This window comes from Salmo salar, chromosome ssa05 (genome assembly GCF_905237065.1).
Source record: "Salmo salar chromosome ssa05, Ssal_v3.1, whole genome shotgun sequence".
NCBI classification, from domain to species: domain Eukaryota; kingdom Metazoa; phylum Chordata; class Actinopteri; order Salmoniformes; family Salmonidae; genus Salmo; species Salmo salar.
The window spans coordinates 83,071,711-83,194,988 of NC_059446.1; the positions used below are offsets into that span (position 1 = coordinate 83,071,711).

Consider the following 123,278-nt stretch of genomic DNA (forward strand, 5'->3'; position numbering starts at 1 on the left):
ATGTTATTGCGGGTGTAGCAAAATGCTTATAAAAACAGTTATATGAACTGTTATTCAGTAAAATGTTTGAAATTGTTTGCATGTTGCATTTATATTTTTCTTCGGTGTAGATAATTAGCATGGATGGGGTTGGATATCCAAATAATTGAACACTGGATATGAGACACTCTGTTTATTACTTCTGCCTTTCAAAGCAGTGACAACGTGTCTTTCAGCTGATTAAAAAACTACATTTAGGTGAAAGAAAATTCATACATTTTCAGTATGGCTTTCACAGACATACTGTACCTTGCACTTCCAAACAAGTGGAGATGAGTAGGAGAGGAGAAGGGGGAACCACTTTACAGTACTTTACACCAAGGTTTCTCAAAACTTTGGGGGCAGGGGACCCTTTTTGTGATAGCAAATTTATCAGGTACCCCCTCTTAACTCGAGTGAGATGCGCTGCTGTTACTGTTTATTGTCTATCCTGTTGCCTAGTCACTTTATCCCGACCTACAGTTGAAGTCGGAAGTTTACATACACCTTAAACAAATACATTTAAACTCAGATTTTCACAATTTCTGACATTTAATTCTAGTCAATATTCCCTGTCTTAGGTCAGTTAGGATCACCACTTTATTTTAAGAATGTGAAATGTCAGAATAATAGTAGAGATAATGATTTATGTCAGCTTTTATTTCTTTCATCACATTCCCAGTGGGTCAGAAGTTAACATACACTCAATTAGTATTTGGTAGCATTGCCTTAAGATTGTTTAACTTGGGTCAAATGTTTTGGGTAGCCTTCCACAAGCTTCCCACAATAAGTTGGATGAATTTTGGCCCATTCCTCCTGGCAGAGCTGGTGTAACTGAGTCAGGTTTGTAGGCCTCCTTGCTCGCACACGTTTTTTCAGTTCTGCCCACAAATTTTCTACAGGATTGAGGTCAGGGCTTTGTAATGGCCACTCCAATACCTTGACTTTGTTGTCCTTAAGCCATTTTGCCACAACTTTGGAAGTATGCTTGGGGTCATTGTCCATTTGGAAGACCCATTTGCGACCAAGCTTTAACTTCCTGACTGATGTCTTGAGATGTTGCTTCAATATATCCACACAGTTTTCCTGCCTCATGATGCCATCTATTTTGTGAAGTGCACCAGTCCCTCCTGCAGAAAAGCACCCCCACAACATGATGCTGCCACCCCCGTGCTTCACAGTTGGGATGGTGTTCTTCGGCTTGCAAGCCTCCCCCTTTTTCCTCCAAACATAACGATGGTCATTATGGCCAAAAAGTAATATTTTTGTTTCATCAGACCAGAGGACATTTCTCCAAAAAGTTTGATCTTTGTCCCCATGTGCAGTTGCAAACCGCAGTCTGGCTTTTTTATGGCGGTTTTGGAGCACTGGCTTCTTCCTTGCTGACATAGGACTCATTTTACTGTGGATATAGATACTTTTGTACCTGTTTCCTCCAGCATCTTCACAAGGTCCTTTGCTGTTGTTCTGGGATTGATTTGCACTTTTTGCACCAAAGTACGTTCATCTCTAGGAGACAGAACACGTCTCCTTCCATACATGAAGGGAACATTTCGGCATTTGCTGTATGACTGATGAGGAAGTCCATATTGCAAATGTACGGTCCCTTACTAGACGTCCACGAACGTTTGTAAAATTCGCAGACGGGCGCCCGGCCGTGCACCGGGGCCGTATCTTCCGGGAAGTCATGAAACGAAGTCTCTCGGACGTTCGGTTTGCGTTTAATAAAATGTTCAAATTTTGGTCATTTTTCACCAGTCCCGGAAAATAACAGCAGAGGGCGAATGGAGGGCACATGGAATCATATTGCAAATGTAAGAAACGTCACCAATCACGACGTGGCCTTTTCTCCTAAACGGAAAAGACTTCGAAGACGAAACTTGGCGAGCATAGGGTTGGCATAATGGGCAGTTGGCCCCGAACAAGATGGAGTCGAGGCCTCAACGCTTGTTGAGTTAAGGCCATTTTTATGGGATTAAAGGTCAAAAATTAAAATAGAGCGCTAATTTGACCGCTTCACACGAAACGCCTTTCGGATAGTGTCTTGAACGAACGAACAAAAACCGCTATTTGGATATAACTATGGATTATTTTGAACCAAACCAACATTTGTTATTGAAGTAGCAGTCCTGGGAGTGCATTCTGACGAAGAACACCAAAGGTAATCAAACTTTTCTAATAGTAAATCGGAGTTTGGTGAAGGCTAAACTTGCTGGGGGTCTAAATAGCTAGCCCTGTGATGCCGGGCTATGTACTCAGAATATTGCAAAATGTGTTTTCACCGAAAAGCTATTTTAAAATCGGACACCTCGATTGCACAAAGGAGTTCTGTATCTATAATTCTTAAAATAATTGTTATGTTTTTTGTGAATGTTTATCGTGAGTAATTTAGTAAATTCACCGGAAGTGTTCGGTGGGAATGCTAGTTCTGAACGTCACATGCTAATGTAAAAAGCTGGTTTTTGATATAAATATGAACTTGATTGAACAAAACATGCATGTATTGTATAACATAATGTCCTAGGGTTGTCATCTGATGAAGATCATCAAAGGTTAGTGCTGCATTTAGCTGTGGTTTTGTTTTTTGTGACATTATATTCTAGCTTGAAAAATGGGTGTCTGATTATTTCTGGCTGGGTACTCTGCTGACATAATCTAATGTTTTGCTTTCGCTGTAAAGCCTTTTTGAAATCGGACAGTGTGGTTAGATAAAGGAGAGTCTTGTCTTTAACCTGTCTTTAACACAGCTAGGACATGGTGACACAGTGTGGGACTTAGAGACATACAGTGCCTACAATAGTTACCTTTGTTCGAACGATCAAAGAACCATCAGACCTAGAGCTCTGAAACTTTAGAAACCTCGATAGTGCACGGTGAGTTATGTGGCTCTAGAAGGTTCTCAGACCGAGAAACAGCCTCGTACATTTGCAATATGTTCAATTCATTTTGACCATCACGAAAATGGCGACATTTAGAAATGTCCCAGAGTTGCAAGACTAGGTGCATTGAAACCACCTTGGCCCATAGAGACGGAGCCCAACGTTTCTGTCCGATAGCTCATTCAAGGACCCCATAGCAATGCCCGGAAAAAGTGGATTTTCAGCACCAATTAAGGTCGTTGCTCAGGCACCGAATCAAGCCAAAACTTGGGATTCGGGGTCGCCTCACATAGACCTACACATAATGTCAGAGCTTGACCCGCAGCTAGAACGTAACTACGTGTTTTATGTTTTCTTATGGTTTAAACTGAAGGCGCTGTGAATTATGGGCCTGCTCTGATATATGTGATAGTTGACTTCTAAACGAGTTGGAAAAAGTGGATTTGGTGTCAGATGGTATCAGTTTGGTGTCAGAATGACATCTAATTGACTGATGGACGCTGACTTGCTGGGTGACGAGCGATGGAGAGGAACCAGAGTCACCGCCTGGCCATCCCGAGTTCATCGGGCCAGTCAATTATGCATTTCTGCAGTATTTTTGAGCATGTCAAATTCGTGATGGTAATGGTCATTTTGGACGTTTTTCAAAACATCGTTAGAAAACAACAGAGTCCCACTTCTCCCTCATCATACATGACAAATAGACCATCTAGGTTGATTCATGGCTTAACATAGGGCTATATATCATTTGGGCAGTATAAATGCCATTTGGACATGGTTCACTGACTTTTGGGTTTGGAAACCGACTTCCTATGATCGTACATGGCAAATGGACAAACATCCTAACTTGGCACATTCAATAGTTTCATACATGTATAATTGACCAAAAAATAATTGGACATTTCATTTGGACATTTCTAGTGGCATTTGGCAAAAAAAAGAAAAAAAGTCACTTTTGACTTCCTATGAAATCATATTGCAAATGGACAAAACATATGCCTTATGTACAAGCAAAAACAACCCAAAAAATTATGTCAATATAATATGTCAAAAGTATGTTCATACAGCTCTTATACATGTGTAATTGACCAAAAAATCAAAAGAATTTCGAAAAACGGCCCTAAATCACTTTTTTAACCTCTTGACGGTCGCCTAGGATAGGGGGCGCTACAGCGATTTTTGAAAAAAATTCATGCCCATTTTAAACGGCCTTCTACTCAAACTCAGAAGCTAGGATATGCATATAATTAATACTTGTGGATAGAAAACACCCTAAAGTTTCTAAAACGGTTTGAATGGTGTCTGTGTGTATAACAGAACTCATATGGCAGTCAAAACCCCGAGACCGATCGTAACAGGATGTGGAATTCTGAATTGCGAACTCAACTTCATCACTTTGCCTATAAATCACACCATGAGCAATGGTTCATTGAGCACTTCCTATTGCTTCCACTAGATGTCCCCAGTCTTTATAAAGTGGTTTGAGTCTCCTACTGTGAAAACTGACTGAATGAGACGCTGTGGAAAGTGGTCACATGAGGAGGGCCATCACCATTATGACGCCGGTGCCCCTGGCTACCCTCCCCTTTCGAAACATTTTGACAATGCAATCGTCCCCCTTGAATCTTATTGGAGCTCTGGTTGAAAAAGGCCCTAAAGATTTATGTTATACAACGTTTGACATGTTTGAACAAACCTAAATAAAAAGAAAATGCATTTTATTGAAAGAGGAGTCCCGCGGCCGACGGAAGTTTTGGAGCAGCCTTCAGAACGCGCTAACAAGAACAAGCTATTGGGACGTAAAGGATTAACTTTTTTGAACGAAAATACATTTGTTGTGGACCTGGGATTCCTGGAAGTGCTTTCTGATGAAGATAATCAAAGGTAAGGGATTATTGACAATAGTATACAAGAGTAGATTTGATATGCGATTGTTCCGAGATGGCGCTGACCTGTAACGGTAGCCTATTTTTCTGAGTATCGCAAAGTGTGATTACCCAGTAAAGTTATTTTTAAATCTGGCATTACAGGTGCTTTCAAGAGGTATTCATCTATAAATCTTAGAATGACAATATTACATTTTAAAAATGTTTTCGAATAGTAATTTAGTAAATTGTAGCGCTGTTTCACCGGATGCATTTGAGGGAAAATAGTTAGTCAACGTCACGCGCCGATGTAAAATGCTGTTTTTATATATAAATATGAACTTTATCGAACAAAAGAATGCATGTATTGTGTAACATGATGTCCTAGGAGTGTCATCTGATGAAGATTGTCAAAGGTTAGTGCTGCATTTAGCTGTTTTTTGGTTATTTGTGATGCATGTGGTTGGTCGGAAAATGGCTATGTGGCTACTTTTACGATATACTCCTCTAACATAATCTAATGTTTTGCTTTTGCTGTAAAGCCTTTTTGATATCGGACAACGTGGTTCGATTCAGGAGAGGTGTATCTATAAAACGATATAACATAGTCCTATATTAAAAAAAAATATTTAAAAAAATTGTTATGCTAATGGCGATAGGATTTTTCGCTGGATGTCGAGCCCGACCAGGGGTTAAGGGGGTGATAAGTTTTAGAAAAAAACGACTCTTGGGTCTTGACTTGTGTTACATTTGCAATAAGAAAATCCACGGTGGAGCGCGCTCGCCATCTATAGGATTTTTGGGGTGTGACATTTGCCATATGAAATTTGCAATATGATTTGGATGAATATGGACCAAATTGGGTGGTATTGTCCATTGGGTGTATGATTCGTACAGTGCCAATATGTTCCCATTCATTTTTGTCCATTTGGAGGGGGTGTTCCCTTACTGAGCGGTATGATGGCTGCATGGTCCCATGGTGTTTATACTTGCGTACCATTGTTTATACAGATGAACGTGGTACCTTCAGGCATTTGGAAATTGCTCCCAAGGATGAACCAGACTTGTGGAGGTCTACAATTTTTTCTGAGATCTTGGCTGATTTCTTTTGATTTTCCCATGATGTCAAGCAAAGAGGCACTGAGTTTGAAGGTAGGCCTTGAAATACATCCACAGGTACACCTCCAATTGACTCAAATGATGTCAATTAGTCTATCAGAAGCTTCTAAAGCCATGACATCATTTTCTGGAATTTTCCATGCAGTTTAAAGGCACAGTCAACTTAGTGTATGTAAACTTCTGACCCACTGGAATTGTGATACAGTAAATTATACGTGAAATAATCCGTCTGTAAACAATTGTTGGAAAAATTACTCATGTCATGCACAAAGTTGATGTTCTAACCGACTTGCCAAAACTATAGTTTGTTAACAAGAAATTTGTGGAGTGGTTGAAAAACTAGTTTTAATGACTCCAACCTAAGTGTATGTAAACTTCCGACTTCAACTGTATATGTACATATTTACCTAACCTTGTACTCCGTACTGGTATCCTGTTCATATAGTCAAGTTATCACTACTCATTGCCATGTTATACATTTCCTATTTATCTATGTTTTCTCTTTGTGTTGTTGGGAACGGCCGTAAGCAAGCATTTCACTGTTAGTCTGCACTAGTTGTTTACCAAGCATGTGACAAATAACATTTGATTTGATCTGTATAGCAAACAAGGCATTTTACTTTGACTTCGGCAGTGCATGGCCGGACGAACCAAGTCTCAGGCTCTGGGAAGGAACATTTTAAAAGTCCACCTCTTGGCATGGAGAGAGAATTCTGCAGGTTTCAAGCTAATTTCCTGCAATTCCTCACGCCTCTGTTTCAGTAAAAAGCTGAGGGACGGGCCTGGAGAAATTTAACCAATCTCAAATTCATAGACAGAGCTATGGATGCAAGGACTTACCATCCATGATATCAAAATGATAGTTTAAACCATGTTTTGAGGCTATACACTGTTTACATTTATATTGTTTACAAACATTGGAGTAAAACAAGCTTACATTTTAGGTTCTGATGGGGTACTACAGTTGAACTAAGCTCCTGAGCATTTATAAGTTAGATTCTTCAACAATCACTGGAAACATGTCTGTATGTATTAACTAAGGATTCTAGCTTTAACTTTAACAAATTATAATAATTTCTGGGGAATACAAGAAGTGTTATGTAGAAAAATGTATAATTGGTGGAGCACTGTGGATATCAATATCCATACATTTTAGATTTAAAATATTACATTGTATTGTATTTTATTACACCAACAACGCTTATTCAACGGATTGCATGGCCTAAATTCATTTAATCTGTTGTTGTTAGAAATATTCATGAAAAATAAATAACAATATATGTTTTAAAGACTTGCTTTACCTGGGGGCATACCTGACCTGCAGTACCTCCGCAGACCCCCACTTTGAGAACCCCTGCTTTACACCAATTACTGTTAGTTCTGAGGAGTAAGTCTTTAACTTTAGCTTTACCGACATCTAGTGGCTAAATGTTTAATTTGACTTGTGCAGTATTTGAATGAAAATAATACCAGAAGGCTAAAACATGATTGGTGATAAAATAGTGTCTGAATTTAAACGGGTCCTAGAAGCAGTAAGAGGTAGGAGTATATTCTTCGCGGCTACCAAAAGCGTGCCACGTATACCCTTAAAAAAGATTACAGTATAACTGCTGCAAATACTGCGTCCAAAATACGTTTTTTTACTGCAGTAATTTAGCAGTCTATTCGGCAATTACTGCGTCCAACATTCCAGTCAACTGCAGTTACTGCAATCTTTTCGGTACCCTCATGTGCTGACATGGCTACGCTTGTTGTTATAGTTTCGACGGGTGTGTGCAGTGCTGTAAACTGATTGGTGGTAGTGCTTGTGCTCCCTATCACTCAGAAGTTATGTAGCGAGCTAAGGTGACAACAATGCCTGCCATAGACGTTTTTCCAGTTGCTTCGAATGTTCAAAATCATAGGGTAAGAACACTTAAAGCCTTTCAAAGCGCGTAATTCTGGCTAGCCACAGCAGTCAACTAGCTAGTTGTTTAGCTTTCTAGCACATTCACTAATTTGTTTGTAAACATTTAACAAGCCAGCTACCTCACGTGTTATTTTCAAACTGTCAACACAGAGTAGTTTGGAAGCACCAATATATTCCAAGTCTAAAAACCACTTGAGGTTAAATACATCCGATTTCATTGTTCAGACACAAGTCACATGGCCAGCAATCAGATTTGTATCTGACATCAAACCACTTGAAATACCCGATTCCATGTGCCGTTCAAACTGTAGGGAAAGGAACAGATTCTAATCGGATATGCAGATAAATAGGATTTGAATCACTTCAAACTACCAATGTAAACACGGTTTTACTAATCCCAATCCAACTAATTTAATTCCACCTGTCATTTGCGAGTTATTCTAGGACTGTGCGCTGTATTACTGGTCTGCTGGCGTTTAGCGACAACTGAGCATGGTGTGACCAACCACAAACCTTGTTACTCTGTTCCAGTCGTTCTTTGGCCAATGAATTTGCTTCTTTTAGGGAGGTCACACACGGTGGCGGTAATGTTATGGAGTTTTTCCCTTCAAGTCTATCAGGTTGAAAAACATAGGCCTCATAGTAATTGGCAACTAAGAAGCTGGAGTGTTGGGCCAAACATTCAGATAACGACCAACATCCATTTTAGTTTTACTTGTTCTCATGCAAAACTATTAGTAAGATGGTGGTTCTCAAAATCCGAGACCAGGTAAGTGATCCGTCTTGTCAAAACGAAGGTAGCTAACGTTAGCTAGTAAGCTAGTGAAATTGCTAGCACGTTCTCAACAGCAGAATGTGCAGGCAGGGCCACACTGATGCAATGGTGGATAACTAACTAGCTAAATGATGGGATTTGCGAGATGTAACGTTTAACTAAACTCTATAAGTGCGTACTCAAGGTCATAGGTTTTGGTGTAAATCAGTAAACACGCTTATCTAACGTTGGCTAATTAGCGTACTGTTACCCATGTAGCTAGCTTAGCTATATGGTAGCTAGCTATGCCTATGGTAAACTAGCTGGAAACGCAATTTACGAGCTAGCCAGCTAAACTGGATCTGCGTGAAGCTAGACACAATAGTGGAATTTGCTGTTCGCCTTCAAAATAAATGTCCCCCATTGAAAGTGATGCAAATGTATACAAATAATTGAATCATGCCATATTTGGATAATGCTAAATAAGGTCGGAATGTTATATAAGTTCAACAAAATTACAATTTGAGCAAAGTAAAAATATGTTAATTGTACTGTGGATGTATTCGAGTTTAGAATTGCATTGGGGGCATACCTACTGTATATGTACTGTACAGCCTAATGTATGGATGTTGCACCCATGAAATAGGTTATCAGTCTACTCGGTGACACTCACAGAACAAGTATTAGTGTCTTAACCCTTATTGTGGGATTAAAAAACGGTGCAAATGAGCCACAATCTTTCTGCCTATGTTACGTATTGGACATGCATATTGACTGTACAGCCTAAGCTAGAGATAAGCATCGTTGCACTTATTGCGGGGCTTTGAACCTGGCGTGAAAGGAGCCAAATGTAATTAGAATGTATAAAGTATTCCTGTTTCAGACCAGAAGAAGTTATGCAAAATACGGTCATACGTCTTGTTGTCTCCAAGATGGCCTGCCATACAACCATCGTGAGTAGAGGTCGACCGATTATGATTTTTCAATGCCGGTGCCGATTTATAGGAGGACCAAAAAAATCCGGTACCGATTAAATGGCCGATTTTAAATAAACTAAAAAAAGACAAATAAATACTAAAATTATAATAAAAATGTAAAATAATATATATACTGCTAAAAAAAATAAAGGGAACACTAAAATAACACATCCTAGATCTGAATGAATGAAACTCTTATTAAATACTTTTTTCTTTACATAGTTGAATGTGCTGACAACAAAATCACACAAAAATAATCAATGGAAATCCAATTTATCAACCCATGGAGGTCTGGATTTGGAGTCACTCAAAATTAAAGTGGAACACCACACTACAGGCTGATCCAACTTTGATGTAATGTCCTTAAAACAAGTCAAAATGAGGCTCAGTAGTGTGTGTGGCCTCCACGTGCCTCTATGACCTCCCTACAAAGCCTGGGCATGCTCCTGATGAGGTGGCGGATGGTCTCCTGAGGGATCTCCTCCCAGACCTGGACTAAAGCATCCGCCAACTCCTGGACAGTCTGTGGTGCAACGTGGTGTTGGTGGATGGAGCGAGACATGATGTCCCAGATGTGCTCAATTGGATTCAGGTCTGGGGAACGGGCGGGCCAGTCCATAGCATCAATGCCTTCCTCGTGCAGGAACTGCTGACACACACCAGTGGCGAATTTGCCAATCTTGGTGTTCTCTGGCAAATGCCAAACGTCCTGCACGGTGTTTGGCTGTAAGCACAACCCCCACCTGTGGACGTCGGGCCCTCATACCACCCTCATGGAGTCTGGTTCTGACCGTTTGCGCAGACACATGCACATTTGTGGCCTGCTGGAGGTCATTTTGCAGGGCTCTGGCAGTGCTCCTCTTGCTTCTCCTTGCACAAAGGCGGAGGTAGCGGTCCTGCTGCTGGGTTGTTGCCCTCCTACGGCCTCCTCCACGCCTCCTGATGTACTGGCCTGTCTCCTGGTAGCGCCTCCATGCTCTGGACACTACGCTGACAGACACAGCAAACCTTCTTGCCACAGCTCGCATTGATGTGCCATCCTGGATGAGCTGCACTACCTGAGCCACTTGTGTGGGTTGTAGACTCCGTCTCATGCTACCACTAGAGTGAAAGCACCGCCAGCATTCAAAAGTGACCAAAACATCAGCCAGGAAGCATAGGAACTGAGAAGTGGTCTGTGGTTCCCACCTGCAGAACCACTCCTTTATTGGGGGTGTCTTGCTAATTGCCTATAATTTCCACCTGTTGTCTATTCCATTTGCACAACAGCATGTGAAATTTATTGTCAATCAGTGTTGCTTCCTAAGTGGACAGTTTGATTTCACAGAAGTGTGATTTGACTTGGAGTTACATTGTGTTGTTTAAGTGTTCCCTTTATTTTTTTGAGCAGTGTGTGTGTGTGTGTGTGTGTGTGTGTGTGTGTGTGTGTGTGTGGTATATCAGAATATTGTATATATATATATCTTTCGTTTTATTTTTAAGTATATGTATTTGTAATGACAATTACAACAATACTGAATATACACTTTTATTTTAACTTAATATAATTCATAAAATCATTTTAGTCTCAAATAAATGAAACATGTTCAATTTGGTTTAAATAATGCAAAAACAAAGTGTTGGAGAAGAAAGTAAAAGTGCAATATGTGCCATGTAAGAAAGCTAACGTTTAAGTTCCTTGCTCAGAACATGGGAACATATGAAAGCTGGTGCTTCCTTTTAACATGAGTCTTCAATATTCCCAGTTAAAAAGTTTTAGGTTGTAGTTATTATAGGAATTATAGGACTATTTCTCTCTATACCACTTGTATTTCATATACCTTTGACTATTGGATGTTCTTATAGGCACTATAGTATTGCCAGCCTAATCTCGGGAGTTGATAGGCTTGAAGTCATTGTTAGGGTTGAACTGGCTATTTGTATGCATAACTTATATAATATACCGGGGAAGCTATGCTACAATATTAAGTATATAAACTACGAGTAAATCAACTGTTGAAGACAAGAAGAACTACAAACGGCAACAGGAAGTGCGTCACGACACTGGGATCAGCCTGCACGCCGACGAAAGGAGGAGCAAGTTTAAACCACGCTCCTCCTCCCTCTGACAGGCCAGCATTGAGCGGGAACTATCTCTGTCAGTATAAAAGAGAGAACAATAGAATGTGACGTCCTCTTCTCTGTTTTGCCCTGCGAGGTAAAACAGCGAGACCGTATATATACGAACCACACATACACCACGCACGTGTTTGCATTAATTAAAGTACAGCTAAATCAAAGTCACTATGTGCTGACTATTTTGTTCTGTTACCAGAAACGAACTGTCGCAACATTAACATCATAAACAGCGCTGTGCATCAAACGTTGCTAAGAGCTGCTGGCAAATGCAGGAAAGGGCTGTTTGAATGAATGCTTACGAGCCTGCTGCTGCCTACCACTGCTCAGTCAGACTGCTCTATCAAATCATAGACGTAATTATAATATAAAAAACACACAGAAATACGGGCCTTAGGTCATTAATATGGTCAAATCCAGAAACAATCATTTTGAAAACAAAACGTTTATTCTTTCAGTGAAATATGGAACCGTTCTGTATTTTATAGAAGGGGTGGCATCCCTAAGTCTAAATGTTGCTGTTACATTGCACGACCTTCAATGTTATGTCATAATTATGTAAAATTCTGGCAAAGTAATTATTACCTGTCTTTGTTAGGAAGAAATGGTCTTCACACAGTTTGCAACGAGCCAGGCGGACCAAACTGCTGCATATACCCAGACTCTGCTTGCACTGAACCCAAGAGAAGTGACACAATTTCCCCTAGTTAATATTGCCTGCTAACATGAATTTCTTTTAACTAAATATGCAGGTTTAAAAATATATACTTGTGTATTGATTTTAAGAAAAGCATTTTTGTTATGGTTCGAACATTGGTGTATTGACTGCGTTTTTGTTAAACCATCATCCTTTTGGCGAAGTTGAAGTAGGCTGTGATTCGATGATAAATTAACAGGCACCTCATTGATTATATGCAACGCAGGACAAGCTAGTTAAACTAGTAATATCATCAACCATGTGTAGTTAACTAGTGATTATGTTAAGATAAGGTTAATGCAAGCTAGCAACTTACCTTGGCTCCTTGCAGCCACCAGGTCCTTTTGATGTTGCACTCGGGTAAAAGGTGGTCAGCCTGCCACGCAGTCTCCTCGTGGATTGGAATGTAATCGGCCATAATCGGCGTCCAAAAATGCCCATTTACCGATTTGTTATATGAACTTGAAATCGGTCGACCTCTAATCGTGAGCCAACATTAGTATCTCTTGTCGAAGCGTAAGTGGAACGACAATTTGAGATACACTGGACCAATGGTCTTGCCCAGAAGTGGCACGAGAACGTCAATTCCTCATTAGAAAACCATCTCTGTCAAATTAACCCAGACCAACTTCATCGAACTCTGCCTCTGGGCGCATCTCAGCAAAAAGAGGGGAGAAGGGAAACATCTTTTTTCTGTTCTGAAATCAGCTGTTTCCTAGACATTGAAGTGTCATCTGTAGGGACCCTCTCTTCCTTCAGCTGACCTTTGGGTTTTTTAAAGGAGAGGTCAACTCAGGAGGTTTACTGAAGTCAGAATCACCCATAAATGTCTCGGACAGATCAACCATGGTAGTAGGATGGCTGAAATCCTTAACACTAGACTTGCTCCCGGCGACTTTCTTAGACATAGCACGTGTAACGGCACACGCTCGGGTACTTTTGATAACCAATCAGGTTCCTCAACTCTGCGTTCCTTACAAATGACAGGATTTGGCACGACCTACCCTCCAGCCAAATCGTTTTCCAAAATTAATGAGACCCCCCTTCACTGGTAGGCTAGGCCTCACTACAAGACAACAGAACCTGAAATAAGATCAGACTCGAGTTCCACATTATACAAAGGAACTTCCAAGCAACCCATCTCCACGCCTTGTACTAACACACTGTAACCAGTTGCTGAAGTGTCAAAGGCAAAACACCCTACTGGGCTGCCCCAGTATCTTCACCGGCTGCTCTGCAGAGGTTCTGCAGAGACACGAACCTGTCTGAAACAAAGGGTTCATACACATCTGATCCAAAATCTTGTTTAGGAGATACACCAGTCCCAACCAGAGACCTCATGGGCTGGAGTGCTCCCACAAGAAGAAACTGCTTTTTCTGTCTAATTTTTCTGTTTCAACTTAGGACACATTCTCTGTGTTCTTTCTCACAGCAGTAATGACAAACTGGCGGATATGGAAAAACCAGTTTTCTGCCGATCTTTATCTTTGGGCACTGTAGAAAAAGACTGAAATCTTGCAGTAGGAGGTGACATCTCTGGATTGCTTTTTTGTGTAGGAATAACTACTTGGTTCTTTGTTTGAAGGGTAATTTCACTCCTTGACAAGTCACTAGAGACTCAAAGCACGAGGGTAGAACACATTTCAAACTTTGCTTGTGCTCATGAATGTAGGTAGCAACCCTTTCGAGAAGGCACATCTTTAACTGCTTGAAAGGCGGCCCAAGTCAGCTGTTCCGACCAAGATCAAACTGTGCTGAGGGTGCAGGATGGCCTGACTGGATTCGGAGTGCTTCCAGATCTCTCTCTTAATCGAATGGCATGCTCACTCACGTTCCCTTTCCTTGTGCTAGTCTGGCTGCATGCCCATCCCGTCTCTCCCGGTGCTCTATCTCCAATCTCTGCTCTTCAAGCTCTAATTGTTGTTGCTCCAACTTCACCTTTAGTTCTAACTCCCTTAGTTACACGTGTATGGGATGTACTCTACCACCCGCAGAGCCCCCTCCCCCATCAGCCTCTCTCCCCCCAGAAGGATCTCCTCCGACACCGAAGCAGTACTCATCAACACCTCGACCACTGCTCTTGGATCGCCAGATGCCACAATGCTTTGAAATGACGAGGAGATTAGTCTTCGTACATTTATCTAGCATCTCCCATGTAGGGTTTTCCACAAATGCTTCCAACTTAAAGTACATGGATTTTTTATTTTATTAGCCTGTGTGTTTATGCAACTTTCCAAATGATTCCCCCAATTTTATAACCCTATCAAGACAACTGGAGCACTGGGCCAGCAGCTCTTAAATAGCACTTGAGCCAGCACAAGTCAAACACCTTCCCACTAACGAGATGGAAACCAGCACAGGTGTAACATGTACTGATGTCACCTCGTTATTCAATCGGTGCACCCTACGTGCTAAGGAGATGCACGTGCTAAAGTCCAACCTCAAAACAAATGGATAAACCAAAGCCTGTAACAGTGTTCAGTACGTTTAATAGGCTGAATGCTTCATTTGGCTAATTTTGCACTGGTGTTGAGTCCCACAATAAGAGCTAAGACGCTAATATTTGTGTAAACTCTGCATAGTTGTGTTATGTGAGTGTCACCAATTAGGCTGATACCAAATTTCATGGGTGCAACATCCATAGGTTAGGCTGTACAGTGCGTATACGTATGCACCCAATGCAATTCTGAAGTCTAATACATCCAGAGTGAGATTAACAGATTCGTGTCAAGTTAACATAGTCTTTTGTTACATTTCTATAACATTCAGACCTTGTTTAGCATTATTTAGTGAAAATATGGCATAATTCAACTATTTCTGTTTGAATCACTTTCAATGGGAGACTTTTATTTTGAAGGCAAACTGCAAATTCCCCTATTGTGGCTAATCCCTATTATGGCTAGCTTCACACAGGTCTAAGCTGGTAGGTTAGCTACCTAGCTTAACCACGATTAATAAAGCGTTAAGGGTCATGCCAGAGTTCCAGTTTAGTTATCGAATATTAGCTATCCCAGGCAATGTATTATAGCTAGCGTTAGATAGTAATAGCTACCAGCTAAATAATATCCGATTGCCACTATTGTTGAAGGTCCCTAGCTAGCTCTCCTAACTGCCCACAGTACTGCTGTGACGACACTCTTCACCATCACTTTTCAACAACTATTGAACTGAAGCCAAGGAATGCAAGCATGTTGAGCTGGGTAGTGGAGCTGGTATTCAATGTCACTGTGTATGGTGTATTGTTTCACCTACCTCAACATCACTACACAAATAGGCCTTTTTGGAACAATGTTTCCTTACATTGTGTTACTTGCGACTATGGTTCGTTATCAGGAAATGGCTGGCTATAGGCCTTAGGGATTCGATCATACAAGGCCCACATTCCCTACTGCACTTTCTCCGAAATTGTTGTTACACTTAGCCCAATTTTGTATCCTGAATTCACAGCAGCATTTTGCCTATTAAATCAGACTGATACCAGCTTTCTGGTATACATTCTGAAATAAAGCACTGGAAAAACTTGGAAAGTTCCCTTACAAGCTAGAATGTTGAATAAAATTACATTTTAACCTACTATACTTTTTGTGGTTGGTCCTGAGACAAAATATCCCCAGGAATGTATTATTTACCTGACATTTTAGAGCGCCAGTACTGCCATTGAGATTTACATCACCTGGCCCAAGTTTGCTTAGTATGGATGCATTGCATGCATGTACTTCTGTCTTGTGGCAGCAGGTAGCCTAGTGGTTAGATCACTGGTTCAAATCCCTGAGCCAACTAGGTAAAATTAAATCTGCTGATGTGCCCTTGAGCAGGGCACTTTGCCCTAATTGCTCTGGGTAAAGGCGTCCGCTAAATGACGTAAATGTTGTACACATGCCTTAGGTGATGAGCATACAAATTGTGACGGCCACACAGAGACCTGCGATTGGTAGTCGGTTTAATAATACTTTTCCTCTGGATATTGTCTAAAAAAAGCAGAAGGACAAAATCAGAGGACAACAGGCCGAGTAAGTTCAAATGAAGTTTATTCAATATTCTGACTTGTAAAGGGACTGTTCGGTAGTCTTTGATTCCAGAAGGTCGAGACGAGAGTGGCCACTCCACACTCTGACATGTTGAGGTGAAGCAGCCTTTGGTTAACTGGTACTTGCACCTGAAAAGATCCAGACAAGGCTCTCCAGTCTACCTCTCCTATATCAGTGTATGCCCTGGGCCTGCCCCTATCCAGCCTCATCTCATTTATAGATCTAGGCCTAATTCATGCAAGATCATTTTCCTGAGCTGTTGCTCTACACATCTCGATATTCTCTCATTGAGATGGTATAATATATGGTATGTTTTAAATGAATGTGAAAAGTAGTGTCACTCTGTGCTGTAGTTCATCCATTGCTGTTGATAATACAAGGCCTTACAATAAGGCCTTACATAGACTAGATGATCACGGTGTTTTGAATAGAAGACCATGGTCACTAAAATATTGGCATGTCATTTTTTCCATTGATGGGTTATTGAATAGTTTTATAAAGGGGTCATGGTGGAGGGGTGGTAAAAGTGGATGTGTGATTTATTGACAGTTGGAGAATGAATAATGAAAGGCTCTACTGTGCCACACTTGTACTTATCATAGCCTGAATAGCTTGCTCTTATCATTACTGGACTGTCTTTATCACACCGGCAGTATATGCTGCATGAATGCTAGTAGCTAGGCTTTGTGTTTGCACATGGGTCCTGCGTGCTAGTCTTTGTGCTTTCAAGAGTGCCAGAGTCTGTCTCAGAGGTGTGTGTGTGTGTGTGTGTACACGCGCTATACTTGCGACATATATGTATGCGCGTGTATCCCCTCATTGTGTTTGTCATGAATGATCATGTGACCAGACTCCAATGAGAGAGGCTCAGGAGTTGCCAAAGAGCTGTCTCCATGGTGACGGTATTAACTAGACTGGATTGTAGGAGGTGGTGGTGCACTGCAGGGTCGGTTGTGCTGCTGAAGAGGCTTAGAAAACCTATTACACTGGATCAGGGCTAGTTGTCCCGTTGCCTTTCTCTGCGAAGGGCGACGGACATCTTTTTAAACAAAACATTTCTTGTAGCACAAGTGCTTACTTGTTACACTGTTTGTATCCAGTGGGTCTTCTAACCTCAATTGTAGCCTGCATTTTTAATAGCAGAATGAGGGGGAGTGCCTGAAGCAAATGATATTCAAGGCTTGTTTTCAATAGACATCAGGAAATGCCCTGCTAGTACAGCCTCCTGTTTAGGGCTGTGAATGGCCATATTTTCTTCTAACGCTCTCTAGTATCACATGGTTGACATTGAATTAGTGTATTCTGTAGTATTGTTTTGAGAGGTCTTTACAATTCTCTCTCTACGGCGATATATTAACATGTTGATAAAGGCCCAAGCTATAGGACAACAGAATCATGTACCAGGACTTGGCTCTGTGATCTTGCTCATTCGGAAGCCTAGAAATGCATCCTATTTTATTTATTTTTTAAATGATGATGGTGAGTCATATTGAGGTTATGATGGATCTGCTAACCTGTAGGCAACATCAATCTGCTAAAGGATTGCCATAGGCAAACTAAATACAACCATGCCCAACCAGATTAGTGCTGCAGTGTCGTAGTTCATAGTCCTCCTGGCAGGGTTCTATGTCATTAGAAACAAGACGTCTCCTTTGGCCCAGTTTGTGGGAGTGCATCATCTCAGATTTCATAGAGCTCTAGGAATCAGTGTGTGACATCACATGCTATGTGACTGGTCTCATCCCATGGTTGCTTTGAAGCCGCGAGGCAGTTTTGCATAAAGTGAACAAGTTAATGAATAATGATCTAGTCCAGCCTTTTTAAAGTATGACATGTTAATGGTGGGTTGTGACATGTCAGGGTAAAAACTATTTCAACTTTTTTTTGGGGGGGGGCTCAGTCGGGGTCTCAACTTACTGTTTAGTGTTTGAATAGTAGAATACTTAAGGTGCAAATTCTAAATGTGGTTGTGCATCAGCAGTTTTCTCTTATGTCAGTCATTTACAGTCACTCAATTAGCCCATGTCCGCTACCATTCTTTTAGTCTTGCCAACGTATCTATCTAAACTTGTAGTATTCATGGCCGAATCACGACCGGGCATGCAGGGCATGTGCCCAGGGGCCCTGACCTCCAGGGGGCCCCCATTGATTTTGTTAGTCACTCTCATTCAGATATCATACTAACATGGCATAAGTCATTCAATATGTGTAGAACTGCAGGAAATTAACTTTAAAACAAACTTTTTTTATTCTCTGCAGTCAAGAGGGGGTGCACTCTAACCCAACCAAATCTTGCTTGGGGGCCCCAAAATGGACACGCTTGGATCCTAGGTTGGGTCCTTCGGTCTCATTTGGGTCCCAGACTGAAAAAGCTTTAAGAACCCCTGATCTAGTCAGTTGAAAACGTTTTTGTGTGAAAACAGAGAGTGTTATTGTCATGATGTGATTGGTACGTAGCCCCATCACTAGCCAGTAGCCACCACCAACATGGACAAGTCAAACAATTACCAGATTTAGAAACGTGATCCTACAGTGTTTTCTGACGTGTAGGAATGAATGAAACTGACGGGTGTTTTGTCTCAGATCTGATTTGAAACATCGCAGACTAAGCTAAGACGAAGACCAACAGTCAGAACAGAAGTGCATTGGAATGAGAGGGATGTAAATCTGAAGGCTGTAGGTCTGCTCTACTCTATTTTATCCCTCGTATGTCAGTTCCTCAATCATTGTAAGTATGTCTTGACAGGGGAGAATGGATGGAGCAGTCCATCAGTGTGTAGGTGGGTTCGGTCCCAAATGGCACCCTATTCCCTATACAGTGCACTACTTTTGACCAGGACCCCGTAGGGTTCTGGTCAAAAGTAGTACACTGTAGGGAATAGGGTGCCATTTGGGATGCTATCTGTCTCAGAAGGCTGTGCAGGGTAGAGCTTGAGGGCTGCTGTGCTGATGGAGGAGGAGGAAGTGCATTAGCTAATTAGCTGGGCCACTAGAACACATCAGATGTCCTGAGTGGTTTACTCATCATTTAGGCCCTGTCTCCTCATCATTTAGGCCCTGTCTCCTCATCATTTAGGCCCTGTCTCCTCATCATTTAGGCCCTGTCTCCTCATCATTTAGGCCCTGTCTCCTCATCATTTAGGCCCTGTCTCCTCATCATTTAGGCCCTGTCTCCTCCTTTCGTCAAGAAAAAACAAGAGCCCCAAACAGGCTGGATCCATTACAATGGTACTTCCAACTTTATGGTATAGTAATGAATGGTACTTTATGGTATACTGATTTAATGGAGGTAAAGGATGTGGATGTGAGGTATGGACCCCAGGAACAGGAATTCATGGTGTCAGCTAATGGGGATCTGAATAAAGATGAAAGGTCCTGAACGTACACGCAGGCTGGAGCACAAAGCTAGTGGTCTGTCCTACCTATTCAGAATACACTAGAAAACAATGGTGATCCTACTGGTCATAACCTTTCTATTAATAAACAACAATATCATCGGTTACCGTCCAAGCCTTTGTCTTAGCAACCGTCCCCCAGAGAGGTAGGAAGTGCTTGTCAGTATTATCCAAGCGAAACTTAATGGAAAGTAAACAACAGTCTGAGTAGGCTAATTTCACCCAGTGAGCTGTCTGTTTACTTGTTGGCAGCGGTGATGAAGTCATGGAAGAGTTAAAGGGTTTGTGGCAGCCAGGGAATGTTCCTTCTGGCTCTTTCATGGGCAATCAGGCCCTCAGAGCCTCTGCGTCCCAAATGGCACTACTTTTGTAGTGCACTGGTCAAAAGTAGTGTATGTACACTACTACATCCCCTGCCCTCAGAGAGTGCTCCCTATCCTCCAGGTCAGTCTGTACCCCCTCCCTCCCTCCAGGTCAGTCTGTACCCCCTCCCTCCAGGTCAGTCTGTACCCCCTCCCTCCAGGTCAGTCTGTACCCCCTCCCTCCAGGTCAGTCTGTACCCCCTCCCTCCAGGTCAGTCTGTACCCCCTCCAGGTTTGCGATGGAAAAACAAAACAGCCCCAATGGTCACCAGCAGACACACGGCTCTGTGTTATGTTACACTGTATTGCAGATTGAGTGACGCTGCTGGCTTGAATACCGCCCTGGAGGTCAATGGGATATTATATTATCAGAGAGTTTACCATAATGGATGAGCTGTACAATATCTGACAGCATGTTGATGCGTCAATCAATTCCCCCTCAGCCTTGGGCCTTTGTGATTTAGAGAGGAGCCCAGACACAAATTTACATATAAAACATATAGTAGATTTATAGGACTTCTGTGTGCCCAGCAGCATGTATAGAAATGTCCTATTTCAGTAAAGACTGTTTTTCACATTGTGTAATGTAGCGCTTTGGGGCTGTTTGTTGAATAGCCATTGCTTTCTCTGTAAGGGAAGTGAGGACAGGAAACCAGGACTGTATGTGATTAGTCACCCTGTAAAAAATAGTAAGTCTTCTTCCTCTGCTTCTTCACCCAGTTGTGATGGGAAGCAGGGTCCTGGGTGGGAGGGGCATGTGTAAGACATTCAACAGAGCACCTCATCTCTACAGGAATGGCATGTTCTACTGAGTAAAAAAATAAGGATAAATGCTGCTTTAAGAATAGGACTTTAGCCTTCTATCCAAAGTGTAGAGACTGGGACGGGGGGTTGTTAATGGTTGACTATAAATGAAGTCACATTGCCTGGCTTCATTTGTGAATCAACGGCGGAGCTGCCACCCTTTTAGTGTGTGTGTGACCTTCTGGAAGTTGCTGCTCTCATCTCTGATGTTTTATAGAAGGAATTTTTGTTGGACACTGGGACATGTGTGTTTTGTGAGTGAATGAGTCGTGTGTGTGTGTGTATTGTGGTTGTTGAGGAGAAGGATGAGAGCTCTTTTTCTCTCTATCACAGTGAGGTATTGGGCCAAAGGACTTCAGGTTAGCTGCCTTTGCACAGCAACAATGAGGCTGTATAGGCTCCATGTCTCACTATAGAGTTGAGATTTTAACCTACTTGGTTTTTATTCTTGGATTATTCCTTGGTGTTGGTTTTAGCTAAGCTGAGTGAATAGTAACAGGTCTTTGAGAGGCACTGACTGTTCAAATCAATGAATGACACTGTCCCCCTGTCTCTCTCTGTCCCCCTGTCTCTCTCTGTCCCCCTGTCTCCCCCTCTCTCTCTGTCTCTCTGTCTCTCTCTGTCCCCCTGTCTCTCTCTCTCTCTTCCAGCCTGGCCTACTGAAAGCCATCTTCAATGTGGACCCAGATGAAGTGCGCTCCCTCATATTTCAGAAAGAGGATGTGAATGTTCAGGTAATCATCCCAGCTGTTTCCTACCATTATTCCCACCCTCCTGTCTGTCCTCTGGATAGGAACACACCATTTCTTTCACATTTTATAACTTAAGTCATTTGTTGCCAAAATCTAGGTAAGCAAAATTCTGGTAACTTAAATGCCCAGGTTTTCCCAGAAATCCCGATATGAAGACTTCCTGAATCAGAATGGAATAAGCAGGAATTCCGGAACCCTCTGTCTAACCAGGATTTCTGGAAAAACCTGTGAATGTTGGGAAGGTTACTGGAATTTTGCAACCCTACTGAATATTTTAGCCTGATCAGAACGGATACCTCCTTCCATCAGCCGTATGCACCTTGTTCAGTATCAGTCACTTTACAGTACTGTAGTTCATGATCTGGTTCTACTTAGTTTATGACATTCCTCCTCGTTCTTATAGGCTGGAGCAGACTTTGTTTGTCTCAAAATAAGACCGGTTTAAAATAGTTTTAGCCTGTTAAAGCAGGGTTTCCCAAACTCGATCTAGGGGCCCCCCTTGGGTGCACATGTTGTTTTTTGCCCAAGCACTACGCAGCTGATTCAAATAACCAACTCAGCATCAAGCTTTGATTATTTGAATCAGGACTGAGTTTGGGAAACCCTGTGTTCAAGTATGTACACTACCGTTGAAAAGTTTGGGGTCACTTAGAAATGTCCTTGTTATGTTTCACTGTATTGGATCCCTCCAATATATTGGTATCACTTCGCGGCGGAGGGATACATCCGAGGTGATGATTTACAGATTTACTCCCGTGTACGCCTGTGTCACGGCTGGGGTCCGCCCCTATATATAGATCCCATGGCCGCGATACACATTCTCTCATTGTCTCGGCGGACGTCCGTATGGTTTGATGTACAAACTTTCTGAAGTTCGCTTGGTAAGTCACTGGTAAGTGTAATATCTTGCGTGGAAGTATACTCACTGGCTGTTTGCAGCCTGGAGCAGCTGGCCACATTGCCAGCCCCTCTAAAGTGCTCCACTCGCTGTGCGTGGTTGATCTGTATCTTCCGCCCGTGGTTTGTCGTGCTTGTGTTTCGTTAGCGTTACACTACAACTTTTACTTACACAACTTGCTGACTGGCTTGTTCTGTGTGTGTTGTGAATTGCTTTAACATGCCTTTCTCTGCTAATTACCCTACAGGGTTTTTTTCTTGTTCTTTCCCCTGCGGAATGTAAGAGTATCGTGGTGGGCTTCTTTGGGATAGGGGATGTTATTTTGACGTCCGGATGAAAAGCATGCCCAAAGTAAATTGCTTGCTACTCAGGCACAGAAGCTAGGATATGCATATAATTGGTAGATTTGGATAGAAAACACTCTAAAGTTTCTAAAACTGTTAAAATAATGTCTGAGTATAACAGAACTGAAATGACAGGCGAAACCCCGAGGACAAACCATCCCCCCCAAAAAAAAAAAAACACTACCACTGATTTCAATAACTGGCCCTTTTATAATAGGGTGAAATCGTGCCCGATTGCAGTTCCTAGGGCTTCCGCTAATGTCACCAGTCTTTAGAAAGAGTTTCAGGCTGGTTTTTGGAAAAATGTAGGTGGCTCCCATTTTGGCTGTAGTGTTTCCAAGCGTGTGATTGAGAGCGCCGCCTTTGGTATTTTTCTCCGGTAAAGACAATAACGATTCTCCGTCTTAAATTTGATAGTTTATTTGTGTATTAGGGTACCTATTGTTTGATTATAAACGTTGATTGGCTTTTTTGGGTAAGTTTATTGGTAACGTTTGGGATTAATTTTGTATGCATTTTGAAGGAGGGAAACCGAGTGGATTATTGACTGAGCTAAACTGAGTTTTTATGGATATAAAGAAGGACTTTATCGAACAAAAGGACCATTTGTAATGTAACTGGGACCTTTTGGAGTGCCAACAGAAGATCTTCAAAGGTAAGGCATATATTATATAGCTATTTCTGACTTTCGTGTCGCAACTCCCTGGTTAAAAATGATTTGTTATGCATGCTGGGCGCTGTCCTCAGATAATCGCATGGTTTGCTTTTGCCGTAAAGCCTTTTTGAAATCTGACGCGGCGACTGGATTAACAACAAGTTAAGCTTTATTTTGATGTATTGTACTTGTGATTTCATGAAAGTTTTTAACTTGTTATGGATAGGGGGCAGTATTTTCACGGCCGGATAAAAAACGTACCCGATTTAATCTGGTTATTACTCCTGCCCAGAAACTAGAATATGCATATAATTATTAGCTTTGGATAGAAAACACCCTAAAGTTTCTAAAACTGTTTGAATGGTGTCTGTGAGTATAACAGAACTCAAATGGCAGGCCAAAACCTGAGAAGATTCTGTACAGGAAGTACCCTGTCTGACCATTTCTTGGCCTTCTTTGCCATCTCTATCCAAAACAAAGGATATCTGCTGTAACGTGACACTTTCTAATGCTCCCATAGGCTCTCAGAAGGCGCCAGAACGTTGAATGATGACTCTGCTGTCTCTGGCTGAAAAACAGTAGCGCATGCACGAGACGACTCCATGTTTACATTTTCAGTCTTTGAACGAAAACAACGACTCCCGGTCGGAATATTATCGCTTATTTACGAGAGAAATCGCATAAAAATTTATTTTAAACAGCGTTTGACATGCTTCAAAGTACGGTAATGGAATATTTAGAATTTTTTGTCACGATACACACCGGGCGCGTCACCCTCTGTTACCCTTCAGATAGTGTCTTGAACGCACAACAAAACGCCGCTATTTGGATATAACTATGGATTATTTGGAACCAAAACAACATTGGGTGATGAAGTAGAAGTCCTGGGAGTGCATTCTGACGAAGAACAGCAAAGGTAATCCAATTTTTCTTATAGTAAATCTGAGTTTGGTGAGTGCCAAACTTGGTGGGTGTCAAAATAGCTAGCCATGATGGCCGGGCTATCTACTCAGAATATTGCAAAATGTGCTTTTACCGAAAAGCTATTTTAAAATGGGACACCGCGATTGCATAAAGGAGTTCGGTATCTATAATTCTTAAAATAATTATGTTTTTGTGAACGTTTATCGTGAGTAATTTAGTAAATTCACCGGAAGTGTTCGGTGGGAATGCTAGTTCTGAACGTCACATGCTAATGTAAAAAGCTGTTTTTTGATATAAATATGAACTTGATTGAACAAAACATGCATGTATTGTATAACATAATGTCCTAGGAGTGTCATCTGATGAAGATCATCAAAGGTTAGTGCTGCATTTAGCTGTGGTTTTGTTTTTTGTGACATTATATGCTAGCTTGAAAAATGGGTGTCTGATTATTTCTGGCTGGGTACTCTCCTGACATAATCTAATGTTTTGCTTTCGTTGTAAAGCCTTTTTGAAATCGGACAGTGTGGTTTGATAAAGGAGAGTCTTGTCTTTAAAATGGTGTAAAATAGTCATATGTTTGAAAAATGGAAGTTTTTGGATTTTCGAGGAGTTTGTATTTCGCGCCACGCCCATCATTGGATATTGGAGCAGGTGTTCCGCTAGCGGAACGTCTAGATGTAAGAGGTTAATATTTATAGTAATTTAATTTGAATTTGGCGCTCCGCAATTTCACCGGAAGGTGTCGAAATGGGACGCTAGCGTCCGACTAATTCGCAAGAAGTGAACAGAGTTACTCCATATGGTGCTGTTTTGTTTTCTGCTTGGATATTAAACTGGCTAGGTAATATTGCAGTTGGCGTAAAAAACAAAACAACCCATAAATAAAATCCATTACCTGGTTGCAGTTTTTTTGTCTGGCTGTTTTTCCCACATGGGTCTTCCCTGTTTTTTGTAGAGGTACTGGGTAATTTATCCCTCACCGGGTTCCTATTCCTCGAAGCGGGTCACGATATAAGCTCTCCCAGGGCGTTGGACCCCTACTCCGTGGCCTTGCTGGCTTGGCTGAGCTTATGGCTTCCCTTTGTGACAGGTGTGATGGTGACATCCCCTCTGGAGATCTGCATATCTCGTGTATGCACTGCCGGGTTCGAGCCACACGGAGAGGGCGGTGGAGTGCCCTACTGGATGCCTGTTTTGTGTGGTGTTCTCTGAGCGCCTGGCGTGATTGGAGGCCATGCTCGAGTGGGTCGGCCAGGCTCAGGCTGGGGACGAACTCCCTCCCTCAGGAGTGGTGCGCCAGCGAGCTGTTAGTCCCTCTACTGAGTCCAGTAGTGTGGCCGGAGCCACTGCAGGCAGAGCTCTTCTGCTGCCAGTCCTGGACGGGGGCAGGAGTCGGACCGCTGAGACCACCTTGAATGGAGGGCGCATGCCCTGCGTCAGGAGGTTGATAGCTTCGATGGCGACAACATTTTTTCCCTGTTGGCCAGGGATGGGCTGTTCCTGGGGGACGATGCTGGCACTGTTCACCGCCGTGAGCGGGGCTACCAGGCTGATGGGCCATCAGAAGCCGGCAGTGGGGCTTCATCGCCTCGAGGCTACGAGGGGCCTACTCACTCGGGTAGCTTCTGCACTGGACATCAAACTAGTGGACAGTGATGACTCTCCATTTGTCCCCATCTCTGCTGAGTTCCGCGAGGCCTTGCAGGAGAGCTGGGCCTCTGCCAGGGGGTGCTTCCGACTCACAACAGAGACTGGACCATGGAGTTATGTTGCGGGTGCAGAGTCACTCGGCCTCCAGGAGTACCCGACCATGGACACCATGATCGCTGCCATGGTCCTCCCGGACCGGGAGATTATAGGGCAGAACCCGCGACTGAAGCCGGGACCCCCCAGAGTCTTTAATGCGGACTTGAAAGCCACATGGGTCCCTCTGCTCTCTTGGCCGCCTTACCAACGGCCTACCTGCAGACTCTGTTGCCCCGTGCTGCAGGGGGGCACAGAGGAGCTCCTCTGGGACGCAATGGAGGTGTCTTGCCTGCTTTCCCTGCTCCAGAGGGATGTGGCCTGCTCCAATGGACGGGCCATGGTGCAGGTGATTACCTCCCGGCACCATCTCTGGCTGGCCCAATCCCGTCTGCCAGCTGCTCTCCAGAACACATTTGCTACTCTCCCCATCACCCCAGGGCTGACGTTTGGCCCAGGGGTTAATGACATTCTGGAGCAGACCGATGAAGTTCGTAGGGACCGGGAGACCCTGAGACTGTTAATGCCGCTGCCTCAGGCCCAAGGCAGATGGACCGTCGCCACCCACCTGCACCTGAACGACGGTGGGGTCCCTCTCCTGCCACATCGCCTCGTGCTGAGGAACGACAGTGGGGAGGGGCACAGCGTGCGGTGGAGCAACAACCTGTCAACCTTTCACAGCCATAGGGACGTGCCTGGGGGACCCAGGCACTCGGGTCGCCAGAGGAGAGGCGGGACCTGGCAGGATCCCTGACACACCCTTCCCTGGCCTCTGCCTCTTCCACTGGTCTCAAAGGGAAAAGTCGGAGGAGTGTGTGGAGTCCCCATAGGTGTTGTCCAAAATGCTCGAGGAGTACCTACTACAATTCCGGTGCCGGCCCCCATCCTTCATGTCACCCCCCCCACAAAAAAAACCCTGTGGCTGGAGATCAGCTCATTCCTGGACAAAGGTGTCATCTGCAGGATCAAGACAGAACGGCTAGGTGGGTTCTACTCCACTTATTTTGTGGTCCCAAAAAGAAATGGAGGGTTTCAACCAATTCTGGACCTCTGCAACCTCAATGGGTACTTGAAGGTACTGAGTTTCCACATGCTGTCCCCGGCCCATATGTTGCCGGCTGTGTCCAGGGACCAGTGGTTTTTCACTTCGATGTTCCTGTTCACCCAGCTCATTGGCAGTACCTCCGATTCGCTTTCGAAGGGAGGGCTTACGAATTCGTTGTTCTTCCTTTTGGCCTCTCCTTGGCACCCCATACTTTCACAAAGTGCATGGACGCTGTCCTGGCACCTCTCACGTCCGAGGGATGTTAATCCTCCATTACCTGGACGATTGACTTATTTGTGCCCCGACCAGGACCCAGGTCCTGTCAGACAGACGTGCTCCTGACCCATATCGGCGGCCTGGGCATTACTATAAATGACGAGTCATCTGACACCCACCCAGAGGGTGGCCTTCGTTGGTCATGAGAGCACGCCTGCCCACCAGAAGGGTTCAGGCAATCTTATCTTGCCTCGACCACTTTCGGCAGGGGTGGGTGGATAACCTGCCAACGCCGGCCTCGTTGTTGATTCCGCTGGGCCTGCTCCATCGTCGGCCTCTTCAACAGTGGTTCAACTCCCACCGGCTGCACCCAGATCGTCACCGCCAGCTGCGGGTGACCACACAGTGCCTCGGGGCATTGTTGAGGTGGTGCTGTCACTCCTTTCTCTCAGGTGGGGTGGAGATGCTGATGTGCCACCGGGAGCTGGTCAGCACAGATGCCTCCCAGATCGGCTGGGGGGTGTGACCAAGGGCAGGTCGGCAGCGGCTGTTGGCTACCCCCTTGGAGCAGCTGGCACATCAATACACTAGAGCTCTGAGCTATACTGCTGGACCTGCAGTCTTTCCTTCCACATCTGAAGGGAAGACATGTCCTGGTGAGAATTGACAACACCAGTGGTGGCTTAAATCAACCATCAGGGTGGACTGAGGTCCCACCGCCTCCATATTATGGCACGGGAGCTCCTTCTGTGGGCTCAGGGATGTCTAGCATCTCTACGCGCAGCGCACGTACCTGGCATCCTGAATGTGGCAGGAGATATATGCTCTCAAGGGAGGGCCCGCCATCTTGGGACTGGAGCCTAAATCCCCAGGTGGTGGGTGCAGCACCTGTGGGACAAGTTCGGGAGGGTGCAGGTGGACCTGTTTGCCTCCCTGGATAATGCGCACTGCCTCTGTGGTACTCCATGTCGGTCCCACCAGAGCCTCTGGGCTTGGATGCTCTGGCTCATGATTGGCCAGGACTGGAGCTTTACACATTTCCCCCCTTTCCCCTCTGATCCAGGCTGTGCTGGACAGGACCAGGATGGCAAAGCATCGTATGCTTTTGGCGGCCCCATACTGGCCCGGATGATCCTGCTTCAGCCTTCTCCTGTCCGTGTTTTCTGGGACACCTTGGCAACTTCCCCTGGCCTGCTGTCTCAGGCCAGGGGAACTCTGTGGTATCCGAGGCCGCACCGCCTCAGTCTGTGGGCTTGGCCACTGAACGGCACCAATGGTCACTGTTAGGATTACAGGAGGGTGTAATGAACACCATGGAGAGCGCAACGGCACCGGCTACAACCTCGGAATACCAGTTGTGCTGGCGGTTGTTCTGCTCTTCGTGCACTGGTATTGAGGTGGTGCCCGAGTCATGCGGGGTGCAGTATGTCCTCCAATACCTGCAGTCTCGCTTGGATGAGGGCTTAGCAGCATCTACACTGAGAGGGTATTTGTCTGCTATATCTGCCTGCCATGTGGGGTGGATGGACAGGCCAGTGGGGCGACATCCCTTGGTCTCCAGGTTTATGAAGGGGGTTTGTCGCCTACGTCCGACTAGGACCTGCTCAATGGCGAGCTGGGCTCTGGATGTGGTCTTGGCAGCTTTGGCAAAGCTGCCTTTCTAACCATTGGAATCTGCCTTCCTGAAACACCTCTCTATGAAGGTGGCTTTCTTGGTAGCGATTACTTCCATGAAGAGGGTGGGTGAGCTCCATGCTCTTTCAGTAAGTTCTGAGTGCTACCGGATGGACCTGGGGGGAGGAGTATATCTCTCCGCCTCAACCCTTCATTCCTCCTGAAGGTTCTGTCAAACATGCATGTGAACATCCCTTTTATCCTGACTGCTTATGACCCCCTGGCAGTGGCGGGGGAGTCTGGGCCTCCCTCTGGCATGCTGTGCCCTGTGAGGGCACTGGCTGCCTATGTGGAGCGCACACCGTCAGTGAGAACAGAGCAGCTCTTTTTCTGCTATGGTGAGAGCGTCCTGGGGGCTGGGCTATCAAAGCAGCGGCTCTCACTGGATCGTGGGTACGACTACGACAGCATACCGCCTGGCTGGCAGGCCAGTGCTGGGACCTGTGGTGGCACATTCGACACAAGGTGTGCCTGCGTCCTGGGCTCTACTGAGAGGAGTGCCCCTCGCTGATATCTGTGCTGCGGCCAGCTGGACTTCCTCTTGCACCTTTGCTAGGGACTATCGGTTAAATGTGGCACCTCCCTCTGCGGTTGGTTCAGGGGTCCTTGGTGTCGCCTCCCCTTCCGGGACTGTGCCGGGACCCCTTTCCACATTGACGGCCACTGCGTCTCGGTCCCGCACTGGGACTTCACCGCTGGCTGACCAGGTCCCTCTAGCACCGACTAAATCTGGTACGGGTATACCAATATATTGGAGTGATCCAATATAGTGAAACATAACGAAGGTTACGTATGTAACCACGGTTATGTGAGCTATATTGGATCACTCCAATCCTCTATGGTGCTAGAGGGGCCTCAAATTATGTAGAGGATGTGTGTCGCGGCCATGGGGTCTATATATAGGGGCGCACCCCAGCCGTGACACAGGTGTATACGGGAGTAAATCTGTAAATCCTCAACTCGTATCCCTCCGCCGTGGAGTGATACCAATATATTGGAGTGATCATATAGCTCACATAACCGTGGTTATATATGTAACCTTCATTTTCCATGAAAACATACATGAAATGAGTTGCAAAATGAGTAGGAAATGTTGACAAGGTTATTTATGTTTTTATATATATATATATATATATATTATTAATTGAAATAATTGTTTCCTTCAAACTTAGCTATTGTCAAAGAATCCTCCATTTGCAGCAATTACAGCCTTGCAGATCTTTGGCCTTGCACTTGTCAATTTGTTGAGTTAATCTGAAGAGATTTCACCCCATGCTTCCTGAAGCACCTCCCACAAATTGGATTGGCTTGATGGGCACTTCTTACGTACCATGCAGTCAAGCTGCTCCCACAACAGCTCAATAGGGTTGAGATCCGGTAACTGTGCTGGCCACTCCATTATAGACAGAATACCAGCTGACTGCTTCTTCCCTAAATAGTTCTTGCATAGTTTGGAGATGCGGTGTGGGTCATTGTCCTGTTGTAGGAGGAAATTGGCTCCAATTAAGCACCATCCACAGGGTATGGCTTGGTGTTGCAAAACAGAGTGATAGCCTTCCTTCTTCAAGATCCCTTTTACCCTGTACAAATCTCCCACTTTACCACCACCAAAGCACCCCCAGACCATCACATTGCCTCCACCATGCTTGACAGATGGCGTCAAGCACTCCTCCAGCATTTTTTAATTTATTCTGCGTCTCACGAAAGTTCTTTGTGATCCGAACACCTGAAACTTAGATTTGTATGTCCATAACACTTTTTTCCCCCAATCTTCCTCTGTCCAGTGTCTGTTATTTTGCCTATCTTTTCTTTTTATTGGATAGTCAGAGATATGTCTTTTTCTTTGCAACTCTGGCTAGAAGGCCAGCATCCCGGAGTCGCCTCACTGTAGACATTGAGATTGGTGTTTTGCGGGTACTATTTAATGAAGCTGCCAGTTGAGGACTTGAGGCGTCTGTTTCTCAAACTAGACACTCTACTGTACTTGTACTCTTGCTCAGTTGTGCACCGGGGCCTCCCACTTTCTATTCTGGTTAGGGCCAGTTTGTGCTGTTCTGTGAAGGGAGTAGTACACAGCGTTGTACGAGAACTTCAGTTTCTTGGCAATTTCTCTCATGGAATAGCCTTCATTTCTCAGAACAAGAATAGACTGACGCGCTTCAGAAGAAAGTGCTTTGTTTCTGGCCATTTTGAGCCTGTAATAGAATCCACAAATGCTGCTCCAAATACTCAACTAGTCTAAAGAAGGCCAGTTTTATTGCTTCATTAATCAGGACAACAGTTTTCAGCTGTGCTAACATAATTGAAAAAGGGTTTTCTAATGATCAATTAGCCTTTTTAAAATGATAAACCTGGATTAGCTAATACAGCGTGCCATTGGAACACAGGAGTGATGGTTGCTGATAATGGGCATCTGTACGCCTATGTAGATATTCCATTGAAAATCAGCCGTTTCCAGCTACAATAGCCCATTTATAGAGGTCGACTGATTAATCGGAATGGCCGATTTTTAATTAGGGCCGATTTCAAGTTTTCATAACAATCGGACATCGGTATTTTTGGACGCCGATTTATTTTATTTTAATTTAATTTATTTATTTTATTTTTACATTTATTTTTTTACACCTTTTATTTAACTAGGCAAGTCAGTTAAGAACACATTCTTATTTTCAATGATGGCCTAGGAACGGTGGGTTAACTGCCTTGTTCAGGGGCAGAACGACAGATTTTTACCTTGTCAGCTCGGGGATTCAATCTTGCAACCTTACGGTTAACTAGTCCAACGCTCTAACCACCTGCCTTACATTGCACTCCACGAGGAGCCTGCCTGTTACGCGAATGCAGTAAGAAGTCAAGGTAAGTTGCTAGCTAGCATTAAACTTACCTTATCAATCAATCATAATCACTAGTTAACTACACATGGTTGATGATATTACTAGTTTATCTAGCGTGTCCTGCGTTGCATATAATCCATGAGGTGCACATTTGCGAAAAAGGACTGTCGTTGCTCCAACGTGTACCTAACCATAAACATCAATACAAAAGTATATATTTTTAAACCTGCATATTTAGTTAATATTACTTGCTAACATGAATTTCTTTTAACTAGGAAAATTGTCACTTCTCTTGCAACAGAGTCAGGGTATATGCAGCAGTTTGGGCCGCCTGGCTCGTTGCGAACTGTGTGAAGACTATTTCTTCCTAACAAAGAGAGCCAACTTCGCCAAACGGGGAATGATTTAACAAAAGCGCATTTGCGAAAAAAGCACAATCGTTGCACGACTGTACCTAACCATAAACATCAATGCCTTTCTTAAAATCAATACACAGAAGTATATATTTTTAAACCTGCATATTTAGCTAAAAGAAATACAGGTTAGCAGGCAATATTAACCAGGTGAAGTTGTCACTTCTCTTGCGTTCATTGCACGCAGAGTCAGGGTATATGCAACGGTTTGGGCCGCCTGGCTCGTTGCGAACTAATTTGCCAGAATGTTACGTAATTATGACATAACATTGAAGGTTGTGCAATGTAACAGGAATATTTAGACTTATGGATGCCACCCGTTAGATAAAATACGGAACGTTTCCGTATTTCACTGAAAGAATAAACGTTTTGTTTTTGATATGATAGTTTCCGGATTCGACCATATTAATGACCTAAGCCTCGTGTTTCTGTGTGTTATTATGTTATAATTAAGTCTATGATTTGATAGAGCAGTCTGACTGAGCGATGGTTGGCACCAGCAGGCTCGTAAGCATTCATTCAAACAGCACTTTCGTGCGTTTTGCCAGCAGCTCTTCGCAATGCTTCAAGCATTGTGCTGTTTATGACTTCAAGCCTATCAACTCCTGAGATTAGGCTGGTGTAACCGATGTGAAATGGCTAGCTAGTTAGCGGGGTGCGCGCTAATGGCGTTTCAAACGTCACTCGCTCTGAGACTTGGAGTAGTTGTTCCCCTTGCTCTGCATGGGTAACGCTGCTTCGAGGGTGGCTGTTGTCGATGTGTTCCTGGTTCGAGCCCAGGTAGGAGCGAGGAGAGGGATGGAAGCTATACTGTTACACTGGCAATACTAAAGTGCCTATAAGAACATCCAATAGTCAAAAGGTATATGAAATACAAATCGTATAGAGAGAAAAGTCCTATAATAACTACAACCTAAAACTTCTTACCTGGGAATATTGAAGACTCATGTTAAAAGGAACCACCAGCTTTCATATGTTCTCATGTTCTGAGCAAGGAACTTAAACGTCAGCTTTCTTACATGGCACATATTGCACTTTTACTTTCTTCTCCAACACTTTGTTTTTGCATTAACCAAATTGAACATGTTTCATTATTTATTTGAAGCTAAATTGATTTTATTGATGTATTATTAAGTTAATAAGTGTATATTCAGTATTGTTGTAATTGCCATTATTACAAATGTACAAAATAAAAAATTGGCCGATTATTATTATAATTTTTTTTATCTGCTTTTTTTTGGTCTTCCAATAATCGCTACCGGCATTGAAAAATCATAATCGGTCGACCTCTAGTCATTTACAACATTAACAATGTCTACACTGTATTTTATCAATTTGATGTTTTTTAAATGGACCAAAAACTTGCTTTCTTTCAAAAACAAGGACATTTTTAAGTGACCCCAAACTTTTGAACGGTAGTGTACTTTGTACAATAGCATACTTGTTTTCATAAGGCCATGCACTGTTGAATTTAGTGTAGGCTAGTTAGTGTAGCCTAGTTAGAGCCATAAATATCCAGCTGTCATCTGAAATATCCAAGCCATGACAATGTATAAACAAGTACGATTAAAATCAAATGTATCCATAATGGCTGAATTTGAAACAGCTATAACGCTTCTTGGCTCTTCCCTACAGGACAATGAGAAGCGGACACCGTTGCATGCCGCTGCCTATCTAGGGGATACAGAAATTCTAGAGCTACTCATACTATCAGGTAAGGTTATCATTGAAGAGAAGGATTACGCAATGACTCATGTCCATCGGACTTTGACTTCTGTTTTGATGCTTGTTGTGTTTGCATGTGACCGTTTCCCTCATACTTACCACCATTAAGATCTAATGTGCAGCCGATGTATTTAAAAAAAATAATAAATAAAATAATTCTAATGAGGGCCATTGACAGCTGAAACGTCCCGATTTTTTTTTTTTACTTGATTAGTGAAGCATCAAGATTTTAATTGTGAGCGAGAGTCGCACCTGTTACTCCAATATCCTCATGATTTTGGGTTGCACCTCGTCTCACGTTGGCTGAGCTCCTTCTACTCCTCTCCACTCAGTGACATGACATTTTCTTCAGAGTGTTGCTGTGTAATGGAAGTCCAATTTCCAGAATGGCTCTCTACAAGAGGCTTTCTGTGCGTTCTAAATGGCACCCTATTCCCTATATTGTGCACTACTTTTGACCTGAGCCCTATGGGTAGGCCTATGGGCCCTGGTCAGAAGTAGTGCACTATGAAGGTATTAGGGTGATGTTTTGGACACATCCTTTATGTGCTCCAGCTATTTAAGATGTTGCCTTATCAACCCCAGTGGCCTAATTAACGGTCTGTCACCTGTCTTTCTGTCTGTCTGTGTCCCAGGAGCCAGAGTAAATGCCAAAGACAACAAGTGGCTCACTCCTCTGCACCGGGCCGTGGCTTCCTGCAGTGAGGTACGTGTACTGATACTGACACACACACCTGTGCATATGTGTTTTACTGTTAAATATGTTGTGATTTTTAAATGCACTTTAAACAAAGTTGAACATGATTTGAACTGTGCTCCTGTAGGAGGCAGTCCAGGTGCTATTGAAACACTCTGCTGATGTGAACGCCAGGGACAAGAACTGGCAAACGCCGTTACACATCGCTGCGGCCAATAAGGCGGTCCGCTGTGCCGAGGCCCTGGTCCCTCTCCTCAGCAATGTGAACGTGTCGGACCGGGCCGGGCGCACGGCGCTGCACCATGCAGCCTTCAGCGGACACCTGGAGGTTAGCAATTAGCATGGACATGATTACACACTGTAGTCGACACTTTATACCTGTCCTATCCCCAGGTTTACTGTGCATCCGATTAGCTACAATGGTTGTATGTAGGGCTGTGATGGTAATTGGATAACCTTGACAGTTTTGGATGAAGACCGCCATGAAAATCAAATTACCGTCAAAAATGCCAACATGTTTTTATCAACTTTATTTTAATGTACATATACGCTATATACCCATAGCGGGAGTGTTAACTCTTGATTATATTGTTTTGCTGACTTAGTCCATCTATTAAACTGTATACATCTCCTCCTCTCTCCAACTATCTTTCGATGTGCCACAATCAGCACATCTGCTGTATGTGCTGATAGGAGAGAATCTTTTGAAGGTCAATTCAGTTCATTGGGGAGGGGGTGAGGTGAAACTTGGGGGCCGTGGATAACTATATCTATAGATATATGACCTACAGGCTGGGGTTGGGTGGGTAGCCTCTGCCCTTCACCTCTGACCTTTTTCATTGTTACAGTAGGTTGGAGGAGTGAGGTGAAAAAGATGGCTCTCATTGCAACAACAAAAAAGCATAGCATCACCTATTTGGGCACATTTCAGTTTCAAACCTAACGACGATGGAGACCCAGATGATTTGGACCAGCCTGTTTGCAGAATATGCGCAAAACCCGTAGGCTAACATAGTTTGGAAAGCAATTGGCTATTGCTTCAAAGAGAAGACAATGAAAAGACTAATCTGTCTTTTAGTTATCAAAATTCTCAACTTAATTGAGCGAACAGTATTTTTGGCATTGGCTATATCCCCGGTGAGTGTGCATATTCACTTTCTTTATCCCTGGGTCAGTGCCACTTGAAAGTCATATTGAAAAAGATTCTGCTAATCTCTATAGTCATATAAAGTGTAGTAGAATTGCACGATAAAACATATTTTAAAAAGGCCAATTTTTTTTCCTGTAAAGAGAAACATATCTGATATAGCCTAGCCTAGCCTTACTCCATCACGCGCTGCATTGAACAGACGTTATTTGCGAACAGTGATTGAGTTATATTATTAGCCTAAATGACGATCCAATTTACTAATCACATTAGCAATAGTTAGCTATCTTACATAAGTCTGTAAATGTGATGATGCATAGAATGCTTTATATATTTTTTATGGTGAAAATTAGCTTCCCCTTAACTTGAGACTCGCATGCCTATGAGCAAGACAGTTAGGCCTAAACACTCTGTTTTCCTTTGCTAATGTTTCCCCCGTCCGTCCGTCCGTCGGCTGTCAGTTATGTCGATGACTGTGTACATACGGCACGCCAATCATCAACACCGGAAGTCCCATGACCGTCACAGCCCTAGTTGTATGCTTGAATTTGTTCAAGAGAGGCTTTGATGCCAGATTTTTGCAGATTTTGCTTTAGTTTTCCTCAGCCTGTGTTTTGTTTCTCTCTCCTTTTCCTGTTAGATGGTGAGGCTGCTTCTCTCCAGAGGAGCCAACATTAATGCTTTTGACAAGAAGGACCGCCGAGCAATCCACTGGGCTGCTTACATGGGTAATGAGTTGACCACATCATTTACATTCTGACTAATGTGACTGAGTCCATCCAAATCATCTTGGTTCCTGGACTCTGTCCACACATTTCAAGGCTGCGTTGAAACAATGACTGGTAAATGATCCAAGACCAGCTCAGTTAATCCTTACCGTTGTGACAATGAGTCATCATAATGCTGCATCGAATGTACATGATCTTAGGGGCATTGGTCAACTCAATGTAAGTAATTTAATTGATACACCCGATTATATCTGTTTATCCTACAGCGATTGTATGCAGTAATCATACAAGCCCCTATAAACCAGAGTTACACTGTTAGCACTGAGGCGGTGTGCAATAGTAGGAAGACCACTTTATGCAGCTCACCCTGTACTATCAGCTCCAATGTAAATAACATGACTAAGTCTACCTCTGTTTTTAATGCTTTACTGGGAAGCTTATCAATCAAGCAAAAAATAAAAATAGCCCATATTAACATATGCAGCCTAAGAAACGAGGTCCATGAAGTCAATAACTTGCTTGTAACAGATGACATTCATGTTCTGACTATCTCTGAAACTCACTTAGATAATACCTTTGATACAGTGGTAGCAATACATGGTTATAACATCTACCAAAAAGACAGAAATGCCAACAGTGGTGGTGTTGCAGTCTATTTTCAGAACCACATTCCTGTAAATCTTAGAGACGATCTAATGTTAAATACTGTTGAAGTAATATGGTTACAGGTTCATCTGCCTCACCTAAAGCCCATTCTTGTGGGAAGCTGCTATAGACCACCAAGTGTTAACAGTCAGTATCTGGATAATATGTGTGAAATGCATGTGATATCAACAGAGAAGTATATTTTCTGGGTGATTTTAAATATTGACTGGCTATCATCAAGCTTGGGGCGGCAGGTAGCCTAGAGCATTGGACTAGTAACCGAAAGGTTTCAAGATCGAATCCCCGAGCTGACAAGGTAAAAATCTGTTCTGCCCCTGAACAAGGCAGTTAACCCACTGTTCCTAGGCCGTCATTTTAAATAAGAATTTGTTCTTAACGGACTTGCCTAGTTATATAAAGGTTAAATAAAAAAAAGCTGCTCACTCAGGGAAAAACTTCAAGCTGTAGCCAGTGCCTGCAACCTGGATCAGGTTGTCAGTCAACCTACCAGGGTAGTTAAACAGCACTGGAATTCAATCATCAACATGTGTTGATCACATCTTTACTAATGCTGCAGATATTTGCTTTAAAGCAGTATCCAAATCCATAGGATGTAGTGATCACAATATAATAGCCATATCTAGGAAAATTAAAGTCACAAAGGCTGGGCCTAATATAGTGTATATGAGGTCATACAAGAAGTTTTGTAGTGATTCATATGTTGATGATGTAAAGAATATTTGCTGGTCTGTGGTGTGTAATGAGGAGCAACCAGACGCTGCACTTCATGAAACTCCTTATTCCAGTAACTAATAAGCACGCACCCATTAAGAAAATGACTGTAGAAACTGTTAAATCCCCTTGGATTGATGAGGAATTGAAAAATTGTATGGTTGAGGAAAAATGTATGGCAATTAAGTCTGGCAGCCAAACTGATTGGCAAATGTACTGCAAATTAAGAAATCATGTGACTAAAGAAAAATAAACTACACTATGAAACAGAAATTATATAAAGAATGATAGTAAAAAAGCTTTGGCACCTTATATGGAATTTTGGTGAAAAAAGCCAACTCCGCTCCTTCATTCATTGAATCAGATGGCTCATTCATCACAAAGCCCACTGATATTGCAAACTACTTTAATTACTTTTTCATTGGCAAGTAAGCAAACTTAGGGATGACATGCTAGCAACAAACGCTGACACTACACATCCAAGTATATCGGACAACATTATGAAAGACAAGAATTGTACTTTTGAATTCCGTAAAGTCCGTGTGGAAGAGGTGAAAAAATGGTTGACTATCAACAATGACAAGCCACCAGAGTCTGACAATCTAGATGGAAAATGACTGAGAATAATAGCAGACGATATTGCCACTCCTATTTGCCACATCTTCAAGTTAAGCCTACTCGGGAGCGTGTGCCTTCAAGCCTGGAGGGAAGCTAAAGTCATTCCGCTACCCAAGAATAGTAAAGCCCCATTTACTGGCTCAAATAGCCGACCAATCACCCTGTTACCAACCCTTAGTGAACTTTTGGAAAAAATTGTTTGACCAGATACAATGCCATTTTACAGTAAACAAATTGACAACAGAATTTCAGCATGCTTATAGGGAAGGACACTCAACAAGCACAGCACTTACACAAATGGCTGAGAGAAATTTATGATAAAATGATTGTGGGGGCTTTCTTGTTAAACTTCAGTGCAGCTTTTGACATTATTGATCACAGTCTGCTGCTGGAAAAACTTGTGTTATGGCTTTATACCCCATGCTTTAATGTGGATAAGGAGTTACTTGTATAACAGAACACAGAGGGTGTTCTTTAATGGAAGCCTATCCAATATAATCCAGTTAGAATCAGGAATTCCCCAGGGTAGCTGTTTAGGCCCCTTGCTTTTTTTTTTTACTAATGACATGCCACTGACTTTGAGTAAAGCCAGAGTTTCTATGTATGCGGATGACTCAACACTGTACACGTCAGCTACTACAGCGATGAAATGACTGCAACACGCAACAAAGAGCTCAGTTAGTTTCAGAGTGGGTGGCAAGGAATAAGTTAGCCCTAAATATTTCTAACTAAAAGCATTGTATTTGGAACAAAACACTCACTAAACCCTAAACTAAATCTTGTAATAAATAATGTGGAAATTGAGCAAGTTGAGATGACTAAACTGCTTGCAGTAACACTAGATTGTAAACTGTCATGGTCAAAACATATTGATGCAGTAGTAGTTAAGATGGGAGAAGTCTATAATAAGGCAATGCTCTGCCTTCTTAGCAACACTATCAACAAGACAGGTCCTACAGGCCCTAGTTTTGTCGCACCTTGACTACTGTTCAGTCGTGTGGTCAGGTGCCACAAAGAAGGACTTAGGAAAATTGCAATTGGCTCAGAACAGGGCAGCACAGCTGGCCCTTGGATGTACACAGAGAGCTAATATGAATAATATGCATGTCAAGCTCTCTTGGCTGAAAGTGGAGGAGAGATTGACTTCATCACTACTTTTATTTATGAGAGGTATTGACATGTTGAATGCACCGAGCTGTCTGTCTAAACTACTGGCACACAGCTCGGACACCCATGCATACCCCACAAGACATGCCACAAGAGGTCTCTTCACAGTCCCCAAGTCCAGAACAGACTATGGGAGGCACACAGTACTACATAGAGCCATGACTACATGGAACTCTATTCCACATGAAGTAACTGACACAAGCAGTAAAATTAGATTTAAAAAACACTTTATGGAACAGCGGGGACTGTGAAGCAACACAAACATTGGCACAGACGCATGCATACACACACACATACGATAACATATGCACTATACATACACATGGATTTAGTACTGTAGATGTGGAGTAGGGGCCTGAGGGCACACAATGTGTTGTGAAATCTGGGAATGTAATGTTTTAAAATTGTATAAACTTTGGCAGCAGCTAATGGGGATCCATAATAAATACAAATGTTCTTATCCCAGTGAGTGAATGAATGGGCTGTGTGTTACCCTCACAGCTCAGCTGTATGGTCTACCTCTAGTGTGTTATGTCAGAATGATGGACTAAGTATGTTGATAAGATGTAGGTTTTCAATTGTACTAACACGATGTAGGTATTGCTAATGGTGCTGTGTACCACTGTAAACGAACCTCTCTCCATCTGTCTGTCTCTCTCTCCATCTCTGTTTCTCTTTCTCTCTCTTTTCCCCCCCATAGGACACATTGAGGTGGTGAAACTGCTGGCCTCTCATGGATCAGAGGTGTCCTGTAAAGACAAGAAGGCCTACACCCCTCTCCACTCTGCAGCCTCCAGCGGCATGATCAGCGTGGTCAAGTACCTCCTGGACCTTGGGGTGGATGTGAGTCAACACATACATACACCTCCCCGCATTCAACTGTGTAGTCCCTGTTCAATTACAACGCCACGAAAAGACAGAGCTCTAGTGTGTTGGAGAATGATTTCCTTTCAAGTAATGAAGATATGGAGGTTGGATCCAGAGGGTTGGGACCCAGTGTGTCGGGGCCAGGGGGTTTTCATAACAAAGTAATGAAGAGATGGAGGTTGGACCCAGTGGGTCGGGTCAGGGGTTTTTCCTAACCAAGTGACCTGATCAGGAATGTATTGTTTTGTTCTATTCCCCCCCCTCTCTCTACCCACTCTCCTCCCGCCAGATAAATGAGCCCAATGGGTACGGTAACACCCCCCTCCATGTGGCGTGCTACAACGGCCAGGACGTGGTGGTAAATGAGCTGATCGAGTGCGGCGCCAACGTGAACCAGGTGAACGAGAAGGGTTTCGCCCCGCTCCACTTCACGGCCGCCTCGCGCCACGGGGCGCTCTGCCTGGAGCTGCTGGTTGGCAACGGGGCCCACGTCAACATCAAGGTGAGGAGACAGGATGACCAACAGTGTCTGTACTAAATGACACCCTGTGCCCTATGTAGTGCACTACTTTTGACCAGAGCCCACAGAGTAAGAAGCCGTGATGACATTGTGCATCCCAAATGGCACCCTATTCCCTTTATAGTGCACTACTTTTGACCAGGGCCCACAGAGTAAGAAGCCGTGATGACACTGTGCATCCCAAATGGCTCCCTATTCCTTTTATAGTGCACTACTTTGGGTCACTGATGCAGCACACGGCTTAGTATGCCTGGACCAAATACATTCAGATACCAATGAATTAATCCTAACAATACAAACTAAATGCAATAAAGCGTACTTCCACCTGTGGTCAGCAGCACAGACTGCAGTGTGAACCTTCTGTCTCTCTCTGCAGAGTAAAGATGGAAAGACCCCCCTCCACATGACGGCCATCCACGGACGCTTCTCCAGATCTCAAGCCATCATCCAGAATGGTGAGTCTCTGTGAATGCTCTCAACAGAATATATATGAACCAGTAGGCTCTTCAGCATCTTGTCTTTTCTCTTAAAACCATGATACACTGGCACAGAGCAATGTTACTGCAACGTGGTTGAACATTTAGCTTCATGATGCCTCTAGGGTCAAGTGGTTTTGTGTGTGTGTGTGTGTGTGTGTGTGTGTGTTAGGTGCTGAGATTGACTGTGAAGATAAGAATGGAAACACACCCCTGCACATCTCTGCTCGCTACGGCCACGAGTTACTCATCAATACACTCATCACGAACGGCGCTGACACAGCCAAGTAAGAGAACACACAGCTTCCAGCAATACTGCAACATGCATCTGCAATTCTGTCATTGACCGAATTCCTGCTTGGAGACTCTCTGCTCAACACATGAAATGGCCTCCATTGTGGTGTGTGGGTGGTTGATAGACTGAGCATTGCAGTGTGCTGTAGGGTTTAATGAGGACTGTGATGAGGTGCTGTTTCTAAACTCAGCTGAATGAACTGGAAGTCGCTCTGAATAAGAGTGTCTGCTTAAAGTATAAAATGTTGTTGCAGACGAGGCGTCCATGGGATGTTCCCCCTCCACCTGGCTGCTCTCAGTGGTTTCTCTGACTGCTGTCGAAAGCTCCTCTCATCAGGCTTTGATATAGACACCCCTGACGACTTTGGAAGGACCTGTTTACATGCTGCAGCAGCTGGAGGGTGAGTGGACTGGTCCAGGCTTTACACCAAGGAATATGTAGTTCATGACCTGGAAAACCCACTCTCCTCCTGCAGTATCATTTCTGTATAATGTGGCTCCATGTTATGGTGGTATTGACTAAATTGTCTTGATATCTTCCTGAAAGAGAAACCTGCACACTGCTCTTGCTAGTGTCACTGTTTTTATTCTAGCTTTTATTAGCCTTAATAAAAACAGTGATGCTAGCAAGAGCAGTGTACAGGTTTCTCTTTTCTTTCAGGTTCTCTCATTGTTAACGTGCAGCTGATAGCTCAGATGTGCGAGGGCCTAAACTTGATATCTTGTTACCAGGAACCTGGACTGTCTGAATCTGCTGCTCAACACAGGGGCAGACTTCAACAGAAAGGACAGCTTCGGAAGGTCTGTCTGTGGCATCAAATAACTTTAATATTTGATCTTTCTGATAATGGGAAATATAGTATAGAGGCATATAGGATGTATTGTTTTACATCTCCAATCAGCTGTTTCTGTTGAATGTTTGTGTGTTCTTCTAGGAGTCCTCTGCATTATGCAGCAGCCAACTGTAACTACCAGTGTCTGTTTGCCTTGGTGGGGTCTGGGGCCAGTGTGAATGACCTGGATAAGAGGGGCTGCACCCCGCTCCACTACGCTGCTGCCTCCGATACAGACGGGAAGTACGTCTCACACTCCTCTCTTACTGTTGTTTTTATTACCTTCATTTAACCCAGTGTTCCCACTGACCTGCCTGGTTAACTGCCTTTTTCAGGGGCAGAACGACAGATTTTTACCTTGTCAGCTCAGGGATTCGAACTTGCAACCTTTCGGTTACTAGTCCAACGCTCTAACCACTAGGCTACCCTGCCGTTGTGTTGTGGGGCCGTGACCTTTCACATTTCACTGTAGTCTGGAGAGTATGTTGAGTGTTTGAATGCACGCTCGTGTTCAGTCTGCAGTGTGAAAGCTTGGCCACGTCTCCTTTGGGAAAGTGTCTCTGCTTGATTATCTGTCTGTCTTGATGTTGGTGTAATGATTAGTGAACTCTTGACCTCTAGGTGTCTGGAATATTTGCTACGAAACGACGCTAACCCAGGGATCAGGGACAATCAGGGCTACAACGCAGTGCATTACGCGTCTGCATACGGACACCGCCTCTGTCTGGAGCTGGTGAGTCCAAACCACAGGATACTAGATGCCCTGCATCCACAGACCATTTTCCCTGCGTCCCAAATGGCTGTGGGGGGCCCATAGGGCTCTGGTCAAAAGTAATGCACTTTATAGGGAATAGGCTGCCATTTGGGACACAGTCATTGATATTCAGTAGGTTTTAAGGTGTGGCTGCATGTTTGTCGTGGACGCATCGTCACTCTTGATGTTCTTTTTCCAGATTGCAAGTGAAACACCTTTAGATGTGGTAAGTGCCAGTTGGTAACTTTTCCTCACACTTGCTTGTTTAAGGTATGGATGCAACACCCCAGTATGTCTGCAGGGGCTGGTCACTGAGATTTACCATGTTACACATGCTACTAGACTAACCTTCCAAGTAAATATGTTACAAGTCTGAACGTCCTTGTCTTTCCTCAGCTAATGGAAACCTCAGGGACAGACATCCTGAACGACTCTGATGTCAGAGCTCCCATCAGCCCTCTACACCTCGCTGTGAGTAAAGCCTACCTGCTCCTGTAGTGGTCTTCATATGACAAATGGCACCCTATTCCCTATTTAGTACACTACTTTTGACCAGATCCTTATAGGCCCTGATCAAAAGTAGTTCACTACATAGGGAATAGGGTGCTATCTGGGAAGCAGGCATGGTGTTGATTTTCCACAGGAAGTTGACTGTCGGGGCAGAGTTAATCAACCTCAGAGGAGAAGTAGTGTTTGTTTCTCAATCCCACGCTTGGCAGGGACCTCCGATGTTGATGCTGGGCGGGAGCAAAAATGGGCTCCCGATTGAAAGACTCTGGTCTACTTTAGAGGTCTAGCACTGTATTTCTGTTCAGGCGTACCACTGGTCTACTATAGGACATTGATTATATATCTATTCAGGCGTACCACTGGACTTTGCTTGAGACTGTGTTTGTGTTTCTATTCAGGCGTACCACGGCCACCACCATGCTATGGAGGTCCTGGTTCAGTCTCTACTGGATCTAGACGTGAGGAACAGCCAGGGGCGCACCCCTCTGGACCTGGCTGCCTTTAAAGGCCATGTGGAGTGTGTTGACGTCCTCATCAACCAGGGAGCCTCCATCCTGGTTAAGGACTTCACCCTGAAGAGGACCCCCATCCACGCTGCAGGTACACATAGAATATCACATAGAGCTTCTGTAATTAAAAAGTTTTCCTGACCAAGATGGCCATTTGTTTGGTCATGTTGCTAGGACAACAATGTCCACTATGGATTTTATATAGAATAGTTTGAAAATGCCTACTAGACACTGATCTAAGGTCATTTTTTGTCATGTTCTCCACTAATGATTGAGGATCTAGGGAGGGTAAGCTGATCCTACATCAGTGCACAGGGGAGACTTCTATCCAGAGCCAGGTACACAGCTAGCAGGTGACAGGCTTCGATGGCCTCAGCCCCAAAATTCTTTATTATCTGCTGTGTTAACATCATGAGGATGTCATCTAGCAACACCACTGTTCTAGAAATCTGTCTGTTCATGTGAAGGTTATAGTCGTCCAGCAATCTGCTCATATCCTCTCTGTTTATCCTCCTCTAGCTACCAACGGTCAATCATCTGACATTCTTATATCCTCTCTGTTTATCCTCCTCTAGCTACCAACGGTCAATCATCTGACATTCTTATATCCTCTCTGTTTGTCCTCCTCTAGCTACCAACGGTCATTCGGAGTGTTTGCGTTTGCTGATTGGAAATGCTGACCTCCAGAGTGCAGTGGACGTTCAAGACGGGAATGGACAGTAAGTCACTTTGGTTTTGGATACAATTCCTGAAATAAAATAGATTTTGACACTAGGCCTGCATCCCAAATGGCAACCTATACCCTACTTGGTGCACTACTTTAAACCAAAGCCCTATGTGCTCAGGTCAAAAGTAGTGTACGATATAGGGTTGCCATTTGGGATTCAGCCTGGTTATTACCAGTTTGTAATATGACCTGTTGTCTTGTGTATCAGAACCCCTCTGATGCTGTCGGTGCTGAGCGGACACACAGACTGTGTGTACTCACTGCTCAACAAGGGAGCCAGCGTAGAAGCCAAAGACAAGTGGGGCAGAACAGCTCTACACAGAGGGGTGAGGAGGAGAGCTGGCTGTACGCGCTCACACACAGAAAGAGGGGGAGAGGCTTGTTCTGATCTAGGGATGGGGCCATTGAACTACTAGGGATGGCTTTGGTGTGGGATCTAGCATGGAATATAAATTATGGCCAAATATACCTATTATGATTCTTTATTATTTAATTGATTATGACTTAATCAATTCCATTCTTGTCTCCCCTCCCTCCCTCCCAGGCGGTGACGGGTCACGAGGAGTGTGTGGAGGCCCTGCTGCAGCACAGCGCCAGCTTCCTGGTTCGGGACTGTAAGGGGCGGACCCCTGTTCACCTGGCGGCGGCGTCTGGACATATCGGGGTGCTGGGGGGGCTCCTACATGCCGCTCAGTCAGTGGAGACCCTCCCCGTCATCACAGACAACCAGGGCTACACGCCACTACACTGGGCCTGCTACAACGGTACGTACTGGACTGAAGCTCTTTTCTGATTCACTCTTCAACACTGTAAACATGTCCCTGAATTAGGCAGGCCTTACAACGGTACTAACTGGACTGGAGCTCTATTCTCTCCTCCATGAAGTGTGCACTCATTCACTCCCTCTTGTGGATTGAAAAGCATTAGATGGGTCTGGATGGAGCAATGTGGGGGAATGAACAAGACTACAACACTGTGGGAGAAGTAGGGTTATGACTCAGTGGAGGAGCTTACACTGAAACAGGACTTTGTCAGGGATTGACATAGCAAATGTGGCTAAAACGTTTTTTTTTTTACTTCACCATTGTCAGATCCTTGGCTTTCTCTGAGGGTATTGTTCTGTTCTGCAGTGACGTCATCTTTTTCCTGTATGTAATGTTTCCCGCTGGAGCAACGTATTACTTTTAATTCTAAATGAAATGAATCAATCTTCCACTAGGCCATGACACGTGTGTAGAGGTGCTGCTGGAACAGGAGGTTTTCCACAAGACCGAGGGCAACTCCTTCAGCCCCCTCCACTGTGCTGTGATCAATGACAACGAGGGGGCTGCAGAGATGTTGATTGACACTCTGGGGCCGGCCATTGTCAACGCCACTGACACCAAGAACCGGTAACTACAGCACACGAGAAAGTCCTTTTGTTCTGGAGAATAATGTTGTGAAAATTACCTCTGGGGTTGGAGGAGGGATTGTCAAACTGTACTTGATAATAACACTCCTACTCGATATCAATGAAAACACTTTCCTCTCTCCAGGACCCCCTTGCATGCGGCGGCCTTCACGGACCACGTGGAGTGTCTTCAGCTGCTGCTAGGTCACAACGCCCAGGTCAACTCCCCCGACGCCTCCGGGAAGACCTCCCTCATGATGGCTGCTGAGAACGGACAAACCAACGCTGTCGGTATGCAGTCCCCTCCCCTCCGCTTTGCCTCACAAGCCGGCTTAAGTTCAACAATTTGAATAAGTAGCTTCATTTCCTAATGTAGTTCCTTTTATGTTTCTCTGTCTCAGAGCTGTTGGTGAGCAGTGCCAAAGCAGAGCTCACCCTGCAGGATGCAGTCAAGAACACTGCTCTTCATCTGGCATGCAGTAAGGTGAGCAACCCCACATGAAGATGATGTTCTCTCTGGTTTGAATTTTGTCTGACATGTTTGACTCTGTTTTTAAAGGGGCATGAAACCAGTGCCTTGTTGATATTGGAGAAGATTACAGACAGGAACCTCATCAACTCGACTAACGCAGCCTTACAGACGTACGTATGGTTCAGCTGCATTAATTGGGCCATAGGGCCCTGGTCAGAAGAAGTGCACTATATAGGGAATAGTCTGGCAGTTGGGAGGTATCCTCATTTGCTGCTGGCTAATCTGACGGTACTTTCCCCTCAGGCCGTTACACGTTGCAGCCAGAAATGGTCTGACCGTGGTGGTGCAAGAGCTGCTAGCGAAGGGTGCTAGCGTGCTCGCAGTCGATGAGAATGGTAAGATCCGTAAGGCTAACACAATTTTCTTTGGTACTTTTCTTCTCAATGTGTCCACAAATGTTTCTCTCTAATCCACTGCTTGGAAAGTTCTGGGACACTGTAAAGTCCATGGAGAATAAGAGCACCTCCTCCCAGCTTCCCACTGCACTGAGGCTAGGATACACTGTCATCACCCGATAAATCCACGATAGAGAATTTCAATAAGCATTTTTCTACGGCTGGCCATGCTTTTCTCTTGGCTACCCTGGCCAACAGCTCCGCACCCCCTGCAGCTACTTGCCCAAGCCTACCAGCTTCTCCTTCACCCAAATCCAGATAGCTGATGTTCTGAAAGAGCTGCAAAACCTGGACCCGTACAAATCAGCTGGGCCCTCTCTTGCTAAAATTATCCGCCGCCCTTGTTGCAACCCCTATTACTAGTCTGTTCAACCTCTCGTATAGTCTGAGATTCCTAAAGATTGGAAAGCTGCCGCGGTCATCCCCCTCTTCAAAGGAGGTGACACTCTAGACCCAAATTGTTATAGACCTATATCCATCCTGCCCTGCCTTTACAAAATCTTCGAAAGCGAAGTTAACAGATCACTGACCATTTCGAATCCCACTGTACCTTCTCCGCTGTGCAATCCGGTTTCCGAGTGGACCACGGGTGCACCTCAGCCACGCTCAAGGTGCTAAACGATATCATAACCGCCATCGATAAGACAGTACTGTGCAGCGGTCTTCATCGACCTGGCCAAGGCTTTTGACTCTGTCAATCACCGCATTCTTATCAGCAGACTCAACAGCCTTGGTTTATCAAATGACTGCCTCGCCTGGTTCACCAACTACTTTTCAGACAGAGTTCAGTGTGTCAAATCGGAGGGCCTGTTGTCCGGACCTCTGGCAGTCTATGGGGGTACCACAGTGTTCAATTCTCGGGCCGACTCTTTTCTCTGTATACATCAATGATGTTGCTCTTGCTGCGGGTGATTCCTTGATCCACCTCTACGCAGACGACACCATTCTGTATACGTCTGGCCTTTCTTTGGACACTGTTAACAAACCTCCGAATGAGTTTCAATGCAATACAACACTCCCTCCGTGGCCTCCAACTGCTTTTCCATGCTAGTAAAACTAAATGCATGCTCTTCAACCGATCGCTGCCCGCACCCACCCGCCCATCACTACTCTGGATGGTTCTGACTTAGAATATGTGGACAACAACCTAGGTGTCTGGCTAGACTGTAAACTCTCCTTCTAGACTCTTCCAGACTCATATTAAGCATCTCCAATCCAAAATTAAATCTAGAATCGGCTTCCTATTTCGCAACAAAGCCTCTTTCACTCACGCTGCCAAACATACCCTCGTAAAACTGACTATCCTACCGATCTTCGACTTCGATGTCATTTACAAAATAGACTGCATCCAATTTGCTGGAGGCTATCACAGTGCCATCCGTTTTGTCACCAAAGCCCCATATACCACCCACCACTGCGACCTGTATGCTTTCGTCAGCTGGCCCTCGCTACATATTCGCCGCCAGACCCACTGGCTCCAGGTCATCTAGAAGTCTTTGCTAGGTAAAGCTCCGCCTTATCTCAGCTCACTGGTCACCATAACAACACCCACCCGTAGCACGCGCATCTCACCGGTCATCCCCAAAGCCAACACCTCTTTGGCCGCCTTTCCTTCCAGTTCTCTGCTGCCGATGACTGGAGCGAATTGCAAAAAAAATAATAATAATAATAATCGCTAAATTGGAGACATATCTCCCTCACAAACTTTAAGCATCAGCTATCTGAGCAGCTCCACCGATCGCTGCAGCTGTACACAGCCCATCCAACTACCATCCCCATATTGTTTTTATTTACTTTTCTACACACCAGTATTTCTACTTGCACATCAACTGGACATCTATCACTCCAGGGTTAATTTGCTGAATTGTAATTACTTCGCTACTATGACCTATTTATTGCCTTACCTTCACACTCTGTATATATATATTTGTCTATTGTTATTGACTGTACTTTTGTTTATCCCATGTGTATCTCTGTTTTTTGTCGCACTGCTTTGCTTTATCTTGGCCAGGTCGCAGTTGTAAATGAGAACTTGCTCTCAACTGGCCTACCTGGCTAAATAAAACATTGTCTTAACACCAGGCTAGGAGATACCAAGTTATTTCACGTTTTTCACCAAAAGCGTTGTAGTAAACGGTGATGCTCCTTAAGTTATCCTCTGCTGTTCTGTTTGTACCCGTCAGGTTACACGCCTGCCTTGGCCTGTGCCCCCAACAAAGACGTGGCGGACTGCCTGGCGCTGATCCTGGCCACCATGATGCCTGTGTCCCCTTGCACCCCGGCACCCAGCCTGTCCTTCAGTGCCATTAACCACTACACCACCAGCCCCTCCAAGAGTGTTACCTTCGACAGCCTGCCCGTGCTGCGCAGTGAGCACAGCTCCTACTGCAGCTTCAACAACATCGGCCACCGCGGCCACGACGAAGGCTTCTACAAGGATGAGGAACTCAATGACTCAGACTCAGAGACGTACTGAGAGTGGTGGTGGTCGCTGCCCAGGAGAGGAGCCAGGGAGGAAAGTGCAAGCGGATGGACAGCGAAGTGGGGCAGAGGCCAAAAACAAATACACACACCGTGTCTTAAATCACCATAGCCAGCTTTGGGAGGGCACGAGCCAAGACAGTCCGCACAGGAGCCTTAAGAGTCCCGCAGACAGAGAGAGAAAAGGAGGGAGAGGGGGAGGCACAACAGGCTGGCTGGCCCACACTCATCCTCTCGTACCACCAGGAGTCCTTCCAGCAGATACTGGACTTCAGAGGAACTGATGCTGCTATACCCCATCTTTACCTTTACCCACAAAGGTCCTAAACGGTAGAAAGTGTCCGGCCAACAGACAGACGCACACCTTATGATGGCAATAACCTGTAGTCCAAGGGGATAGTAGCACTTCACTGAGAGCAAAACAGACAGGGACCAAAATATGTGGAAGAAGCATTTTCAAAACCTGTTTTGACTGTAGAAATGGGATTGAGTGTTTTGGGCTGAGAAAAGACATAAGGAGTGATGTTTCATTTAAGTTTTATGAGAGCGATTGTCATGTTTATCCGCACACTAAGACAGTCAGAACGCACCTAGCCTCTTGTCTGTAATCCATGTGGGAGGAGGGGAAATTATACATTTTTTTTTATGAGAACATTTTAATAAAGTCATTCATGTCTTAAGCTCTGTGGGAATCAAAAAATGTTAGTATTTGCTCATGAGTAATTTTTAAGATTTAATGCATCCCAAATGGAACCCTATTATATATAGTACACTACTGTTGAACAGGGCCCATAGGGTTCTGGTCAAAAGCAAGGAAAAGGAAATAGGGTGCCATTTGGGATGTAGTCTTGCATACCTGTATGTGAGAAACAGGACTTTTTAAATTGATGGGAAATATTACATTTGTGTTATTAAACCTACCTGTCCTTTGCTCTCTAGAAAGTAAATTATTCATTCATGTATTCTTTCTTGTGATATTTGTCATTTTGTGCCTTCGTTAGTTACTGAGGGGAGGTTAGGAGAGTAAGGGCAGCTGTATGAGTGAAAACAATGATGCACACTAAGTACTACAATGTTTGAAAAGCACTGATACTATTCCGAGGCATGTGAGGTGGAAAACATGCCTCCATTGGAGAGGAGAAACACTGTAAACCAATGGTAGGACAGCAGCATTTAGATTTTCTTCTGTTGGAAAATAAATATATATTATTTGTCTTTGGTCTTATAATCAATGTATTGACAGGTTTTGCTTGCTTTAACTTCAAAAAATGAAACCACTCAATCCTTTTATGTGATTGCTTGTTCAAATCCCCATTTGTCTCTTTTTGAAGATCATTTTAACTGGAAATATGTACAATACATTTGCTATGTTCATCAAATCAGGAACAGGAGGTTCACAGGTTGTGTCCTTATCTTTCTTTTAAAAGGATGAAACTAGCATGTACATATGAAATAGTGACTGAATTTGAAACTTCCATGAATTATTTCACTATCTGAAGATTGCTGTATATTTTATGAGTAATAAAATAAAGAAATGAGTTATTTAATAATGAACTATGGGTTCTGTTTATGTGACAACCGCAGTATACGTCAATTTCTAGGTGTCAGGCAATGACAGTGGTGCCAATATCCTAAAAGAAAGGCTACAAGGAACAAGAATAGTCTCTTATTGCCAAAGTGATACCTTGGCCTAACGGTGTGGGTTATGTATTTTATTTTGCATTGCGTCCTTAACGTAGCAATTTTAAGGGCAATTATAGCCTACATTTGTTTACAACTCGCAGGATTTCCATGCGTGAGCTTTCAACCGCACGAGATTGGAAGTGCGTCAAATCTGCACAGCATTGTTACGTCATCACTGATAACGTTGAAAGTGATCAGAAACCGCGGGAGCATTTCAGTTTGATTCTCGCTAGTGCTGGAGGAGCGTTCATTTTGGCAAGGAAATGTGCTGATTTTGCAAGGACATGGAGAAGAAACAGGTGTCGCTCAACGTAGTTGAGTTCAACGTAGGCATGTTATTTATTTTTTTATTCTCAATTACATTACTGTGGATTAAATATTGTTTAACAAATGAAATAATGTGCTATCATTGCTGTTATATCAAACTACAAAGTCTATGGCCGGGGAGTCATGACAGTTGGCTAAAGGTACGTTAGAATCTGCTGTGGGTCAAATGGGGGTCAAGGGTCAAAGTTTATAACACCACCTTCTTATTTACGTCGTAAATTGCACCCATGTAGGCTAGTGCACTACTTATGACCAAGAGCCATACACAGGTTGGCTGACGTCACGAAAAACAATGGCCGGAATGCGTCTATCTTGTTATGACTCTAAACCTCATAAGCTGCCGTGTGGGGAATAGTAGATCTTCGGCATGTTTCAGCTCGTTGTATCTTGTTATTGACACCATGTCGTCTTGTTTGGAGGTATTTTGACTGATATCATGTCTATGCAATTGTTAAAATTCACTACCTAGCTAACCAACAACATCTGTAACAATGTATTTCAGACAAGGGCTCATTGTGCAAATGTATTTATGTTTGCAATAAACATTGAGACTAAAAATAGTTTAAGCCAGCACTGTCTTATTTTGCCACATAGTTGCATTCTAGTTTTGTTGCTAAACAACCAACCAGTGAAAAAAAGAGCCCCACAGTAGAGTTGTCATAATACCTGTAAAACCTAGCGGTCAAACAGGGAAATGGTTCCAATCGTTTTTCCACCATTTTTCCTATAGGCGATTTTAGAAACATAACATTAGGGTTGTGTTTCATGTAGACTTACCCTGGTGTGACGTTTTTATAACCATGTAAATCTCACGGACAAGGTGACTTTTATTAATATATTCGGCTCTATTTACTCTCAGATTAGAAAATGCTAATTTGCATCAAAGTAGACATCATGCAAAGCTACAAATCCCTGCAAGCTCCTACACTTTATCTCTAGCTGACACCTTTGCTAACAGGTTTTGTATCTATTTGAAACTTAACAGTCCACAGAATTGTCCATTTAAAGAAATGCAGCCAATTTCTGTTACATTTAGCTAACATTAGATAGTTAATCAATTGATTCTTACATTTGCCCCCATCAGCATGATTGTCATGACATTTGTAGTTCTTTATGATAGCCACATTAGCAGCTAATTAGCATTTCATGTTTGGGGGGTAAATAAAGGCGAATATATTGATAAGTCACCTTGACCTAGAGATTTACACAGATATCAAACTGTCACACCAGGGTAAACCTACACGAAACAGCCTTTATTTGAAGTGTTTCTAAAATCCCCTATGGGAAAAATGAACGGTGGAAAAACAATTGGAACCATTTCCCTGTTTGACCGGTAGGTTTAATGGGTATTATGACTCATACTGTCGCACTCTATAGGGCTCCGGCCAAAAGAAGTGCATTATATTGGAAATAGGATGCATTATGATGTGACCATAGAAATAGAGTCACTAGAAATATAGAGCCTCTGACCATGGCAGTTTGACAAGTGAACTGTATACCTGATATGCTGTGGTGATTCAATTTCTATGCTTATGATCTGACAATGGGAGTTGGGTTAATGGTGTTTTCAAGGCGGGGGGGACCTCGCCCTCATAGACCTGGATGACCCCATCAATGACACTGATGTTATGAAGGAAGTCAGGTATGTGATTTACACTAATGACATATTTGTGACTGGTTGCAGGATCACATATTCCTACAAATTCAGATTCTGTAGTAGGTCAAAGGTCACCGCCTATGGAGAGGTAGGCCCAGAGCCATGTATTTAGAAAGTTGGGACATTCAAATATCTGCATTGTTGCATTTACATCAATATGTATACATTACATGACACAGTATAATCAAAGATATCCATATGAGAGCTGGCTCCCCATGGGCAATATTGACATTTTAAACAATGCTACGTAACAGAAAATCTATTTTATAATTGACTTGTAATGAAAGGCTCAAAGGTGTTAACATGGAGTACTTTCTAAAAGTTTGCCAAATTCTCTAAATATATAAAACTCTGGATAGGCAGAGTCATCTCAGAGTATTGGAACCATAGAATTCCAGTGATTCTATTCTAACTCTAGAATGATTAATTCTACTTCTATTATTCTAATTCTATAATTGGAACACATCCTCACACTATAGCACATTATAGTGACCTTAGAGAGATTCCTTTTTCTGTATCTAGATCTGATAAAGATCACAGAGAGGTTGAAAGACAGACCAAGTTGGAAGAGGCTGTTCTAGAGACAGATATCCCAACTGGCTGAAGGAGAGATTGAGGAGAGATTGAGATGCAGGAGGCTGATCTGAAGACAGATGGCACGTCTCAGTCACAGAAGGTTGAAGGAGAGATTGAGTTGGACGAGGCTGTTGCCATCCCATCTCAGTCACAGAAGGTTGAAGGAGAGATTGAGTTGGACGAGGCTGTTGCCATCCCATCTCAGTCACAGAAGGTTGAAGGAGAGATTGAGTTGGACGAGGCTGTTGCCATCCCATCTCAGTCACAGAAGGTTGAAGGAGAGATTGAGTTGGACGAGGCTGTTGCCATCCCATCTCAGTCACAGAAGGTTGAAGGAGAGATTGAGTTGGACGAGGCCGTTGTCATCCCATCTCAGTCAAAGGAGGTATGATGTATTGTGTTTTAATGACGCAGTGAAGATTAAAATGACAAATGAATTTTCCAAGCTTGAGCTAGTAAAGGTCTTCTAATCTAGGAGGCCAAAGGAGAGAGTGAGTTGAATCAGGTTGATCTGAAGACAGCCACATCAACTGACACTGGAGGTCAAAGGAGAGAGTGTGATGCAGGAGAGTGGTGATCTAGAAACAGCCAGTCCATCTCAATCCCAGGAGACTGAATGAGTGGCAAAGGCAAATGCTTCCAGATAACACTGTGTGTGTGTGTGTGTGTGTGTGTGTGTGTGTGTGTACATGTCTGTTTGTGCGTGCAGACAGTAGTTTGTAAACAGACAATGTGTTAAGTGCAATGGCGAATTTGATTGAATTCCAGCCTAACTCTGCTTTCTGTCGTCCCCATCAGGCTGCAGTGGTGACCTTCACTAACGTGACCCCCAAGGCTGCAGCCTCCCAGACCAGCCTCACCGTCGGGAAAGAGAAGCTACCCAGAGCTAAAGCACCCAGAGATTTCCACCTCGATAATATACAGGTCTTTGTTTCTCGACTCATCTCTTGTCTCCTCTAACATGGTCACTGAGAGCATTATCTTCAACAGTCCACGCCCATCAGAGGAGAATGTGAGTATTCAGAAGGTGCTCCCTGCTGATAAAGTTGACATCCTCCATGGTCAACCAGTGGAGGAGTGTATCGTCAAAGCTGAGCAATGCATCACTCAGGATGCAGCTGTGACATGTACTGCCATGCTGGATAAAACCGACGCTTGTGGGAAACTAAATCCTGTCTATCCATGTTTCCACAGAGAATATTGAGGAGGCATCCTCTGATCTATTGGGTGCTATTATTTCCAACCTGCATGAGGTATCTGAGGTCAATAAGGCCTCCATGCGTACGAAAGCAGGTCGCAAATTGTTCTGGGTGGAAGTGAGTTCAGGTTCCCAGAAGATTTATACCAAAACCCTGCACAAACTGAGGAAGCTGTTCACCTCACACCATCTCACTGAGGTAAAAAAAATACTCCTGTGCAAATCGAGCTCTATGACACTGGACTACTTGTAACTGAGACCACTGTGGAGGTATCTCCTGTATGGAAGACAGACAGTAATACCTCTAAGTCCTCAGCCCACCAGCTCACCCTCGACACCTGCACTAAAGGGGTCATCAAACAGGTGATCTTGGTGCTGAGGTTGGAGACTTCAAGGGAAGACTGCTTCGCTTCCGTTGGGGAGAGCATGTCAAATGAGTCCTTTGACTTCAACCAGAAGTTGGACTCGATCATTTCGAAATTGGAGGACCTCACCATTTCGAGTGACGTGACGTCAGCCGAGACTGCCACGCTCACGCGATCTCGTTGTGCAGCCAGCAGAACCTCTAACATTTCCATCCAGAGCTTTCATAGTGCTGACTTCCGAGCTACGGCCAAACAGATTGTGCGTGAGGCCATTCTCAGAGCTGCTAGCGAAGCCAACTGTTCTTTGCCACAGAGCATGCCTAGCATCACCTTCTGACACCATGTGGTTTCTACAACTGAAGATAGTGAATATGATCATGCAAGACCTTGAAAGTGTATCCCAGTACATAGTGGAGGACGCAGACTCCTTCCCACTTGGAGAGAAAAAGCTGCAGTCCCAGCTCAATCCCAGAGTTGTCTTTGACAACTCATTTTTTGCTGCTCAAATCATGTACCACAGAGTAAAGGAGACTGAATGTCTTTTTGTCTTTTCCCCCTGTGTCTGTCACCACAGCCAAAGATGTGCTGGACTCCACCCCTGTGGAGACACTCAGATACTCGAAGTCCCCTGACACTGCTCTTGTTAAGGACAGGAGTCGCCCTCCGTCTGTGAGAAGTGAGAAGCCATTTTCAAAAGTCAGTTTGACTAAAAGGTCTAAAGCCCTTGTGTCTTCGAGTGGCTCCTCCACAGACCACCATGTAATTGACACATGCAGTGAGGATGTCACTCTGCCCACCAGGAGTGTGTCAGTTATGAGCGACACCTGTTTGAAGAGAGCCTCTCCTCTCCATGGTAGTGGATTGTAAGTGGTAAGTGAAAGTACCTCTTTTCATCTGCATAGGACTTCATTGTAACATGATACATTGCGTTTTATGATGTGAACTTTACTGGTTGTGTCCAAAATGGCACCTTCTTCCATGTTTAGTGCACTACTTTTGACCAGAGCCAGACCCTATGGGCCCTGTTCAAAAGTTGTGCACTATAAAGAGAAGAGAATGCCTTTTGGGACGCAGTGACTGCTTTCCATTGTTGCGTCCTCTTCTCCCAGTTATTGTATCCAGGTCGATCACACCAGCTTGCTCTTCTTACTTAGACACCAACAATGCCGCAAGTGACATCACTCATGGTGTTGTGGCTGACCTTAATGCTACTGAGGAATTCCCTGCCAGGGGCCTTAGCCCGGCTGATGTAAAGGCTGACGGCATGGCCCGCCTTCCCTCTGCCAGAGGGGAAGAGACTAAGAAGAACAGGAAGTGGCGCTTCCTACCCAAAATTGGCAAGATTGCAAAGATCAGGATGAAGGTAGGGGGCTCTGTGTTTTGAGATTAGCTCTGTAAGGCAGGTTCTGAAATGTACCCTACAGATTCACTAAACCCCTATTGTCTCAGCATTAGAACAATGCTGTTGTCATTGTCTTTAGGAGGTTGAGTGAGGCCGCTGTAATACAATCCTAATACACATGGGAGAGAGTCAATGTCTATGTCCCAAATTGCAACCTATATAGTGCACTACTTTTGACCAGAGCACTATGGGCCCTTGTCAAAAGTAGTGCCTTACATAGTCAATAAGGTGCCTTTTTGGATGCACCCCAGATATTTTACACAGGCTCAGTTGTCCTGATGTTTTTTGTCATCAGCTGTTCAAGACAAAAGGGGAACCGAAGAGCCACCCTGAATAGGATGCGCTGCCTACCAAACGTCACAGAGAGACTCGTATTTCACAGAGTAAGTGATAAGCATTGATAATGTCATATTGATGTGTCACCCTCTGGCCAGCTTGTTAAAACTGACTACAGATACAGGCGGACTGACACGTTCATTTTCTGATTATGAAATATTCTTATCACAGATGCTGAGTGTGAGGTTCCAGAGGTTCCATCCACTTCCCCACCCAAGGAGGACCTGACAACCACACTGGCCCCTGCTCCCCAGGAGTCCCAGTCCCGTAAACGCCCTCTCATAGTCAGGGTCGTTGCATCCCCACACCTACCTGTGAAGCACCACAGGCTGGTATGAGCGGTAGCTCCGGGTTGTAGTGAACTAACACCTGGCTACTAAGTAGATGTGTCTTAGGCTTTTCTGGGACCATTCCCATTGTACATCTTCCTGCAGTAGAGCGCTCATAGGCTTAACTATGGTAGACAGATTTGGAATGAATTTGCCATAATAGTTAACCTCTCTGGGCTAGGTGGGACGTTTGCGTCCCACCCTAGTCAACAGCCAGTGGAATCCCGTGGCGCGATATTCAAATACCTTAGAAATGATATTACTTTAATTTCTCAAACATATGACTATTTTACACCATTTTAAAGACAAGATTCTCGTTAATCTAACCACACTGTCTGATTTCAAAAAGGCTTTACAACGAAAGCAAAACATTAGATTATGTCAGCAGAGTACACAGCCAGAAATAATCAGACACCCATTTTTCAAGCTAGCATATAATGTCACAAAAAACAAAACCACAGCTAAATGCAGCACTAACCTTTGATGATCTTCATCAGATGACACTCCTAGGACATTATGTTATACAATACATGCATGTTTTGTTCAATCAAGTTCATATTTATATCAAAAACCAGCTTTTTACATTAGCATGTGACGTTCAGAACTAGCATTCCCACCGAACACTTCCGGTGAATTTACTAAATTACTCACGATAAACATTCACAAAAAACATAATTATTTTAAGAATTATAGATACCGAACTCCTTTATGCAATCGCGGTGTCCGATTTTAAAATAGCTTTTCGGTGAAAGCACATTTTGCAATATTCTGAGTAGATAGCCCGGCCATCATGGCTAGCTATTTTGATACTCACCAAACTCAGATTTACTATAAGAAAAATTGGATTACCTTTGCTGTTCTTCGTCAGAATGCACTCCCAGGACTTCTACTTCATCACCCAATGTTGTTTTACATTTTACATTACATTTTAGTCATTTAGCAGACGCTCTTATCCAGAGCGACTTACAGTAGTGAATGCATACATTTCATACATTTTTTTTTTCTTTATATTTTTTTTTCTGTGCTGTGCAGGGTTGTGGGAATCGAACCCACAACCCTGGCGTTGCAAACACCATGCTCTACCAACTGAGCTACAGGGAAGCTACAGTTTTGGTTCCAAATAATCCATAGTTATATCCAAATAGCGGCGTTTTGTTGTGCGTTCAAGACACTATCCGAAGGGTGACGCGCCCGGCGCGTATCGTGACAAAAAAAATTCAAAATATTCCATTACCGTACTTCGAAGCATGTCAAACGCTGTTTAAATATCAATTTTTATGCGATTTTTCTCGTAAAATAGCGATAATATTCCGACCGGGAGTCGTTGTTTTTGTTCAAAGACTGAAAATGTAAACATGGAGTCGTCTCGTGCACGCGCGCCCCCGTCTCATTGTTCTCAGATCGACCACTTACCAAATGCGCTACTGTTTTTCAGCCAGAGACAGCAGAGTCATCATTCAACGTTCTGGCGCCTTCTGAGAGCCTATGGGAGCATTAGAAAGTGTCACGTTACAGCAGAGATCCTTTGTTTTGGATAGAGATAACAAAGAAGGCCAAGAAATGGTCAGAGAGGGCGCTTCCTGTTTGGAATCTTCTCAGGTTTTGGCCTGCCAAATGAGTTCTGTTAGACTCACAGACACCATTCAAACAGTTTTAGAAACTTTAGGGTGTTTTCTATCCAAATCAAACACTTATATGCATATTCTAGTTACTGGGCAGGAGTAGTAACCAGATTAAATCGGGTACGTTTTTTATCCGGCCGTGCAAATACTGCCCCCTATCCCCAACAGGTTTTAAGTAAGGAAAGAAAAGACCTGAGCTCAGTGGTGTTTGTAGGAATGGGAGCCTTCTCAATAGCTTCAGTTTTCTGTTTCATGGGGTGTATCCCCTCTGCATCTATCACATGACCTAGATAGGCTACTGTTCTTGCTCGTATGCCTGTGACAAATCCAGCTTTGTGAACGTCTCACCCCCGGCCAGCTTTGTGAACAAGTCCTGTGTTTTTGGTAAGGGATTCTGATCTACTTCCATCCACGGATTGATAGTTACCTTGTAATCTCCAAATATTCTTACAATATTGTCTGTTTTCAGGATACACACAATTGGAGCAGCCCATTCACTGTAGTTAACTGGAGTGAGGACCCTTTCTGACTCCAACGTGACTAGCTGTTTTTCAACAGCTTCTCTAAGTGCATACGGCACTGGGCGAGGACTGCAGAACTTATGTACAGCCCTATTAGTTACAGGTAGCTTGGCTGTGATACCTTTTAGCATTCCTAGCTCTGGCTGAAACAGAGAAATATTTTTCACACAAACCATCTACAGCTGTTACTGTGTACACGTGACCAGTCTAGCTTCAACTGACTGATCCAGTCTCTATCCAGCAGGGCAGGACCATTTCCTTTTACCACCAGCAAGTCTAAAAAAAGTTGTACTCCCATTACACTTGACCGAGATTTTCCCTCTTAGAACGAATGACTGTTTACTGTATGTTAACACCCAGTTTGCAGGGCTCAATTTTGCGTTTTTGAACTTGCGGTTGTACAACCTCTCTGATATCAAACTGCTGCACCTGTATCAACTTCCATGTTGAGTCTCACATCATCTATCCTTACGTACAGTCTTCACCTCTAATGCTAACAGTTCAGTTCCTCTTACGTTACCCAACTCATAGTGGTGAAAACGGCTGAGGTCCCTTTATCAGAGTTCTCACTCTCATTTGAGCTGTAATACTCCAAACTCTGGCGCTTGAGTGCGATGCTCCTCTGTGATGGAATGACGTTCTTGTCCTCTCTCGCTGGTGTGCGTTGCCCTGATCATCGTTGCTCCACTCGTCTTCCTGCAGTCACAGTAAGGAAGCATCCCTCTCTCTCAGTAGCATCCAAGTGCTTATTCCATTTCACTTGCCTCGTTTAATTGTTTCCCACTTTACACGAGCGGCATGTCCTGGCTATGTGTCCTTTCTTCTTGCACTCCAGACACTCAAAATCCATGTAGCGGCACTCATCTGGCTTGTGCCCTTTTCCCACGCAATGGTAACATGGTTTACGGGTTGCCTCCGTTTTCTTGGCAACGCTTTTCTTCAACTGCATTTGCTTTGAAAGTATTTTGTGTAAACTGCTGTGTGCTTTTCCTTGTTACTTCAAAAGAAAATCCCATATCCACAGCCAGTGCTAATGTTAGTCTTGTGTGAGCTACATTCAGTAAACGGTCTCTCAGCGCTGCACTTTTAACACCGCACACAAATATTCACCTTCTGGCAGACTCAATTTACATGTGACTGAGTTTTCTTAAACTAGCCAAGTACTCACTAATCGACTCTACCTCGAGTTGACTCCTTGCATGAAACTTGCATCTTTCAGCAATACAATTTGTCCTCGGTATGTAGTGACTTTAACAGCGCAACCACCTCTCAACGTTTTTTCATTTGGTTTCTGTGGCGCATTAAGTCCATTAACAAATTGTAAGTCTTCCTGCCAACAATCGTCAGAAAAATGGTTTTAGACATATCCTCGTACTTGAGCCCATTAGCTTCAAAACTTTCCTCGAAGTGGAAATCCTCGGCATTGCCGAACAACCTCTTCCCTGCTAGCTTTTCTACACAGACTGTCTCGATGGATGTAGCACTTTCTTTCTCGCTCTGTTCCCCTTCGGACAAAAACTCCGGTACCTCGTCGCCAATCTGTTGCATCCCTGGTTAAGTGAAGCGGGTTGTTTTTAGTTATTGTAAAGAGAAAGCATTAACATCACGAAGATGAGTGGATACTAAATAGCTGGTTCCAAGCTGAGTCCATCTGCACCCTTTCAAAGGAAACATTGAATATCTTTAGTTACAGTGTGTAGCCTAGTTAGAGCCATAAATATCCATAATGGCTGAATTTGAAACAGCTATAACGCTTCTTGGCTCTTCCCTACAGGACAATGAGAAGCGGACACCGTTGCATGCCGCTGCCTATCTAGGAGATACAGAAATTCTAGAGCTACTCATACTATCAGGTAAGGTTATCATTGAAGAGAAGGATTACGCAATGACTCATGTCCATCGGACTTTGACTTCTGTTTTGATGCTTGTTGTGTTTGCGTGTGACCGTTTCCCTCATACTTACCACCATTAAGATCTTATGTGCAGCCGATGTATTTAAACAAATATATATAAATCATTCTGCAGCTTATGTATTTACAAAAATGAAAAGTAATTCTAATGAAGGCCATTGACAGCTGAAACGTCCCGATTTTAACTTGATTAGTGAAGCATCAAGATTTTAATTGTGAGCGAGAGTCGTACCTGTTACTCCAACGTCCTCATGATTTTGGGTTGCACCTCGTCTCACGTTGGCTGAGCTCCTTCTACTCCTCTCCACTCAGTGACATGACATTTTCTTCAGAGTGTTGCTGTGTAATGGAAGTCCAATTTCCAGAATAGCTATCTACAAGAGGCTTTGACTACGTTCTAAATGGCTCACTATATAGTGCACTACTTTTGACCTGAGCCCTAAGGAAAGCCCTATGTGCCCTGGTCAGAAGTAGTGCACTATAAAAAGGTATTCGGGTGTTGTTTTGGACACATCCTTTCTGTGCTCCAGCTATTTAAGATGTTGCCTTATCAACCCCAGAGTGTCTGTCCCCTGTCGGTCTGTCTCTGTGTCCCAGGAGCCAGAGTAAATGACAAAGACAAGTGTCTCAATACTCTGCACCGGGCCGTGGCTTCCTGCAGTGAGGTACGTGTACTGATAGACACCTGTGCTTTACTGTTAAGTGTGTTGTGATTTTTAAATGCACTTTAAACAAAGTTGAACATGATTTGAACTGTGCTCCTGTAGGAGGCAGTCCAGGTGCTATTGAAACACTCCGATGTGAACGCCAGGGACAAGAACTGGCAAACGCCGCTACACATCGCTCCAGCCAATAAGGCGGTCCACTGTGCCGAGGCCCTGGTCCCTCAGCAATGTGAACATGTCGGACCGGGCGCACGGCGCTGCACTATGCAGCGGACACCTGGAGGTTAGCAATTAGCATTGACATGATTACACACTGTAGTCTACACTTTATACCTGTCCTATCCCCAGGTTGAGTTCACGATGCATCCGATTACTTACATTGGTTGTATGTAGGGCTGTGACGGTTTCAGATGAAGACCGCCATGAAAATAAAATAACCGCAAACTTTTTTTTTGAATCAACTTTATATTGATGTAGATATACTTTACCCATAGCAGCAGTAACTATTTATTATTGTTTTGCTGACTTACTTGGAGATGTATACAGTTTAATAGATGGACTACCTTTTGATGCGCCACAATCAGCAGATCTGCTATACAGTTGAAGTCAGAAGTTTATACACTTAGGTTGGAGCCATTAAAACTCGTTGTGCAACCATTTCATACATTTCTTGTTAACTATAGTTGTGGCAAGTCATTTCGGACATCTACTTTATGCATGACAAGAAATTTTTCCAACAATTGTTAACAGACAGATTATTTCACTGTATCACAGTTCCAGTGGGTCAGAAGTTCACCAAGTTGACTGTGCCTTTAACAGCTTGGAAAATTCCAGAAAATGTATGTCATGGCTTTAGAAGCTTCTGACAGGCTAATTGACATAATTTGAGTCAATTGGAGGTGTACCTGTGGATGTATTTCAAGACCTACCTTCAAACTTAGTGGGAAAATCAAAAGAAATCAGCCACGATCTCAGATTTTTATTTTTTTTAGCCCTCCACAAGTCTGGTTCATCCTTGGGAGCCATTTCCAAATGCCTGAAGGTACCACGTTCATCTATACAAACAATAGTACGCAAGTATAAACACCATGGGACCACGCAGCCGTCATACCGCTCTGAAAGGAGAATCGTTTGGTCTCCTAGAGATGAACGCACTTGGTGCGAAAAGTGCTAATCAATCCCAGAACATCAGCAAAGGACCTTGTGAAGATTCTGGAGGAAACGGGTAAAAAAGTATCTATATCCACAGTTAGACGATTTCTATATAGACATAACCTGAAAGGCCGCTCAGCAAGGAAGAAGCCACTGCTCCAAAACCACCATAAAAAAGCCAGACTACGGTTTGCAACTGCACATGGGGACAAAGATCGTACTTTTGGGGAAATGTCCGCTGGTCTGATGAAACAAAAATAGAACTGTTTGGCCATAATGACATTGTTATGTTTGGAGGAAAAAGGGGGAGGCTTGCAAGCCAAAGAACACCATCCCAACCGTGAAGCACGGGGGTGGCAGCATCATGTTGTGGGGGTGCTTTGCTGCAGGAGGGACTGGTGCAATTCACAAAATGGATGGCATCATGAAGGAAAATTATGTGGATATATTGAAGCAACATCAAAAGTCAGGAAGTTAAAGCTTGGTCACAAATGGGTCTTCCAAATGGACAATGACCCCAAGCATACTTCCAAAGTTGTGGCAAAATGGCTTAGGACAACAAAGTCAAGGTATTGGCGTGGCCATCACAAAGCCCTGACCTCAATCCCATAGAAAATTTGTGGGCAGAACTGAAAAAGCATTTGCGAGCAAGGAGGTCTACAAACCTGACTCAGTTACACCAGCTCTGTCAGGAGGAATGGGCCAAAATTCACCCAACTTATTGTGAGAAGCTTGTGGAAGGCTACCCGAAATACTAATTGACTGCGTGTAAACTTATGACCCTCTGGGAATGTGATGAAAGAAATAAAAGCTTAAATAAATCACTCTACTATTATTCTGGCATTTCACATTCTTAAAATAAAGTGGTGATCCTAACTGACCTACGTCAAGGAATTTTTACTAGGATTAAATGTATTTGGCTAAGGTGTATGTAAACTTCCCACTTCAACTGTATGTGCTGATAGGAGAGAATCTATGAAGATCAGTTCATTGGGGAGGGGGTGAGGTGAAATGTGGGGACTGGGGGTAGCTATAGCCTACAGGCTGGGTTGTTAGCCTCTGCCCTTTTTCATTGTTACAGTAGGTCAGAGGAGTGAGGTGGAAAAGTTAACTCATTGCAAAAAAAAAAAAAAAAACAGATTGTGCATATTCACTGTTTATCCCTGGTCAGTGCCACTTGAAAATCACATTGAACAAGATTCTGTGCATCTCTGTAGTCATATAAAGTGTATTAGAATTGCATGATAAATAATTTTAAGGCCTCAAAAAAATCTGGTGAAGAGAAACACATCTGACATAGCCTAGCCTTACTCCACCACACACTGCCTTGATCAGTGATTGAGTTATTACTCTAAATGATGACTACCCAAATTAGTAATAGTCAGATATCTTACATAAGTCTGCAAATGTGAGTCATGGAATGCTTTAAAAATATATATAAATATTTTTTTAAATGCTTCCCCTTAACTTACGGGCCTCTGAGCAAGACAAAAAAACAAAAGGAACAGTTGGGTATTCTACAGCAACACATCTGTTCCACACGGTCTAGGCCGAATTGCCAGTCGAATGTTGAACCCAACAGTTTTCAAAGTATATGTTTCAGGCCGTACCTTCTCTGTCTTGTTTAGCGTCAGACCCTATGGATCGGAGCAAGGCCAGGGCATGCTCAATGGAGACGTCATTTGATGACAGCTCTGAAAAACGTAGGTTAAGGTACACAAGCAAAATTACCAAATCAAAGGCTTTGACAACGTTATTTAGACTGAGTTACTCTATGGTGTTGAATGAGTGTCAAACACAGCAGCACCATAGACAGTGACAAAGAACATAGCTAGAAGGGTTGTGGAAAGAAACACTTACCTCCAAGTCTCCTCTGCAGAGAGACTTGATCTTGCTTCTGGGACTTTCCAACAGGGTAACAAGAAACTGAGGAGAAAGTGTTGACAGAAGTTGAGTTCACACAAAATAGCTACATATATTAATAATAGATGACCAATGCGGAAGAAACAGACAGTCAAATTTGAATCTCCAACTTATAAAGTTAAGCATATTTCCCAAACAAATCCCTTCAATCCAAATAAAACGTTAGTGAACCAACCTTTGACAACCCCCACAGTCATTACAAAGAGCAGCAATTCTCTCACACCTCCCATGATCATGAGAATAGTCTGTGTTATCAACAGGTAATGTCTTCTCATGGCCTGTATGAGGCTTATATAGGCCACTAATGACCGTTTACCTGACAAACATGACTTAACGATCAATTAACAAGCTTGATTGAGGTGTTACATTCAGATAGAAATAGACCATGTAGAACATATGTTGATTCTTTGGTGGGCAGGCAATCTTTTCTACTCCATATATTGCATTTATATCTGTAATGTTTAACCCTAATGGTCTCAGAATCTTCAAAGATATTAGGGGGAAATAAACACTGTACCCAAATCCACTTTTTACAATGCTCCTGGGAAATGGGTAGGCCTCCACCATACAGTTTTACAGCTGTGATATATTTATTTATTTACATAGATCACATACTTAAATATATATATGTTAGCTGTAGGTAGCTTTGGGATAAAATTCCCATATTGTATTGTTACTAACATAAATCATAATATATCATATTTTCCTCATTTGCTCTGTAGGAGGTTCGTCATATGAAGGACATTCAAGTGGATGTGACCCCTAAACTGCAGGAGGGGCTCAGTGGGGTGACAGACATCCTGTAACGGATCTCCAAGCTAGTGTCTGAGGACCTAGAGAAGGATGTGTCTACAGCTGTGGTTCAGGACAAGCAAGGTAACCTAACCTCAATATATGAAGGATTTTATTGTTATGGATAGTCATCTCCAATCTTTTAAAATATCTGTCTCTGTGTCTCTCCACCAATCTCCCTTCTCTTCCCCATCCCCCAACCCACTTCAGTAGGTTCAGCCCTGGATAAGTGCACCATCCTGGCTGTGATCCCCAGTCCAGCTGCTCCATGTGACCTAGCTGGGAAGCAGGGCCTCAGTGAATGTATGTGGTTGTTCCTTACTTTAACATAAAACTATCATAGATATTATGTACACCTAATTGTACACCTAATTGTCTTCTCACATGTTCCCTTCGCCCTCCTCCTCAGACCGCTGCACCCTGACCTTTGACCCTTGCACGGCCAACGATCACCTGCTTCTCTCCCAGGAGAACGTACGAGGGCATCCCCAGGAAGGAAAAGGGGATCTTCCCTAGAGCCTCCAGCTGGATGAGCGCCAGCTGAGCACCTGGCACAACGGGTGCCTGGAAACGGTGGCTGGCCACTGTCACCGCTCCCGCATCGGAATACTGCTGGACTACGAGGCTGACGAAAACTGACGAACTATGGAGACGGGCAGACACGGCGGCTGCATGCCTTCCGCTGTGCCTTCACTCAGGAGCTGTTCCCGACCTGTTGCCACAACGACAACACAAAAGGGGATAACGTGACCTAACAATCTCATATGGGACGATTCTCCGTAACCATAGAGTTAGATAGACATCGCATCATTGTATCTGTCCCATTATGGTGACTGCAAGAGCACAGGCAGCGCCATTGAGGCCATCTCCATTTTGAAGTAGTCCATTTTCTTCTTCTACTACTTCTATGAGTTGGCAAACAAACTGAAAGAGTGCACACTGCCACCAAGAGTGTGTTTGAACAGGTATAAAGCCAAGGTTGGTGGTTTACTGCCAGCTGCAAATATGGAATGCTTTTTCATGAGCATAATTCATTGGCTGATCCCCCCCTGGTGACCTGGATGGAATTCTGTGATCTTACCTTAACCTATAGGAAGTCCCACCCCTTCCCCCCCTTTTGTCCTCAGAAAAGCCTAAATTCCTCGAGGCATGGACTCTACAGGGATACTGGCCCATGTTGACTCCATTGCTTTCCACAGCTGTGTCAGGATGGCTGGATGTCCTTTGGGTGGTGGACATTCTTGATACACACGGCCACCTAATAACATACCCCATTTATAGGCACTTAAATGTTTTGTCTTGCCCATTCACTTTCTGAATATAACACACGCAATCCATGTCTCAATTGTCTCTAGGCTTAAAAATCCTTCTTTAACCTGTCTCCTCCCCTAAATCTACACTGATGAAGTGGATTTAACAAGTGACATCAATAAGGGATCATAGCTTTCACCTGGATTTACCTGGTCAGTCTATGTCATGGAAAGAGCAGGTGTTCTTAACTTTTTGTATATTCAGTGTATATAAAGATGATATCTCTATCATTCTCTATTGGCTAGGTAGAGCTAGAACCATATTGTCTATACTTGTGTCACTAACCTTGGTCTAGGTGAGTAAAAACATATATAGAGGGAAGAGAGCTGGCTTTTTGGATTGAATCCCAGCCCCTGTCCCAGTTGGATACTAGGACACTGATGCCTGAATGGGTGAAAGCAATATGGCCTTCCATTATGCTCGGTGTAGTTGCCTCCATATCCCCTTCAACTATCCAGACTTCTAAGATCAGTTAGTTTGGGAAAGTACTCGGACTGAAATTTGCTCAGTGCCGAAACATTGGAACATTGGTTGGAACGCCATCATAGTTAGATTAAGACCCTGTGGAGCCGGTGTGAGATGTTGGTCTGAAAACGTACCTCCTTTTTATCTAACTAGGCGAGTCAGTTAAGAACCAACTCTTATTTACAATGACAGACTAGGAATAGTGGGTTAACTGCCTTGTTCAGGGGAGAAACAACACATTTTTACCTTGTCAGCTCAGAGATTCAATCTAGCAACCTTTCGGTTACTGGCCCAACGGTCTAACCACTAGGCTACCTGCTGCCTCAGTGCAGGGATGGGATATAACACTGTTCTCCAAATGTTACTTTTATCCAAACTGATACATGGAAAATATTGAAATACTGCTCGTTTTCCGGTAACATGCCCTTTCCGTCCTCATGCCCTTTCCGTCCTCATGCTAGCTAGCAGTAGACAAAGCAGCCATTATGGAATGGCATGTCCCAGTTTGAGCAACAAAGGAGCTGATTGGCTGACACAGCCATTTCAAAATGGCTGTGGTGGCTACAGCTAGGTAGCATGAGGATGAAAATGTTTAGGTTAACAATATTTCAATCTTCTCAATGTATTAGTTTGGATCAGTGATCTAGTCAGTTGGTTAATGTGAGTCCAGAACGCTGCAGAGTGATGATTATTCCTTGATGTGATGTGGTGGGTGAGTGAGTGTGTGTGTTCAAGAATGTTCTGAAGAGTGACAGACATGACATCATAGGCCAACTGCTCTATACACACAAACACACAGGCAGTAGTAGCATATAGCTCAGATAATCTTTCCATATACACTGAACAAACATTTCACATTTCAAAGATTTTACTGAATTACAGTTCATATAAGGAAATCAGTCAATTTAAATAAATTCATTAGGCACTAATCTAATCTGTGGCATTGTGTTGTGTGACATAACTGTACACTTTACAGTGGTCTTTTATTGTCCCCAGCACAAGATGCACATGTGTATTGATCATACTGTTTAATCAGCTTCTTGTTATGCCACACCTGTCAGGTGGATGAATTATCTTGGCAGAGGAGAAATGCTCACTGACAGGGATGTAAATACATGTGTGCACTAATTTTAAGAGAAGAAAGCTTTTTGTGCATATGGAACATCTCTGAGATCTTTTATTTCAGCTCATGAAACATGGGACCAACACTTTACATGTTGCATTAAAGGTTGAGTCTCAAATTACACCATATTCCCTATATACAAGGGTGTCATTTCAGATTTGTACCAAAAGTCAAACTTCACCAATTAAGGTTAATTCAGGCTAGTCGCTTTGCAATAACATTTATTTTTCAACAGAGACCTGGTCAGACTGCTATCCTCTCATATTTGCATCACTACTCTGGACGGTTCTGACTTAGAATATGAGGACAACTACAAATACCTAGGTGTCTGGTTAGACTAAACTCTCCTTCCAGACTCACATCAAACATCTCCAATCCAAAGTTAAATCAAGAATTGTCTTCCTATTTCGCAACAAAGCATCCTTCACTCATGCTGCCAAACATACCCTCGTAAAACTGACCATCCTACCGATCCTCGACTTTGGCGATGTCATTTACAAAATAGCCTCCAATACCCTACTCAACAAACTGGATGCAGTCTATCACCATGCCATCCGTTTTGTCACCAAAGCCCCATATACTACCCACCACTGCGACCTGTACGCTCTCGTTGGCTGGCCTTCGCTTCATAATCGTCGCCAAACCCACTGGCTCCAGGTCATCTACAAGACCCTGCTAGGTAAAGTCCCCCCTTATCTCCGCTCACTGGTCACCATAGCAGCACCCACCTGTAGCACGCGCTCCAGCAGGTATATCTCTCTGGTCACCCCCAAAGCCAATTCCTCCTTTGGCCGTCTCTCTTTCCAGTTCTCTGCTGCCAATGACGGAACGAACTACAAAAATCTGAAACTGGAAACACTTATCTCCCTCACTAGCTTTAAGCACCAGCTGTCAGAGCAGCTCACAGATCACTGCACCTGTACATAGCCCATCTATAATTTAGCCCAAACAACTACCACTTCCCCTACTGTATTTATTTATTTTATTTATTTTATTTTGCTCCTTTGCACCCCATTATCTCTATTTCTACTCTGCACTTTCTTCTACTACAAATCTACCATTCCAGTGTTTTACTTGCTATATTGTATTTACTTTGCCACCATGGACTTTTTTGCCTTTACCTCCCTTATCTCACCTCATTTGCTCACATTGTACATAGACTTATTTTTCTACTGTATTATTGACTGTATATTTGTTTTACTCCATGTGTAACTCTGTGTTGTTGTATGTTGTCGAACTGCTTTGCTTTATTCTTGGCCAGGTCGCAATTGTAAATGAGAACTTGTTCTCAACTTGCCTACCTGGTTAAATAAAGGTGAAATAAAATAAAAAAATATATATTTAAGTCATCACATTAAAAGCCTGTACAGACAAATAATAAATAAACAAATAATAGTGTCCAGTACAGGCCGTGAGAAGGAGGGGTAGGAACTGAGATACAGGCGCTCTTATTGCTGACAACAAATTATCTATAACTGGGCTAATAACTCACTAACTAGCAAAGGATATGAACAAAATGTACACGTGGCTACATGCAGCTCTTGCTTTGACCTCAAAACAAGCACATCTACTCACGACCAGAGCTGTAAACACAGTCCAGTTCAAAGTAAATGGCACAGATCCATATGTGGCAATGGTTTATTTGCACATAGGCCTACTGCAGCTCTGATTGGTTATGCCCACCTTTGTGTAGAGTACGGGCTGAGTCATGTGCAATAGAATCCTACTCCCATGCATTCTGCCTATAACAAAATCTCTTGAATAGTTTGTTTTGTAATGATGGCGCCGGAGAGGATGGCTGCTGTGTCATGGGCTCTTAACCAACCGTGCTATTTAGTTTGTTTGTTCGCATTTTTTGTAACTTATTTTGTACATAATGTTGCTGCTACCATCTCTTATGACCGAAAAGAGATTCTGGAAATCAGAAAAGCGATTACTCACCTTGAACTGGACGAAGAATTTCTCTTTAATGAGTCGGGTGAGAGGGGTTTACTCCACACACAGGCCCTCATCCTCAGGAGAAAGAGACGGAAAATATATAGTGGAAAGAGATCGGGATGCCTTGTGAGGATCCGCCAACGAGTGGCTTATCTTTTCCTATTTTGTTTCCTTACAACCTGGAATTAAAATAGATTTTTTTAGGGGTTTGTATCATTTGATTTCCACAACATGACTACCATTTTGAAGATGCTAAATATTTTTGTGAAACAAAAAAAAATAAGACAAAAAAACAGAAAACTTGAGCGTGCATGACTATTCACCCCCCCCCCAAAGTCAATACTTTGTAGAGCCACCTTTTGCAGCAATTACAGCTGCAAGTCTCTTGGAGTATGTCTATAAGCTTGGCACATCTAGCCACTGGGATTTTTGCCCATTCTTCAAGGCAAAACAGCTCCAGCTCCTTCAAGTTGGATGGGTTCCACTGGTGTACAGCAATCTTTAAGTCATACCACAGATTCTCAATTTGATTGAGGTCTGGGCTTTGACTAGGCCATTCCAAGACATTTAAATCTTTCCTCTTAAACCACTTGAGTGCTGCTTTAGCAGTATGCTTAGGGTCATTGTCCTGCTGGAAGGTGAACCCCTTGTCCCAGTCTCAAATCTCTGGAAGACTGAAACAGGATTCCCTCAAGAATTTCCCTGTATTTAGCGCCATCCATCATTCCTTCAATTCTGGCCAGATTCCCAGTCCTTGCCGATTAAAAACATCCCCACAGCATGATGCTGCCACCACCATGCTTCACTGTGGGGATGATGTTCTCGGGGTGATGAGAGGTTTTGGGTTTGCGCCAGACATAGCATTTTCCTTGATGGCCAAAAAGCTAAATTTTAGTCTCATCTGACCAGAGTACTTTCTTCCATATGTTTGGGAAGTCTCCCACATGCCTTTTGACGAACACCAAACGTGTTTGCTTATTTTTTTCTTTAAGCAATGGCTTTTTTCTGGCCACTCTTCCGTAAAGCCCAGCTCTGTGGAGTGTACAGCTTAAAGTGGTCCAATGGACAGATACTCCAATCTCCGCTGTGGAGCTTTGCAGCTCCTTCAGGGTTATCTTTGGTCTCTTTGTTGCCTCTCTGATTAATGCCCTCCTTGCATGTCTGTTCGTTTTGGTGGGCAGCCCTCTCTTGGCAGGTTTGTTGTGGTGCCATATTTTTTCAATTTTTTAATAATGGATGTTCAAAGTTTTGGATATTTTTTTATAACCCAACCCTGATCTATACTTCTCCACAACTTTGTCTCTGACCTGTTTGGAGAGCTCCTTGGTCTTCATGGTGCCGTTTGCTTGGTGGTGCCCCTTGCTTAGTGGTGTTACAGACTCTGGGGCCTTTCAGAACAGGTGTATATATACTGAGATCAATTGACAGATCATGTGACATTTAGATTGCACACAGGTGTACTTTATTTAACTAATTGTGTGACTTCTGAAGGTAATTGGTTGCACCAGATCTTATTTAGGGGCTTCATAGCAAAGGGGTTGAATACATATGCATGCACCACTTATTCTTATTTATTTCACTTCACCAATTTGGACTATTTTGTGTATGCCCATTACATGAAATCCAAATAAAAATCTATTTAAATTACAGGTTGTAACGCAACAAAACAGGAAAAACGCAAAGGGGGATGAATACTTTTGCAAGGCACTTTATATCCTACCAACGGGACATAAAAACATTTAATAGCTCATGTTTCACCAAGTCGTGGCTGAACGATGAGATGAATAATATACAGCTGGTGTGTTATACACTGCATCGGCAGGATAGAACAGCAGCCTCTTGTAAGACAAGGGGTGGCCGTCTATGTATATTTGTAAACAACAGCTGGTGCACCGATATCTAAGGAAGTCTCGAGGTTTTGCTCTCCTGAGGTAGAGTATCTCATGATAAGCTGTCGACCACACCATCTACCTAGAACGTTTTCATCTGTATTTTTCGTAGCTGTCTACATACCACCACAGACCGATGCTGGCAATAAGACCGCACTCAATGAGCTGTATACCTCCATAAGCAAATAGGAAAATACTCATCCAGAGGCGTCGCTCCTTTAATGCAAGGAAACTTGAATCCGTTTGACCTAATTTCTAGCAGCATGTTAAATATACAACCAGAGGGAAAAAACTCTAGACCACCTTTACTCCACACATAGAGACATGTACAAAGCTCTCCCTCACCCTCCATTTGGCAAATATGACCATAATTCGATCCTCCTGATTACTGCTTACAAGCTCAAATTAAAGCAGGAAGCACCAGTGACTCGGTCAATAAAAAAGTGGTAAGATGAAGCAGATGCTAAGCTACAGGACTGTTTTGCTAGCACAAACTGGAATATGTTCCAGGGTCCTTCCGATGGCATTGAGGATTACACCACATTAGTCACTGGCTTCATCAAAAAGTGCATTGATGACGTCGTCCCCACAGTGACTGTACGTACATATCCCAACCAGAAGTCATGGATTACAGGCAACATCCACACTGAGCTAAAGGAATGCCACATTCAAGGAGCGGGACTCTAACCCGGAAGCTTATAAGAAATCCCGCTATGCCCTCCGGCGAATCATCAAACAGGCAAAGCGTCAATACAGTACTAAGATCGAATCATACTACACCGGCTCCAATGCTCGTCGATTGTGGCAGGGTTGGCAAACTATTAAAGTGGGTAGAGCTGCCGCTTTCAAGGAGCGGGACTCTAACACGGAAGCTTATAAGAAATCCTTCTATGCCCTCTGGACTTCCTGACGGGCTGCCCTCAGGTTGTAAGGACAGGTAACAACACATCTGCCACGCTGATCCTTAACAGGGGGGCCCCTCAGGGGTTTGTGCTCAGTCCCTCCTGTACTCCCTGTTCAATCATGACTGCATGGACAGGCACGACTCCAACACCTTCATTAAGTTTGCGGATGACACAACAGTGGTTGGCCTGATCACCAACAACGACGAGACAGGATATAGGGAGCAGGTCAGAGAACTGTCCGTGTGGTGCCAGGACAACAACCTCTCCCTCAACGTGATCAAGACTAAGGAAATAATTGTGGACTACAGGAAAAGGATGACCGAGTATGCCCCCATTCTCATCGACAGGGCCGTTGTGGAGCAGGTTGAGAGCTTCAAGTTCCTTGGTGTCCACATCACCAACAATCTAACGTGGTCCAAGCACGCCAAGACAGTCGTGAAGAGGGCATGACAAAACCTATTCCCCCTCAGGAGACTGAAAAGATTTGGCATGGGTCTTCAGATCCTCAAAAGGTTCTACAGCTGCACCATCGAGAGCATCCTGACTAGTTGCATCACTGCCCTCTATGGCAACTTCTCGGCCTCCGACCGCACTACAGAGGGTAGTGCGTACGGCCCAGCACATCACTGGGGCCAAGCTTCCTGCCATCCAGGACATCTATACCAGGCGGTGTCAGAGGAAGTCCCTAAAAATGGTCAAAGACTCCAGCCACCCTAGTCATAGACTGTTCTCTCTGCTACCGCACGGCAAGCGGTACCGGAGTGACAAGTTTGTGTCCAAGAGGCTTCTGAACAGCTTCTACCCCCAAGCCTTCTGACATCTAATCAAATGTCTACCAAGACTACTTGCATTGCCCCCCCCCCCTTTTTATGCTGCTGCTACTCTCTGTTATTATCTATGCATAAGTCACTTTAATAACTCTAGACACATGTATATATTACTTCGACTAACTGGTGCCCCCGTACATTGACTTTGTACTGGTACCCCCTGTATATAGCCTCGCTATTGTTATTTTACTGCTGCTCTTTAATTATTTGTTACTTTATTTCTTAGGTATTTTTCCTAAAGCTTTATTGTTGGTTAAGGGCTTGTCAGTTAGCATTTCACTGTAAGGTCTACACACGTGACAAATACAATTTGATTTGATTTTGTTTGAGTTTATTGCGTTGATTCGATCACAATTGCCACAATAAAGGGAAACGTTGGTAGTGTTAACTAACATGGAAAACTCTAGAAAGTTGAGTGAAGTTCAATCTTGTGCTTCTCTCTGTGGGCTGATATTTCTTCTGCGCTCTGTATGAGACAGTCTCAGGCTACTGCGCACTCGAACACGGGCTCAGCTTAGAGGGAACATTGCTTGTGACTAAAAACTTGTTGGCTGCATTTGCAGTTCATTTTGGTTGTGTTTTGAATTACGTTGTGTCCAATAGAAATACTTGTAAATAATGTATTGTATCATTTTGGAGTCAATTTTATAGTAAATAAAAATAGAAAATGTTTCTGAACACAATCATGAATGAATCATGAAAAATAAGTGAGAAAGTTAGAGACAACGATCATACCCCTGAAACATGCTAATGTCTCAACATTACCAATAACTGTAGTTTAGCATTTTTTGGTGGGTATGATATTTATGCCTATGTTAATTAATTGTCAATTCATTAATTGTGCTCTTATTTAATACCATGGCAATATGGGATCACTCACATCACGCTAATTAAACTATCACCACTGTAGGAACTTTGCAAGAGTGAGTTAGAGAAAGAGAGATGGCGCCGACTCTCACACCCTGATCTGTTTCACCGGTCTTTGTGATTGTCTCCACCCCCCTCCAGGTGTTGCCCATCTTCCCCATTATCCCCTGTGTATTTATACCTGTGTTCTCTGTTTGTCTGTTGCCAGTTCGTTTTGTTTCGTCAAGCCTACCAGCGGTTTTCCCTCTGCTCCTGTCTCTCGATTGTTCCTGTTCCTACCGGATGGCAGGCAGGCTCAGGGTCAGGGTAGGCAGAGGTCAGTAATCCAGATAGGTGGGGCAAAGGTACAGGACGGCAGGCAGGGTCAGGGCAGGCAGAATGGTCAACACAGTGTTGACCATTCTGCCTGCCCTGACCCTGAGCCTGCCTGCCGTCCTGTACCTTTGCCCCACCTATCTGGATGACCGAGCCCTGCCTGCCCTTGTCTTTTGCCTGCCCCTGGTGGATTAATAAACTGTTGCTATTCCGACGTTGTCTGCATCTTGGTCTTACCTGGAACGTGATAGACTGAGAAGGCTGACATCTTACAAGTCGCAACCCGACGTTGCTATTTAGGGCAAGTCCAAAGGGGGAGGGGTGTGCCTCTCCATAAACAAAGTAAATCTCAAGGTTTTACTCACCTAATATAGAATAGCTCATGGTAAGCTGCAGACATTTGTATCTACCAAGACAGTTCTCATCCGTAATTATCACCCCTGCACAAGCCAACACGACCCTGGCACTCAACGAACTGTATGGGGTGATAAACAAGCAAAAAAAACGCACACAGAGGCAGCGTTTCTGGTGGGCAGAGACTTTAACATGGAGAGACTTACAGTACAATCGTTCTACCTCACTTCTACCAACACGTCTTTGCGCCGCTATGGGTGCTAAAACACTGGACCACTTTTATTCCACCCACAGAAACGCATACAAGGCCCTTTCTCGCCCTCTAGTGATGCGCTCAATCACGAAGTGGTCCAAAGAGGCAGTTTCGAGGCTACAAGACTGTTTTGCTAGTACAGAATTTGATATGTTCTGGAATTCATCTGATAGCATTGAGGAGTTTACCACATCAGTCATGGGCTTCATTAAGTGTATGGACAACATCGTCCACATGAAGAAGCATACTCGAGGCTCCTTTGACAAGACTGCTTTGCGAGTACAGAGGGGAAATAACTATGTGAGAATGCTGTTCATAGACTACAGTCCAGCGTTCAACACCATAGTCCCCTCCAAGCTCGGGACCCTGGGACTGAAGACCTACTTCTGCAACTGGATGCTGGACTTTCTGACGAGCCGGCCCCAGGTGGTGAGGATAGGCAAGAACACCTCTGCCACACTGACCTTCAACACGGGAGGCCCTCAGGGGTGTGTGCTTAGTCCCCTCTTGTACTCCCTGTTCACCCATGACTGTGTGGCCACACACGTCTCCAACACCATCATCAAGTTTGCTGACGACACAAAGGCGATGAGAGGACAGAGACTTGGCATTGTGGTTCCAGGACAACCTCTCCCTCAATGCCAGTAAGACCAAGGAGCTGATCGTGGACTATAGGAGCAAGAGGGGAGAGCACGTCCCCATCCACATCCTTGGCGACCTAACATGGTCCACACACACCCGCACAGTCGTGAAGAGGGCGCGCCAGGATGCTGAAATATTTGGCATGGGCACTCGCATCCTCAAAAAGTTAAAGGGTCTTGCTCTGACCCTACGCACAATCACTAGACTGTATACAAAGCATATGCACACTCACACACACTACATTCACACTCCCACACACAAACACACACACAAACCGACACAACCCAAACACACATGCATACACATTACACACTCTCACAAACACACACCTTTACACTCATCATTTGCAGCTGCTGCTCTGTTCTTTATTTTGCTATTATTATTATTATTATCTATCCTGATGCCTAGTCACATTACCCTGCCTTCTTGTACATATCTACCTCAAATACCTCGTACCCCTGCACACTGATCTGGAACTGGTACTCCTTGTATATAGCTTTATTCTTGGGTATTTTATTCCTCATGTTACAATATATACAGTACCAGTCAAAAGTTTGGACACACCTACTCATTCCAGGGTTTCTTTATTTTTACAATTTTCTACATTGTAGAACATCAAAAGTATGAAATAACACATAAGGAATCCTGTAGTAACCAAAAAAGTGTTAAACAAATCAAAATATATTTTATATTTGAGATTCTTCAAAGTAGCCACCCTTTGCCTTGATGACAGCTTTGCACACTCTTGGCATTCTCTCAACCAGCTTCATGAGGTACTCACCTGGAATGCATTTCAATTAACAGGTGTGCCTTGTTCAAAGTTAATTTGTGGAATTTATTTCCTTCTTAGTGCGTTTGAGCCAATCACTTGTTTTGTGACAAGATAGGGGTGGTATACAGAAGATAGCCCTATTTGGCAAAATACCAAGTCCATATCATGGCAAGAACAGCTCAAATAAGCAAAGAGAAACAAAAGTCTGTCATCATTTTAAGACATGAAGTTCAGTCAATCGGGAAAATTTCAAGAACTTTGAATGTTTCTTCAAGTGCAGTTGCAAAATCCATCAAGCGCTATGTCTCTCATGAGGACCGCCACAGGAAAGGAAGACCCAGAGTTACCTCTGCTGTAAAGTTCAAGTAACAGACACATCTCAACATCAACTGTTCAGAGGAGACTACGTGAATCAGGCCTTCATGGTCAAATTGCTGCAAAGAAACCACTACTAAAGGACACCAATAAGAAGAAGAGACTTGCTTGGGCCAAGAAACACGAGCAATGGACATTAGACCGGTGGAAATCTGTCCTTTTGGAAAAGCAATCCAGGTGAAGCTGGTTGAGAGAATGCCAAGAGTGTGCAAAGGGTGGCTACATTGAAGACTCTATATAAATATAAAATAGATTTTGATATGTTTAACACTTTTTTGGTTACTACATGATTCCTTATGTGTTATTTCATAGTTTTGAGTTCTTCACTATTATTTCACAATGTAGAAAATAGTCAAAATAAAGAAAAACCTTTGAATGAGTAGATGTGTGCAAACTTTTGATTGGTACTGTATATAGATATATATACACTGCTCAAAAAAATAAAGGGAACACTAAAATAACACATCCTAGAACTGAATGAAAGAAATAATCTTATAAAATACTTTTTTCTTTACATAGTTGAATGTGCTGACAACAAAATCACACAAAAATAATCAATGGAAATCCAATTTATCAACCCATGGAGGTCTGGATTTGGAGTCACACTCAAAATTAAAGTGGAAAACCACACTACAGGCTGATCCAACTTTGATGTAATGTCCTTAAAACAAGTCAAAATGAGTCTCAGTAGTGTGTGTGGCCTCCACGTGCCTGTATGACCTCCCTACAACGCCTGGGCATGCTCCTGATGAGGTGGCGGATGGTCTCCTGAGGGATATCCTCCCAGACCTGGACTAAAGCATCCGCCAACTCCTGGACAGTCTGTGGTGCAACGTGGCGTTGGTGGATGGAGCGAGACATGATGTCCCAGATGTGCTCAATTGGATTCAGGTCTGGGGAACAGGCGGGCCACCCAACACCATGACTGACCCACCGCCAAACCGGTCATGCTGGAGGATGTTGCAGGCAGCAGAACGTTCTGTCACATGTGCTCAGTGTGAACCTGCTTTCATCTGTGAAGAGCACAGGGCGCCAGTGGCGAATTTGCCAATCTTGGTGTTCTCTGGCAAATGCCAAACGTCCTGCACGGTGTTGGGCTGTAAGCACAACCCCCACCTGTGGACGTCGGGCCCTCATACCACCCTCATGGAGACTATTTCTGACCGTTTGAGCAGACACATGCACATTTGTGGCCTGCTGGAGGTCATTTTGCAGGGCTCTGGCAGTGCTCCTCCTGCTCCTCCTTGCACAAAGGCGGAGGTAGCTGTCCTGCACTGGGTTGTTGCCCTCCACGTCTCGTGATGTACTGGCCTGTCTCCTGGTAGCGCCTCCATGCTCTGGACACTACGCTGACAGACACAGCAAACCTTCTTGCCACAGCTCACATTGATGTTCCATCCTGGATGAGCTGCACTACCTGAGCCACTTGTGTGGGTTGTAGACTCCATCTCATGCTACCACTAGAGTGAAAGCACCGCCAGCATTCAAAAGTGACCAAAACATCAGCCAGGAAGCATAGGAATTGAGACGTGGTCTGTGGTTACCACCTGCAGAACAACTCCTTTATTGGGGGTGTCTTGCTAATTGCCTATAATTTCCACCTGTTGTCTATTCCATTTGCACAACAGCATGTGAAATTTATTTTCAATCAGTGTTGTTTCCTAAGTAAACAGTTTGATTTCACAGAAGTGTGATGGACTTGGAGTTACATTGTGTTGTTTAAGTGTTCCCTTTGATTTTTGAGCAGTGTATATATATTTTGTATAGTTTTGTACTCTGCATCGTTGGGGTGGGCTCGTAAGCAAGCATTTCACGGTAAAGAGTTGATTTGAGAGGGAAAGACAAAGAGCGAGGGAGTCCAAATGTATTCTGACCTAGTCTTTAGTATGAATCCATTTTTAATGAGACGAGTACAAAACATTAAAGGAACAGTTGTCTCCATGTCTCGTCCGTACCTGGTAGAGTATTCGGGTGGGGGTCCCGCAAAGTTCATCCCAATGGCTGGGGGAGGAGGGTAGGCCTCATTGGTCATGTAGGGACATATCTTTTCCAGAGAACCTACCAATTTTCCTTCCTGAGGAAATTGCAAGAAATTACCAGGCTTCCCGTTCAAACCGAAAGTGCTATTTAGAAGCATATGTTTTATTTAACCAGGTAAGTTGACTGAGAACACATTCTCATTTACAGCAATGACCTGGGGAATAGTTACAGGGGATGGGGCGGGTGAATGAGCCAATAGTAAGCTTGGGATGATTAGGTGACCGTGATGGTATGAGGGCCAGATTGGGAATTTAGCCAGGACACCAGGGTTAACACCCCTACTCTAACAACAAGTGCCATGGGATCTTTAGTGACCACAGAGAGTCAGGACACCTGTTTAACGTCCCACCCGAAAGACAGCACATGTCCCCAATCACTGCCCTGGGATATTTTTTAGACCAGAGGAAAGAGTGACTCCTACTGGCCCTCCAACACCACTTCCAGCAGCAACTGGTCTCCAATCTAGGGACTGACCAGGACCAACCCTGCTTAGCTTCAGAAGCAAGCCAGCTGTGGGATGCAGGGTGTTAAGCAGCGAATAAAATCCAACATGATTATACCACTCTACATGGAGAAATATACACTAATGGGTTCTTGTATTTGTTGCTATTTAATCAACTCAAAGTCACCACACTATTTCATTGATGTAGCCTAGTTTTAACCGGTCTATGAGGCACTGTTGGCAGACGGGTCAAATATGAGGTTATTACAGTAGCCTACCTTTCACTGAAAGATGCATTTCGGTCCTTTCCTCTCCCCTTACACCTGGCTATCAAGGGAATTTGGGAAGGTTGTGGCTGTTTATACTTCGGTTATTGTGATGATTTTGTCAGAGGAAACAAATCTGAATCTCTGATAATCTAACAGTTACGCTGTAGCGGAGATTCAGCACAATGGATAGCGCCGCAGTTGATCAATTGCACGTGAATCTAAACCCGCAGTTTATCATGTGCCATTCTTCGGCTATATTTACATCAAATCTTCTCAGGCCTACCTATTGCATCTGTTCTCCAGCAATAAAGTACATTATCAAGTTAATATTCATTTAGTCACAGCATAAATTAAACGTGAGCCTACACAATCAAATTAACTTGTCAAGACCCTGCCATTCTTCTCCGTTATTACTTTTATTCAAGACAAAATACCCCCAGTTCTCGCATTATTTTACAGACTTGGTCAGAAAGGGTAACTGATTCTCAAGACCCAGACAAACAAATGTAGAATAACATTCAATACACAAACGTAGGCTACATAACAGGGGCGGAAATCCCAGGGGGGACGGGGGGTACACGACCCCCCCATCCTGGGAAAAATATGATTTGTCCCCCCAATATATCACTGTAAACATAACTCTGTAATTTAAATAATATGAATAATACGCAATGAAAGCAATTGTGCTGATTATAGACACTTAATAGAGCTTTTTTAAGTTTCAAAAGATTGCGACCCCCCACCCTTTGCCTCACAATGGTTTGATCCACTGCCAGTTCCTTAGTTGGCAAGGTAACAGAGGGTTCGTATCTACTGTCTGAAAGGCACTCAATGCACGTGACTGACATGAGGTTAATCCAGTCAATCGCGCCATAGCAATGATTTGTTTTATGTTGGCAGGGTTCACACACACACACACACTAGCTGAATTTGCAGAGCTAGCGTGCAAATATTAACTATTAAGCTAGCTAGTACCTATTCCATTTATGTGGCGTCGTCAAAGATGGAATCTTTGCTATCGATCAATTTATTCCAAGATCAGCAATGTAAGTTAGTGCTTCAAAGTCCCTGTGATAAGGTTAGCGATAAACTGAAGTCCAAACTGAACAGAACTACACTCTCTTCTACCATTGTCTTAAATATATGTAATGGTCTTGTTGCAAAAGCTAAATTGTCGCAAGGGAACTTTTTTATTTATTTTATTTCACCTTTATTTAACCCGGGTAGCAAAGATTATAGCAAACACCACTGAAACGGAATTTGTGCTCGCTAGCTTTGCAAATTCAGCTATTGTTGGAAGCCAGCCAATTTGAAACAAACGGTTAAAATTACAAAAGGTTGCAGCATATGTTGTGTAAATGGTGAACTCATACAGCTGTCAACTCTTGTCACTGCAATCCGTTTCACATTTGCTAGCTACCTTTTAGATCGAAGCCCATATAGAATGATAGAAGATATGATAGAAGCCCATCTCCTACTGTAAATAACCTACACACTGTGTGTGTGTGTAGCCAGCCAGGTAGAAAAATGGCAGAAAAAAAAAAGACGGACATCAGAGTATTTTTCAGTACACCAAAATGCAAAAGTAAGAACCCTAGTAGCCTAATATCTCAAAGACTAGTTGATAAAATGTTCATAAGAAAGAAGTGAAATGCTAATGAAAATGTTTCACAATGATGTCATTAGGCAGAGCAGGCAACAGATGGCACACAGACGGCAGAGCTGGGGACAGACTGGCAGAGACAGGGAGTCTCAGGTAAGTTTGTTGAGTCTTTGTTTGGCAACATTATGAAAGGTTCTCCATTTTTTTGACTTGTAAAATAGGAACATAATTGGAAAATGCCATGGATACCCCCACTCTCAACTTACACTGGTGACTGAACTAAGATCTGTTAAAGGCAATGGTATTGCTGTTGTGATTAGTTGTGTAGTTTTGGGTACCGGTAGTTAGGAGTACGGCAAACACCTTATTTCTTTGGTTCCTCAATATACATTTACCATATTACAACGTAGGCTGTGTGTTACAGCACTACTTTTGGTGTCCCCCTCAGGAATTGCTCTTCAGAAAATGTCATGTAATTGTCCCCTCCAAAGTTGATATCAGATTTTCGCCCCTGCTACATAAAATAACCTGGAAGGCCTACCCTGTAGCAAACAAAATATTTGCATAGGCCGTAACGGTTTAACTTGCTTCAAAACAGGCTGAATTCAGGTTGGCATAAGTGAGTAAAGCGGTGCCACAGAAATTGTTTTGAATTAAAGCAGATACCTACCGGTAGCTCAAAAGTTGGAGCCAATTTTGTTGCTGTATTAACTGCATTTAAAGGTTGCGTGTACATGCTCTTTGAATTCATGGCGACTATAAGTACGACGCACACCCCGAGCGTTGATCATGCGGATAGAGAAGGCCTGTATGAACAGACTTCACCTCACGCTTTTCATAGAAATTAACCGGTTAATTTCTCCCATGTAATCGGAGTGGGTGGGAAATCCTGGTAAAACTGTTCCCCCCATCAAACCCTAGGTTAGAGGCGCTACAAGCAACTCTGGGAGAGCTAGGACCTGATAGCAGCCTGCCAGCTAAAGCAGGTTAGCATTGACTTATTTAACCTGAAAGTTTGGATTGTCACTGGGATATGAAGACCAACCGCCAAAACGATGGGCTAATGAGACGAGAGCTGGTTTCACATGTAAGCATTCACTAATAGGAAACCAAGTCAGTCAGGAGAGAAGACACCCAGCAGAGTAATTTAAATGCAAGTTGACAACCGTGATATTAGTTAGCACTGAAACCCCGATTCTAGCAACATCCTCATATGTACCAACCCCAGACACTGTGTTCCACAACCATCAAGTTAAAATGAACTAGAACCCATTCCACATCATGTGATGCTACTAGCATAAATTGACCAACACTGAGCAAATGTAGCTTAAACACAGGGGTCAAAGTATTAATATATTGCTGGCAAGCATGTTATATGCAAAATAAATGTTGCCAAGTAGGAACCGCCAAAACAATACTGAGGACACAAGTATTACAGTTAATGTTTAATTGAGCCAAAACAAGCAAATGCAGTTACACACACAGACAACCTGGACTAGAGTACCCATGAACTCTTGAGCACCATGTCCCACGTCAGATATCCATGTTTGTGGTCAACGGGGGCTCCGATGAAGCGGTGAACAGTTCCTTAGAGGTAGCGTCGTCAGACGGGGGCCAGTCGCAGCTTCAGAGGTAGCGTCGTCAGACGGGGCCAGTCGCAGCTTCAGAGGTAGCGTCGTCAGACGGGGGCCAGTCGCAGCTTCAGAGGTAGCGTCGTCAGACGGGGGGCCAGTCGCAGCTTCAGAGGTAGCGTCGTCAGACGGGGCCAGTCGCAGCTTCAGAGGTAGCGTCGTCAGACGGGGGCCAGTCGCAGCTTCAGAGGTAGCGTCGTCAGACGGGGGCCAGTCGCAGCTTCAGAGGTAGCGTCGTCAGACGGGGGCCAGTCGCAGCTTCAGAGGTAGCGTCGTCAGACGGGGCCAGTCGCAGCTTCAGAGGTAGCGTCGTCAGACGGGCCAGTCGCAGCTTCAGAGGTAGCGTGCGTCAGACGGGCCAGTCGCAGCTTCAGAGGTAGCGTCGTCAGACGGGCCAGTCGCAGCTTCAGAGGTAGCGTCGTCAGACGGGCCAGTCGCAGCTTCAGAGGTAGCGTCGTCAGACGGGCCAGTCGCAGCTTCAGAGGTAGCGTCGTCAGACGGGCCAGTCGCAGCTTCAGAGGTAGCGTCGTCAGACGGGCCAGTCGCAGCTTCAGAGGTAGCGTCGTCAGACGGGCCAGTCGCAGCTTCAGAGGTAGCGTCGTCAGACGGGCCAGTCGCAGCTTCAGAGGTAGCGTCGTCAGACGGGCCAGTCGCAGCTTCAGAGGTAGCGTGCGTCAGACGGGCCAGTCGCAGCTTCAGAGGTAGCGTCGTCAGACGGGCCAGTCGCAGCTTCAGAGGTAGCGTCGTCAGACGGGCCAGTCGCAGCTTCAGAGGTAGCGTCGTCAGACGGGCCAGTCGCAGCTTCAGAGGTAGCGTCGTCAGACGGGCCAGTCGCAGCTTCAGAGGTAGCGTCGTCAGACGGGCCAGTCGCAGCTTCAGAGGTAGCGTGCGTCAGACGGGCCAGTCGCAGCTTCAGAGGTAGCGTGCGTCAGACGGGCCAGTCGCAGCTTCAGAGGTAGCGTCGTCAGACGGGCCAGTGGCAGCTTCAGAGGTAGCGTCGTCAGACGGGCCAGTCGCAGCTTCAGAGGTAGCGTCGTCAGACGGGCCAGTCGCAGCTTCAGAGGTAGCGTCGTCAGACGGGCCAGTGGCAGCTTCAGAGGTAGCGTCGTCAGACGGGCCAGTGGCAGCTTCAGAGGTAGCGTCGTCAGACGGGCCAGTCGCAGCTTCAGAGGTAGCGTCGTCAGACGGGCCAGTGGCAGCTTCAGAGGTAGCGTGCGTCAGACGGGCCAGTCGCAGCTTCAGAGGTAGCGTCGTCAGACGGGCCAGTCGCAGCTTCAGAGGTAGCGTCGTCAGACGGGCCAGTCGCAGCTTCAGAGGTAGCGTCGTCAGACGGGCCAGTCGCAGCTTCAGAGGTAGCGTCGTCAGACGGGCCAGTCGCAGCGTCGTCAGAGGACATGCGCCTCAGCTTCTCCTCAGAGGACAGGGCATCATTTGCCTGAGAGCTACCATGGTTTGGAGAAGCTTGGGATTCTACTTCGTTAGTCTCTAAATACTCTATAGAAAAAACAAAAGGAACAGTTGGGTATTCTACAGCAACACATCTGTTCCACACGGTCTAGGCCGAATTGCCAGTCGAATGTTGAACCCAACAGTTTTCAAAGTATATGTTTCAGGCCGTACCTTCTCTGTCTTGTTTAGCGTCAGACCCTATGGATCGGAGCAAGGCCAGGGCATGCTCAATGGAGACGTCATTTGATGACAGCTCTGAAAAACGTAGGTTAAGGTACACAAGCAAAATTACCAAATCAAAGGCTTTGACAACGTTATTTAGACTGAGTTACTCTATGGTGTTGAATGAGTGTCAAACACAGCAGCACCATAGACAGTGACAAAGAACATAGCTAGAAGGGTTGTGGAAAGAAACACTTACCTCCAAGTCTCCTCTGCAGAGAGACTTGATCTTGCTTCTGGGACTTTCCAACAGGGTAACAAGAAACTGAGGAGAAAGTGTTGACAGAAGTTGAGTTCACACAAAATAGCTACATATATTAATAATAGATGACCAATGCGGAAGAAACAGACAGTCAAATTTGAATCTCCAACTTATAAAGTTAAGCATATTTCCCAAACAAATCCCTTCAATCCAAATAAAACGTTAGTGAACCAACCTTTGACAACCCCCACAGTCATCACAAAGAGCAGCAATTCTCTCACACCTCCCATGATCATGAGAATAGTCTGTGTTATCAACAGGTAATGTCTTCCCATGGCCTGTATGAGGCTTATATAGGCCACTAATGACCGTTTACCTGACAAACATGACTTAACGATCAATTAACAAGCTTGATTGAGGTGTTACATTCAGATAGAAATAGACCATGTAGAACATATGTTGATTCTTTGGTGGGCAGGCAATCTTTTCTACTCCATATATTGCATTTATATCTGTAATGTTTAACCCTAATGGTCTCAGAATCTTCAAAGATATTAGGGGGAAATAAACACTGTACCCAAATCCACTTTTTACAATGCTCCTGGGAAATGGGTAGGCCTCCACCATACAGTTTTACAGCTGTGATATATTTATTTATTTACATAGATCACATACTTAAATATATATATGTTAGCTGTAGGTAGCTTTGGGATAAAATTCCCATATTGTATTGTTACTAACATAAATCATAATATATCATATTTTCCTCATTTGCTCTGTAGGAGGTTCGTCATATGAAGGACATTCAAGTGGATGTGACCCCTAACCTGACATAATGTAAACGTTATACATTAAGCTCTCTCCCTCAGTGACATGAATTAGTATATTTCATATTCTCAGAACCCAACAGTAGGTTTTAAGGTGTGGCTGCATGTTTGTCGTGGACGCATCGTCACTCTTGATGTTCTTTTTCCAGATTGCAAGTGAAACACCTTTAGATGTGGTAAGTGCCAGTTGGTAACTTTTCCTCACACTTGCTTGTTTAAGGTATGGATGCAACACCCCAGTATGTCTGCAGGGGCTGGTCACTGAGATTTACCATGTTACACATGCTACTAGACTAACCTTCCAAGTAAATATGTTACAAGTCTGAACTGGCCGTCCTTGTCTTTCCTCAACTAATTGAAAGCTCAGGGACAGACATCCTGAACGACTTTGATGTCAGAGCTCCCATCAGCCCTCTACACCTCGCTGTGAGTAAAGCCTACCTGCTCCTGTAGTGGTCTCCATATGACAAATGGCACCCTATTCCCTATTTAGTACACTACTTTTGACCAGATCCTTATAGGCCCTGATCAAAAGTAGTTCACTACATAGGGAATAGGGTGCTATCTGGGAAGCAGACATGGTGTTGATTTTCCACAGGAAGTTGACTGTCCAGACAGACTCACACACCAAATTCCTATCTATTCCTGATTCGTGTAAAATACATGCATATTCTACACAGTGATGATGAGGATGATTTCCTTATTTTGCCATTTGAGTTAATCAACCTCAGAGGAGAAGTAGAGTGTTTGTTTCTCAATCACACGCTTGGCAGGGACCTCCGATGTTGATGCTGGGCGGGAGCAAAAATGGGCTCCCGATTGAAAGACTCTGGTCTACTTTAGAGGTCTAGCACTGTATTTCTGTTCAGGCGTACCACTGGTCTACTATAGGACATTGATTATATATCGATTCAGGCGTACCACTGGACTTTGCTTGAGACTGTGTTTGTCTTTCTATTCAGGCGTACCACGGCCACCACCATGCTATGGAGTTCCTGGTTCAGTCTCTGCTGGATCTAGACGTGAGGGACAGCCAGGGCGCACCCTCTGGACCTGTCTGCCTTAGAAAGTAATGAAGAGAGGTTGGGCCAGTGCTTTGGGGCCAGGGGGTTTTCATAACCAAGTAATGAAGAGATGGAGATTGGATCCAGAGGGTTGGAGACAGGAGGTTGGAGCCAGTGGGTTGGGACCCAGTGTGTCGGGACCCAGTGTGTCAAGTTTGCTGACGACACGAAGGCGATGAGAGGTCAGAGACTTGGCATTGTGGTGCCAGGACAACCTCTCCCTCAATGCCAGTAAGACCAAGGAGCTGATCGTGGTCTACAGGAGCAAGAGGGGAGAGCACGTCCCCATCCACATCAACAGGGCTGTTCCTTGGCGACCTAACATGGTCCACACACACCCGCACAGTCGTGCATATTTGGCATGGGCACTCGCATCCTCAAAAAGTTAAAGGGTCTTGCTCTGACCCTACGCACAATCACTAGACTGTATACAAAGCATATGCACACTCACACACACTACATTCACACTCCCACACACACACACACACACACACACACACACACACACACACACACACACACACAAACCGACACAACCCAAACACACATGCATACACATTACACACTCTCACAAACACACACCTTTACACTCATCATTTGCAGCTGCTGCTCTGTTCTTTATTTTGCTATTATTATTATTATTATCATCTATCCTGATGCCTAGTCACTTTACCCTGCCTTCTTGTACATATCTACTTCAAATACCTCGTACCCCTGCACACTGATCTGGAACCTGTACTCCTTGTATATAGCTTTATTCTTGGGTATTTTATTCCTCGTGTTACAATATATACAGTACCAGTCAAAAGTTTGGACACACCTACTCATTCCAGGGTTTCTTTATTTTTTTTACAATTTTCTACATTGTAGAACATCAAAAGTATGAAATAACACATAAGGAATCCTGAAGTAACCAAAAAAGTGTTAAACAAATCAAAATATATTTTATATTTGAGATTCTTCAAAGTAGCCACCCTTTGCCTTGATGACAGCTTTGCACACTCTTGGCATTCACTCAACCAGCTTCATGAGGTACTCACCTGGAATGCATTTTAATTAACAGGTGTGCCTTGTTCAAAGTTAATTTGTGGAATTTATTTCCTTCTTAGTGCGTTTGAGCCAATCACTTGTTTTGTGACAAGGTAGGGGTGGTATACAGAAGATAGCCCTATTTGGTAAAATACCAAGTCCATATCATGGCAAGAACAGCTCAAATAAGCAAAGAGAAACAAAAGTCTATTATTATTTTAAGACATGAAGTTCAGTCAATCCGGAAAATTTCAAGAGCTTTGAATGTTTCTTCAAGTGCAGTTGCAAAATCCATCAAGCGCTATGTCTCTCATGAGGACCGCCACAGGAAAGGAAGACCCAGAGTTACCTCTGCTGTAAAGTTCAAGTAACAGACACATCTCAACATCAACTGTTCAGAGGAGACTACGTGAATCAGGCCTTCATGGTCAAATTGCTGCAAAGAAACCACTACTAAAGGACACCAATAAGAAGAAGAGACTTGCTTGGGCCAAGAAACACCAGCAATGGACATTAGACCGGTGGAAATCTGTCCTTTTGGAAAAGCAATCCAGGTGAAGCTGGTTGAGAGAATGCCAAGAGTGTGCAAAGGGTGGCTACATTGAAGAGTCTATATAAATATAAAATAGATTTTGATATGTTTAACACTTTTTTGGTTACTACATGATTCCATATGTGTTATTTCATAGTTTTGAGTTCTTCACTATTATTTTACAATGTAGAAAATAGTCAAAATAAAGAAAAACCTTTGAATAAGTAGGTGTGTCCAAACTTTTGATTGGTACTATATATATATATATATATATATATTCTATAGTTTTGTTCTCTGCATCGTTGGGGTGGGCTCGTAAGCAAGCATTTCACGGTAAAGAGTTGATTTGAGAGGGAAAGACAAAGAGCGAGGGAGTCCAAATGTATTCTGACCTAGTCTTTAGTATGAATCCATTTTTAATGAGACGAGTACAAAACATTAAAGGAACAGTTGTCTCCATGTCTCGTCCGTACCTGGTAGAGTATTCGGATGGGGGTCCCGCAAAGTTCATCCCAATGGCTGGGGGAGGAGGGTAGGCCTCATTGGTCATGTAGAGACATATCTTTTCCAGAGAACCTACCAATTTTCCTTCCTGAGGAAATTGCAAGAAATTACCAGGCTTCCCGTTCAAACCGAAAGTGCTATTTAGAAGCATATGTTTTATTTAACCAGGTAAGTTGACTGAGAACACATTCTCATTTACAGCAATGACCTGGGGAATAGTTACAGGGGATGGGGGGGGTGAATGAGCCAATAGTAAGCTTGGGATGATTAGGTGACCGTGATGGTATGAGGGCCAGATTGGGAATTTAGCCAGGACACCAGGGTTAACACCCCTACTCTAACAATAAGTGCCATGGGATCTTTAGTGACCACAGAGAGTCAGGACACCTGTTTAACGTCCCACCCGAAAGACAGCACATGTCCCCAATCACTGCCCTGGGATATTATTTTAGACCAGAGGAAAGAGTGACTCCTACTGGCCCTCCAACACCACTTCCAGCAGCAACTGGTCTCCAATCTAGGGACTGACCAGGACCAACCCTGCTTAGCTTCAGAAGCAAGCCAGCTGTGGGATGCAGGGTGTTAAGCAGCGAATAAAATCCAACATGATTATACCACTCTACATGGAGAAATATACACTAATGGGTTCTTGTATTTGTTGCTATTTAATCAACTCAAAGTCACCACACTATTTCATTGATGTAGCCTAGTTTTAACCGGTCTATGAGGCACTGTTGGCCGACGGGTCAAATATGAGGTTATTACAGTAGCCTACCTTTCACTGAAAGATGCATTTCGGTCCTTTCCTCTCCCCTTACACCTGGCTATCAAGGGAATTTGGGAAGGTTGTGGCTGTTTATACTTCGGTTATTGTGATGATTTTGTCAGAGGAAACAAATCTGAATCTCTGATAATCTAACAGTTACGCTGTAGCGGAGATTCAGCACAATGGATAGCGTCGCAGTTGATCAATTGCACGTGAATCTAAACCCGCAGTTTATCATGTGCCATTCTTCGGCTATATTTACATCAAATCTTCTCAGGCCTACCTATTGCATCTGTTCTCCAGCAATAAAGTACATTATCAAGTTAATATTCATTTAGTCACAGCATAAATTAAACGTGAGCCTACACAATCAAATTAACTTGTCAAGACCCTGCCATTCTTCTCCGTTATTACTTTTATTCAAGACAAAATACCCCCAGTTCTCGCATTATTTTACAGACTTGGTCAGAAAGGGTAACTGATTCTCAAGACCCAGACAAACAAATGTAGAATAACATTCAATACACAAACGTAGGCTACATAACAGGGGCGGAAATCCCAGGGGGGACGGGGGGTACACGACCCCCCCATCCTGGGAAAAATATGATTTGTCCCCCCCAATATATCACTGTAAACATAACTCTGTAATTTAAATAATATGAATAATACGCAATGAAAGCAATTGTGCTGATTATAGACACTTAATAGAGTTTTTTTAAGTTTCAAAATATTGCGACCCCCCCCTCCCTTTGCCTCACAATGGTTTGATCCACTGCCAGTTCCTTAGTTGGCAAGGTAACAGAGGGTTCGTATCTACTGTCTGAAAGGCACTCAATGCACGTGACTGACATGAGGTTAATCCAGTCAATCGCGCCATAGCAATGATTTGTTTTATGTTGGCAGGGTTCACACACACACACACACACACTAGCTGAATTTGCAGAGCTAGCGCGCAAATATTAACTATTAAGCTAGCTAGTACCTATTCCATTTATGTGGCGTCGTCAAAGATGGAATCTTTGCTATCGTCAATTTATTCCAAGATCAGCAATGTAAGTTAGTGCTTCAAAGTCCCTGTGATAAGGTTAGCGATAAACTGAAGTCCAAACTGAACAGAACTACACTCTCTTCTACCATTGTCTTAAATATATGTAATGGTCTCGTTGCAAAAGCTAAATTGTCTCAAGGGAACTTTTATTTATTTTATTTCACCTTTATTTAACCCGGGTAGCAAAGATTATAGCAAACACCACTGAAACGGAATTTGTGCTCGCTAGCTTTGCAAATTCAGCTATTGTTGGAAGCCAGCCAATATGAAACAAACGGTTAAAATTACAAAAGGTTGCAGCATATGTTGTGTAAATGGTGAACTCATACAGCTGTCAACTCTTGTCACTGCAATCCGTTTCACATTTGCTAGCTACCTTTTAGATCGAAGCCCATATAGAATGATAGAAGATATGATAGAAGCCCATCTCCTACTGTAAATAACCTACACACTGTGTGTGTGTGTGTGGCCAGCCAGGTAGAAAAATGGCAGAAAAAAGAAAAAAGACGGACATCAGAGTATTTTTCAGTACACCAAAATGCAAAGTAAGAACCCTAGTAGCCTAATATCTCAAAGACTAGTTGATAAAATGTTCATAAGAAAGAAGTGAAATGCTAATGAAAATGTTTCACAATGATGTCATTAGGCAGAGCAGGCAACAGATGGCACACAGACAGCAGAGCTGGGGACAGACTGGCAGAGACAGGGAGTCTCAGGTAAGTTTGTAGTCTTTGTTTGGCAACATTATGAAAGGTTCTCCATTTTTTTGACTTGTAAAATAGGAACATAATTGGAAAATGCCATGGATACCCCCACTCTCGACTGAACTAAGATCTGTTAAAGGCAATGGTATTGCTGTTGTGATTAGTTGTGTAGTTTTGGGTACCGGTAGTTAGGAGTACGGCAAACACCTTATTTCTTTGGTTCCTCAATATACATTTACCATATTACAACGTAGGCTGTGTGTTACAGCACTACTTTTGGTGTCCCCCCTCAGGAATTGCTCTTCAGAAAATGTCATGTAATTGTCCCCTCCAAAGTTGATATCAGATTTTCGCCCCTGCTACATAAAATAACCTGGAAGGCCTACCCTGTAGCAAACAAAATATTTGCATAGGCCGTAACGGTTTAACTTGCTTCAAAACAGGCTGAATTCAGGTTGGCATAAGTGAGTAAAGCGGTGCCACAGAAATTGTTTTGAATTAAAGCAGATACCTACCGGTAGCTCAAAAGTTGGAGCCAATTTTGTTGCTGTATTAACTGCATTTAAAGGTTGCGTGTACATGCTCTTTGAATTCATGGCGACTATAAGTACGACGCACACCCCGAGCGTTGATCATGCGGATAGAGAAGGCCTGTATGAACAGACTTCACCTCACGCTTTTCATAGAAATTAACCGGTTAATTTCTCCCATGTAATCGGAGTGGGTGGGAAATCCTGGTAAAACTGTTCCCCCCCATCAAACCCTAGGTTAGAGGCGCTACAAGCAACTCTGGGAGAGCTAGGACCTGATAGCAGCCTGCCAGCTAAAGCAGGTTAGCATTGACTTATTTAACCTGAAAGTTTGGATTGTCACTGGGATATGAAGACCAACCGCCAAAACGATGGGCTAATGAGACGAGAGCTGGTTTCACATGTAAGCATTCACTAATAGGAAACCAAGTCAGTCAGGAGAGAAGACACCCAGCAGAGTAATTTAAATGCAAGTTGACAACCGTGATATTAGTTAGCACTGAAACCCCGATTCTAGCAACATCCTCATATGTACCAACCCCAGACACTGTGTTCCACAACCATCAAGTTAAAATGAACTAGAACCCATTCCACATCATGTGATGCTACTAGCATAAATTGACCAACACTGAGCAAATGTAGCTTAAACACAGGGGTCAAAGTATTAATATATTGCTGAGGCCAAAGCATGGTATAATGCAAAATAAATGTTGCCAAGTAGGAACCGCCAAAACAATACTGAGGACACAAGTATTACAGTTAATGTTTAATTGAGCCAAAACAAGCAAATGCAGTTACACACACAGACAACCTGGACTAGAGTACCCATGAACTCTTGCAGGACCCCGAGCACCATGTCCCACGTCAGATATCCATGTTTGTGGTCAACGGGGGCTCCGATGAAGCGGTGAACAGTTCCTTAGAGGTAGCGTCGTCAGACGGGGGGCCAGTCGCAGCTTCAGAGGTAGCGTCGTCAGACGGGGCCAGTCGCAGCTTCAGAGGTAGCGTCGTCAGACGGGGCCAGTCGCAGCTTCAGAGGTAGCGTCGTCAGACGGGCCAGTCGCAGCTTCAGAGGTAGCGTCGTCAGACGGGGCCAGTCGCAGCTTCAGAGGTAGCGTCGTCAGACGGGGCCAGTCGCAGCTTCAGAGGTAGCGTCGTCAGACGGGGCCAGTCGCAGCTTCAGAGGTAGCGTCGTCAGACGGGGCCAGTCGCAGCTTCAGAGGTAGCGTCGTCAGACGGGGCCAGTCGCAGCTTCAGAGGTAGCGTCGTCAGACGGGGGCCAGTCGCAGCTTCAGAGGTAGCGTGCGTCAGACGGGCCAGTCGCAGCTTCAGAGGTAGCGTCGTCAGACGGGGCCAGTCGCAGCTTCAGAGGTAGCGTCGTCAGACGGGCCAGTCGCAGCTTCAGAGGTAGCGTCGTCAGACGGGGCCAGTCGCAGCTTCAGAGGTAGCGTCGTCAGACGGGGGCCAGTCGCAGCTTCAGAGGTAGCGTGCGTCAGACGGGGCCAGTCGCAGCTTCAGAGGTAGCGTCGTCAGACGGGCCAGTCGCAGCTTCAGAGGTAGCGTCGTCAGACGGGGCCAGTCGCAGCTTCAGAGGTAGCGTCGTCAGACGGGCCAGTCGCAGCTTCAGAGGTAGCGTGCGTCAGACGGGGCCAGTCGCAGCTTCAGAGGTAGCGTCGTCAGACGGGCCAGTCGCAGCTTCAGAGGTAGCGTCGTCAGACGGGCCAGTCGCAGCTTCAGAGGTAGCGTCGTCAGACGGGGCCAGTCGCAGCTTCAGAGGTAGCGTCGTCAGACGGGGCCAGTCGCAGCTTCAGAGGTAGCGTGCGTCAGACGGGGCCAGTCGCAGCTTCAGAGGTAGCGTCGTCAGACGGGCCAGTCGCAGCTTCAGAGGTAGCGTCGTCAGACGGGCCAGTCGCAGCTTCAGAGGTAGCGTGCGTCAGACGGGGCCAGTCGCAGCTTCAGAGGTAGCGTCGTCAGACGGGCCAGTCGCAGCTTCAGAGGTAGCGTCGTCAGACGGGCCAGTCGCAGCTTCAGAGGTAGCGTGCGTCAGACGGGCCAGTCGCAGCTTCAGAGGTAGCGTGCGTCAGACGGGCCAGTCGCAGCTTCAGAGGTAGCGTGCGTCAGACGGGGCCAGTCGCAGCTTCAGAGGTAGCGTCGTCAGACGGGCCAGTCGCAGCTTCAGAGGTAGCGTCGTCAGACGGGCCAGTCGCAGCTTCAGAGGTAGCGTCGTCAGACGGGCCAGTCGCAGCTTCAGAGGTAGCGTCGTCAGACGGGCCAGTCGCAGCTTCAGAGGTAGCGTCGTCAGACGGGCCAGTCGCAGCTTCAGAGGTAGCGTCGTCAGACGGGCCAGTCGCAGCTTCAGAGGTAGCGTCGTCAGACGGGCCAGTCGCAGCTTCAGAGGTAGCGTCGTCAGACGGGCCAGTCGCAGCTTCAGAGGTAGCGTCGTCAGACGGGCCAGTCGCAGCTTCAGAGGTAGCGTCGTCAGACGGGCCAGTCGCAGCTTCAGAGGTAGCGTCGTCAGACGGGCCAGTCGCAGCGTCGTCAGAGGACATGCGCCTCAGCTTCTCCTCAGAGGACAGGGCATCATTTGCCTGAGAGCTACCATGGTTTGGAGAAGCTTGGGATTCTACTTCGTTAGTCTCTAAATACTCTATAGAAAAAACAAAAGGAACAGTTGGGTATTCTACAGCAACACATCTGTTCCACACGGTCTAGGCCGAATTGCCAGTCGAATGTTGAACCCAACAGTTTTCAAAGTATATGTTTCAGGCCGTACCTTCTCTGTCTTGTTTAGCGTCAGACCCTATGGATCGGAGCAAGGCCAGGGCATGCTCAATGGAGACGTCATTTGATGACAGCTCTGAAAAACGTAGGTTAAGGTACACAAGCAAAATTACCAAATCAAAGGCTTTGACAACGTTATTTAGACTGAGTTACTCTATGGTGTTGAATGAGTGTCAAACACAGCAGCACCATAGACAGTGACAAAGAACATAGCTAGAAGGGTTGTGGAAAGAAACACTTACCTCCAAGTCTCCTCTGCAGAGAGACTTGATCTTGCTTCTGGGACTTTCCAACAGGGTAACAAGAAACTGAGGAGAAAGTGTTGACAGAAGTTGAGTTCACACAAAATAGCTACATATATTAATAATAGATGACCAATGCGGAAGAAACAGACAGTCAAATTTGAATCTCCAACTTATAAAGTTAAGCATATTTCCCAAACAAATCCCTTCAATCCAAATAAAACGTTAGTGAACCAACCTTTGACAACCCCCACAGTCATCACAAAGAGCAGCAATTCTCTCACACCTCCCATGATCATGAGAATAGTCTGTGTTATCAACAGGTAATGTCTTCCCATGGCCTGTATGAGGCTTATATAGGCCACTAATGACCGTTTACCTGACAAACATGACTTAACGATCAATTAACAAGCTTGATTGAGGTGTTACATTCAGATAGAAATAGACCATGTAGAACATATGTTGATTCTTTGGTGGGCAGGCAATCTTTTCTACTCCATATATTGCATTTATATCTGTAATGTTTAACCCTAATGGTCTCAGAATCTTCAAAGATATTAGGGGGAAATAAACACTGTACCCAAATCCACTTTTTACAATGCTCCTGGGAAATGGGTAGGCCTCCACCATACAGTTTTACAGCTGTGATATATTTATTTATTTACATAGATCACATACTTAAATATATATATGTTAGCTGTAGGTAGCTTTGGGATAAAATTCCCATATTGTATTGTTACTAACATAAATCATAATATATCATATTTTCCTCATTTGCTCTGTAGGAGGTTCGTCATATGAAGGACATTCAAGTGGATGTGACCCCTAACCTGACATAATGTAAACGTTATACATTAAGCTCTCTCCCTCAGTGACATGAATTAGTATATTTCATATTCTCAGAACCCAACAGTAGGTTTTAAGGTGTGGCTGCATGTTTGTCGTGGACGCATCGTCACTCTTGATGTTCTTTTTCCAGATTGCAAGTGAAACACCTTTAGATGTGGTAAGTGCCAGTTGGTAACTTTTCCTCACACTTGCTTGTTTAAGGTATGGATGCAACACCCCAGTATGTCTGCAGGGGCTGGTCACTGAGATTTACCATGTTACACATGCTACTAGACTAACCTTCCAAGTAAATATGTTACAAGTCTGAACTGGCCGTCCTTGTCTTTCCTCAACTAATTGAAAGCTCAGGGACAGACATCCTGAACGACTTTGATGTCAGAGCTCCCATCAGCCCTCTACACCTCGCTGTGAGTAAAGCCTACCTGCTCCTGTAGTGGTCTCCATATGACAAATGGCACCCTATTCCCTATTTAGTACACTACTTTTGACCAGATCCTTATAGGCCCTGATCAAAAGTAGTTCACTACATAGGGAATAGGGTGCTATCTGGGAAGCAGGCATGGTGTTGATTTTACACAGGAAGTTGACTGTCCAGACAGACTCACACACCAAATTCCTATCTATTCCTGATTCGTGTAAAATACATGCATATTCTACACAGTGATGATGAGGATGATTTCCTTATTTTGCCATTTGAGTTAATCAACCTCAGAGGAGAAGTAGAGTGTTTGTTTCTCAATCACACGCTTGGCAGGGACCTCCGATGTTGATGCTGGGCGGGAGCAAAAATGGGCTCCCGATTGAAAGACTCTGGTCTACTTTAGAGGTCTAGCACTGTATTTCTGTTCAGGCGTACCACTGGTCTACTATAGGACATTGATTATATATCTATTCAGGCGTACCACTGGACTTTGCTTGAGACTGTGTTTGTCTTTCTATTCAGGCGTACCACGGCCACCACCATGCTATGGAGTTCCTGGTTCAGTCTCTGCTGGATCTAGACGTGAGGGACAGCCAGGGGCGCACCCTCTGGACCTGTCTGCCTTAAAAAGTAATGAAGAGAGGTTGGGCCAGTGCTTTGGGGCCAGGGGGTTTTCATAACCAAGTAATGAAGAGATGGAGATTGGATCCAGAGGGTTGGAGACAGGAGGTTGGAGCCAGTGGGTTGGGACCCAGTGTGTCGGGACCCAGTGTGTCAAGTTTGCTGAAGACACGAAGGCGATGAGAGGTCAGAGACTTGGCATTGTGGTGCCAGGACAACCTCTCCCTCAATGCCAGTAAGACCAAGGAGCTGATCGTGGTCTACAGGAGCAAGAGGGGAGAGCACGTCCCCATCCACATCAACAGGGCTGTTCCTTGGCGACCTAACATGGTCCACACACACCCGCACAGTCGTGGCATGGGCACTCGCATCCTCAAAAAGTTAAAGGGTCTTGCTCTGACCCTACGCACAATCACTAGACTGTATACAAAGCATATGAACACTCACACACACTACATTCACACTCCCACACACACACTCCCACACACACACACACACACACACACACACACACACACACACACACACACACACACACACACACACACACAAACCGACACAACCCAAACACACATGCATACACATTACACACTCTCACAAACACACACCTTTACACTCATCATTTGCAGCTGCTGCTCTGTTCTTTATTTTGCTATTATTATTATTATTATCAATCCTGATGCCTAGTCACTTTACCCTGCCTTCTTGTACATATCTACTTCAAATACCTCGTACCCCTGCACACTGATCTGGAACCTGTACTCCTTGTATATAGCTTTATTCTTGGGTATTTTATTCCTCGTGTTACAATATATACAGTACCAGTCAAAAGTTTGGACACACCTACTAATTCCAGGGTTTCTTTATTTTTTTTACAATTTTCTACATTGTAGAACATCAAAAGTATGAAATAACACATAAGGAATCCTGAAGTAACCAAAAAAGTGTTAAACAAATCAAAATATATTTGATATTTGAGATTCTTCAAAGTAGCCACCCTTTGCCTTGATGACAGCTTTGCACACTCTTGGCATTCACTCAACCAGCTTCATGAGGTACTCACCTGGAATGCATTTTAATTAACAGGTGTGCCTTGTTCAAAGTTAATTTGTGGAATTTATTTCCTTCTTAGTGCGTTTGAGCCAATCACTTGTTTTGTGACAAGGTAGGGGTGGTATACAGAAGATAGCCCTATTTGGTAAAATACCAAGTCCATATCATGGCAAGAACAGCTCAAATAAGCAAAGAGAAACAAAAGTCTATTATTATTTTAAGACATGAAGTTCAGTGAATCCGGAAAATTTCAAGAACTTTGAATGTTTCTTCAAGTGCAGTTGCAAAATCCATCAAGCGCTATGTCTCTCATGAGGACCGCCACAGGAAAGGAAGACCCAGAGTTACCTCTGCTGTAAAGTTCAAGTAACAGACACATCTCAACATCAACTGTTCAGAGGAGACTACGTGAATCAGGCCTTCATGGTCAAATTGCTGCAAAGAAACCACTACTAAAGGACACCAATAAGAAGAAGAGACTTGCTTGGGCCAAGAAACACCAGCAATGGACATTAGACCGGTGGAAATCTGTCCTTTTGGAAAAGCAATCCAGGTGAAGCTGGTTGAGAGAATGCCAAGAGTGTGCAAAGGGTGGCTACATTGAAGAGTCTATATAAATATAAAATAGATTTTGATATGTTTAACACTTTTTTGGTTACTACATGATTCCATATGTGTTATTTCATAGTTTTGAGTTCTTCACTATTATTTTACAATGTAGAAAATAGTCAAAATAAAGAAAAACCTTTGAATAAGTAGGTGTGTCCAAACTTTTGATTGGTACTATTATATATATATATATATATATATTCTATAGTTTTGTTCTCTACATCGTTGGGGTGGGCTCGTAAGCAAGCATTTCACGGTAAAGAGTTGATTTGAGAGGGAAAGACAAAGAGCGAGGGAGTCCAAATGTATTCTGACCTAGTCTTTAGTATGAATCCATTTTTAATGAGACGAGTACAAAACATTAAAGGAACAGTTGTCTCCATGTCTCGTCCGTACCTGGTAGAGTATTCGGATGGGGGGTCCCGCAAAGTTCATCCCAATGGCTGGGGGAGGAGGGTAGGCCTCATTGGTCATGTAGAGACATATCTTTTCCAGAGAACCTACCAATTTTCCTTCCTGAGGAAATTGCAAGAAATTACCAGGCTTCCCGTTCAAACCGAAAGTGCTATTTAGAAGCATATGTTTTATTTAACCAGGTAAGTTGACTGAGAACACATTCTCATTTACAGCAATGACCTGGGGAATAGTTACAGGGGATGGGGCGGGTGAATGAGCCAATAGTAAGCTTGGGATGATTAGGTGACCGTGATGGTATGAGGGCCAGATTGGGAATTTAGCCAGGACACCAGGGTTAACACCCCTACTCTAACAATAAGTGCCATGGGATCTTTAGTGACCACAGAGAGTCAGGACACCTGTTTAACGTCCCACCCGAAAGACAGCACATGTCCCCAATCACTGCCCTGGGATATTATTTTAGACCAGAGGAAAGAGTGACTCCTACTGGCCCTCCAACACCACTTCCAGCAGCAACTGGTCTCCAATCTAGGGACTGACCAGGACCAACCCTGCTTAGCTTCAGAAGCAAGCCAGCTGTGGGATGCAGGGTGTTAAGCAGCGAATAAAATCCAACATGATTATAACACTCTACATGGAGAAATATACACTAATGGGTTCTTGTATTTGTTGCTATTTAATCAACTCAAAGTCACCACACTATTTCATTGATGTAGCCTAGTTTTAACCGGTCTATGAGGCACTGTTGGCCGACGGGTCAAATATGAGGTTATTACAGTAGCCTACCTTTCACTGAAAGATGCATTTCGGTCCTTTCCTCTCCCCTTACACCTGGCTATCAAGGGAATTTGGGAAGGTTGTGGCTGTTTATACTTCGGTTATTGTGATGATTTTGTCAGAGGAAACAAATCTGAATCTCTGATAATCTAACAGTTACGCTGTAGCGGAGATTCAGCACAATGGATAGCGCCGCAGTTGATCAATTGCACGTGAATCTAAACCCGCAGTTTATCATGTGCCATTCTTCGGCTATATTTACATCAAATCTTCTCAGGCCTACCTATTGCATCTGTTCTCCAGCAATAAAGTACATTATCAAGTTAATATTCATTTAGTCACAGCATAAATTAAACGTGAGCCTACACAATCAAATTAACTTGTCAAGACCCTGCCATTCTTCTCCGTTATTACTTTTATTCAAGACAAAATACCCCCAGTTCTCGCATTATTTTACAGACTTGGTCAGAAAGGGTAACTGATTCTCAAGACCCAGACAAACAAATGTAGAATAACATTCAATACACAAACGTAGGCTACATAACAGGGGCGGAAATCCCAGGGGGGACGGGGGGTACACGACCCCCCCCATCCTGGGAAAAATATGATTTGTCCCCCCCAATATATCACTGTAAACATAACTCTGTAATTTAAATAATATGAATAATACGCAATGAAAGCAATTGTGCTGATTATAGACACTTAATAGAGCTTTTTTAAGTTTCAAAAGATTGCGACCCCCCACCCTTTGCCTCACAATGGTTTGATCCACTGCCAGTTCCTTAGTTGGCAAGGTAACAGAGGGTTCGTATCTACTGTCTGAAAGGCACTCAATGCACGTGACTGACATGAGGTTAATCCAGTCAATCGCGCCATAGCAATGATTTGTTTTATGTTGGCAGGGTTCACACACACACACACACACACTAGCTGAATTTGCAGAGCTAGCGCGCAAATATTAACTATTAAGCTAGCTAGTACCTATTCCATTTATGTGGCGTCGTCAAAGATGGAATCTTTGCTATCGTCAATTTATTCCAAGATCAGCAATGTAAGTTAGTGCTTCAAAGTCCCTGTGATAAGGTTAGCGATAAACTGAAGTCCAAACTGAACAGAACTACACTCTCTTCTACCATTGTCTTAAATATATGTAATGGTCTCGTTGCAAAAGCTAAATTGTCTCAAGGGAACTTTTTATTTATTTTATTTCACCTTTATTTAACCCGGGTAGCAAAGATTATAGCAAACACCACTGAAACGGAATTTGTGCTCGCTAGCTTTGCAAATTCAGCTATTGTTGGAAGCCAGCCAATATGAAACAAACGGTTAAAATTACAAAAGGTTGCAGCATATGTTGTGTAAATGGTGAACTCATACAGCTGTCAACTCTTGTCACTGCAATCCGTTTCACATTTGCTAGCTACCTTTTAGATCGAAGCCCATATAGAATGATAGAAGATATGATAGAAGCCCATCTCCTACTGTAAATAACCTACACACTGTGTGTGTGTGTGTGTGGCCAGCCAGGTAGAAAAATGGCAGAAAAAAAGACGGACATCAGAGTATTTTTCAGTACACCAAAATGCAAAGTAAGAACCCTAGTAGCCTAATATCTCAAAGACTAGTTGATAAAATGTTCATAAGAAAGAAGTGAAATGCTAATGAAAATGTTTCACAATGATGTCATTAGGCAGAGCAGGCAACAGATGGCACACAGACGGCAGAGCTGGGGACAGACTGGCAGAGACAGGGAGTCTCAGGTAAGTTTGTTGAGTCTTTGTTTGGCAACATTATGAAAGGTTCTCCATTTTTTTGACTTGTAAAATAGGAACATAATTGGAAAATGCCATGGATACCCCCACTCTCAACTTACACTGGTGACTGAACTAAGATCTGTTAAAGGCAATGGTATTGCTGTTGTGATTAGTTGTGTAGTTTTGGGTACCGGTAGTTAGGAGTACGGCAAACACCTTATTTCTTTGGTTCCTCAATATACATTTACCATATTACAACGTAGGCTGTGTGTTACAGCACTACTTTTGGTGTCCCCCTCAGGAATTGCTCTTCAGAAAATGTCATGTAATTGTCCCCTCCAAAGTTGATATCAGATTTTCGCCCCTGCTACATAAAATAACCTGGAAGGCCTACCCTGTAGCAAACAAAATATTTGCATAGGCCGTAACGGTTTAACTTGCTTCAAAACAGGCTGAATTCAGGTTGGCATAAGTGAGTAAAGCGGTGCCACAGAAATTGTTTTGAATTAAAGCAGATACCTACCGGTAGCTCAAAAGTTGGAGCCAATTTTGTTGCTGTATTAACTGCATTTAAAGGTTGCGTGTACATGCTCTTTGAATTCATGGCGACTATAAGTACGACGCACACCCCGAGCGTTGATCATGCGGATAGAGAAGGCCTGTATGAACAGACTTCACCTCACGCTTTTCATAGAAATTAACCGGTTAATTTCTCCCATGTAATCGGAGTGGGTGGGAAATCCTGGTAAAACTGTTCCCCCCATCAAACCCTAGGTTAGAGGCGCTACAAGCAACTCTGGGAGAGCTAGGACCTGATAGCAGCCTGCCAGCTAAAGCAGGTTAGCATTGACTTATTTAACCTGAAAGTTTGGATTGTCACTGGGATATGAAGACCAACCGCCAAAACGATGGGCTAATGAGACGAGAGCTGGTTTCACATGTAAGCATTCACTAATAGGAAACCAAGTCAGTCAGGAGAGAAGACACCCAGCAGAGTAATTTAAATGCAAGTTGACAACCGTGATATTAGTTAGCACTGAAACCCCGATTCTAGCAACATCCTCATATGTACCAACCCCAGACACTGTGTTCCACAACCATCAAGTTAAAATGAACTAGAACCCATTCCACATCATGTGATGCTACTAGCATAAATTGACCAACACTGAGCAAATGTAGCTTAAACACAGGGGTCAAAGTATTAATATATTGCTGAGGCCAAAGCAGATAATGCAAAATAAATGTTGCCAAGTAGGAACCGCCAAAACAATACTGAGGACACAAGTATTACAGTTAATGTTTAATTGAGCCAAAACAAGCAAATGCAGTTACACACACAGACAACCTGGACTAGAGTACCCATGAACTCTTGCATGACCCCGAGCACCATGTCCCACGTCAGATATCCATGTTTGTGGTCAACGGGGGCTCCGATGAAGCGGTGAACAGTTCCTTAGAGGTAGCGTCGTCAGACGGGCCAGTCGCAGCTTCAGAGGTAGCGTCGTCAGACGGGCCAGTCGCAGCTTCAGAGGTAGCGTGCGTCAGACGGGCCAGTCGCAGCTTCAGAGGTAGCGTCGTCAGACGGGCCAGTCGCAGCTTCAGAGGTAGCGTCGTCAGACGGGCCAGTCGCAGCTTCAGAGGTAGCGTCGTCAGACGGGCCAGTCGCAGCTTCAGAGGTAGCGTCGTCAGACGGGCCAGTCGCAGCTTCAGAGGTAGCGTGCGTCAGACGGGCCAGTCGCAGCTTCAGAGGTAGCGTCGTCAGACGGGCCAGTCGCAGCTTCAGAGGTAGCGTCGTCAGACGGGCCAGTCGCAGCTTCAGAGGTAGCGTCGTCAGACGGGCCAGTCGCAGCTTCAGAGGTAGCGTCGTCAGACGGGCCAGTCGCAGCTTCAGAGGTAGCGTCGTCAGACGGGCCAGTCGCAGCTTCAGAGGTAGCGTCGTCAGACGGGCCAGTCGCAGCTTCAGAGGTAGCGTCGTCAGACGGGCCAGTCGCAGCTTCAGAGGTAGCGTCGTCAGACGGGCCAGTCGCAGCTTCAGAGGTAGCGTGCGTCAGACGGGCCAGTCGCAGCTTCAGAGGTAGCGTGCGTCAGACGGGCCAGTCGCAGCTTCAGAGGTAGCGTCGTCAGACGGGCCAGTCGCAGCTTCAGAGGTAGCGTGCGTCAGACGGGCCAGTCGCAGCTTCAGAGGTGGCGTCGTCAGACGGGCCAGTCGCAGCTTCAGAGGTGGCGTCGTCAGACGGGCCAGTCGCAGCTTCAGAGGTGGCGTCGTCAGACGGGCCAGTCGCAGCTTCAGAGGTAGCGTGCGTCAGACGGGCCAGTCGCAGCTTCAGAGGTAGCGTCGTCAGACGGGCCAGTCGCAGCTTCAGAGGTAGCGTCGTCAGACGGGCCAGTCGCAGCTTCAGAGGTAGCGTCGTCAGACGGGGCCAGTCGCAGCTTCAGAGGTAGCGTCGTCAGACGGGCCAGTCGCAGCTTCAGAGGTAGCGTCGTCAGACGGGCCAGTCGCAGCTTCAGAGGTAGCGTCGTCAGACGGGGCCAGTCGCAGCTTCAGAGGTAGCGTGCGTCAGACGGGCCAGTCGCAGCTTCAGAGGTAGCGTCGTCAGACGGGCCAGTCGCAGCTTCAGAGGTAGCGTCGTCAGACGGGCCAGTCGCAGCTTCAGAGGTAGCGTCGTCAGACGGGCCAGTCGCAGCTTCAGAGGTAGCGTCGTCAGACGGGCCAGTCGCAGCTTCAGAGGTAGCGTCGTCAGACGGGCCAGTCGCAGCTTCAGAGGTAGCGTCGTCAGACGGGGCCAGTCGCAGCTTCAGAGGTAGCGTCGTCAGACGGGCCAGTCGCAGCTTCAGAGGTAGCGTCGTCAGACGGGGCCAGTCGCAGCTTCAGAGGTAGCGTCGTCAGACGGGGCCAGTCGCAGCTTCAGAGGTAGCGTCGTCAGACGGGCCAGTCGCAGCTTCAGAGGTAGCGTCGTCAGACGGGCCAGTCGCAGCTTCAGAGGTAGCGTCGTCAGACGGGGGGCCAGTCGCAGCTTCAGAGGTAGCGTCGTCAGACGGGGCCAGTCGCAGCTTCAGAGGTAGCGTCGTCAGACGGGCCAGTCGCAGCTTCAGAGGTAGCGTCGTCAGACGGGCCAGTCGCAGCTTCAGAGGTAGCGTGCGTCAGACGGGCCAGTCGCAGCTTCAGAGGTAGCGTCGTCAGACGGGCCAGTCGCAGCTTCAGAGGTAGCGTCGTCAGACGGGCCAGTCGCAGCTTCAGAGGTAGCGTGCGTCAGACGGGCCAGTCGCAGCTTCAGAGGTAGCGTCGTCAGACGGGCCAGTCGCAGCTTCAGAGGTAGCGTCGTCAGACGGGCCAGTCGCAGCTTCAGAGGTAGCGTCGTCAGACGGGCCAGTCGCAGCTTCAGAGGTAGCGTCGTCAGACGGGCCAGTCGCAGCTTCAGAGGTAGCGTCGTCAGACGGGCCAGTCGCAGCTTCAGAGGTAGCGTCGTCAGACGGGCCAGTCGCAGCTTCAGAGGTAGCGTCGTCAGACGGGCCAGTCGCAGCGTCGTCAGAGGACATGCGCCTCAGCTTCTCCTCAGAGGACAGGGCATCATTTGCCTGAGAGCTACCATGGTTTGGAGAAGCTTGGGATTCTACTTCGTTAGTCTCTAAATACTCTATAGAAAAAACAAAAGGAACAGTTGGGTATTCTACAGCAACACATCTGTTCCACACGGTCTAGGCCGAATTGCCAGTCGAATGTTGAACCCAACAGTTTTCAAAGTATATGTTTCAGGCCGTACCTTCTCTGTCTTGTTTAGCGTCAGACCCTATGGATCGGAGCAAGGCCAGGGCATGCTCAATGGAGACGTCATTTGATGACAGCTCTGAAAAACGTAGGTTAAGGTACACAAGCAAAATTACCAAATCAAAGGCTTTGACAACGTTATTTAGACTGAGTTACTCTATGGTGTTGAATGAGTGTCAAACACAGCAGCACCATAGACAGTGACAAAGAACATAGCTAGAAGGGTTGTGGAAAGAAACACTTACCTCCAAGTCTCCTCTGCAGAGAGACTTGATCTTGCTTCTGGGACTTTCCAACAGGGTAACAAGAAACTGAGGAGAAAGTGTTGACAGAAGTTGAGTTCACACAAAATAGCTACATATATTAATAATAGATGACCAATGCGGAAGAAACAGACAGTCAAATTTGAATCTCCAACTTATAAAGTTAAGCATATTTCCCAAACAAATCCCTTCAATCCAAATAAAACGTTAGTGAACCAACCTTTGACAACCCCCACAGTCATCACAAAGAGCAGCAATTCTCTCACACCTCCCATGATCATGAGAATAGTCTGTGTTATCAACAGGTAATGTCTTCCCATGGCCTGTATGAGGCTTATATAGGCCACTAATGACCGTTTACCTGACAAACATGACTTAACGATCAATTAACAAGCTTGATTGAGGTGTTACATTCAGATAGAAATAGACCATGTAGAACATATGTTGATTCTTTGGTGGGCAGGCAATCTTTTCTACTCCATATATTGCATTTATATCTGTAATGTTTAACCCTAATGGTCTCAGAATCTTCAAAGATATTAGGGGGAAATAAACACTGTACCCAAATCCACTTTTTACAATGCTCCTGGGAAATGGGTAGGCCTCCACCATACAGTTTTACAGCTGTGATATATTTATTTATTTACATAGATCACATACTTAAATATATATATGTTAGCTGTAGGTAGCTTTGGGATAAAATTCCCATATTGTATTGTTACTAACATAAATCATAATATATCATATTTTCCTCATTTGCTCTGTAGGAGGTTCGTCATATGAAGGACATTCAAGTGGATGTGACCCCTAACCTGACATAATGTAAACGTTATACATTAAGCTCTCTCCCTCAGTGACATGAATTAGTATATTTCATATTCTCAGAACCCAACAGTAGGTTTTAAGGTGTGGCTGCATGTTTGTCGTGGACGCATCGTCACTCTTGATGTTCTTTTTCCAGATTGCAAGTGAAACACCTTTAGATGTGGTAAGTGCCAGTTGGTAACTTTTCCTCACACTTGCTTGTTTAAGGTATGGATGCAACACCCCAGTATGTCTGCAGGGGCTGGTCACTGAGATTTACCATGTTACACATGCTACTAGACTAACCTTCCAAGTAAATATGTTACAAGTCTGAACTGGCCGTCCTTGTCTTTCCTCAACTAATTGAAAGCTCAGGGACAGACATCCTGAACGACTTTGATGTCAGAGCTCCCATCAGCCCTCTACACCTCGCTGTGAGTAAAGCCTACCTGCTCCTGTAGTGGTCTCCATATGACAAATGGCACCCTATTCCCTATTTAGTACACTACTTTTGACCAGATCCTTATAGGCCCTGATCAAAAGTAGTTCACTACATAGGGAATAGGGTGCTATCTGGGAAGCAGGCATGGTGTTGATTTTCCACAGGAAGTTGACTGTCCAGACAGACTCACACACCAAATTCCTATCTATTCCTGATTCGTGTAAAATACATGCATATTCTACACAGTGATGATGAGGATGATTTCCTTATTTTGCCATTTGAGTTAATCAACCTCAGAGGAGAAGTAGAGTGTTTGTTTCTCAATCACACGCTTGGCAGGGACCTCCGATGTTGATGCTGGGCGGGAGCAAAAATGGGCTCCCGATTGAAAGACTCTGGTCTACTTTAGAGGTCTAGCACTGTATTTCTGTTCAGGCGTACCACTGGTCTACTATAGGACATTGATTATATATCGATTCAGGCGTACCACTGGACTTTGCTTGAGACTGTGTTTGTGTTTCTATTCAGGCGTACCACAGCCACCACCATGCTATGGAGGTCCTGGTTCAGTCTCTGCTGGATCTAGACGTGAGGGACAGCCAGGGGCGCACCCTCTGGACCTGTCTGCCTTAAAAAGTAATGAAGAGAGGTTGGGCCAGTGCTTTGGGGCCAGGGGGTTTTCATAACCAAGTAATGAAGAGATGGAGATTGGATCCAGAGGGTTGGAGACAGGAGGTTGGAGCCAGTGGGTTGGGACCCAGTGTGTCGGGACCCAGTGTGTCAAGTTTGCTGACGACACGAAGGCGATGAGAGGTCAGAGACTTGGCATTGTGGTGCCAGGACAACCTCTCCCTCAATGCCAGTAAGACCAAGGAGCTGATCGTGGTCTAAAGGAGCAAGAGGGGAGAGCACGTCCCCATCCACATCAACAGGGCTGTTCCTTGGCGACCTAACATGGTCCACACACACCCGCACAGTCGGGTGGCATGGGCACTCGCATCCTCAAAAAGTTAAAGGGTCTTGCTCTGACCCTACGCACAATCACTAGACTGTATACAAAGCATATGCACACTCACACACACTACATTCACACTCCCACACACACACACACACACACACACACACACACACACACACACACACACACACACACACACACACACACACACACACACACACCGACACAACCCAAACACACATGCATCCACATTACACACTCTCACAAACACACACCTTTACACTCATCATTTGCAGCTGCTGCTCTGTTCTTTATTTTGCTATTATTATTATTATTATCAATCCTGATGCCTAGTCACTTTACCCAGCCTTCTTGTACATATCTACTTCAAATACCTCGTACCCCTGCACACTGATCTGGAACCTGTACTCCTTGTATATAGCTTTATTCTTGGGTATTTTATTCCTCGTGTTACAATATATACAGTACCAGTCAAAAGTTTGGACACACCTACTCATTCCAGGGTTTCTTTATTTTTTTTTACAATTTTCTACATTGTAGAACATCAAAAGTATGAAATAACACATAAGGAATCCTGAAGTAACCAAAAAAGTGTTAAACAAATCAAAATATATTTTATATTTGAGATTCTTCAAAGTAGCCACCCTTTGCCTTGATGACAGCTTTGCACACTCTTGGCATTCACTCAACCAGCTTCATGAGGTACTCACCTGGAATGCATTTTAATTAACAGGTGTGCCTTGTTCAAAGTTAATTTGTGGAATTTATTTCCTTCTTAGTGCGTTTGAGCCAATCACTTGTTTTGTGACAAGGTAGGGGTGGTATACAGAAGATAGCCCTATTTGGTAAAATACCAAGTCCATATCATGGCAAGAACAGCTCAAATAAGCAAAGAGAAACAAAAGTCTATTATTATTTTAAGACATGAAGTTCAGTGAATCCGGAAAATTTCAAGAACTTTGAATGTTTCTTCAAGTGCAGTTGCAAAATCCATCAAGCGCTATGTCTCTCATGAGGACCGCCACAGGAAAGGAAGACCCAGAGTTACCTCTGCTGTAAAGTTCAAGTAACAGACACATCTCAACATCAACTGTTCAGAGGAGACTACGTGAATCAGGCCTTCATGGTCAAATTGCTGCAAAGAAACCACTACTAAAGGACACCAATAAGAAGAAGAGACTTGCTTGGGCCAAGAAACACCAGCAATGGACATTAGACCGGTGGAAATCTGTCCTTTTGGAAAAGCAATCCAGGTGAAGCTGGTTGAGAGAATGCCAAGAGTGTGCAAAGGGTGGCTACATTGAAGAGTCTATATAAATATAAAATAGATTTTGATATGTTTAACACTTTTTTGGTTACTACATGATTCCATATGTGTTATTTCATAGTTTTGAGTTCTTCACTATTATTTTACAATGTAGAAAATAGTCAAAATAAAGAAAAACCTTTGAATAAGTAGGTGTGTCCAAACTTTTGATTGGTACTATATATATATATATATATATATATTCTATAGTTTTGTTCTCTGCATCGTTGGGGTGGGCTCGTAAGCAAGCATTTCACGGTAAAGAGTTGATTTGAGAGGGAAAGACAAAGAGCGAGGGAGTCCAAATGTATTCTGACCTAGTCTTTAGTATGAATCCATTTTTAATGAGACGAGTACAAAACATTAAAGGAACAGTTGTCTCCATGTCTCGTCCGTACCTGGTAGAGTATTCGGATGGGGGTCCCGCAAAGTTCATCCCAATGGCTGGGGGAGGAGGGTAGGCCTCATTGGTCATGTAGAGACATATCTTTTCCAGAGAACCTACCAATTTTCCTTCCTGAGGAAATTGCAAGAAATTACCAGGCTTCCCGTTCAAACCGAAAGTGCTATTTAGAAGCATATGTTTTATTTAACCAGGTAAGTTGACTGAGAACACATTCTCATTTACAGCAATGACCTGGGGAATAGTTACAGGGGATGGGGGCGGGTGAATGAGCCAATAGTAAGCTTGGGATGATTAGGTGACCGTGATGGTATGAGGGCCAGATTGGGAATTTAGCCAGGACACCAGGGTTAACACCCCTACTCTAACAATAAGTGCCATGGGATCTTTAGTGACCACAGAGAGTCAGGACACCTGTTTAACGTCCCACCCGAAAGACAGCACATGTCCCCAATCACTGCCCTGGGATATTATTTTAGACCAGAGGAAAGAGTGACTCCTACTGGCCCTCCAACACCACTTCCAGCAGCAACTGGTCTCCAATCTAGGGACTGACCAGGACCAACCCTGCTTAGCTTCAGAAGCAAGCCAGCTGTGGGATGCAGGGTGTTAAGCAGCGAATAAAATCCAACATGATTATAACACTCTACATGGAGAAATATACACTAATGGGTTCTTGTATTTGTTGCTATTTAATCAACTCAAAGTCACCACACTATTTCATTGATGTAGCCTAGTTTTAACCGGTCTATGAGGCACTGTTGGCCGACGGGTCAAATATGAGGTTATTACAGTAGCCTACCTTTCACTGAAAGATGCATTTCGGTCCTTTCCTCTCCCCTTACACCTGGCTATCAAGGGAATTTGGGAAGGTTGTGGCTGTTTATACTTCGGTTATTGTGATGATTTTGTCAGAGGAAACAAATCTGAATCTCTGATAATCTAACAGTTACGCTGTAGCGGAGATTCAGCACAATGGATAGCGCCGCAGTTGATCAATTGCACGTGAATCTAAACCCGCAGTTTATCATGTGCCATTCTTCGGCTATATTTACATCAAATCTTCTCAGGCCTACCTATTGCATCTGTTCTCCAGCAATAAAGTACATTATCAAGTTAATATTCATTTAGTCACAGCATAAATTAAACGTGAGCCTACACAATCAAATTAACTTGTCAAGACCCTGCCATTCTTCTCCGTTATTACTTTTATTCAAGACAAAATACCCCCAGTTCTCGCATTATTTTACAGACTTGGTCAGAAAGGGTAACTCATTCTCAAGACCCAGACAAACAAATGTAGAATAACATTCAATACACAAACGTAGGCTACATAACAGGGGCGGAAATCCCAGGGGGGACGGGGGGTACACGACCCCCCCCCATCCTGGGAAAAAATATGATTTGTCCCCCCCCAATATATCACTGTAAACATAACTCTGTAATTTAAATAATATGAATAATACGCAATGAAAGCAATTGTGCTGATTATAGACACTTAACCTGTTGGGTCTAGGGGGGCAGCATTTGCACGTCTGGATAAAAAAAATGTACCCGATTTAATCTGGTTACTAATCCTACCCAGTAACTAGAATATGCATATACTTATTATATATGGATAGAAAACACTCTAAAGTTTCCAAAACTGTTTGAATGGTGTCTGTGAGTATAACAGAACTCATTTGGCAGGCAAAACCCTGAGACATTTTCTGACAGGAAGTGGATACCTGATGTGTTGTATTGACTTTAAACCTATCCCATTGAAAAACACAGGGGTTTAGGAATATTTTGGCACTTCCTATTGCTTCCACTAGATGTCACCAGCCTTTACAAAGTGTTTTGAGTCTTCTGGAGGGAGATCTGACCGAACAAGAGCCATGGAACGATGATGTCCCATTAGACACCTGGCGCGAGTTCATGTTGGGTACCCTCGTTCCAATACGTTATAAAAGAGTATGCATTCGTCCACCTTGAATATTATTCATGTTCTGGTTAAAAAAGGCCCTAATGATTTATGCTATACAACGTTTGACATGTTTGAACGAACGGAAATATATTTTTTCCCCTCGTTCATGACGAGAAGTCCGGCTGGCTTACATCATGTGCTAACGAGACGGAGATTTTTGGACATAAATGATGAGCTTTTTTGAACAAAACTACATTCGTTATGGACCTGTGATACCTGGAAGTGACATCTGATGAAGAGAATCAAAGGTAATGGATTATTTACATAGTATTTTCGATTTTAGATCTCCCCAACATGACGTCTAGTCTGTATCGCAACGCGTATTTTTCTGGGCGCAGTGCTCAGATTATTGCAAAGTGTGATTTCCCAGTAAGGTTATTTTTAAATCTGGCAAGTTGATTGCGTTCAAGAGATGTAAATCTATAATTCTTTAAATGACAATATAATATTTTACCAATGTTTTCTAATTTTAATTATTTAATTTGTTACGCTGACTTGACTGCCGGTTATTGGAGGGAAACGATTTCCTCAACATCAATGCCATAGTAAAACGCTGTTTTTGGATATAAATATGAACTTGATAGAACTAAAAATGCATGCATTGTCTAACATAATGTCCTAGAAGTGTCATCTGATGGAGATTGTAAAAGGTTAGTGCATCATTTTAGCTGGTTTTATGGTTTTGGTGACCCTGTCTTTGACTTGACAAAACATTACACACAACTCTTGTAAATGTACTGTCCTAACATACTCTAAATTTATGCTTTCGCCGTAAAACCTTTTTGAAATCGTAAAACGTGGTTAGATTAAGGAGATGTTTATCTTTCAAATGGTGTAAAATAGTTGTATTTTTGAAAAATTTGAATTTTGACATTTATTTGGATTCAAATTTGCCGCTCTTGAAATGCACCTGCTGTTGATGGAGTGCACCACGGGTGGCACGCTAGCGTCCCACCTAGCCCCAAGAGGTTAATAGAGCTTTTTTAAGTTTCAAAAGATTGCGACCCCCCACCCTTTGCCTCACAATGGTTTGATCCACTGCCAGTTCCTTAGTTGGCAAGGTAACAGAGGGTTCGTATCTACTGTCTGAAAGGCACTCAATGCACGTGACTGACATGAGGTTAATCCAGTCAATCGCGCCATAGCAATGATTTGTTTTATGTTGGCAGGGTTCACACACACACACACACTAGCTGAATTTGCAGAGCTAGCGCGCAAATATTAACTATTAAGCTAGCTAGTACCTATTCCATTTATGTGGCGTCGTCAAAGATGGAATCTTTGCTATCGTCAATTTATTCCAAGATCAGCAATGTAAGTTAGTGCTTCAAAGTCCCTGTGATAAGGTTAGCGATAAACTGAAGTCCAAACTGAACAGAACTACACTCTCTTCTACCATTGTCTTAAATATATGTAATGGTCTCGTTGCAAAAGCTAAATTGTCGCAAGGGAACTTTTATTTATTTTATTTCACCTTTATTTAACCCGGGTAGCAAAGATTATAGCAAACACCACTGAAACGGAATTTGTGCTCGCTAGCTTTGCAAATTCAGCTATTGTTGGAAGCCAGCCAATATGAAACAAACGGTTAAAATTACAAAAGGTTGCAGCATATGTTGTGTAAATGGTGAACTCATACAGCTGTCAACTCTTGTCACTGCAATCCGTTTCACATTTGCTAGCTACCTTTTAGATCGAAGCCCATATAGAATGATAGAAGATATGATAGAAGCCCATCTCCTACTGTAAATAACCTACACACTGTGTGTGTGTGTGTGTGGCCAGCCAGGTAGAAAAATGGCAGAAAAAAGACGGACATCAGAGTATTTTTCAGTACACCAAAATGCAAAGTAAGAACCCTAGTAGCCTAATATCTCAAAGACTAGTTGATAAAATGTTCATAAGAAAGAAGTGAAATGCTAATGAAAATGTTTCACAATGATGTCATTAGGCAGAGCAGGCAACAGATGGCACACAGACGGCAGAGCTGGGGACAGACTGGCAGAGACAGGGAGTCTCAGGTAAGTTTGTTGAGTCTTTGTTTGGCAACATTATGAAAGGTTCTCCATTTTTTTGACTTGTAAAATAGGAACATAATTGGAAAATGCCATGGATACCCCCACTCTCAACTTACACTGGTGACTGAACTAAGATCTGTTAAAGGCAATGGTATTGCTGTTGTGATTAGTTGTGTAGTTTTGGGTACCGGTAGTTAGGAGTACGGCAAACACCTTATTTCTTTGGTTCCTCAATATACATTTACCATATTACAACGTAGGCTGTGTGTTACAGCACTACTTTTGGTGTCCCCCTCAGGAATTGCTCTTCAGAAAATGTCATGTAATTGTCCCCTCCAAAGTTGATATCAGATTTTCGCCCCTGCTACATAAAATAACCTGGAAGGCCTACCCTGTAGCAAACAAAATATTTGCATAGGCCGTAACGGTTTAACTTGCTTCAAAACAGGCTGAATTCAGGTTGGCATAAGTGAGTAAAGCGGTGCCACAGAAATTGTTTTGAATTAAAGCAGATACCTACCGGTAGCTCAAAAGTTGGAGCCAATTTTGTTGCTGTATTAACTGCATTTAAAGGTTGCGTGTACATGCTCTTTGAATTCATGGCGACTATAAGTACGACGCACACCCCGAGCGTTGATCATGCGGATAGAGAAGGCCTGTATGAACAGACTTCACCTCACGCTTTTCATAGAAATTAACCGGTTAATTTCTCCCATGTAATCGGAGTGGGTGGGAAATCCTGGTAAAACTGTTCCCCCCCATCAAACCCTAGGTTAGAGGCGCTACAAGCAACTCTGGGAGAGCTAGGACCTGATAGCAGCCTGCCAGCTAAAGCAGGTTAGCATTGACTTATTTAACCTGAAAGTTTGGATTGTCACTGGGATATGAAGACCAACCGCCAAAACGATGGGCTAATGAGACGAGAGCTGGTTTCACATGTAAGCATTCACTAATAGGAAACCAAGTCAGTCAGGAGAGAAGACACCCAGCAGAGTAATTTAAATGCAAGTTGACAACCGTGATATTAGTTAGCACTGAAACCCCGATTCTAGCAACATCCTCATATGTACCAACCCCAGACACTGTGTTCCACAACCATCAAGTTAAAATGAACTAGAACCCATTCCACATCATGTGATGCTACTAGCATAAATTGACCAACACTGAGCAAATGTAGCTTAAACACAGGGGTCAAAGTATTAATATATTGCTGAGGCCAAAGCATGGTTATAATGCAAAATAAATGTTGCCAAGTAGGAACCGCCAAAACAATACTGAGGACACAAGTATTACAGTTAATGTTTAATTGAGCCAAAACAAGCAAATGCAGTTACACACACAGACAACCTGGACTAGAGTACCCATGAACTCTTGCATGGACCCCGAGCACCATGTCCCACGTCAGATATCCATGTTTGTGGTCAACGGGGGCTCCGATGAAGCGGTGAACAGTTCCTTAGAGGTAGCGTCGTCAGACGGGCCAGTCGCAGCTTCAGAGGTAGCGTCGTCAGACGGGCCAGTCGCAGCTTCAGAGGTAGCGTCGTCAGACGGGCCAGTCGCAGCTTCAGAGGTAGCGTCGTCAGACGGGCCAGTCGCAGCTTCAGAGGTAGCGTCGTCAGACGGGCCAGTCGCAGCTTCAGAGGTAGCGTCGTCAGACGGGCCAGTCGCAGCTTCAGAGGTAGCGTCGTCAGACGGGCCAGTCGCAGCTTCAGAGGTAGCGTCGTCAGACGGGCCAGTCGCAGCTTCAGAGGTAGCGTCGTCAGACGGGCCAGTCGCAGCTTCAGAGGTAGCGTCGTCAGACGGGCCAGTCGCAGCTTCAGAGGTAGCGTCGTCAGACGGGCCAGTCGCAGCTTCAGAGGTAGCGTGCGTCAGACGGGCCAGTCGCAGCTTCAGAGGTAGCGTCGTCAGACGGGCCAGTCGCAGCTTCAGAGGTAGCGTCGTCAGACGGGCCAGTCGCAGCTTCAGAGGTAGCGTCGTCAGACGGGCCAGTCGCAGCTTCAGAGGTAGCGTCGTCAGACGGGCCAGTCGCAGCTTCAGAGGTAGCGTCGTCAGACGGGCCAGTCGCAGCTTCAGAGGTAGCGTCGTCAGACGGGCCAGTCGCAGCTTCAGAGGTAGCGTCGTCAGACGGGCCAGTCGCAGCTTCAGAGGTAGCGTCGTCAGACGGGCCAGTCGCAGCTTCAGAGGTAGCGTCGTCAGACGGGCCAGTCGCAGCTTCAGAGGTAGCGTCGTCAGACGGGCCAGTCGCAGCTTCAGAGGTAGCGTCGTCAGACGGGCCAGTCGCAGCGTCGTCAGAGGACATGCGCCTCAGCTTCTCCTCAGAGGACAGGGCATCATTTGCCTGAGAGCTACCATGGTTTGGAGAAGCTTGGGATTCTACTTCGTTAGTCTCTAAATACTCTATAGAAAAAACAAAAGGAACAGTTGGGTATTCTACAGCAACACATCTGTTCCACACGGTCTAGGCCGAATTGCCAGTCGAATGTTGAACCCAACAGTTTTCAAAGTATATGTTTCAGGCCGTACCTTCTCTGTCTTGTTTAGCGTCAGACCCTATGGATCGGAGCAAGGCCAGGGCATGCTCAATGGAGACGTCATTTGATGACAGCTCTGAAAAACGTAGGTTAAGGTACACAAGCAAAATTACCAAATCAAAGGCTTTGACAACGTTATTTAGACTGAGTTACTCTATGGTGTTGAATGAGTGTCAAACACAGCAGCACCATAGACAGTGACAAAGAACATAGCTAGAAGGGTTGTGGAAAGAAACACTTACCTCCAAGTCTCCTCTGCAGAGAGACTTGATCTTGCTTCTGGGACTTTCCAACAGGGTAACAAGAAACTGAGGAGAAAGTGTTGACAGAAGTTGAGTTCACACAAAATAGCTACATATATTAATAATAGATGACCAATGCGGAAGAAACAGACAGTCAAATTTGAATCTCCAACTTATAAAGTTAAGCATATTTCCCAAACAAATCCCTTCAATCCAAATAAAACGTTAGTGAACCAACCTTTGACAACCCCCACAGTCATCACAAAGAGCAGCAATTCTCTCACACCTCCCATGATCATGAGAATAGTCTGTGTTATCAACAGGTAATGTCTTCCCATGGCCTGTATGAGGCTTATATAGGCCACTAATGACCGTTTACCTGACAAACATGACTTAACGATCAATTAACAAGCTTGATTGAGGTGTTACATTCAGATAGAAATAGACCATGTAGAACATATGTTGATTCTTTGGTGGGCAGGCAATCTTTTCTACTCCATATATTGCATTTATATCTGTAATGTTTAACCCTAATGGTCTCAGAATCTTCAAAGATATTAGGGGGAAATAAACACTGTACCCAAATCCACTTTTTACAATGCTCCTGGGAAATGGGTAGGCCTCCACCATACAGTTTTACAGCTGTGATATATTTATTTATTTACATAGATCACATACTTAAATATATATATGTTAGCTGTAGGTAGCTTTGGGATAAAATTCCCATATTGTATTGTTACTAACATAAATCATAATATATCATATTTTCCTCATTTGCTCTGTAGGAGGTTCGTCATATGAAGGACATTCAAGTGGATGTGACCCCTAACCTGACATAATGTAAACGTTATACATTAAGCTCTCTCCCTCAGTGACATGAATTAGTATATTTCATATTCTCAGAACCCAACAGTAGGTTTTAAGGTGTGGCTGCATGTTTGTCGTGGACGCATCGTCACTCTTGATGTTCTTTTTCCAGATTGCAAGTGAAACACCTTTAGATGTGGTAAGTGCCAGTTGGTAACTTTTCCTCACACTTGCTTGTTTAAGGTATGGATGCAACACCCCAGTATGTCTGCAGGGGCTGGTCACTGAGATTTACCATGTTACACATGCTACTAGACTAACCTTCCAAGTAAATATGTTACAAGTCTGAACTGGCCGTCCTTGTCTTTCCTCAACTAATTGAAAGCTCAGGGACAGACATCCTGAACGACTTTGATGTCAGAGCTCCCATCAGCCCTCTACACCTCGCTGTGAGTAAAGCCTACCTGCTCCTGTAGTGGTCTCCATATGACAAATGGCACCCTATTCCCTATTTAGTACACTACTTTTGACCAGATCCTTATAGGCCCTGATCAAAAGTAGTTCACTACATAGGGAATAGGGTGCTATCTGGGAAGCAGGCATGGTGTTGATTTTCCACAGGAAGTTGACTGTCCAGACAGACTCACACACCAAATTCCTATCTATTCCTGATTCGTGTAAAATACATGCATATTCTACACAGTGATGATGAGGATGATTTCCTTATTTTGCCATTTGAGTTAATCAACCTCAGAGGAGAAGTAGAGTGTTTGTTTCTCAATCACACGCTTGGCAGGGACCTCCGATGTTGATGCTGGGCGGGAGCAAAAATGGGCTCCCGATTGAAAGACTCTGGTCTACTTTAGAGGTCTAGCACTGTATTTCTGTTCAGGCGTACCACTGGTCTACTATAGGACATTGATTATATATCTATTCAGGCGTACCACTGGACTTTGCTTGAGACTGTGTTTGTGTTTCTATTCAGGCGTACCACAGCCACCACCATGCTATGGAGGTCCTGGTTCAGTCTCTGCTGGATCTAGACGTGAGGGACAGCCAGGGGCGCACCCTCTGGACCTGTCTGCCTTAAAAAGTAATGAAGAGAGGTTGGGCCAGTGCTTTGGGGCCAGGGGGTTTTCATAACCAAGTAATGAAGAGATGGAGATTGGATCCAGAGGGTTGGAGACAGGAGGTTGGAGCCAGTGGGTTGGGACCCAGTGTGTCGGGACCCAGTGTGTCAAGTTTGCTGACGACACGAAGGCGATGAGAGGTCAGAGACTTGGCATTGTGGTGCCAGGACAACCTCTCCCTCAATGCCAGTAAGACCAAGGAGCTGATCGTGGTCTAAAGGAGCAAGAGGGGAGAGCACGTCCCCATCCACATCAACAGGGCTGTTCCTTGGCGACCTAACATGGTCCACACACACCCGCACAGTCGTGGCATGGGCACTCGCATCCTCAAAAAGTTAAAGGGTCTTGCTCTGACCCTACGCACAATCACTAGACTGTATACAAAGCATATGCACACTCACACACACTACATTCACACTCCCACACACACACACACACACACACACACACACACACACACACACACACACACACACACACACACACACACACACACACACACACAAACCGACACAACCCAAACACACATGCATCCACATTACACACTCTCACAAACACACACCTTTACACTCATCATTTGCAGCTGCTGCTCTGTTCTTTATTTTGCTATTATTATTATTATTATCAATCCTGATGCCTAGTCACTTTACCCAGCCTTCTTGTACATATCTACTTCAAATACCTCGTACCCCTGCACACTGATCTGGAACCTGTACTCCTTGTATATAGCTTTATTCTTGGGTATTTTATTCCTCGTGTTACAATATATACAGTACCAGTCAAAAGTTTGGACACACCTACTCATTCCAGGGTTTCTTTATTTTTTTTACAATTTTCTACATTGTAGAACATCAAAAGTATGAAATAACACATAAGGAATCCTGAAGTAACCAAAAAAGTGTTAAACAAATCAAAATATATTTTATATTTGAGATTCTTCAAAGTAGCCACCCTTTGCCTTGATGACAGCTTTGCACACTCTTGGCATTCACTCAACCAGCTTCATGAGGTACTCACCTGGAATGCATTTTAATTAACAGGTGTGCCTTGTTCAAAGTTAATTTGTGGAATTTATTTCCTTCTTAGTGCGTTTGAGCCAATCACTTGTTTTGTGACAAGGTAGGGGTGGTATACAGAAGATAGCCCTATTTGGTAAAATACCAAGTCCATATCATGGCAAGAACAGCTCAAATAAGCAAAGAGAAACAAAAGTCTATTATTATTTTAAGACATGAAGTTCAGTCAATCCGGAAAATTTCAAGAGCTTTGAATGTTTCTTCAAGTGCAGTTGCAAAATCCATCAAGCGCTATGTCTCTCATGAGGACCGCCACAGGAAAGGAAGACCCAGAGTTACCTCTGCTGTAAAGTTCAAGTAACAGACACATCTCAACATCAACTGTTCAGAGGAGACTACGTGAATCAGGCCTTCATGGTCAAATTGCTGCAAAGAAACCACTACTAAAGGACACCAATAAGAAGAAGAGACTTGCTTGGGCCAAGAAACACCAGCAATGGACATTAGACCGGTGGAAATCTGTCCTTTTGGAAAAGCAATCCAGGTGAAGCTGGTTGAGAGAATGCCAAGAGTGTGCAAAGGGTGGCTACATTGAAGAGTCTATATAAATATAAAATAGATTTTGATATGTTTAACACTTTTTTGGTTACTACATGATTCCATATGTGTTATTTCATAGTTTTGAGTTCTTCACTATTATTTTACAATGTAGAAAATAGTCAAAATAAAGAAAAACCTTTGAATAAGTAGGTGTGTCCAAACTTTTGATTGGTACTATATATATATATATATATATATATTCTATAGTTTTGTTCTCTGCATCGTTGGGGTGGGCTCGTAAGCAAGCATTTCACGGTAAAGAGTTGATTTGAGAGGGAAAGACAAAGAGCGAGGGAGTCCAAATGTATTCTGACCTAGTCTTTAGTATGAATCCATTTTTAATGAGACGAGTACAAAACATTAAAGGAACAGTTGTCTCCATGTCTCGTCCGTACCTGGTAGAGTATTCGGGATGGGGGGTCCCGCAAAGTTCATCCCAATGGCTGGGGGAGGAGGGTAGGCCTCATTGGTCATGTAGAGACATATCTTTTCCAGAGAACCTACCAATTTTCCTTCCTGAGGAAATTGCAAGAAATTACCAGGCTTCCCGTTCAAACCGAAAGTGCTATTTAGAAGCATATGTTTTATTTAACCAGGTAAGTTGACTGAGAACACATTCTCATTTACAGCAATGACCTGGGGAATAGTTACAGGGGATGGGGCGGGTGAATGAGCCAATAGTAAGCTTGGGATGATTAGGTGACCGTGATGGTATGAGGGCCAGATTGGGAATTTAGCCAGGACACCAGGGTTAACACCCCTACTCTAACAATAAGTGCCATGGGATCTTTAGTGACCACAGAGAGTCAGGACACCTGTTTAACGTCCCACCCGAAAGACAGCACATGTCCCCAATCACTGCCCTGGGATATTATTTTAGACCAGAGGAAAGAGTGACTCCTACTGGCCCTCCAACACCACTTCCAGCAGCAACTGGTCTCCAATCTAGGGACTGACCAGGACCAACCCTGCTTAGCTTCAGAAGCAAGCCAGCTGTGGGATGCAGGGTGTTAAGCAGCGAATAAAATCCAACATGATTATAACACTCTACATGGAGAAATATACACTAATGGGTTCTTGTATTTGTTGCTATTTAATCAACTCAAAGTCACCACACTATTTCATTGATGTAGCCTAGTTTTAACCGGTCTATGAGGCACTGTTGGCCGACGGGTCAAATATGAGGTTATTACAGTAGCCTACCTTTCACTGAAAGATGCATTTCGGTCCTTTCCTCTCCCCTTACACCTGGCTATCAAGGGAATTTGGGAAGGTTGTGGCTGTTTATACTTCGGTTATTGTGATGATTTTGTCAGAGGAAACAAATCTGAATCTCTGATAATCTAACAGTTACGCTGTAGCGGAGATTCAGCACAATGGATAGCGCCGCAGTTGATCAATTGCACGTGAATCTAAACCCGCAGTTTATCATGTGCCATTCTTCGGCTATATTTACATCAAATCTTCTCAGGCCTACCTATTGCATCTGTTCTCCAGCAATAAAGTACATTATCAAGTTAATATTCATTTAGTCACAGCATAAATTAAACGTGAGCCTACACAATCAAATTAACTTGTCAAGACCCTGCCATTCTTCTCCGTTATTACTTTTATTCAAGACAAAATACCCCCAGTTCTCGCATTATTTTACAGACTTGGTCAGAAAGGGTAACTCATTCTCAAGACCCAGACAAACAAATGTAGAATAACATTCAATACACAAACGTAGGCTACATAACAGGGGCGGAAATCCCAGGGGGGACGGGGGGTACACGACCCCCCCATCCTGGGAAAACATATGATTTGTCCCCCCCAATATATCACTGTAAACATAACTCTGTAATTTAAATAATATGAATAATACGCAATGAAAGCAATTGTGCTGATTATAGACACTTAATAGAGCTTTTTTAAGTTTCAAAAGATTGCGACCCCCCACCCTTTGCCTCACAATG

General features: G+C 44.1%; 1 protein-coding gene, 1 long non-coding RNA gene and 4 pseudogenes across 8 annotated transcripts; 1 reads left to right on the forward strand and 5 right to left on the reverse strand.

Moving 5' to 3' along the window:
* Positions 1-7,631: 7,631 nt before the first annotated feature.
* On the forward strand, positions 7,632-51,724 carry LOC106595628 (serine/threonine-protein phosphatase 6 regulatory ankyrin repeat subunit A). 4 transcript variants are annotated; one of them, XM_045719172.1, is made up of 26 exons: positions 7,632-7,786; positions 21,573-21,656; positions 34,059-34,137; positions 34,784-34,854; positions 34,973-35,173; positions 36,633-36,720; positions 40,583-40,725; positions 41,039-41,251; positions 41,646-41,724; positions 41,918-42,032; positions 42,294-42,440; positions 42,772-42,840; positions 42,975-43,115; positions 43,494-43,605; positions 43,826-43,852; positions 44,023-44,097; positions 44,535-44,736; positions 45,277-45,364; positions 45,581-45,698; positions 45,917-46,136; positions 46,592-46,763; positions 46,908-47,053; positions 47,164-47,246; positions 47,322-47,404; positions 47,538-47,629; positions 49,873-51,724. In XM_045719172.1, the coding sequence occupies exons 1-26, from the start codon at positions 7,736-7,738 to the stop codon at positions 50,163-50,165; spliced, it is 3,192 nt and encodes a 1,063-aa protein (XP_045575128.1). In that variant the 5' UTR covers positions 7,632-7,735; the 3' UTR covers positions 50,166-51,724. The 4 variants fall into 4 exon arrangements, with proteins under 4 accessions (XP_045575128.1, XP_045575129.1, XP_045575126.1 ...); XM_045719173.1 differs by lacking the exon at positions 7,632-7,786 and adding an exon at positions 8,273-8,559; XM_045719170.1 differs by lacking the exon at positions 7,632-7,786 and adding an exon at positions 21,072-21,176.
* Positions 51,725-65,524: 13,800 nt separating this feature from the next.
* Positions 65,525-66,053, reverse strand: LOC123743200 (uncharacterized). Its single transcript, XR_006770022.1, has 3 exons — positions 66,012-66,053; positions 65,774-65,839; positions 65,525-65,607 (listed from the first exon to the last, which is right to left on the reverse strand). It is a non-coding gene; the product is annotated as an uncharacterized lncRNA (long non-coding RNA).
* Positions 66,054-84,634: 18,581 nt separating this feature from the next.
* LOC123743195 (polysialoglycoprotein-like) lies at positions 84,635-86,863 on the reverse strand (annotated as a pseudogene).
* Positions 86,864-94,272: 7,409 nt separating this feature from the next.
* On the reverse strand, positions 94,273-96,893 carry LOC123743192 (polysialoglycoprotein-like; annotated as a pseudogene). The gene is made up of 6 exons (XR_006770017.1): positions 96,788-96,893; positions 96,550-96,615; positions 96,300-96,383; positions 95,650-96,173; positions 95,024-95,588; positions 94,273-94,986 (listed from the first exon to the last, which is right to left on the reverse strand). The product of XR_006770017.1 is annotated as a polysialoglycoprotein-like (transcript).
* Positions 96,894-98,290: 1,397 nt separating this feature from the next.
* Positions 98,291-107,405, reverse strand: LOC123743056 (polysialoglycoprotein-like; annotated as a pseudogene). The gene is made up of 12 exons (XR_006769803.1): positions 107,300-107,405; positions 107,062-107,127; positions 106,812-106,895; positions 106,305-106,685; positions 106,196-106,270; positions 105,939-106,161; positions 105,612-105,903; positions 105,357-105,576; positions 105,212-105,322; positions 104,805-105,067; positions 100,499-100,618; positions 98,291-98,395 (listed from the first exon to the last, which is right to left on the reverse strand). The product of XR_006769803.1 is annotated as a polysialoglycoprotein-like (transcript).
* An 8,881-nt stretch (positions 107,406-116,286) lies between these two features.
* Positions 116,287-118,114, reverse strand: LOC123743199 (polysialoglycoprotein-like; annotated as a pseudogene). Its single transcript, XR_006770021.1, has 4 exons — positions 118,009-118,114; positions 117,771-117,836; positions 117,521-117,604; positions 116,287-117,394 (listed from the first exon to the last, which is right to left on the reverse strand). The product of XR_006770021.1 is annotated as a polysialoglycoprotein-like (transcript).
* Positions 118,115-123,278: the final 5,164 nt, after the last annotated feature.

What these genes read in the sequence shown, in the direction of transcription:
- LOC106595628 (XM_045719171.1), top strand. Translation starts at nt 21,228, where the DNA reads ATGAGAGCTCTTTTTCTCTCTATCACAGTGAGGTATTGGGCCAAAGGA. An exon ending in AACGGCGCTGACACAGCCAA is followed by an intron (nt 42,033 to 42,293) that starts GTAAGAGAACAC and finishes ATGTTGTTGCAG; the next exon opens with ACGAGGCGTCCATGGGATGT. An exon ending in ACTAACGCAGCCTTACAGAC is followed by an intron (nt 47,405 to 47,537) that starts GTACGTATGGTT and finishes CTTTCCCCTCAG; the next exon opens with GCCGTTACACGTTGCAGCCA.